The sequence below is a fragment of the Hypomesus transpacificus genome, chromosome 3 (genome assembly GCF_021917145.1).
Source record: "Hypomesus transpacificus isolate Combined female chromosome 3, fHypTra1, whole genome shotgun sequence".
NCBI classification, from domain to species: Eukaryota; Metazoa; Chordata; class Actinopteri; order Osmeriformes; family Osmeridae; genus Hypomesus; species Hypomesus transpacificus.
Window position 1 is genome coordinate 938,431 of NC_061062.1, and position 118,379 is coordinate 1,056,809.

At 48.2% G+C, this 118,379-nt stretch overlaps 10 protein-coding genes and 1 long non-coding RNA gene across 22 annotated transcripts in view; 6 read left to right on the forward strand and 5 right to left on the reverse strand.

Moving 5' to 3' along the window:
* Positions 1–5,379, reverse strand: part of plcb2 (phospholipase C, beta 2) — a 16,387-nt gene extending 11,008 nt beyond the window's left edge. For 2 of the 3 annotated variants that reach the window (XM_047018242.1, XM_047018241.1), the window contains exons 1-12: positions 5,294–5,379; positions 5,106–5,183; positions 4,239–4,307; positions 2,850–2,990; positions 2,351–2,430; positions 1,980–2,033; positions 1,780–1,855; positions 1,528–1,628; positions 1,221–1,387; positions 746–892; positions 347–504; positions 1–67 (exon numbers count right to left, since the gene is read on the reverse strand). The exon at positions 1–67 is cut by the window's left edge and continues 16 nt beyond it. In XM_047018242.1, coding sequence (XP_046874198.1) covers positions 1–67; positions 347–504; positions 746–892; positions 1,221–1,387; positions 1,528–1,628; positions 1,780–1,855; positions 1,980–2,033; positions 2,351–2,430; positions 2,850–2,990; positions 4,239–4,307; positions 5,106–5,183; positions 5,294–5,377 — 1,222 coding nt within the window. In that variant the 5' untranslated portion in view covers positions 5,378–5,379. The remainder of the gene's footprint in view (positions 68–346; positions 505–745; positions 893–1,220; positions 1,388–1,527; positions 1,629–1,779; positions 1,856–1,979; positions 2,034–2,350; positions 2,431–2,849; positions 2,991–4,238; positions 4,308–5,105; positions 5,184–5,293) is intronic. The other variant, XM_047018243.1, reaches the window with a different exon arrangement.
* An 8,702-nt stretch (positions 5,380–14,081) lies between these two features.
* On the reverse strand, positions 14,082–31,012 carry LOC124488550 (ribonuclease 3). The gene is made up of 14 exons (XM_047051224.1): positions 30,826–31,012; positions 25,320–25,424; positions 25,107–25,211; positions 24,685–24,813; positions 24,154–24,291; positions 22,109–22,168; positions 21,566–21,937; positions 20,384–20,553; positions 19,018–19,067; positions 18,298–18,348; positions 18,013–18,112; positions 16,637–17,394; positions 16,436–16,518; positions 14,082–15,936 (listed from the first exon to the last, which is right to left on the reverse strand). Exons 1-14 carry the CDS (start codon positions 30,880–30,882, stop codon positions 15,910–15,912), a joined length of 2,205 nt encoding a protein of 734 aa, XP_046907180.1. The 5' UTR covers positions 30,883–31,012; the 3' UTR covers positions 14,082–15,909.
* Positions 31,013–31,964: 952 nt separating this feature from the next.
* Positions 31,965–32,773, forward strand: LOC124463922. Its single transcript, XR_006955678.1, has 4 exons — positions 31,965–32,029; positions 32,146–32,189; positions 32,292–32,321; positions 32,511–32,773. It is a non-coding gene; the product is annotated as an uncharacterized LOC124463922 (long non-coding RNA).
* Positions 32,672–35,955, reverse strand: LOC124463915. The gene is made up of 2 exons (XM_047015738.1): positions 35,813–35,955; positions 32,672–35,380 (listed from the first exon to the last, which is right to left on the reverse strand). Exon 2 carries the CDS (start codon positions 35,277–35,279, stop codon positions 33,726–33,728), a length of 1,554 nt encoding a protein of 517 aa, XP_046871694.1. The 5' UTR covers positions 35,280–35,380; positions 35,813–35,955; the 3' UTR covers positions 32,672–33,725.
* A 325-nt stretch (positions 35,956–36,280) lies between these two features.
* mthfd1b (methylenetetrahydrofolate dehydrogenase (NADP+ dependent) 1b) lies at positions 36,281–51,005 on the reverse strand. 3 transcript variants are annotated; one of them, XM_047047964.1, is made up of 28 exons: positions 48,335–48,413; positions 48,223–48,233; positions 47,943–48,002; positions 47,730–47,783; positions 47,346–47,482; positions 46,571–46,671; positions 46,352–46,488; positions 45,967–46,078; positions 45,654–45,781; positions 44,749–44,846; positions 44,239–44,412; positions 43,536–43,672; positions 43,381–43,427; positions 43,195–43,302; positions 42,850–42,924; positions 42,527–42,629; positions 42,314–42,390; positions 41,896–42,036; positions 41,388–41,456; positions 40,605–40,716; positions 40,356–40,495; positions 39,490–39,531; positions 38,951–39,051; positions 38,254–38,431; positions 37,621–37,728; positions 37,233–37,385; positions 37,028–37,146; positions 36,281–36,866 (listed from the first exon to the last, which is right to left on the reverse strand). In XM_047047964.1, exons 3-27 carry the CDS (start codon positions 47,964–47,966, stop codon positions 37,057–37,059), a joined length of 2,646 nt encoding a protein of 881 aa, XP_046903920.1. In that variant the 5' UTR covers positions 47,967–48,002; positions 48,223–48,233; positions 48,335–48,413; the 3' UTR covers positions 36,281–36,866; positions 37,028–37,056. The 3 variants fall into 3 exon arrangements, with proteins under 3 accessions (XP_046903920.1, XP_046903919.1, XP_046903921.1); XM_047047963.1 differs by lacking the exon at positions 48,223–48,233 and adding an exon at positions 50,847–51,005 and having other exon boundaries at positions 36,284–36,866; positions 48,335–48,419; XM_047047965.1 differs by lacking the exons at positions 44,239–44,412; positions 44,749–44,846; positions 45,654–45,781; ... (6 more) ...; positions 48,223–48,233; positions 48,335–48,413 and adding an exon at positions 44,054–44,156 and having other exon boundaries at positions 36,286–36,866.
* A 255-nt stretch (positions 51,006–51,260) lies between these two features.
* On the forward strand, positions 51,261–57,645 carry LOC124487103 (sushi domain-containing protein 6-like). Of its 2 annotated transcripts, XR_006958330.1 has the most exons (10): positions 51,261–51,517; positions 52,355–52,505; positions 53,293–53,484; positions 53,801–53,992; positions 54,278–54,469; positions 54,737–54,931; positions 55,027–55,165; positions 55,296–55,678; positions 55,775–56,138; positions 57,572–57,645. XR_006958330.1 is itself a non-coding variant. In XM_047049155.1 (9 exons), exons 2-9 carry the CDS (start codon positions 52,388–52,390, stop codon positions 55,798–55,800), a joined length of 1,437 nt encoding a protein of 478 aa, XP_046905111.1. In that variant the 5' UTR covers positions 51,261–51,517; positions 52,355–52,387; the 3' UTR covers positions 55,801–57,014. The 2 variants fall into 2 exon arrangements, 1 of the variants encoding a protein (XP_046905111.1); XM_047049155.1 differs by lacking the exon at positions 57,572–57,645 and having other exon boundaries at positions 55,775–57,014.
* Positions 57,646–58,209: 564 nt separating this feature from the next.
* Positions 58,210–62,905, reverse strand: LOC124487340 (sodium/bile acid cotransporter-like). The gene is made up of 6 exons (XM_047049599.1): positions 60,509–62,905; positions 59,365–59,810; positions 59,056–59,260; positions 58,791–58,969; positions 58,448–58,647; positions 58,210–58,289 (listed from the first exon to the last, which is right to left on the reverse strand). The coding sequence occupies exons 2-6, from the start codon at positions 59,769–59,771 to the stop codon at positions 58,234–58,236; spliced, it is 1,047 nt and encodes a 348-aa protein (XP_046905555.1). The 5' UTR covers positions 59,772–59,810; positions 60,509–62,905; the 3' UTR covers positions 58,210–58,233.
* Positions 62,906–62,999: 94 nt separating this feature from the next.
* On the forward strand, positions 63,000–67,510 carry LOC124487725 (protein max-like). 4 transcript variants are annotated; one of them, XM_047050079.1, is made up of 4 exons: positions 63,000–63,185; positions 64,940–65,047; positions 65,940–66,120; positions 66,232–67,510. In XM_047050079.1, the coding sequence occupies exons 1-4, from the start codon at positions 63,150–63,152 to the stop codon at positions 66,417–66,419; spliced, it is 513 nt and encodes a 170-aa protein (XP_046906035.1). In that variant the 5' UTR covers positions 63,000–63,149; the 3' UTR covers positions 66,420–67,510. The 4 variants fall into 4 exon arrangements, with proteins under 4 accessions (XP_046906035.1, XP_046906037.1, XP_046906034.1 ...); XM_047050081.1 differs by having other exon boundaries at positions 63,002–63,185; positions 65,940–66,063; XM_047050078.1 differs by having other exon boundaries at positions 63,005–63,185; positions 65,925–66,120.
* Positions 67,511–67,949: 439 nt separating this feature from the next.
* Positions 67,950–71,917, forward strand: LOC124487604 (ras-related protein Rab-15-like). Of its 3 annotated transcripts, XM_047050048.1 has the most exons (8): positions 67,952–68,229; positions 69,531–69,591; positions 69,764–69,824; positions 70,225–70,302; positions 70,516–70,581; positions 70,617–70,675; positions 70,808–70,873; positions 70,971–71,062. In XM_047050048.1, the coding sequence occupies exons 1-7, from the start codon at positions 68,106–68,108 to the stop codon at positions 70,866–70,868; spliced, it is 510 nt and encodes a 169-aa protein (XP_046906004.1). In that variant the 5' UTR covers positions 67,952–68,105; the 3' UTR covers positions 70,869–70,873; positions 70,971–71,062. The 3 variants fall into 3 exon arrangements, with proteins under 3 accessions (XP_046905996.1, XP_046906004.1, XP_046905989.1); XM_047050040.1 differs by having other exon boundaries at positions 67,950–68,229; positions 70,808–71,917; XM_047050033.1 differs by lacking the exon at positions 70,617–70,675 and having other exon boundaries at positions 67,960–68,229; positions 70,516–70,605; positions 70,971–71,915.
* A 661-nt stretch (positions 71,918–72,578) lies between these two features.
* On the forward strand, positions 72,579–73,569 carry gpx2 (glutathione peroxidase 2). Its single transcript, XM_047050076.1, has 2 exons — positions 72,579–72,847; positions 73,012–73,569. The coding sequence occupies exons 1-2, from the start codon at positions 72,626–72,628 to the stop codon at positions 73,363–73,365; spliced, it is 576 nt and encodes a 191-aa protein (XP_046906032.1). The 5' UTR covers positions 72,579–72,625; the 3' UTR covers positions 73,366–73,569.
* A 1,039-nt stretch (positions 73,570–74,608) lies between these two features.
* LOC124485962 (signal-induced proliferation-associated 1-like protein 1) lies at positions 74,609–110,465 on the forward strand. 2 transcript variants are annotated; one of them, XM_047047877.1, is made up of 21 exons: positions 74,609–74,888; positions 90,976–92,758; positions 93,043–93,173; positions 94,376–94,564; positions 94,919–95,093; positions 95,724–95,827; positions 96,024–96,181; positions 100,123–100,702; positions 101,884–102,158; positions 102,293–102,556; positions 102,911–103,099; positions 103,246–103,421; positions 103,695–103,753; positions 103,831–104,243; positions 105,331–105,549; positions 106,121–106,280; positions 106,469–106,667; positions 107,071–107,217; positions 107,581–107,698; positions 107,946–108,024; positions 108,620–110,465. In XM_047047877.1, the coding sequence occupies exons 2-21, from the start codon at positions 91,264–91,266 to the stop codon at positions 108,761–108,763; spliced, it is 5,274 nt and encodes a 1,757-aa protein (XP_046903833.1). In that variant the 5' UTR covers positions 74,609–74,888; positions 90,976–91,263; the 3' UTR covers positions 108,764–110,465. The 2 variants fall into 2 exon arrangements, with proteins under 2 accessions (XP_046903833.1, XP_046903842.1); XM_047047886.1 differs by lacking the exon at positions 74,609–74,888 and adding an exon at positions 77,924–78,668.
* The last annotated feature ends 7,914 nt before the right edge of the window (positions 110,466–118,379 follow it).

Below are 118,379 nucleotides of genomic sequence, written 5' to 3' on the forward strand. Positions count from 1 at the left end.
CAAAGGACAGGATGACAGGATACTGGGAAGTCTTGAAGGCACTCTCAGCAATGGCTTCGATCACATCCTGTCAAACACACACGGGAGAAGACCCAGTGTGACCTGCAGGTAAAAACAATCTACTCTTCCTGAACAAGTGGAGAACACTGTCCAATCCTGTGACAGAACTGGGAATCACGGCTCACAAAAGTCTGCTCATCACGAGACTCAATGCCGCAGTTAGAAAATGATGTATTTTGTTTGCATGATTTGTAGAGATGTTTTCTGTGGTGGTGAAGAGATGCGTTAGCTGAATGTGTGTCAGGTCATCTAAGGTCGACAGCAGAGGCTCGTCACCGACGCCCACCTTGAACAGGATCTCTGTTGTCATGGTGAAGCCGTGGGTGATGATTGGCTCCTCCTCTGGGGGTTTCCCCTTCCAGCAGTCCAACTCCAGACAGCGACACCCTGCCAGCAGACACTGGCGGTACATCTCAGGGGACGAAACGCCGGAAAACTGACCGGCTGAATGGAGACGAGAGGAGCGACGCAGAGAGTTTTAGCTTCATTTGCCAGTTGTGACGAGGTACATTGGACATTGGAGTTCTTGTGTCTTGTGTGTCGAGTCCTAACCCCCCCATCATCTACTGTCCACATCAACAATATCTACCATGTTAAGGAGGGGAGGGAAAGTCAACAGGTTTGGTTCTGACAGCAGGCAGGTGCAAAGACCTTCCTGAGGGTCCTGGCTAGGTTGACCTCTGACCTGTCAGGTAGGTGTTGTGGGAGGACTTGATGAGGTAGTGAGGAAGAGGCTGGTTCATGTCCTGGCAGCGAGCCAGCTTGTCCAGGATCACCACAGAGGTCTCAGTGCCCAGCAGGTAGAACAGGAGGCCTTCGGGAGATATCTGACCTGAGGAAACACACAGGTTCTTTAGATTAGATTTAACTTTGTCATTCTGCAGCATACAGGTTCAGAGAAGTTCAAAGCCAATGAAATACAGTTAGCATCAAACCAGACGTGCAAAATAATACCCACATTTAACCACAGAAAGTAGATGAAAAACCTGCTGTTTTGAGACATGTAGTCTCTCAATAAACACAGAACATTTGACCACCCTATTTAAAACTAATAATGATCACATTTTCTGTTTGTTAACGTTAATCAATCATCAATTTCTCTGACAATCATTATATCTTTCTTCCGCCTAGTCGGCTGTCCTGCAGGAGCTGCATCTCACCTCGGTTGGCGTTGGAGGAGCATGGCTCGTACTTCTCTATGAGGGCCTTGACCTGGTCCGGCCTGGTCCGGGGGAACAGCTCCTCGTTCAGCCGACAGTCACGCTGCTTCTCGTTGATGAACTTGGCCAGGCTGTCCTTGGTCATGTAGGGCTTGGCCTTGGCAGAGCTGAGGGGAACACACAGTCAGCCGTCATCCAATCAGCAGCTCCCAGCTCAGTCCTCCCTCTCAGACTGCCTGTGAGACGAGCACCAGAGCTGGAAGCACAGACCTCTGAGGATGGGAATGTGTTGGAGAGAAACACTCACTAGGAGGTGAAGATCTCGTAGATTTCTGGTCGAGGACACAGGTTCATCAGGAAGGACTTGAAGGCAGCTTCGGTGAAGACGTCCGGCTTCATGGTGTCGCCCTGACAACAACACCACAACAACACCACAACAACCACAGCCATCACACTCAGATGTGCTTTCAAATACACAGCGATGCATCGCTGCTCTTGAGCTCAGCGGCTTTGTTCAATAATCTAAAACGGTTTGGGACTGAAAGCTCTCTGCTCTGACCTTCCCTTTGGGGAGGTGGGCCGAGGACAGGGCACTCTCCACTCGCTTCTTGTCAGCAGGAAACATTTTGTAAATACTGAGGAAGGAAGGCAGGATAGAGGCACACTTCTTCAACGCTCATGATGAGGAAAAAAACGATTGATTTGTCAACTTTTACCAGCTCGTTTAAATGTTATCCAGCAGTACGTGGTGTGGCTTACTGTTTGACAGGGATCTTGCCATCCTTGTTGGTGTGAAGAGAGATGCGAACATACCTTGGAGAAATATGAGGTAAATGTATTATAATCATGGTTTTTTTGTGTGTGCTTGTCTTTGTTCAGTAGCTCATTAGACAACAGTAAAAATAAAAAAAATAAACATTATTTAGTTTCCGAGTTGATACTATTTACACGTAAATTTGACTTTCTATTAATTTATTTTATTTTAGCTTGTAAACTGTGAATGCTATATGAAAAATATATATAACTGCCCCCAGATATTGTACCCTCTCAAGTTGATACTACTGTCTACCACAGTAACTCATTAATAAGTAAACAGGTCCCGCTATGTGCTGACTGACGGTATCACTCACATTTTGTCCAGGAAGACTTGTCTGCACGAGTTGTTTCTCTGAGGGTTGTAGGCTATGGCCAGGATATCATCAGCCCAGTTCTGTAATCAGTAAACACACGAGAAACACTATCCCTGTAGTTCACACGTTGCATTATTCAAAGATGTGATGTCATACCGTTTACCCTAATACCGCGTGTACTGTATAAACTGTTGTGAAAAACATTCATGTTAACCGCCACTAGAGGGCGATGGAACGATTACGGCCTCAGTCACATTGACGTTGACTCTTACTGTAACACACAACCCAGTCAGTCAGTGTGCATCACAGTTGATTAAATGTTGATATTGGAGTCATAAACCAACCCATAAAGAGAGCAATGACGCAGGGAGCCTTATTGGAGAAAGTGAGATAAATGAGGAAATGTTATGTTGCTGTACTATGGAAAGGCCTCATTATTGGAGCTATGGTCATAAAGGGCAGGATGATAAGAGTTTGTCAATAAACGAGAGTATATTACCTGCGTCACTTTCTCTTTGTAGGCAAAGAAGTTGTGGTAGGTCAGATTGACCATGTCTGGACCTGAAACAATGGTCAAGGTTTTGGCCAGATGGTGACTGTCTGGGAAGTCCAGGTTGAACACATTCCTGACCTTTGGGTGCTGATGAAACGAGGAGCAAACAGAGGAAGGTGTTGGGAAAACTGTTTTCAGATTAAAGTGTTTAGGTGTGCTGTGCCCGTGTTTAGATGTGCTGTGCCTGTGTTTAGATGTGCTGTGTCTGTGTTTAGATGTGCTGTGTCTGTGTTTAGATGTGCTGTGTTTAGATGTGCTGTGTCTGTGTTTAGATGTGCTGTGCCTGTGTTTAGATGTGCTATCTCCAGCCTGTATTTAGATGTGCTGTCTCCAGCCTGTGTTTAGATGTGCTGTGTCTGTGTTTAGATGTGCTGTCTCCAGCCTGTGTTTAGATGTGCTGTGTCTGTGTTTAGATGTGCTGTGCCTGTGTTTAGATGTGCTGTGCCTGTGTTTAGATGTGCTGTGCCTGTGTTTAGATGTGCTGTGTCTTTGTTTAGATGTGCTGTCTCCAGCCTGTGTTTAGATGTGCTGTGCCTGTGTTTAGATGTGCTGTGTCTGTGTTTAGATGTGCTGTGCCTGTGTTTAGATGTGCTGTGCCTGTGTTTAGATGTGCTGTGCCTGTGTTTAGATGTGCTGTCTCCAGCCTGTGTTTTCCATAGACAGGGTGTCTGGGAGCAGAAGCTTGACCATGCAGGCAAATATGCATGCAAACACCACCCCCTCAGCGCAGCAACATTACATCACACACAGAAAGACCAGAGACTTCCACAGCCCTCCAACATCATACATCTATCACACTAAAGCCTTTAGTTGGTGAAAAATGATGGTGGATGGTGGAGTCTAGTAAAATGCTTTCTGGTAAATGGGTGTCTCTATCTGAAAGAGGATGGATTTGTCTCCGCTCCCCATGGACTAGATGTGACCTTTGAACCCTGGGTTGGGGGGGGGGCTGCATCCTGGTGTTCTCTGTGGAGACAGCTCTGAGCGGGAGCCAGCATAAGAAATTCAAACTGTCAACCTCCATCAGCTCACAGCCAAACCCACCAAAGACACAGAGCTGCATTCACACACTGCAATCATATCATAAGTGGTGTGTGTGTGTGTGTGTGTGTGTGTGTGTGTGGGGGGGGGGGGGGGTGAGTGGGTGAGAGTGAGTGAGAGAGAATGACAGAGATCATTTTTGTGCCTTTTGCAATGCAAATGCAAGACAGACCACACAACCAGAGAGTTCACTAAGAGCTGAGGTCAGGAGGTCAGTCAAACTGCCTCTGGATGAGCTGAACTGGATCAGAACACAGATAATAGTCCGTATGACTCTTCTATAACAGTACTCACTTTAGGAAGTTTGGCATATTTCCCTGATCTGGTGTCTCGGATGGTTTGGATGTCTAGAAACTCTGTCTCCTAGGAAACAAGACAGCAATCAAGGACAGCACACACAACAGCCCATCATAAACACTGGCTATCTAGCGTTATTTACAATGACGACAGTAGGATTACACAATGGAAGACACAATGGCAGTCCACTATCATAGGCCCTGCAGGCGGTCCAGGCTTTAGCCAAATCTAATGTACACCGTACGGAATCATGCTAGCTGCTGGCTGTGATTGTCAACACACAGAAGACACTTGTGTGATTGAAATTTCTTTGGTTGTTGGCCAAATGTACAGCAGGCTGAAGTAGAGGATAGATGATAGATGAGGAGATGAGAGAGAGCTCTCAGCCTGGATGGTTGTGAGTTCTGCAGTGCAGCGTGGAAGCCTGGTAACCCACATCGGTGCCATTCAAACCCCCCTCCACTAGGCTGCTAGGACCCTGACTCTGTGACTGTCCTCCAGGCCTCCCACAGCACGCTGTGACGCCCAGCTGGAAACACACGGTGTGTTCTGGACACAGTCAGGCCCCAACAGCAGTCACAGGGAGTCTACTTTACGGTGTGACCCAGAAGGAAGGACTCTTCATGGGATGTTTTGGTTGGTAAACAACCAGACTAAAGATGTATTTCTTAACTTTGATACATACATTTACTTGATCCATCTGTGAGTTTACGTAAGTTTGTAGTGAAACAGGGATGCAGGTTCAAATCCGTCTCAGGGAGTTTCCTGCATGTCTTCCCAGCTTTCCTGTCTCCCTCCAACCGTCTCCATCGATTTAATAAAGCCAAAAAAGGCAAAAGAATAAAAACAAATACTTTGTCTTACCTTGCTCTGGTTGGTCCAGTAGAGGTAATAGCCCTTAGGGTCCATTTTCATGGTTACAGTAACAGTTTTTGTGGACTCCTGAGTTTAGAAAATGACATTTAAACGTACTGAAGTGTTGTACTTCACAATGTTGTCAAACTGAACAATGTTGGTTTTGTCTTTGTAGGTGGACCATCAGGTCTTCTTACCTCGGACCATTTGGTGAACCTGTCTCCCTTCAGCAGGTAGTCCTTCACCTCAGGGGGCTCCAGGATGTAGCGTCTCTTGTCCATGTTGCTGGCCGTCCTTCCCTGTCCTACTCTTCATCAAACACCAGCTCGGAGACTTCAGTCTGAAGAGGTCCTCCTCGTCAGGATCCTCCCTGTATCTGCTGCTCTCTGGGGCTGGGAGGAATGTGTGATACCTACACTCAGGGATATAGACACTGGGAGGAGGCACCCCATATGCATTGCAAATGACTGGCAATGAAAACAAACATGATCTGGCTGACAGGACTTGCTGACTGGAAACCTCACTGATTGGCTGGGGCTGAATGTTCATTTATGATTTGAATGAGTTGTCAATTTAGAAATATCATTGTTACCTGTTTGATAAGACACACCTGTGTTTGGGGCAAGTGTCTGAGGATCACTTAATTCAAAGCGTGAGCTATAGTGTAAATAATAATCTGCTGGGCACGTTGTTTGTTTCTACACTTCCTCCCTGCATTGAGGGAGCATTTAACAAACTCAATCACAGGCCCAAAACACATGTCACAGATTGTTTTATGTAGCCAGGGTTTATGCAACAATTATATATATAAACACATATAATGTGTATGTTAGTAAAGGTATTTGTTCAGACAATGCTGGGTCTTTCCTGTACTTTACATGTTATTTATTTAGCTGTTTGTGCAGATTAACAGGTCTCAACAATCCATGGTAGATGATTGCCTGTGGCTGAATCATAGTGTCTGTCGGGCAAGGCTCCCAACCATTTGATTATCATGCAAAGCTGAAAGAAATACTTCAGGCAAATGTTCAACAAGGGGATGGGACGAGACGATGCAAAATAAATAAATAAATCACTTATGATTGATGTTAGTTTAAATGGGATTTTTCTTTTTAATCCTCCAACGTAAAGTATTTTAAACCGTTCTGTCAATATACGACTGTAACCTGTAACGGACTGTCATAGGCTATTTAATTTGACTTTAGTTTAATAGTTTAATAAACATAGGCTGGGTTAGGCTGGCTGCATCATTAAATATGTTTAAGGAGGGAGTTAGTAACAGCCTCCATCCAACTGATCCTGTCTCTGACCTGGAACCCTCCTTGGCCTCCAGGCCTGCCAAAACCACTGTCACTAGTGCACATGTTCCAGTCAACTGTCACTAGTGCACATGTTTCAGTCAACTGTCACTAGTGCACATGTTCCAGTCAACAGTCACTAGTGCACATGTTCCAGTCAACTGTCACTAGTGCACATGTTCCAGTCAACTGTCACTAGTGCACATGTTCCAGTCAACAGTCACTAGTGCACATGTTCCAGTCAACAGTCACTAGTGCACATGTTCCAGTCAACAGTCACTAGTGCACATGTTCCAGTCAACTGTCACTAGCGCACATGTTCCAGTCAACTGTCACTAGTGCACATGTTTCAGTCAACTGTCACTAGTGCACATGTTCCAGTCAACTGTCACTAGTGCACATGTTCCAGTCAACAGTCACTAGTGCACATGTTCCAGTCAACTGTCACTAGTGCACATGTTCCAGTCAACAGTCACTAGTGCACATGTTCCAGTCAACAGTCACTAGTGCACATGTTCCAGTCAACAGTCACTAGTGCACATGTTCCAGTCAACTGTCACTAGTGCACATGTTCCAGTCAACTGTCACTAGTGCACATGTTCCAGTCAACTGTCACTAGTGCACATGTTCCAGTCAACAGTCACTAGTGCACATGTTCCAGTCAACAGTCACTAGTGCACATGTTCCAGTCAACAGTCACTAGTGCACATGTTCCAGTCAACTGTCACTAGTGCACATGTTCCAGTCAACTGTCACTAGTGCACATGTTCCAGTCAACTGTCACTAGTGCACATGTTCCAGTCAACTGTCACTAGTGCACATGTTCCAGTCAACTGTCACTAGTGCACATGTTCCAGTCAACAGTCACTAGTGCACATGTTCCAGTCAACAGTCACTAGTGCACATGTTCCAGTCAACTGTCACTAGTGCACATGTTCCAGTCAACTGTCACTAGTGCACATGTTCCAGTCAACAGTCACTAGTGCACATGTTCCAGTCAACAGTCACTAGTGCACATGTTCCAGTCAACTGTCACTAGTGCACATGTTCCAGTCAACTGTCACTAGTGCACATGTTCCAGTCAACAGTCACTAGTGCACATGTTCCAGTCAACTGTCACTAGTGCACATGTTCCAGTCAACAGTCACTAGTGCACATGTTCCAGTCAACAGTCACTAGTGCACATGTTCCAGTCAACAGTCACTAGTGTACATGTTCCAGTCAACAGTCACTAGTGCACATGTTCCAGTCAACTGTCACTAGTGCACATGTTCCAGTCAACTGTCACTAGTGCACATGTTCCAGTCAACAGTCACTAGTGCACATGTTCCAGTCAACAGTCACTAGTGCACATGTTCCAGTCAACTGTCACTAGTGCACATGTTCCAGTCAACAGTCACTAGTGCACATGTTCCAGTCAACAGTAACTAGTGCACATGTTCCAGTCAACAGTCACTAGTGCACATGTTCCAGTCAACAGTCACTAGTGCACATGTTCCAGTCAACAGTCACTAGTGCACATGTTCCAGTCAACAGTCACTAGTGCACATGTTCCAGTCAACAGTCACTAGTGCACATGTTCCAGTCAACTGTCACTAGTGCACATGTTCCAGTCAACAGTCACTAGTGCACATGTTCCAGTCAACAGTCACTAGTGCACATGTTCCAGTCAACAGTCACTAGTGCACATGTTCCAGTCAACAGTCACTAGTGCACATGTTCCAGTCAACTGTCACTAGTGCACATGTTCCAGTCAACTGTCACTAGTGCACATGTTCCAGTCAACAGTCACTAGTGCACATGTTCCAGTCAACTGTCACTAGTGCACATGTTCCAGTCAACTGTCACTAGTGCACATGTTCCAGTCAACAGTCACTAGTGCACATGTTCCAGTCAACTGTCACTAGTGCACATGTTCCAGTCAACAGTCACTAGTGCACATGTTCCAGTCAACAGTCACTAGTGCACATGTTCCAGTCAACAGTCACTAGTGCACATGTTCCAGTCAACTGTCTGTAGTGCACATGTTCCAGTCAACTGTCACTAGTGCACATGTTCCAGTCAACAGTCACTAGTGCACATGTTCCAGTCAACTGTCACTAGTGCACATGTTCCAGTCAACAGTCACTAGTGCACATGTTCCAGTCAACAGTCACTAGTGCACATGTTCCAGTCAACTGTCACTAGTGCACATGTTCCAGTCAACAGTCACTAGTGCACATGTTCCAGTCAGTCACTAGTGCGAATCTTCCAGTAAATGCGATGGGCCAGTGAAATTACATGGCCTATGTTTTAGTATTAGTCATCTTAACAGACTTGACGGACACATTTCTCTGATGACGTTATTTAAAATCAACCTGCTTTTTGTCGTCACTTGCTACCGCTGTCCACGGTGCTGAAAAGTCTGAGATGCAGGATGATGATTTGGAAGGTAAATATGTTGTTAACTCAGCCTTATTACAGTAGCCTGCGTGCACACACGTATGCAAATTGGCAGCCTTGCTTAGACATATAACTACTGAATTGTTGGTAGTGTCCAATGTCTGTGCGTTTATGGCAAATCGTTGAAGTGGTGCACAACGCGTTCCAGCCCAAGAAAAATAATGACCCTGACGGTGTAAATGTTCAGACTCTAGTCCTATGACATGAATGATTACGGTGGCCTGTTGTCTTGCCCAGATAACTGGTCCTTTAAGAGCCTCGGCCCCGCCCCCTCTCCTGTATTTTTAGCTGTTGAAGCCACTTCATTTGTTGAACAAGATAAACAGTTGTGTACCGTATGATCTCACTTGATCGTTTTAATTGCCTAAATGACATCGAATCTTTTACTGCCGATATCCTGCTGGTCAGCTGTCCATTCCCTGGGAATGTCGATGGAATAAACATTTGTCTTTCCCGCTATCGGTTGTTGAGGATCCCAATAATCAACGACATGCAACATCCATGACGTCCGTGATGAAAGTCAACCCTGTACCCTGAGTCTCGAGGATGAACCGCAGTGCTTTCGAGTATGAAATGAATGAACCTTAATCAGTTTATTCGCAACACAGGCCGTCCGAGGCAGGAGCTTCCCCTCATCCCTCGCCTCAGGAATCAGGATCCTGTGTTCTCTCGGACTGTGGATAACAAGCAACCTTCAAGACGGACGCGGTGGCGGAGCAGCGAGGGAAGAACAGGGGAAACATGAGAGAGCGGGACTTTATGCCCAATATGGAGAGGGGCAAACCTGCTACTTACACGGGGGACAAAAAGGCAAAGATGGCTGCGAAGACAAACAAAAAGTGGGTGAGATTAGCCACGGTTTTCGCTTATGTTTTGTCTGTGTCTTTAGCAGCCATTATTCTGGCTATTTACTACAGCTTGATATGGAAGCCCACGAGCTCATCCTCTCAGTTAAAGCCGGTGATACCCGAGGAGGGCACAACCACAGCGAACATCTCAACCAATGTCTCCACGAGTACCAACGTCTCAGACACTAACTCAACACAAACAGAGCGTTTATTTATCAATGAGACCAGGCCGGGTGCTGTGCCCCAGAGCAAGGTATTTCACTGGGACAGGAGTAGCAGGAACGCGGCCGTTACCTCCGAGGGCGCTCCATCAGAAAATGCGCACTCTCTGTCGAAGGGACTCTACACGTCTGCTGGAGCAGAAACTGCAGACAGACAAAACGCTAGAGAGAGACCGGCGTCTCAGGCCGAAGTGAATAGACAGAGCCCGCCAACAGGAGCCTATGGGACCATACATGTAGAGGACACGGAGACGGCTGCTGAGCAGGTAGCTCTGAGTAAGACAGCATCATCCACCTCCAGCAAGGCCGCCTCTGCCACAAACCAACACGGTCGCGGAGGAAACTGACCAAGCCACCTTCAGAGACGGAACTAAGACTGTTTGACAAGTCGGATACAACGCGTAGTTATTCTCGGAACTCATTTCAAATACTCACATTGGACATGGCACAGGGTCCATGCACGTTCCTGAACGATTGATTGAGATGACAAACTAAATGACTACGGCTAAAACTGTATGACTTTATCCGCTTGAAAATAATATTTGTTTTCCCAACAACTATGCGTTTCTGTTACAGTATGCCTTAATTACGTCCTTTACTTCAAAACTCCTCTAGCAATTAATGTTCATTAGGCTATATCCATTTTCTATGGAAAACTTAACTGCTATGTTTATTTAGGAGATAGGCCTATACAGAGAATATGCTTATAGTTTGTAAATTACGCATTACTTACTGTAGCTCTTAACAGAGTCTTCTATCATTGCCATTCTGGTTGGGCTATTTAATAAAACAAGAATGCATTTATATTGCATTTCGTTTCACTGTAGGCTATATTTTCCTTGGACGAATACATTTGGATTCGTGCTTTAGAGGAACCTGTGTTATGAAAGACGCTCAGGTATATTATACACTGTAACCATGTAAATGTGTTGTGTAGTAGGTTATGTACATAGGGGAGGTGTATAGGCTACATCTTTTGGCCTTCGTCCAACTAGAATTCGTTGAATAACATACTTTTTATTAAAACGATGGATGACAGGTGCATTAGTATATTTCACGAGGCAAATAAACGTCCATGTAAAATAAGGTTTTGTTTGCATTTTGTTCAGGTTTAGGCTTCCAACACAATCGCATTACCTAGGAGGTTCATTTTCAATATTTCATCGTTTGAGATCAGTAATCTTTGAATTAATAGTCACATTACAATCCAGTTTGTAAATTGTTACTTGATGTCAAATTCTGTTTGAATTGAAGAAGCTTAATAATAGCCTACACTAAATATAATATCTTACACAATCGGATCGCGGTAAAAAAAAGTCGAAAATATAGCAGGACTAGTTGACTGGACCATTGCTGACATTAAATATTTTTTTCCTCAAAATGTATGGCAATTAATCTTCCATTTATTTAGGAACTACCACACATAACCACGCAAAACATCTCTCGGCGATATGTATCTGTACAGTTCTTAATCAGAGCTCTGTGCTTTTCAACAGAAAGCCACAGCTGCTTAACGTGTGTGAGCAAGCATGTTTGTTCCAGTAGCTATAACAGACCCCTCTGTTTATAAGTCTGAAACTGCTCAGAGCACTCTCTCCCTCCCGTATTCTCCATCTCTCTTTCTCTGTCTGTCTCTCTCTCTCTCCCCCTCTCTCTCTTTTTCTCTCTCTTTCTCTCTCTCTCTGAGTCACTTCTGGTGACCTCTGTAAACCAGAAAAATGTATGTTATTTTGTATTACTGTAGCAGGATGTGACGGGGGTGTATTGATTGAGCACACTGTATTGACAATTCACAAAGGAAGCAAAGAGCCTGTTACACAATCCTGGTCTGTGGTGTGTGCAGCCAAACGAGAGGCCTGTGAAAGTTCGTGGATGTCTGTGGAGAGCATCACTTCAAACACTGGAATGTAAACGACAAAAGACAGCCGTGGTGGGTTTGTTACTCTTTGTTCTGCTGTCTAACTGATACCAGATAGAAATGTGACAGACCGGGTCATCACACCAGGTTGTCTGCGCAGTTCAACATCGTCTCAGTCCACTAAGCCGAAGGCTAAGCATTCCCTCCGGTTGTGCTGTTTTCAAAATTCTTAATCTGGTTTCAGAAAAAGTCATATTCAGTGAAACACAACACAGCAACATAAACGTTTCCGTCACTCTATATAGTTGATGAATAGAACAATAAGCCAAGCAAACAAAAATATGATTTTTCCATTTCTGACAAGGACAGCTGTTCAGTTCTACACAGTGCTGAACAGCACTTGCTACATGTCGTTGTTTAAGTGTACAGCAAAGCAAAGCCTGGATGAAGCCACTGCTTTGGTCGTCCAAGTTGGTGTCAAGATATTCCTCTAGTGCCAATCGTTCTGTGGCAACCACAACTATTAGGAAGGCTTGTCAGATTTAGTACAATAACAGTTTTGACTCTCTAAGGCTTGACCTTCCAAATACTTTCACTACCCAACACTCTGGATGTGTGTGAGGCAGCGATATCAAAGCGTTTCAATGTCCTATTGTATACTAATGAATAATTTACATGTGTTGGTTAAACAAGTGAACAATTTGAAGTCAGCTCATAACAGACTTTTAAATTAGTCTGGGATGAATTATGGGCTCATGTATAATTAAGATGGAGGGAAATGCCATTCTATTGTCTCCAGGCTCCGTTAGCTAACAGGAAGTGGCATCACAACACCAAGGTAATCTACACAGCTGTGCGTTCTCTGCTGTTTCTCTCTGCTGACACACCAAGTCAAGACACGATGACATCACTCAGAACTTTATGGCCAACTGCACATTGACAGATGGATTAGCCTAGCCCTCTGGAAGGGAGGGAGGGAGGGAGGGGGGAGAGCATGAGAGACAGAGGGAGAAGGGTGAGAGAGGGATGAAAGACTAGAAAGCTTTCTAAAGTGTGCCATCAGACCAGACCAGCTGCCGAGGTGAGGCTGTTACTCCACACAGGCCGGGAGAGATGACGCACGCGCTCAGTAGAGGCGCAGGCCCACCTGTCTGGGAACAGACAGGCCCAGGCCCTCTTCATCAGCCAGCATGAAGCACAACCCCAGGACCTGTCTGACCACCCGGCCAGGTTCACAACACACCACAACTCTCCTCAGGGGTTTAAAAGTAAATATTTAGCCGAGAAGGCAGAGAATGAAGACGTGTTCACCTTAACCTGTTCTGCAAGTACACTGCATGACACGGCTGTGGTATGATATTCAGTATCTTTAGGAGGTAGCTCTAGTTTGGATTCAACAGTTTCTCACCTTCAAACCTTAAACACTAAATCAAAATAATACCTTGAGAAAAGAGTCAGAGGCCGTGGAGAGACTGAGTAGCAACCAAGTCCTGTGGTGGTAGGTCACATCCCTCTGGGGCCTGAACGACAGAAGGCAGCCCTGGAGAATGCCTGTGGAAAGATAATTAAAAGAGCAACACCCCAGAGACTGCTAACAGTTGGGTTGGGAAGGAACAGTAGCCAGCGCAACAGGCCTCCAAGGGCTCATTTTGAACGATCTGGCTCTCTCATGCAGCCTGATGTACCTAGCTACTTGCCACTGTCTTGTCCTGCTACTCTTCGACCTTTACTTGGGTTCCACAGCAGGTCACATCATGGTGAACCGTGCTAGTTTGCTGTCATTATTTTTTGCGAGAGTACATCAATAGCGGTTTGTTGTTTCGCCCCGTTTGCCCTTGCATGTTTTCCAGCTCGTTCACACACGTGACGGCGGGAGCCACAGGTGCATGAGCACCGACCTTGACCCACCTGAGACTCAGAGAGACAGAGGGAAAAAGAGAGAGGCAGAGAGGGAGACTTACGGGACATCGCCATGGCTACTCTCAGAACATTAGGTCTTGGAAGCCGGGGACCTCTTGGACTAGCTGCTGTCTGACAGACAGGCTGGCCGGCTCGTCTCCCCTACAGTCTGGACTGGACTGTGTGTGGTATGAACGTAGATATGGGAATGTTTGTGATAAGCACAATCCATCACAGCTTGTTCTCATCTCTCCTTTAGTCAAACAAGTAGATATATAAACCCGACAGTGTGAGAATGGACCCTTTCCGATGGTAGTGACATTGCCTGGAATGTATGTTTCAGACCCTAAATGTGGGCAGTTTTAACATACGAGACCATGAGATTTTACTAGAGTACAGAAGTCAAATGCCAGAGAAGACCCCGAAACAGTCTGAAACAGGAGCCTTTATTAGTGCACTGCATCACCATCCTCAACAACAGATCCTGGACATTATTATACCGACAAACATTCCTCTGGAGTTCTGAAGCTGTAAACAGCTCTATAGACATAACGGTCAAACTTGTGTGTGTGCACACAGGAACACGTTTTACATCTTTCCTTTTGTATCGTTCGGTTGTCAGTGTGCATCCACAGGGAGCAGGTAGTGAGAGACACACGGCAGATACCCAACAGAGCATTATTGTCAGTCAAACACTTTGTTTACTTTCAAGTGTGATTAAGCAAAGTTTGGTGATGACGCACTTAGAACACCGTTCAGACAAACCTTGAATAAACAGATGAGCAGGGTACATGAAATGTAACTACGCTTTAAAGATGAAGACACACCTGATTGAAGCCAGGTCAACTCGTTTCCATCAACAAACAACATTCGAGATCAGGATTAGTTCTCCTTCAAATCGAATCCACATTCTCTACTGTCTCTATTTCACAGTCCAGACCGTTTAACAACATTGCATTACGTGTCGAACACTTCATCCAACAGCCAACATTCAGGAAAGATCAGGAAGAAACCTTAACCTTCATACTACCTACCTCGTCCAGTTCAACAATATCATTACTCAGGTTTTGCAATCTTTATGCATTTTTGTGTTTCTAACAGATCATGTCTCCAGTTCCAAACCTGTGGAGATGAACTGCACAGCTTCATGACTGCAACACTACTGAATAAAGATGGAGACAAGGGGAGGAAAGTACTAACAATGTGTTATGGCTCTAAGTCATGGTTAAGTCATGGTTAAGTCATGGTTAAGTATGCTTAAAGTATGATCCAGACCTCTAATGATATTGTCGTCATTTTCATTCTCTACTTACGTCACTATGCATAGAGTTCCTCTAACTTAAGCAATTTCATTTTGTAGTCATACAAGGACACATTAATTAAATCAACAAATGAAGTTAGTGAACACAATTCATGTCATTCAAACCAAATACGTTGTGGTGACCTTTTTATATATTTGAAACAATATTCAAGGCACAACTATGAGACAAATTCCTTTTCTTTTCAAATGGGAATCGTATTAGAAAATGTATACACAGTACGTGCTACAGTGCTACTCCATATGATAATGCACTTGTATTGTGTTTTTTACAGTTAAAATAAAGATGTTCTGAGACTGTAAACTATTTGAATGAACGGGTGAATACTGCATCAATCGATAGCTTACAAGTGCAAACGGAGCCCCTGATCTGACCTAAAGAAACCAACACAGAAGGCAGAGAGGATTATCAGCATATAATGCTAATTACATAAAATCATTTAAAATGACCACTAAGGCAAAGTCAGGCACAGCACTTGGATGTAGTGAACTCAAGGCCAGGTGGGTCCAAGTCAAACTGATTAGCTATCAGGAACTGAACGTTCCTTTACATCAACTTTAATGTTTGTAGAACCTTTAAATAAAACTTCAAATGTAAACAAAGACAGCCGTTTCATGTCTGCAATCAAATGACAACACGCTCCAGTCATGTGGAGCTCATCAATACTCTTACCTCAAAGAATAAAGTGCTTGGAAGCTAAGCTTTTTTTTTTTTTTTCAAGAAAGGAAAATACTTTTAGTCACTTATTACGACCCTATGCTCTAATCATTCTCGTCTAAAACATCAACCATCTTGGATTCTTCCAAACTCAAGTTTGAGTTATCTTTCTCAATTACAAATAAAGAGCAAATGGAAGCAGGTGCTTTATCGGTTAAAAAGCTTATGGGAAGTCCTTCAGGTTATGTGATATTTCAACATATGAAGTCCTTTAGACAATCTTCCCATGCTCTCTGGCCTGAAAAGAAAAACATATATACATATTACAGGTATAAATTGTGAATGTTTGTAAACGCTTAATCCACCACTTCAAGCAGTTCTCTCTGAGAGCTGCAGTATGTTTTCTCTCTGGGAGCAGCAGTATGTGTTCTCTCTGGGAGCTGCAGTATGTGTTCTCTCTTGGCTGAGCGCAGGTGGGTGGGAACACATCATCATACCGCTACAGCAGGCCAGGACATTAACAGGGACGGCTTCACTTGGCTATTTCTAAGCCACTTGAAAAGCTGATGGTCGCTTCAGCAGTGAGATATACTGTACCCTGGTCAGTGAGTTATACTGTACCCTGGTCACAATCTAATACTGTACATATATTACATCTGCAATGCAGAGGAATCCATCCCTTATCTGTCTCTCGTGCCCATGCATCCATCCATCACTCATCCATCCATCACTTACTCATCCATCCATCACTTACTCATCCATGCATCCTCCACCCTCTCATCCTCTCCTTAACTGACCTTATCAGTGCTGGTGGTGTGTGCTGGGTTCATCTGTCCTGACTCCAGGGTCAGAACAGACAGGCTGGAGTCTAGCAGCTCCTCTGTTTAGAAGAACCTGCTGTTAGTCACTGTGAACCCATATACCCTCCCTCTGTCCCACTGTGACACCTCCCATACATCCCCTCCATCTGTCCCACTGTGACACCTCCCATGACCTACCTGACTTCCTGCTGATGCTCTTGGCGTGCTCTACAGGCTGGACAGAGACGTCCTGGACAGAGACGTCCTGGACAGAGACGTCCTGGGCAGAGACGTCCTGGGCAGAGACGTCCTGGGCAGAGACGTCCTGGGCAGAGACGTCCTGGGCAGAGACGTCCTGGGCAGAGACGTCCTGGGCAGAGACGTCCTGGGCAGAGACGTCCTGGGGAGGGCCACAGGCTCTCTCCTCCGTGGGGGAGCTGGGAGCAGGACTGCAGACATCGCCACGGTCCGTCTTGGGAGCCGTAGGAGGTTCAGGGGCTTTTGGCGGCTGTCCTTGCCCGACCAAAGAGCTCTGTGTCTGGGCTTCTCCAGCAGGTTGCTCTGCACTGGCTTCCTGGGTGTCTGTGGGCTCCTCGTACTCATGTCTGGTGTTGCTACGGCAGGCGTCGTTGTGACGGGCCTCTTGGATGAGCTCGTCTGAAAAGCGAACTTTCTTTTCAGGGCTCTTATGAGACGCAGCCTCGGTCTCACCTTCAGGAGGGTTGTCTGGGAGAGAGCTGGGGAGCCCAGCCAGCTGCTCAACACCAACCCCCTCCTCGCTGACCACCTCCAGAAGAGGTGAAGACTCTGTTTTGGGGTCACCCTCTGTGACCCTTGGGGTCTTCGCTATGGGCTGGTCCCCTTCTGGATCTCCCATGGCGTCCAGTTCCTCCAGAAACTCTTCCAAGCTCGTCTCAGAAGCCCGTGAGAGACCCCCGTCCTCATCAGCATCCCATCTGGAAGACATTTATTAAGTCCACAAGAGCCAAAGAATTCCGTACTCTAGCTAACATTTTGATCAGCAACAGAAAAACCCAGTTTGGGGATCTACGACACGGTAAACGGGGTGTGCGTTCAGAACAAGAGAGGATGACTTTGGCCGAAAGACTGAGACGGTGATGGAGTTGAGGAAGTGAGAAAGAGCGTTTGTGGAAGGAGAACAGGAACACATCCTATCATCCCTTAATACCAGCTGACAACAACAGTTGATAACATGGAGGAGTGGAGGATGGGTAGTAAAGGCCCACTGCATGGAAGGACATAAATACTGCATGAGGACAGACAGGATGGAGCTAGCCTCTCCTGGTACATCGGTAAGTGTGACAACCACTTGACAGATGTCTTATGGAACAAACAGAGCTTTTAAGAGGAAGTTTGCCATGTGAGAAGACAAACAAGTTTGACGTGTGCTGCGTTCTATCCCCCAGCGTCCCTGAGGGCCTGCAGCCATCCTGAGGGCCTGCAGCCAGACAGACACTTGACTGAACTGGCAGGACAGCCACGAGGCTTCGTCAGGGCGCCTGCTTTACGTCTCTCTGATGCACGTCTGCTGCCTTGCCGTGGACTCTACTGACCTTCTGGCACGCCCAGTCAGACGATCTTTGCCCTTGGCCTTGCTGCCCACCACGGGCACCTTCTTGCCCCTCTCGTCTCCTTTGCCCCTTGTATGGTGGCCTGTATGGGACACGTTTGAGGAGGAATATCTTTGAACCACATGAACACTAGACAGACATCAGAGTACTTTCTTCACCACTAAGTGCCTGGAGGCTACAGGCGACTGTTGCAATAAACTGTACAATATGGCAGCGATATGGCAGCGAAGGTTGTACTGTACAGCCCCGAGCAGGAAGAACCCTCACCTCCTGAGTCAGCAACTGATTTGGGATAACCTTTCCTTGCACTCTTCCCACCTGGAAACCAAACACAGTATTGTCTTTAATCAACACGTTTTTCTATCTATGGAAGCAAATCAGTGACATTATGTTTTGAATTTTAAAAAGGCATTGAATACTTAATATGGAAATTTAAACACAACCGAATTCATAGCATCAAAATATTTTTCTTAGAAAACCATACCTGAATTTTGAATTCACCTGTCAAATTTATTTTGATGTAAAAAAAAAAATCTGATCAAAAAATTAAAGGTCTGTAAATTCAGATGGCTCAAATTCGAATGATGAAATTCAGATTAAAACATTTTTTACCGAAAAAAAATCTTATAAAAAGACATTCTGGTTGCTCAAATTCTAAAGCAAATATTCAAATCTGAAAAAATTTGAGAAGAAAAAAAACGTTGCTGAAAATAATTCTGATTGCAACATCCGGAATACCGGGGATAGATAAGGCAATTGGATCTGAATTTTTCGGCTCTATTCAAATTTCAGTAGCCTGAATTTAGTTTTATTTGAACTTTTGAAGATTTACATTTTTGTTATTTAATTTTGGAAGATTTAATTTGTTATACAATTTTAAGAAGATTTAATTTTTTGTTATACAATTTTTGGGACCTGAATTATGTTGTTTGAATTTGAGCAAACTTAAATTCAGATGAATTTATTTTTACCAACCAAGAGTCTCACCTTTAGTTTGAGGCCCTCTGTCTCTCTCTCCATGGGATTTATCTGAAAACCTTCAGGCAAAGGTTTAGTTTACAGAAGAAGGACGCCCCAATAAGCTGCTGAGAGAGAACTATAAACAGGCACAGTACAAGTTCTGGGTGACAGTCTGGTGTAGAATGTAAACATGCACATTCTTACCATAGTTAATGAAGAGTCCATGGGGGTTAAAGGTTGGGCACCTATCCTGTAACTGTACCACTAACCTTAGAGTTAACATTCCACTTAGCCTTAACGGTTAGCATTCCACTGGGTTCATTTAGCAGGACTGCCCACATTCGTCAGCCCTGGAAATGTGTCCTGACTGGTATTGTGAGCCAGGGCAGACTACTCCTGCCTGCTGGGTTTCTGACCCATGCCCTCCCTCCTTACTTGAACATCTAGACTCTCAAGTCAAAACGACATTTAGTCCACTATTCAGACTCAAGGGGCCTTTTTAAACCCTTGCCAAAAAAGGCAAGGCATTTCACCCCTGAGTAAATATAGTCTCCCTGGTCCCTGGTCCCTTTTAAGTTTGTCCGCTTGTTCTAAATAGCTTGTTTACTTATGTTGCTACTAGGCCGCTCTGGGCACTGCAGATGCAACTGATAACCACCAAACTACAAAGACCACCAAACTACAAAGGCCACAGTGCTGCTTTCTTGTCTTCCTGGGTAGTGATGTATGAAAAGGTATTTTGGGGTGACACAATCTTAATTCTTTAAATTGTAACACTGTTGATGCATGTAAGCACATGTGATTTTTAGTGACCAGTACAATTGATAGATGTATATTAGTCTGGAACATTGATAACCAGTTGCAATATTATTCAATTTAGTGTGACAGTCTGCTAATGTGATTTGTATCATGGGACTTGATCAGATCTAGTCTTGTGATGGTAGGACATCAGCATCTTGGACATGGGTCCAAATGTAGTCCCTACAACATTCTAATTCTGCATTCAGTTATTAAGAGCAGCCAATCATACTATACAAAGAAGAAAGTACATCTAAGAGATAACATTTTTATTCCTCCAGGCATTTTCCTTTCTGCTACAGTTTTTCACAAACCTTCGTCACAGGATATTTTTGGTTAAAGGAGTTCGTTGGGGTGAGATGCATGGAGGTTAGGTACAAGCTTAAAGAGACAGTTCAGCCCAAAATCAAAAAGAAATTGTAGTATCTATTTATACATCAAACTACACCCTCAAGTGTGCAAACAAATGTGCAGACATGCATTCGGCAAACCAAACAAACAACCATGCGCTGGCTGAAAGGGCCAATACTAGCAGAGCTGGTAGTTAAGCAGTCTGGTGTTGAACAGGAGGGCAGCCAATGGGCTTCAAGCTTACATGTGATCCGTCTTGTCCAGGTCCCAGGCCCGCCTCCATTGGCCCTTGGAGTTTTTGTGGCGAGCGACTCTCTCTCGGTCGATCTGCTCGCGCTCCTTCTTCCAGCGCAGGTACTCCTGCTGCTCCTCTCTGGAGACGCTGAGCTCAGTCTGGCCCGTCAGCTCTCCATCCTGGGGAGACACAGTCACACGTTAGTCACCCAGCGGACGCTTTCATCCGCAGCGCACAGTGCACGTAGACTGTACAGCGGAAGATCAAGAATCAGAAGTGCATATTTCTACAGTATTTCAGTGATCAGAGTTGACTGAACGGTCTGTGTTTACAGTCAGATGTGTTAGTGACGGTGGTCTCCCAGCCCCGGGGCCTCCGTCAGGGGCCCCCCTCAGGGGCCTGGGGCCCCTGGTGAAGCTGTGGAAGGCTGGAGAAGGGCCCACAGCCGGCCCAGAGCAGCAGGATGACTTCCGACGAGTAACAGGAAAACACAGCCTCTCTTAACGGGAGCGGAAATCAATAAGACACTGAATTGATCTTTGCTAAATTTGTTTTGTTTGTTGATAGGGGACAGAAAGGACACAAACGCAGTGACAGAGAGAGAAATAACCAGAAAGGTAGAAGAAGAGAAGGACAAACGGATCTGACAAGTGTTGTTTTGCTCTGAGGTGCGAGCCAATCAGAGGCAGGTAAACATTTGGTTCTCCTACAGGCGGTCTCCAGGATGAGGGAGAGTGTGTTTGTCCCTCTGGTTCTCTCCTGCTAGGGGACGCAGGGGTCACAGGGGACGGCGGATGTCGCATGTTCCAACAGGCAGTCCCCTGCTGTCTCCGTTAGCTAGAGCGCTAATTAACTATTTCAATTTCCTGCCTCTACAGGGTCTCCCTGGGAGGGCGTCAGGGGCCAGGGCGCTGTCTGATTCTAGCTTTCAATTAGGGCCTGGTCTCCCTCAGGGAGGAGGGCAGCAGAGGGATCAGAAGGACTGCGACTCCTTCACAGCTTGTAACACTAGCAGGCCATGACGATGGCCAAGAAGACCTGTACAAACGTGTACAGTTGAGGATGTGGAGATACAAAACAATATTGAATACCCCCCCCCCCCACACACACACACACACACTCCAGCTCTCCTGCAGTTGGGCGCGGGCCGGTTAGCACAGCCTTGGACCTGCAATCACCTCCTTATGCAACCGCATCCAGCTTCCACAGAGGAGAAACAAAGGCGTTGCGTAACCTGCTGGCAGCGTTCTCCAGGGGGGGGCTGATAACCAGAGGAGGCAGCAGAGGAGGCAGCAGAGGAGGCAGCAGAGGAGGCAGAAGAGGAGGCAGCAGAGGAGGCAGCACAGGAGGCAGCAGAGGAGGCAGCAGAGGAGGCAGCAGAGGAGGCAGCAGAGGAGGCAGCAGAGGAGGCAGAAGAGGAGGCAGCAGAGGAGGCAGCAGAGGAGGCAGCACAGGAGGCAGCAGAGGAGGCAGCAGAGGAGGCAGCACAGGAGGCAGCAGAGGAGGCAGCAGCGGAGGCAGCAGCGGAGGCAGCAGAGGAGACAGCAGAGGAGGCAGGTGCACCTGTCCAGCACACCACAGACCAGGAGGCCCTCACGGACACTGTCTGACCGCTGGGTGGTGTGTGTGTGTGTGTGTGTGGGTGTGTGTAGAGCGCCATGCTGGATCATCCCCTCAGAGCCAGTGCACTATTCCCACTGTAAGAGGCATCAACATACCTGCTTCATGTCTTACCTGGTAGTACAGCTCACACTCCAACACACTATAACGCTCCTCTGTCTGCCTCATCTCATCCTGAGACAGAGAGAGAGAGAGAGAGGTATTGAGAATGAAAGGGAATGAGAGGAAGAGAGAGGTAGGGAGGATGAGACGGAGGGAGAGAGAGGAGGGGGAGAGAAAGAGAGATGACAGTTACATTATCATTATGCTTCCCTTGTCTTTCAGCTGTTTATCAATCAATGATGTACTATTACTCCTGAAGGTCCCAAGCTGCCATTGTTATGGCTGCCATAAAACTGACAACAATGTATCCTGTGTAAACCTGACAGAACTACACTGCCCCCTGGTGGACAAACTGTACAACGGGAGGGATTTTGTGTGTGAAGAAATATTCAAGTCAGTTCGACATTATGCATTCACCCGTGTGAATGTGTCTGGGTGATTCATGCTGCCATTAGCAGACGTCTCCAGGACAGAGGGAGGGTGAGGACTGCTGGAATGAGTCTGGCTGTCGCAGGAGGAGAGATTTAAGACATCCACAGACTTTATTTGTTCCTCTCTCCCAGAGCAGACAAAACACAGCCCCCTCCCCCTCTCCTCTCTCCACTCACCTTTCTGACACATTGCAGCTCTGTCCACTTGGCAGCATTATAAGCCACATTCACAACCACATTTGTAGAAAGAAAAACGTGTGAATGTTAATGAGATTAAATCATTATTTTCATGATGATGGGAAAACAAGGAGGAAACATGATGCAAAGAAAAGGTCGGCTCCCTGTTCCCCTCCCCCGTGTCTCTCTCCTTGTCTGGTCCTCCCCCTCCCCCTCCCCCTCCCCCTCCCCCTCTCTCCTTGCCTGGTCCTCTCTCTCCCCAGAGCAGACACACCAGACAGACCCTCCCTGATCCCTCCCCGCAGTCAGACAGCTCCAGAGCAGGGCAGCCCACTCCTAGTCCCCTCCTTCATCCCCAGACCCTGGCCAGGGCCCCATCCTTCAGTGAGCCCACTAGGCCGTACCCTGGGCATGACAGGCCCACGTGTCCAAGCTGCAGTCAGAAGCTTCGGTTCCAGCTTGGGTTTGACTACGAACGCACATTTAATGCTGAAGAGTAAGGCACTATCTGATTTAGGGATTTGCTTTACACAGTTTCTGAATAGAATCATGGAAACAGGACTGTCCTTGAGGTGACACTATGACATCGTCATGGCTAAACTTACTAAAACCCCAACACTGACTGAGTTCCTGGGATGGACCCAAATATAGGCTGGAAACAGTGTTCATGATGTCACTGCTACCATATGACATCAGTGGGCTAGGGACTATGGGTGGCTAGCCTAGCACATATGCAGACTCCAAGATTGTTACACAGACCCTGCTATGCACGCACGCACACACACACACACACACAGACAACTCTGTAACTCTATTTACCCAAACCCCGCCCCCCTCCTTCCACAGGGCCAGAGGATCAGCTGTTCATGGTGTGCGTCAGCAAGTTGATTGGAGAGCGTGTGTGTGTGTGTCCACGAGTGTGATTGTGTGTGAGTATGTCCACTGGGGTGTGTGTGTGTGTGTGTCCATTGGTGTGTGAGTGGGGCAGTCTGAAGCAGCTGTTCGGAGGCTCTGCAGACCAGGGATCTGGTCACAGAGCAGCTGGAGATGTTAGCGTGTGTGTGGCCTGCATTCATGCAGGCGTGTGTATGACTATGTTTCACCTGCAGTTTAAGCACATCTTTAACACAACATAGCACAGATAGTAAATCAATCCATCAGTTTGTATCTATCTGATGCAGACCAGGATCCCAGTGTGCTTTACAGGAGCTGTTCCAGACACTCCTCCCCTCCAGTCTAGACAGACCCCAGCCACACCCCCTGCCAACCCAAACACTCTCCCCCTTCCCAGCCCCCCCCTCCCCTTCAGGCTTTGTGCTCCATCACAGGAGGAGGGGGGAGGGGAGGGGACAGTCCTCCAGAGACAGCTCTCCCAAGTCGGGTACCCACATGGCAAGGTGTGTGTGTGTCCGGGGGGGGGGGGGGGGGGGGGGGGGGGGGGGGGCTCACCTGTGCTCCTGTCTCCCCCCCATAGGGAGGCCTGGCTCTACCCTCCAAGGCTGCCCGCGGGGGCCTGTCCTCCAGGGGGTGGTTGTGGGGCCCGGGCCCCCTCCTGGTCATCCTCTCACTCACCACCCGCTTCACCCCCTGAGGGCAAAAGACACTCACATCAACGTGCCTCACAGCTACACCACGACACCAGAGATGGGAGGAACTAAGTACAAATACTTTTTCTGGTATCAGTACTTACTACAATATTTACTTTATTTATATTTCTTTTTAATTACTTTCACTCCTGAAATTGTTTACACAAATATCAACACAAATGTTTAAAAAAAGAAATATGCCCAAAAATGGTTGAAATAATCTTAAAAAAACATATTTTTGAAAAAAGGTTACAAACAATTTAGAAAAAGTTGAAAAAATATTTCACAAAAAGATCACACACATGGTCTGCACACACATACTGCAAAGTTCATCCAGATATAAGGTACAAGTGGTCCACAAATGCAGGCTGACCACTGTGAGGGGGCCCTCTACCTTGGAGTGGTTCCCTGCCATTGTGACCAGCAGCTGCCTGGTCCTGGCTCGCCCAGCACCCAGGGGACAGCCCTCCCTGGCATCCCCACACAGCCCTGCCCCTGGCCGGGTCACCACCACACGGGGCTCCTAGAACACAGGCCCAGCCCGGGTCAACAGGACAGCCTGACAGGAGCCTAGCTGGCTAGCTCGCTAGCATGCTAGTGTCACAGCACTGGAACACACACAGCCAGCTAGCTAGTTAAAGCACTAGAACACACCAAGCTAGCTAGCTAGCTAGCTAGCTAGCTATACAGCACTAGAACACATCAGCTACCCAGCTAGCTACAGGACTAGTACACACACACACACAGCCAGCTAGCTTGCAACAGCATTGGAACACACACAGCTAGCCAGCTAGCCACAAGCTACACATCTCTCACAGTGGTGGAATTGTTAATGGTGATGGTCAGGTCGTCCGCTTTGCCCTTCCGGTTCTGCAGGGCCTTCCCTTCCTCCTCCGCCTTCTTCTTGTCCTCCTCCACTTCCTGTAAGGGACAGCGAGGACGACACCTCCGATGAACAACAGCTGATGGCGATGACCTTAGCGTGGAGGAGTCAGTGTTGTGGTGCTGGAGGTTGAAAGCTCTGCCCACCTGGTACCTCCTCATGAGGGCCTGGTTCTTCTGGCGCAGGGCCTGGATCTTCTTGTCCAGCTCCATGTCTCTCTGCTCCCTCTTGGGCTGCATGTCACTGGGGCTCTGGGTGGAAGGGGACAGTGCTGTCGTCATGAGGACCGCAGAGACTGAGCCAGACTAGACTCACAAACTAATAAAAGCATAGATGTGAACTTGTGTGATCTGGAACTAAACAACGCCCCAAACATTTATGAAATAGTGGTTGAATTGTGGACACTGTCTTTTGGCCTTTCTCACACACACACACACACACACACACGCACACACACACACACACACACAGATGGACAGTCCATTATAGGGGTCAGTTACCCAGCAGGAATCTTAAGTGCAGAGAGACTATCTTAAACATCCTAACACCGTCAGCTGAAGTCTTCCTCACACGACCAGAGGTCCCCTCCTAATCCCAGCATGGCTTCAGACCGCTACAGGGACAATGTGCAGTGGGACAAGCCACACTGCTATCCTGTCACTGATCCTGAGGAACAACTGAATCCATGGACACAAGGAACCCATCTGATGCTGTCAGCGGGAAGGATCGATGGAGATCTGGTAACAGTGACGTAGCATGTTCAGGCCCAACACAGCCAAGGTAGTAGTAACTTGAAGCCCTGTTACAGGAATCGAAAGCAGCTACATGGCTCTTATGGAGACTAAGTCATACTTTCTGACATGCTTTTTCTGAGCTCATCACCTGGGCAGAGGGTTCTGGGATGTGTAGTTTCTGGGATGTGTTGTTTCTTTGAACAGCTTGAGAGAGGACTGAAGAGCACATGACTGACAGAGCAATAGTAGCAGAAGTATTGATCGGTATTCCACTCACATGTATTTAGTTCTTTATACCAGCATTGTTGAGAAGGCTTCAAATATGCCCACATAGAACTGCACCTAAACCCCTCCTACACCCTCAAAGACCCTTTACTGAGTCTGATCCCTTACTGTTCCCTGAGGGGGAAATGTGACATTGCAGGAGGCAAGAAGAGGTCATACGAAACAAGAATAAAAAGCAGATTACAGTAACAGATACTAAATATGCCCGAGGTGACCCTTTGCAGCAGCCAAGGGCAGAGAGCAGCTTCTACACCTCGGCCTTTAGCTCAGCCGACCAGCGACTGCGGAAGGAGAGTCAAGCAGCTCAGCAGCCAGCTCACAGCAGCTCGTTATCCCCTGTGCTCAGAAGATGCTTACCCCAACAGGATCACTGTCATGTGTCATGTTGCTAACTGATCAGATTAGGCCGGTAAAGTTGCCCAAACCCCATCATCTAAAACAGCCTTTCCCAACCCTGGTCCTCAAGACCAACTGCCCTGCATGTTTTGCACTGCACACACCTGATTCAAATGAATGGGTCATTATCAAGCTCAGCAGAAGCCTGGTAACAACCCATTTATTTGAATCAGGTGTGTTGGAAGAGGGGAAACATCTCAAACATGCAGGGCAAACACAATTAAGCTTTGAGCTAAGTGGAGCCTTCAGAATGCACAGAATGGGTGTTGCCCCATGGGCCAGTGCTGGGGTTGTGCTGAGCTTCTGCTGCTATGAAAGACGACCCGACTGCCAGCACACAGCCTCTGGAAGGCACGTTGAAATAAACATGCCCCAAGCTAGTGATGTAGCACAGAAAAACACCACTTCCTGTTCAGGAGAACTGACCCAGCCATGCCCCCCCCCCCCCCCTGCCAGCTGCAATAGTCTGGAACACACAGAAAGCCCTTCTCCCTGCTATGAAGCCGGAACAAACTACCAGTACCTGAGTAACCTTGAGACTGAACAATACAAACACTAAAACAAGGGCCCAGGACAAGGGCTGTTTAATATTTAACCTACTAGAATAAAACATGTTTTTATTTAATTAAGACTGAAAGGCCCGTCAGCCTTGAAAAGAAGCTACCCTGACGTGGAGGTCAACATTCTGCATGTGGCAATAGCTACCCCTTCTGCCTGCCTATCTGCCTGCCTGCCTGCCTATCTGCCTGTCTATCTGCCTGTCTATCTGCCTGTCTATCTGCCAGGTAACCGCCGTCGCCACAGTGATGACAAAAGAGAATCCTCGCAGCTCCATGGGACATTCCGTGCAGCGCGGAACAATGAGTCACAGCACTCAGGCCAGGATGCCATTCTTCTTCTGGGGTTTTCCACCTCCGCCGCATCGCCATTGCTGCCCACACAGACTAGCTGCCGGTGTCATAGCACGGCCAGCGGGGGGGGGGGGGGGGGAGCGGACTCACTTCAACTCAGATGCATCCACTTTCCTCTCTTATTTTTAAGGATATGTCAGTATTGTACTACACCATTTGATACCTGACACCAATTAGAAATGTGTAAGCTTTTTACAGTTCCAAACCAAACATCAAAACATTCAGGTAAATCTTTCTACCATTCATCAAAAACACAGCAGCACACAGTGCAGGAACCAGCAGAGCAAAGACTGCTCAACTCAACTGTGTTTCTGACGCCTGTTGGAAGTGAGCTTACAGCTCCTGGTCGTCAGGGTTTCCAAACACAACAGGCCCTGACGACACCCAGGGAACAGGAGCATGGGAGAGACTGGCTGCCGGACGGGGCCAGCCCCTCTCTGCAGGGAGACCAGAGCAGTCAGCCCCTCTCTGCAGGGAGACCAGAGCAGTCAGCCCCTCTCTGCAGGGAGACCAGAGCAGTCAGCCCCTCTCTGCAGGGAGACCAGAGCAGTCAGCCCCTCTCTGCAGGGAGACCAGAGCAGTCAGCCCCTCTCTGCAGAGAGACCAGAGCAGTCAGCCCCTCGCTGCAGGGAGACCAGAGCAGTCAGCCCCTCGCTGCAGAGAGACCAGAGCAGTCAGCCCCTCGCTGCAGAGAGACCCGAGCAGTCAGCCCCTCTCTGCAGAGAGACCAGAGCAGTCAGCTCCTCGCTGCAGAGAGACCAGAGCAGTCAGCCCCTCACTGCAGAGAGACCAGAGCAGTCAGCCCCTCGCTGCAGAGAGACCAGAGCAGTCAGCTCCTCGCTGCAGAGAGACCAGAGCAGTCAGGTCCTCAGAGAGACAACCACACTGCAGAGAGAGGAAGTGGTCATGGAGGACAGGAAGCCTCCGGAATACGAGGGTGCACCTTCCAGTCCTGCTCGTTAGTGAAGGAAGCGGATCCTGAGCAACTGTGTTTCATAAACACAAACACACACTGACACACACACACACACAGAAGCATCGCACGGTGCCCATGGCGAGGCTGGAGGCCCGCTGGGCCGAGGCTGGCTGGGCTCCCTCCCTGGACACCTACCGGAGGCTGGGGACAGCCTGGGCAGTGGCCACTCACTCCACTAACTAAGACACTGCGTTGGTAACAGCTTCAACCTCGGCTACATACTAGAACAGGGTATGAAGCCTGCACGGGGGGGGGGGGGGGACAGAGAAAGACAGAGCGAGAGAAAGATATTCCAATAGCTAAGCGAGAAATGGAGAGAGCGCGTGGGAGAGAGAGAGAGATAGAGAGAGAGAGAGAGAGAGAGAGAGAGAGAGAGAGAGAGTGAGAGTGAGAGACAGAGACGGAGAGGAGGCACTTACGGCTCTCTCCATGTCAGCGGTAGAAGCTGGGCTCAGTCCAAATGCGAGGCGGCCGGGGCAGCAGAGGCAGCAGGCTGGGCTCCACGATCATGCCTTGATTACAATGAGCTAAGTTGGGCTGAACGCCAACACGTCTAACAAACGCTCTGAGCCCCCCCGCCCCCCCTTTAACAGATTTCACAGCACCCACCCTCCAGTTCGCTCACTCTCGATCTCTCTCACTTCGTCCCTCCCACTCTCTCGGACACATACTGTCTCTCCGTCCCTCCTCACTCTCTCTCCCTCTCTCCCTCCCTCTCTCTCTCTCTCTCTCTCTCTCTCTCTCTCTCTCTCTCCCTCCCTCTCACTCTCTCGCTCTCTCTCTCTGGGGCACTTGCCCTCAGATAAAATTACCCTTCACACCCCCCTCCCTGTTCCTCTGCTTCGAACACGCTGGTTAAATGCTGCCCCCTCCCCACAAACACTCACTCCACTCTGGATTTAAAGGGAAACAGGAGAATGTCCACAGACAGCTCTGCCTTCATACGGTAAACAAACAGACCCTAAGACACTCACGAATCAAACCCAGCCCGTTTGTGTTTTGCCTCAAAGCACACAAACATGTTTCCCCAAAATGAGGTTCCTGTCTCCTTCCCGCAGTCCTCCTGCCCTCTCAGTAGCAGCTGGTTTGCCTGACAGACTGCCCTGCCTGAATGTGAACATCCAGTGTACTATTAGGGGGCTCCCATTGGAGGGAGAGAGAGAGGGAGAGAGAGGTTAAGTTTAGGGAGGGGGTAGGGCTGTCTGCAGGATTTCCCACGATTCCTCATGCACGGTGTCTAGCCTAGGAATAAATGATATGCACCAGGCAGACAAATGCCAGACTGCTGAAGGAGGTAGCAGGGAAGTCAAGTTGCTCTCAGTGGTTGGACTGGTGTTCCCAGAGTGTTTGAGAAACAGACGGCATCTTTGATTCAGAGTATTAGGTTACCAGTCACAGCCTACTGCTTTAGCTTGAACAGTGAGTGCCACAAAGAATACGTTTCTTAAGGATTACCGTGTTAACAAACTAGATATTGCCTTTCACGTGATACTTTAGGGGTATACCCAGAAAATACAGGAATTTGACAAATACATTATTTTAAACAACTGCTTGCTGATGGCAATGTAACATGTAAGGACCGTTAGCAACAACAAAAAATCACCTACACAAAATCCAAATGATTGTTTTTCACTGTATTAAACTGTTATTATCAGTTATGGCTCTGATACAGATCAAATAAAAATGTGCTGGAATCAAAATAGTGCTGTTATTTTTGTAATCAAAATTGAAGTCAGTGAACAAAACCGTTTCACATACAGGCCTATTATTGGGCTTCATGGGTTCAGTAAAAGTGTTAATTCATAAAAAAATAACAAAATAGGACTACACTTCTACTGAAAGTATAGTCGGCATATCCAATCGATATTGTCTTGCCGTTAGTTTGCAAGCCAGGGTACAATAGTTTGAGACAACTTCTATGGACTACCGTTAGGTATTTTTGATTCAACATTTTGGTTGGAATCTATTTGACTAGCAAACCTTGCACCTTCCTAGCCTACATTGCAGCACTGCAGGATTGTCGGACACTTCACCAATAGGTGAGGCCTGTAATTTATAGGCCGTAGCTATGGTTTATGATTTTAGAATCTTCAAAATACCCCCCAAAATAAAGACGTGACACATGTCATCCAAATTAGGAAAACACTGCAAACCAACTAGCACAGGTGGATGCATGTGTTGGTAAATTATCAAGCTAGCTAGCTAGACGTTTAGAATGTGGCTACTCTAATGTGCCCTGAAGTTAAAACACACCCATACAAAAATGTACAAGGCATGGACATTCAAATTAATAATATCTCATTGTCATGATTAACTATGAAGTCATATCCCACAACTACTTATTACTTACCACCACATTGAAAAAAGTTGTATTCCTGAAAGACATGTTAATTAACGGTAGTGACATGATGCACACATTTGGCGCATGTTCTGATTGTCCACGAGGTGGAGTGCTTTATCCTTAATCAAAAAAAAATAAAAGAGGTAGCTATATATACTCTTCAGCAGTGGTTCCCAAACCTGGTCCTCGGGACCCCCTTGTCCTGCATGTTTTAGAATGTTTCCCTGTTCCAACACACCTGATTCAAATGAATGGGTCGTTAGTTATGTCTAGTTATGCAGAACCCTGTTAACAACCATTCATTGAATCAGGTGTTGGAGCAGGGAAATATCTCAAACATGCAAGACAGGTGGTACTTGAGGACCAGGGTTAAGAACCACTGCTCTATAGGCTATAGTCAGGGGCGCCGCCAGGAATTTTGGGCCACATGAAAAAAACTATTCGTTTCTATTCGTTTTTCTATTTTCTGGGACCCCTGTCAGTCAGGGGCCCTTAGAACTGCCCATAACTTCCACCCCTATACGGCGCCCCTGGTGCAAACAAGAACGAGAAGGATATGCGAATTCATGTGAAAGGTGTGTCCATTTTTCACATCCATTAGTGCTAACTTTAACTTTGCAATTATCGGAGGACATGGGCAGCATTGTGCAGTTATGTTGACGGAGACTCCCTAGCCTCCGGCATCCTCAACAGCAAAAACACACCACACGTGTGTCTGGGACTGGGCACAACGTTTTGGTTGGAATCGAGATAGGCTAATCACTCTTGTATGGGCGAATAACACATATACATGCGCGCACAATTCAATACATGTAACGTAATGTTCTGGCTTTGAACAGTATCAAAGCAAAAACTCACACCTTGATCAACAAGTTAAAATCTATCATATTCCACATGTGGGTTTAGGCACATGCAGTAAAGTAAAAGATTAAGAAAAATGACTGAATGTAAAATGTAAGAACAGGAAAGTCACGTTTGCAACTGATATTTGATCTGGATCATGTTTGAGGTGTAACCCTTGTTCAGTAACCTTATTGGGTGTTTCATTTACTAAGGCAGTGCATACCTTGCAACACCTTTCCTAGAAAGATCTGACTATAATTAAAAAAGGTTTGGGTGTGGTCTGCAAATCCTGCATCCCCATCACGAGTTCATGTGTTATAAATACAGACAGAGAGAGCATGATGCTCACAGTTTAACCCTCCTGTAACAGGTATGACATGCTTTAATTAACTTAACTTTTTTGTACAACAGTTGATATGGAAAAGCAAATGTAGTATTGGATTGTGATTGGATCATTACAGGTACTTATCTCAATTTTTCCTACAGATTAATCTACCTGCTAACCCGAGAAAAACATGAGCACTCCAGATGTAAGACAACTCACTTTGATAACCAAAGACAGAACAGTGTTTTACCATCCACCCTCCGTGAATGAATGATGAGTAATTAAATGCTTGTTTCTGGTCCCTCAGGCTACCACCCCTGCAGTCGGAGATAAGGAGGTAGGCGACGCTGCTATAAAGTCTGACCTGCTTGTTCTCTTTCTGTTAAAGTTCATGTCAAAAGAGTTTGATAAAAATGAAGTAAAAATGTGTCGTAGTTGACTGAAAGGTGTTCTACGACTTTGAGCACTGTCTGGTATGTGTTTACTAAACTGTTGAGATGAGTACAAATGTTTTGCTCATTTTTAGGGGAAGGGAAAGAAAGGAGATGGAAAAGCTGCATGTGATCATGGGAAGGCCGGCGAACATGGGAAGTCCGGCGAACATGGGAAGTCCGGCGAACATGGGAAGGCAGGCGAACATGGGAAGGCAGGCGAACATGGAAAATCTGGCGGAAGAGGTGGTGGTAAACATTAATTGAAAAACATTGTTCCTTAACTGTTATAAACTCTGACATAATCCACTGTAAAAAGTATGGACATGTATCTATGTATTAAAACTATTCAGAGCCACAGTGACTTATTTGTCATTTATTTATAGATACGCATATAATATATCCATTCAAACAGATGCGTATAAGGAATACTTCACAACCCAGCTGTTATATGATTTTAGACCCTATATTTTATCTATACAAACCAACATTTCTACAGAAAAGTTGTCAAAGAGCAGCAACTGACGTGTGCAGGTATCCTGCTATCTGAGTTGATAGATCACAGGAGACGTACGTAGATTAAGTTCTCCTCAAACTGTTGACAGTGGACCAGATGGCTCTGATCCAAATTTCACAACTCTGAGGTATTCACACTCCAAGACATAAACCCAGGTTGTTGTTGGCCTACAGCCAAGTGAGCTACACCCTCTTCTAGATCATTGACCTTCCAAATGACTTCAGACAAGTTTAATTTGCCGAGTTCGACTGCATAAGAGGCTTTGACGGATATACCTCCCATTTAACTATCCAGGAAATATTCTCATTCTTTGTCTGAATATGGTTATCTCAACTGCAGCACCTCTGAGACTATCTATAGGTGTTCAACTGCAGCACCTCTGAGACTATCTATAGGTGTTTGGCATCAACGTCCAGTACACTCTAGCCCAACATACAGTCTGAGGTGGACAACTTCATGAGAAATGTAACCCAGTGTGAGTATTACACCCTATTAGCTGCAAATTTAACCACAAGAACATCCCATACATGATCAACATCGTCTGCTTCTCATTTCTATGGAAACAAGTCTCACAATCTGGGATGTCGCTACAAAGACACGATGAGTCATTTCATGATGCCAACATGACAAAACATGACTTTCTAGGAATATGCCATTGGCATGGTCTATCTTCACATATGAACAGCATGATGATAAAATACAGGTTTGGGTTGGGTATTGTGAGAGCACACTGCAGTCTGCAGAAACCACAGTGAACACAAAAGCACTGAATGTGAGCTCATTGTAGTTCATGTTAGAATGTGTCTTGCAAGTTGCTCTGAAGCTGATTAGGAGACAGTTGGGTAACATCAGATTCCAACAGCTCTTGTTTGAACTGATCTAGAGCAGCCTTCATCACAAACTGAACCACCAAACAAGCCGTCTCTCGCAGGACTATCTCAGTTGGCTGTGGATCACATTGATACAGAGCTGTATGATCGTCAGCGAGGAGGACACAATAATTGCATGTGCCAGTAACAGTCTTTAATGAGCTGCTCAGTTCACAAGGGAATAACTGTTCATTGTCAGGATGAGATTTGTTGCAATCCAAACCCTGGCCAATACCCCTCGGGATCAGATTTCTGCTTGGTGTGTCTAAACTCCTACACATAAAGTTATCTAGATGTTTGTCCGAGTCAGGAAGCAGTTGGATCTCTTTTCCTGTCGCCGTAAGGCCAACTGCATCAGCGGCTGAGGCGATGTATCCATCAGCGAGTCCCGGGTGCATCTCCACATTCCCTATCTCCTCAGGTGATCCACAGTCCCCTGTTGTCTCAGAGCCACTGTGGGTCTCAGGTGGATGAAAGGTCACCAGTGTCTCCCCAGCCTCCATCAGATGTTCTTCTCCACCGTCTTCAGGTTCCTTTATTTCTTCCTCTAGCTGTGTTTCAGAGGCGTCCGCATCCGTCTCTACCTTTGACCTCATGCCTTTGACCTCCCTGACCTCTGACGTCGCAGCACTCACATCCACGCTCACCGTCAGTGTCTCGGGGTAATGGCGGCGGGCGTTTCTCCCTCCCCTCTGAGGAGGACTGGAGCTGTCGCCCCCAGCTGCATCGTCAGCGTGTCTGTTAGCTAGCACAATCGTCTCCTCTTCTATGTATTCCCTGTTTTCTTCGATACGCTCTTGGAAGAAAGGAGACGGCTTCTTGGCCCTGCGCCTCCAGAAAGGTCCGGTCTTTTCCCCGAGAGAGATAATCACACAAGGATCTTGCCGAAAAGTTTCCGGTCCCAACGGGGTGGCTTTAGAATCATCCTCAGGAGATTCACAACTGAATCTTTTGAAGATTTGTCTTGTTCTGACTTTATTTTTTTCTCTCCTTAACACAGCAGGAACCCTCTCTAGCTCCTCTCTGGTTAAAATACAGTTAATCACATTCAGCTGGAAAGTTAAATCAACAGAGTCTCTGGTCAGCTTGTTAAAGAACGTGAAATCATTACTTCTATGTTTGTCATGGACGCTCTTGTCATCTGACGTCTTCCTACGACAGCACACGACAGACCGAGGGAAACAATATCTCCAGCCTTTGAGTCCCTGTTGTTTGTACTTTTGGTCTAAATCATCAGCATCTAAATGAGTTTGTCCTGTGGAGGATGACAAAGTAGCTGTCACAGGAAGGTACTCTTCAGAACAATGTGTTTCTTGACAACTTAACGTTGACTTGTCTTTTGTCCAGTTGCTCTTCCTCAAACTCTTGGGTCTCCAAGACCAGATCGATTTGCCCTGTATGAGATGAGGACCAGACAGCTTTCTCCTCAGTCCTGCTCTCTCTTCACTGTGTCCAATCAATGCCCCTTTGACTGACATGGTGGATTTATAATCATCTACGCTCTTCAGTTTTTTCCCCACAGATAATCTAGATGTGTCAAACCATTACTCAACTGTGGCATCTGTTGACAAACTCCTGCCTGTGAAGAAAAACAAAGATGTCATGCCTACAAAGACCAAGCTCACTTATTCAATACATCCAAATATACCATAAATAATGAAACTTAAAATTCCTCATGGCAATACTATGGTCATATTCTGTGGACACAAGTCATTCTGGAAGCTATTACATTTGTATCTTTTTTGTTGTTGTAATTTTATGAGATCCAATAATAACCAGTTTCATCCTGGAATGTTTATCAGCTGCGTGCCTCAATCACTTGGTCCATGACATCAACCGACAAAGCCATTTCATATTTTAATGCAGTGGCTAAGCTACTGCTTTGTGCATTTTAGATCCTTTACCAAATTCTACGAATACAGACTTCGGCGAATAGTTTTTATATGATTGAGTAATCAACCTGTCCACTTGAAATTAGTTTAAACAGTAATATTTGTGATGTTTCACTTACCTGTTAAGGACTCGGGGAGAATTCTTTATTCCTTATTAGAAACGAGACATTGGCGCATGCAAACGCGCGCGCCTCTCCATCGCGCGCTCGCAGGTGTCCACCGGAGCTCTCCGACCGTCGCTGCTGGGGTGGCATACTCTCAGGTTGCCATGGTAACGCACTGATTGACAAGTAGCATACCGCATGACCAAAAATATTACTTAAACGTCGTTATGTTGAGACCTACACACAATATTAACATATCCCTACGCTACAGGCTTCTGCACGAGAGAAATTGCGTCGTTTATTTAAATAAATACAAGGTAAGCTAAGGAGATACAATCAAACAGACTTAGTAACATCTTATGAAGGGAAATATCTGCTTTCCATGTAGCCTACATTTAACAATTGTAATTGTAAGCTTCTACATAACTGCATACATGGATAGCTAGCTAATGTAGAGGCCTGTACAACCATGTATTTTCTTGTTTCCTGAGTGACCTGACACACGCATTCTTAATCTACAATATTTGCTTTATTTTCTCTGAAGCAGGGACTTTCATGACCACATTTAAAACTATTACAAACAATTAATTGTAAACACTGTTCAATTTACATTTTTTGAAACTGAAAACCCCAAATTGTATTACATCTTTAACCAATGCGACCAAAACAGTGATGATACAAGACACTAAGTATCTATGGTGTTGCAAACATTTGAACCTGAACCCCTTTCTGATATCCCACACATCAAAATACTATGAAAAAAACAAAAAAAAACGAGATGGTTATCTCCAAAATGGAATATGTTGCTACAGTAGGCGTTTATGACAGGAATGTAGAAAGGGAATTTGTTCCTGCTAAATGTCGCATTCTGAGAACATTTCTAAGGGAAAACCTGTTCTCTAATTAATGAACTTTCTCCATTTATCCACAGCTGACTACGCTGGCAGAGAGCAAATTAATTATTGATAGATGTTGGAGGCTGAGTGAAAAATACAGGTTATTGACCGGAGTTTCCAGTTATTACTTCTTCACATTTCATTAGGGCTCCATGGGGGGTAGCTGATCCACTCTGGAGGGAGGGAGGGATGGATGGAGGGAGGGAGTGAGGGCGGAAGTGAGGGCGGGAGTGAGGGCGGGGAGGGCGTGAGGGAGGGAGAAAGAAAGAACATTTAAAATCACTTTCCGCTTTGGTGTTCAGTATTGATGTCATTTCTAGAACCGATTCTTTACCAGCGCCAATGATCCAAGCCAAGCCTGTCTTAGAAGAGTCCAGTGATCTGCTCAGTTTCAGGGTCCAGGTCGATGTCGTAGAAACAGGGCCTTGTTGGCAGCCCTGGAATCGTGGGCATCTAGAACAGATCAGACAGTCAGTCCCTGGTGGTTACATGTACAGACCTACAGTTGGTGGAGTCATGAGGTGAAGTCATGCACGTACCGTGCCAACCAGAGGGTAGAGGAACCCCGCCCCCACGCTGGCACGGATGTCTCTAATGGGCAGGACAAAACCTGTCGGCACGCCCTTCTTGTCTGCCTCGTGAGAGAGGGAGAGGTGTGTCTTTGCCATACAGATTGGAAGGTTCCCAAAGCCCTGTACAAAGACACACAGCAAAGATCAGGTGAGGCTTTCACCTGAAACAGGGTAAACCGCTCAGAGATGGTGGAGTGGGGCAGGAGTCACGACAAGAGCAGAGACAGGATCCGTACAACATTCCTTCCTCAGGCACATCTAGTGTCCTCCCTCACACTGCCTATAGTACATGTGCAGCAGCAGGTAAACAGGTTGTTGCAACCCAAACCAGTTAAGTGACTCTCCCGGCCTGTACCTGCTTGGTGTACAGCTCCACCTTGTGCTGGGCATCGGGCAGCAGCTCAATATCATCAGCACCGTAGATCTTCTGAGCGATGATTCGAATCTTGTCTGCAATGGGAAGCTGAAGGGAACAAAAAGGGAATTTATCACCATACCGATAAACACTTGAGATTGGTCATGTTCACCAGTCCAACTGGTAGACGTCGCACCATTAGTTTTCAATCAGTGAAGCAGGACGTAGTGATTGAGCTGCTCTGTGGACGGTGGCACAGGCAGGACAGAGAACAGAGCTGTTTCACACAGACTGCTCTCCCCACAGGGGGCCTGGATCACCCAGCACACTGATGGAGAGGCAGGAATAGGAATATGATGTGATGGCGCTGTGGTGGAAATAATCTACAAAAGACTACTCTGCAATTAAATGGTCAACAGCGAGTGTGTGTGTGCAGGGGGGCAGAGCCGAGTGATTGATTGTACACAAATTGATCGCTACATGGGGTGTTTTGGCAGACATTAATGAATGGTAATTCGTGAAGCTAAATGCATAGCTTGTACATGGGGGGTGGGAGTATGTAGTCTGAAAAAAAGAAAAGAGGCAAAACGATTCCACAGTAAGTCTCAGGAACACCCAACACACAGTCTTTACCTCAACGTCGTAGAGGAACTTGAAGCTGCTAGGGGACTGGGAGGCCTTCTGGACGGCCCGACCCAGCTCCACCGCCCCAGCACCCCCTTCGGCCCAGTGGGAGCAGCGCACCGCGTCAAAGGCACCAGCATCCTTCGCCAGGCGGCAGATCAGGTCCAGTTCAGACTCCGTGTCCGTCCTGCAGTCAGGGTCAAACGGGTGAAACGGTCAAAACCTGCATGGTTGTTTGGAACACCACTGGTCCTGATTGGCTGAGGGTGCTGGAGCAGAGCAGAGTATGATAGAGTACAGTAAAGTCCTTGTTTGGTACTCATCAATAATGCAATTTTTTTTTTTTTCAAAAAAGAAATCATTCTTTTATTTTTCTCCAACCTTTTTGGTGATTTGTTTTTTTTGTCAACCTTGTGCAACTTTTTTCACAAAATACAAAAATACACATTTCTAAAAACAGATACAAAAGGTAAAAAAAAGTTGAAAAAATAAATAAATAATTGAAAATACTTACAAAAGGTTACAAAAATATATTTTTTTCTAATTAAAACAATGTTACAAAAGGTTGAAGAATGGGTTTGGACAAACTCTTCAACCTTGTTTGTTAGTTTTTCCCCCCAACCTTTTGTAACTTTTTGGGGATTTTTTCTCTCTCCCACACAACACGTCACAAAACAGTTCACCAGCTTCTTTAACAGCTCCTCACTTGAAGGCGTTGACGGCCACAACCACAGGAACACCAAAGGCCCGGGCGTTCTCCACCTGCTTCCTCATGTTGCTGCAGCCCCTCTCCACCAGCTCCAGGTTCTTCCCAGGGACACACAACACACGGGTCACAACACACACACGCGGCTCACAACAAACATATGGCTCACAATACACACAGTACCACAATGATATTTGACTGCAGAACAAGAGGTTGCAGGTTTGAATTTCCCTGTGTGCCTTTTTGCATAAAAGCATCTGCTGAAAGAATAAACCAACAAGTATCATCTCAGTGTTTAGCCGGGCAGGGAAGGTAACACTCACTGATCCATGTAAAGCATGGAGCCTGTGCACCAGACCTAATCACACTGCATTATAGATGGTGCTGTGAAGTTCAGCTAACTGAGCCCCAGGCTTCAAGCCTGGGCTTCAGATGTACATGAACACATCACAGTATGATGGAGGAAGTGACATATTAGGGCTGGATGCTTCCTATCAGGTATACTGAAGGGACAGAGGGAGTTGAAGGTTGAGTCTTACCTCCTCCACGTACTCCTGAGGTAGTGCCATCCCAGCTGTGACCTTCAGCAAAAGGAAAACAAACGCCAGGCGTTAGAAAATGTTTCCATGAGCCAATCCAGATCCCTCCTGTGTCCATCCGCCCCACAGTAAAACAAACTGAGAGGAGACCGAATACAAATGAGCTGTACTGCCTGAGCTCCACACAGCAGGACGTGTAATTACATTCTCAGCAGTGAACCTGCATTCACTCAGAATATCAAAGTCTATAGGAGAAATGTGTGACATTTAATGTAATGTGAGACATTTCAAAGCTGATCTGATGATTATAATGCAGCACAGATATGAAGGGCTCCCTATCTTTCTGCTGCAGAAAAGGCAAATGTCCTTGGACTGATCCTTCCCTCCCGACTTATTCAAAACCCACAAGGTTTAATAGCTAGGTTTAAAATAGTAAAATTGAACGACTGAATGTAGTGTTTTAATTAGTGCTGTCAAATGATTAAAATATTTAATCGCATTAATGTCATAGTTAACTCGTGATTAATTGCAATAAATCTATTCTAAATGTCCCTTGATTTCTTTTTGTCCCGTTATTTTTTCTCATTTTAATGCTCTGATCAACATGGAAAAGTAGATCGGATTGCTTAGTGCAACTGTATTTTTTATTGAAAACATTGCAATCGCCTGGCTTTGACGAGGGGGCGGAGAATTTGCATCAGCTGTGTGCCAAAAAGAACGTTAATCGCGCAATAAATAATGTGACCCCGCTAATTTGGGTTGCATTAATGCCGTTAATAACGCGTTAAACGGACAGCACTAGTTGTAATATCTCTCCCCCTCCCACCCTGTCCTGAGGCAGACTAGCACAGTCTGGTTTCTCTCACCAGTGGTCCTCCTCCGTGCATCTTCAGTGCTCGGACCGTGGCCACCAGCACCACCACATGGGGCCTCAGCCCGGAGTAGCGGCACTTGATGTTGAAGAACTTCTCCATGCCGATGTCAGCCCCAAAGCCTGCCTCCGTCACTGTTCAGTAATGCAAAGCGTCAACTTCAACTCTGGAACTCTGGGAAGTTGTTGACGTTCCAGATGAAGAACCCCAAACCCCCAGTAACAGAGTGTCTGAACTCCTCACCTACGAAGCCGTCCGGGCCCACCAGCTTCAGGGCGATCTTGTCGGCCAGGATGGAGGAGTTGCCGTGGGCGATGTTGGCGAATGGTCCAGCGTGGACGAACACAGGTGTTCCCTGGAGGATAAAACACACCTGTCAGTGATGCTTCATAGGATCATACACCCTGTCTCAGAACACCCCACCACTATCTCTATCTCTCCCTCTCTCCCCTCTCCCCCCCACACTCCATGTTTGTTCCCTCTCACCGAAAACACTTCCAAAGCCACTTCATCACCCTTTATGAATAAAGACAAAATTACCACTGGTTTGCGTTCAGATTATTCTCAGTTAGGGAAGCAGCAAGCTTCAAATATTCTGTCCACTGGAAGAACAAGGTACATTTTGTGCCTCGTCCCTCCAGAGACTAAAAGCCAAGGGCCAGCAGGGTCTGGTTGCAGCAGACATCCCTGCCTCAACACACACACTTCAAAGTCCATTTCCATACAAAAGTGATTCCCTCCTCATCCAGGTACCCCCACCCAGGGACCTCCACCCAGGGACCCCCACCCAGGGACCCCCACCCAGGGACCCCCACCCAGGGACCCCCACCCAGGGACCCCCACCCAGGGACCTCCACCCAGGGACCCCCACCCAGGGACCTCCACCCAGGGTCCCCCACCCAGGGACCCCCACCCAGGGTCCCCCACCCAGGGACCCCCACCCAGGGACCCCCACCCAGGGACCCCCACCCAGATACCCCCACCCAGGGTCCCCCACCCAGGGACCCCCACCCAGGCTCCACTCACCTCCAGAGTCTGCATCAGGTTGGGCTTGATGGCATCCCTCATCAGCACAGTCAAGGCCCCACTCACACCCTGGAGAGAGGAGACACCTACTGAGACCAGCCCACCAGCCACAACACAGTGACGCTACGATGGAACTCATATCATCAACTCAACTTCGCGGGCCACTTGCATAGCTTAAATATATTTTTTTTCTTCACAGTTTCTGCGGGAAACCCTGATGTGTTAACATTAACGACTAGCAACCAAGCTGACAATCAGATAATTGAGTACATTGTAATGTAGTAGCTAATAATTGTTAGCTAGCTAGCCTAGTTAACCTTACTGCTCAAATCTGTTATCTAGAAGATAGCTTGGAGATCCTGACTCGGATTGTCAAATGGAACGCAGCATTATTCATTTTAGTTTTCATTGGTTAGGGTTGGGAAGCACTGATCTAGGGAATATATTTGGGATGTTTGACACAGCAAAGTATGTTCAGAGGTTCCAGGTGACAGGCAGGGGCACTGACCAGGTCCTCGGTGGTGACGGGCTGTCCCCTGCGGCTGGTGGCTACCACCATCCTGGCCAGGCGGCTCCTCATGTCCTCCAGGCTGCTGGTGAGAGCCAGCACTGCCATGATCTCACTGGCCACCGTGATGTCAAACTGGGCCTGGGAACCAGCGGGGGCAGTACAAACAGAAGACACAGAAGCCTGGTGTGTTAACACAGGGAAGGACTCATTTTATGGGATTCAAACAAGGCTAGTTCAGGGGTCACCAACCCTGCTCCTGGAGATCTAACCTCTAATCAAAGCAGAGTATCTCCAGGAGCAGGGTTGGAGACCTTTGGTCCAGACCATCAGGGTGGCCATCTCATGTCAGTGATGACAACATACTCAGAAGGCTGAATGGAGCAGCACAGAGATCCTTCCCCTGAAGCATACACACCTCACGGGTAAAGCCCTTCTCAGTCGGGCCTTGGCCAATCGTGATCTTCCTCAGGAAACGGTCATTGGTGTCCAAAACTGAACACACACACACATTTAAATCAGCAAGCTTATGTGTTGAATCCCCCGTCACACAGACTTAGTGGTGCACAGGCGGGAGGGCAGGGGAGGCGGGAGGGCAGGGAAGGAGGGGTGAAGAGGCAGGCTTCGCTACCTCTCTGCCAGGTGATGGTGGCAGGGTCCATATCCAGACGGGAGAACAGGGTGACTTCCTCATCTGTCAGGGTCAGGGGGTCGGTCTTCTCAATGCCCAGTTTCTACAGACACATCAGGACGCAAGTCAGCATGAGCCAGATTTTTTATTTTTTTTTATTCATTTAAGCAGGAGCTTCTACACAAAGCAATGTGCAAACATTGCATACAGGAAGTACAGTGATAAATGCTCCAATGTTACCAGGTAGTACGATGTTTACTCCACGTTACATTTAGAATACGAGAGCTTAGTAATGTGCACTGCTGAGGTATTTCATTTGGCACCTTGAGTCTGTTGATCTGGATGGGGGAGAACGTTCTCTGGCCCCCGGAGAGAGGAACCAGGCGGTTGAACAGAGCCTGAAGGGGAGAGCCATCAACATTAAGCCATCAGCCTGCTAGGGCCTGCAGATGAAAATCAGCCTGTTTGGCTAAAACTGTCACATTTACATGTTGAACTCTGTGCTCATGTTGATTAATGTGCGTTGTCCCTTTAAATAAAGAAATCAACAACAGAAAAAGAACACAGCCAGATGAGGGTGAAACACAACACTACTGGACCCACCCAGCAGAACCTTCCAGAACGCAGGGAGAACATCTGCAACAACGGAATTAAAAAGGAAGTCTGACCTTGTCGGACTGAGTGTTCTCGTGGAACATGCGTGCGTCTATGGCGGCCGCCACGAGGTTGTTGGCAGCCGTGATGGCGTGGATGTCACCCGTGAGATGGAGGTTAAACTGAGGAGAGACAGACGGTTCTGTAGAAATACATAGTCCTTCCTTCCATACGGCTAATGTGAGAGATCAGACCAGTACCTCCTCCATGGGGATGACTTGGGAGTACCCACCGCCAGCTGCCCCGCCTGGGGAGAGAACGTTCTGGAGATCAGCACAAGAAAAACGCAGAACCTTGGAGAACATAACCACTCATACATCCTTCATGCTGGATCCAACCCATCAGAAGCTCTGACCTTTGATCCCGAAGGTGGGGCCTTGGGACGGCTGGCGGACGCAGGCGAAGACGTTGAGCTTCATGTGGGCTCCGAGGGCCTGGGCCAGGCCCACCGTGGTGGTGCTCTTGCCCTCTCCCAGGGGTGTGGGGGTGATGCTGCCAGAAACATCATCCACGGGGGGTCATCAGTACAGGGCATGCTGGCTGTACATCGCTCAGGGTGGGAGGGATAATGACTCCCCAGCACATATCCTCATCATCCTGTTTGTCCACCGACTATTCAGCTGTCTTTACCTCTTTGTTTAAAAAGTTTTAAGTTTCAAACTTATTTTACTTCTTTTTGTAACGTATTTTTACTGACTTTTAACTATGTGCACAGCATTTCATTACACTGCATGTCTGTGTTGAACTGCTCATAGCAAATAGACAGACCAATCTTGAGACCTTGCTGAACCTTGCCCCCCGCATGATGAAAGACTAACAGCTCATAGTAAACTCATCCAACAGCAGGACAGCACAGCGCTGACAGGAGCCTACCCAGTAACAGGACAGCACAGCGCTGACAGGAGCCTACCCAGTAACAGGACAGCACAGCGCTGACAGGAGCCTACCCAGTAACAGGACAGCACAGCGCTGACAGGAGCCTACCCAGTAACAGGACAGCACAGCGCTGACAGGAGCCTACCCAGTAACAGGACAGCACAGCGCTGACAGGAGCCTACCCAGTAACCACCACGTATTTCCCATCAGGCTGTGCCTTCAGACGCTTGGTGGTGCTCAGCTGCACCTTGGCCTTGGTGGTCCCATACAGCTCCACCTCGTCCGGCAGCAGCCCCACCCCCAGGGCCAGCCGCTCGATGGACTTGGGCACGCAGGAGCGGGAGATCACAATGTCACTGAGAAGATGAGCACAGCCGGAGCATCATTGATCTGAGAACACAGGAGGCCTGTTTGCAACTTCCCCTCAACTCTCTCAGAAAGTTTGGAGCTGTGTAACATACAAGGTTCTGCTTCGTTCTCCACCATGACAACGATGTCCTTGTTCTCAATATTCTCTGGGCCTTCCATATGTGCACACACACGCTGACAAACACACCCACATCGTTCCCCCTTCTATTCCGAGATGTATATAAATGAGATAGAGAGTCAATACCTGGACTATAGGCAGCACTGATCGTGCTACTGGACTAGGACACAGAGGAGAGGCAAGTGTGGGTGTGGGCCAGACCAACCTCGGCACGGGTTTCTGGAGGTTCAGTTTGGTGTAGGACATGTTCCACTTCCCTGGCTGATGGCTTTCCAGGAACCGCTTGGCCCCGAGAACCGTGTTCTGCAGATGAAGACCATGAAAGGCTCTGATTAAACATTCGAGTCACAATCTGAACAAATCATTTTTGGTACTCCAGTAAACATCTGCTACAGCGAACCCCTTCTCATTATTCCTGCATGTATTTTGTGCAAGCATCAAAGGAATAATAAAGTAAACAGAATGAATAAAGTAAGCAAAATGAAGTGAATTAATTTAAGAAATTGCTTCAATTCATTTGTCGCTAGAATGAAATTACGGCTGTAAAGGGGATTAGTGAAATCGACCAGAATAGAATGAGACAGAGGACCTTATCTAACACACAAGGATCCACATTCATCCTGCCAAGCTGCTATTGTCACATTTCCCTCTGACAAAACAGGTGCCTCTGAATAGCGATGATAAGGCTACAGAACACAACACCGTCTCTTTCTTTCTCACGGCCAAACCGCTCTGCACTTTCTCTGGCTTCTCACTTCACCAGCCTCAGACTTCCAGGGTGAGGACAGGTCTGGCGTGGATTTAAGATCCTCCTGACCTCCTTCCTGGTCCTTCTCTAGTAAGGACACACCACCTACGCTATAGCCCATATGAAGCAGTCTATATGAGGCAGCAGCAGACTATATGAAGCAGTCTATATGAGGCAGCAGCAGACTATATGAAGCAGTCTATGAGGCAGCAGCAATCTATATGAAGCAGTCTATATGAGGCAGCAGCAGCCTATATGAAGCAGTTTATATGAGGCAGCAGTCTATAAGAAGCAGTCTATATGAGGCAGCAGTCTATATCAAGCAGTTTATATGAGGCAGCAGTCTATAAGAAGTAGCTTACCGCCATGAGCATGGCCACAGTCATGGGCCCCACTCCTCCAGGGACAGGGGTGATGAACCCAGCCTGCTCCTTGGCTGAGGGGTAGTGGACGTCTCCCACCACCCGCTTCCCACTGGCCTTGGTCTCATCTGGTCAGGGTCACACAACAGCCAGTCATCATTAGACAAGCCTAGACAACACTGTCTAGACCACACTGTCTAGACCTTGTCCTTGTTATACAGTAGGAGATGCTAGTTTGATGCCCATTCTCAGGACTCTGTACTTGTTGTGTTTGTGTGGATCAGACGGGTCCAGCAGGAGAGGCTTGGCTAACCTGGGATGTGGTTGATTCCACAGTCTATGACCAAGGCTCCCTTCTTCAACCACTCCCCCTTCACCATCTCTGCTTTCCCGATCCCAACAACCAAGATGTCTGCTTTGCCCACCTGAGGAGAACCAAGACTATCAATCAGACTGAAACAGCTCTCCTCTGTGCCTGTGTGTGACCTGTTATGGAGAGACAACCAACACGTCATGCATTATGAAACTGGACATGTGGATTATCAAGATAATGACTCTGACAAGGCATGTGCTAAACTCAACTGACCCGTCATTAACCTGCACAAATGATATAAACCTGGACAACCTCTATGTGAAGATGTTCAAAAATAAATGTAATATCAAATCCTTGTCTGTGACCCGGCACGGGGGGAGGTTACCTCGGCAGCAAGGTCAGCTGTCTTTGAGTGACAGGTGGTCACAGTTGCATGGTTCCACAGCAGAAGGTCATGCATGGGCGCGCCCACAATCTTGCTGCGACCAATCACTACGGCCTTCTTCCCTGCCACTGACACACCTGAACCACAGACAGACGTGTCAGTCGATCGACTCCTTCAGGTTTCCACTCAGAGGTAGTGTGAGAACCCAGGCTAACTCACCCGTCTGTCTGATCAGCTCCATGCAGCCGCTGGGGGTGCAGGGGAGGAAGCAGTCTCCCATGTCTCCACGGGACAGCTTCCCTGCGTTCACGCTGGTCAGACTGGGACACAACATCACGCTCAGCACCTCAACACAGGAGCTGGTTTGGCTCAAGCTTGCACGTGCCTCTTTCACAGTATAACGCCTTCTGCCACCGTTCTTTTGTAACCCAGAGACAAGCTGTACGTGATTAAGACATTAAAGCAATCATTTCTCTCGGAGCCTATGAAAAGAAAATCAATGGACACATCTTTTTTTGTTCACTCAACGTCTTTCAATCCGTCCTAAGAGCATCGGATGCTCCATATTGTGCAGCCACACCAGTCTAAATCGATAGTCATTTAGCGAATTGATGGAAGAATTCTGATTTCTAGATCTAGAACAAAAAGCCTTTGAACAGCATCTCTGAAATCCATCCCACATCTGCCTCACTGTTCGATAAACACACATTCAACAGATAAACACAGCCTAGTGAGTGGGAAAGCGGCACATGGAGGTAACCACCATACAGATCAACTGTTTTTCAAACTTTGAACAACTGACATTTTGGATTATTATCTGGTCTCGGGAAGTTGTGTGTTGTTATTTGTGCAGAGTTTGACAGTTACACACTTTGTTGTGTATCTTTATTCTGCTAAAGTAGAAACTCGGATTCTCTCATTTGAAAAGAATAGTGGTCATTCACTGTTGTGCGTCAAATTGTTTGAGGCCGGGTCATCAGAGGGCTCTGCTCACCCGTCCACGTCCTTCTGCGGGGCCACAGCGTTGGTCACCTTCTCTGTGTCTATCTTGTGGACGGAGTCCAGAGGCAGCTGGACAATGAGGCCGTGGACCGAGGAGTTCTCGTTGACCTCAGTGATGCTGTGCAGGACCTGCCAGGACCACACGGGAGAAGAGACACGCAGAGTTCAAACAACAACAACACACTTCCCAGAAGCCCCACACTTCCCAGAAGCCCCACACTTCCCAGAAGCCCCACACTTCCCAGAAGCCCCACACTCCCAGAAGCCCCACACTCCCAGAAGCCCCACACTCCCAGAAGCCCCACACTCCCAGAAGCCCCACACTCCCAGAAGCCCCACACTCCCAGAAACCCCAAACTCCCAGAAGCCCCCTCACCTCGTCTTCGGTGGCAGTCTTCGGGAGTCTCAGATGGGTAGCATTTATCCCGATCTAGACGCAAGAGAACAGGAATGTTAAAACGACGCCTGTTAATGCATATCAGATGGAAAAACACGGCATAGGTGGGTGGTAAATCTATGATGATGATATGCACTGAATTCAGGATAATGTGTATATTGTTAAACAGCTACGAATATCAGAAGGCATTACCTCAGCTGCAGCTTTCAGCTTCATGCTGATGTAGAGATTTGAATCATCTCTGTCTCCAACCTACCAATACAGAACTAAACCCTTTTATTCCAGTTCACCCCCACAATCAGTGAACAAGTGAGTTAAATCAGATATGCCTTTCAAACTTATTTTAATCATTTCAGTTTTAAATACAATGTGGTACAAGTCTATTAAAACTGATTCTGTTCTCCACCAGTCAGGTTAAGGACAGAAGAAATTCACCACTAAGACAAGAACACACAAATATTTAAAACCTTACCTGCCGTCTGTCTGAACAAGCCGTAAGAAAACACATGGAAATTATAAGATAAGACCTTAAAATAACGACATCAGTCTTAAATAGGATCAGACAACAACGTCTTTGTCCTGACCTGTAGCACGACCAGGCCTGGTCTGAAGTTGGGGTCCTGCATCTTCATCTGTTCCACATCCTTCTTCAGCCTCTCTCTCACCTGGCTGAAAACACGTATGAGTCCAACAGAATGTTTATATTACATAAAGCTCTACATGTGCTCAAATGAATGCAAATAAATAACGGTTGGGCGCTATACGCGCTCAAATTACTTTGAATAGTAATAGGTCTATATTTATATTCACAACAAAACAATACTAGGACCTAGGTTTGGGCAAAGCCCCTCATGTTTACAATGTCTGGATTTCGCCCCTCCCAACTACCACAAATATAATCTAATTCTAAGGGAAACTCTGGGTTAGAGACTTCTTGCCATGGAATCTGAGTACAACACTAAGCTAAACCCATGGCCACTGAAAACCATCTGCAATGTTAAGACAGATCCTCTGAGAGGGTCAGTTCAGCATGTCGCCTCTTCGGCTTCTTTTATTCTGAAAAGCTAAAGCATAGGAGATCAAACTAGCACTGGATGCACACCGTTAGGAGGGAACTCACAGTTGATGATGCACTCACAGATACAGCAGCAGTACTGACAGTAAACACTGGTGGAGTGGCTGGACAGCAGCCAAGTAACACAGATAAGGATCAGAGTAACTGATCTCCACCAATCACAACCTTCTGAAGATGGGAGGGAGATTTACGTAAACTGACTGACTTCAAAACAACCAGGCTACTCTTTAACAGCATCAGTGATGACTATGCAAGCTTGTTACCATGTAGAAATATAAGATTTGCATTGAATCACATTCTATTACAGGTGATACAAATTTCCACAACTTATCTCATCAAATATCCTGGTCCCTTTTAATATATATAATATTATGTTTTATAATGTGATAGTAACACTTAGAATAACAGACTTCTACTACAATTTTTTCTGCATGTTGGATGGTAAACCAAGCGAGTGATAAGTGAGTAGGTCAATTTGCACACGTAGGAATGTCTGCATGCAAGTCATTTGTCTTAGTGGTCCCAGCAGGATTGAATCAAGGCTAGTTAATGAGTGGCGTGCCCTTCTCATACGTCACGTGAATATAACTGCCAGACCACACACAGGGCTGCACGTCTTTCATCACCAGGAGAGAGACCGTGAATGACCACTATTCTTTTCAAATGAGAGAATGTGAGTTTCTACTTTAGCAGAATAAAGTTACACAACAAAATGACATTGTTCCATTCCTTTACTGTGTGCCGACTGACACAGATATATTGTGGAGGTAGGCCTAGTCTTCTATCAGACTTCATGTCCATTGATTCTAGATCAGCTGGATACGTTGTCCTTATCTTCCACACAACAATGACTGCTGGCTGCTCAGTATCTGGTGATTCAAGACATCTGTGCCAAATTCCTATGAGGAAAGACTTCTAGAGTACAGAGTTGGACTCTGATCAAGGCCACAGTGTCGGCTCTCTAGAGCTGCTGTGCTTCATAATTACAGAGCACGTTAGTGGAGGTCAAAGGTCACCTGGTTAGCCTCCCATACTGTAACACACCTCTTTCTCTAACACACACACACACACAAACTACACACCAAATGCCAACAGATGAGTTGTTTGATGTCTGACTGAAATACTCAAACAGCTTTCATTCATTCAACTTCTGAGTCGATGCAGTGTTTTTTAGTTTGATTCAACAATTAACTGACCTAACGTGACATGTCTTGTGACAGGCATGTGTTAACAGGTCTAAATGTATTTTAAGATCAATTGAATGCTTGGTGTGTCCCCCTCCCCAAAAGAGATAAATAATTGTTAACACAGATATAATAATGCAAGCAAAATGAAACCACCTAGTGAAATTTTTTCATATATGGATAACCGTTTCCTAAAACCAAAATAAATTGATTATGTCTTAAAGTTACCACTTGAGGTCACTGTCTGCGTAAGGGCCAAATATTGATAGTTTATTAATGTAATTTACAGAAGTGCAAAGTTAAATAGCCAGTGGCTGTGCAGTGGGTTGCAACTTCCAGATAAGTCAACTTGTCTATTTAGCAGTATTCTGAAGATGCCAGAATTGAAACAGTTTACAGCATAAACACAAATATATATATATAGAATATGCGAATTCATTTCAACATCCAACAACTGGGTTGAAAACTTTTCAACAGACAAAACGTAACTTAACTTTCTGTAACACTGATTTGACAAGCTAACAACTGGTTTACCACGTTAGTTACTCCGGTAATTCCAGTGAAATTCAAAATCTCATGTTGTACACAGTGCAGTTAATTTAAGCCATGCATAGTGCACGTGGCTGTTCTACTGTATACCATTAAATGTGCTAGAAGCACAACAAAGTCACGATTTAAGTTTATGTAATTGGGCAGAATATATTTGCATTAACGTTAAATAACGACTAATTTAATAGTTTCATGCTAAATAGTTGATAAGCATGCAGAGATTTTGCAAAACTGATGTGCTGATTGTCACACAACTACTACTTTTACAGCAACAACAAAAATACTTACGCTGAAACTTCTTTGCCACTAATTATTTGGGCTGGCATCGTTAGGCCTTGATGTTCGAGATGGAGAGTCCCGGAGACAGTTACCCAGCACGGCTTGGATTCCTCCAACAGAAGCAAGTGGAGGTTGAATATTATACTTCGTAGAGACGAGAGTTGCAAGTTGCCTTAAAGTCAGAGCTCAAGCCTCAATAACGAACGTCATTTCCGGTTGAGGACTTCCACACTTTTTTCAAAATAAAAGTCTCTAAACTAATATACTTTAGATCCGGGAAATAAAAATGTGAGATGGGGATTTTGGGTCAGAGTGTTTTGGTCAGAGTGTTTCGGTCAGAGTGTTTCGCAGAAGGCGAGAAGGCAGCGAACCCCGGCGTTCAACTCCCTCTAGCGGCGGACGTCGGGAGTCAAGCACTGCATCGAAATTGCCCAGCCAGGCGAAGCCACAACTAGCCAGCTAGCTAGCAGCGATGTACTGATCGTTATTCTTCTAGCTAGCTGGTGGTGATCATCAGTCATTTTAATGAACAAATTGAACACATTGTAAATATACAGACGTTGATCTGTTGGTCTCTGTGCGCAAGAGGGGTACCAGCGAGATGGATCAGTGACTAAGTGATTTTATTCGGAAGACTAGGTGGAGGATCCGAGGTCCGAAGGTTGACTGGTGTGTTGTGGGTAAGCCTTTAACACCGACTAGCAAGCTAGGCTAACAACAGAGATGCTTCCACCTTCATAATATTTGAAAGCTATCAACGATGGCTAGCTAGAACTAGCTCTTTGTTGTGTGTTGTCATCTGACAGGGTCTAGTTACCTTTACTTGCCAGGTAATATTCTTTATCATTGGAATAACTAGCTAGCTATCTAACGACGTAGCTAATAGCCACCTATAACATCGTACGGTCAGCTTCTAGATTTGGCCTGGTTGAAATGGTCGTTGTGTTACAGCGACGTTTGTTAGCTAGCTATCTAGGTAGACTAGCAGAAAATGGGTGTGTACGCGCGTTCGCTAATAGTAAATGGCTTGATAAAATACTTCATTTTTAAAACAAATCTCATGCCAGATAGCTAAGTAGCTGCTTAACGCTACCTCCGGGTTGTTGGTGACGATTATACAAAAATATAGCTAGACTTCAAGCATAGCTTGTTAGCTGAATAAAGGCAGCTAATGACTGTTTTGCGCTAACATTAACCTAGACAACAGCTAAAGTTAACGTTAGAAACTAATAATTCGCATTATTCCGGATTGAATATAGCTAGCTTTCAACCATGCAACGCCAGGCTTAAAAGGTGAATTATTTTAGGCATAGGTTTAATGATGCATTTCAAAGGCTATCAGCAAGATGTTGTTACGTTAACGAGTTGTTTCCGTGTATCTGTAAATATAGCTAATTTATAGCGTACGTATCGCCTTTGTCAAGCAGTGTCCGCCTTGAACAATCAGGACGTGGGGAGTATTTGTGCATTTAAGTGTTCTGACATGCCATGGAAACACTATCTTTCTGTCATTCTAGGTTGAGCTGGTTCCGCTGTAGGGGAAGTGAAAGATGTGCCATGGAATGTTAGAGGCAGCGATAAAGGCCTTGGGGCCCCACAATTCAGCTAACAGACGGCACTTATCTCTACTGCTTATCCTGACGGTGGTCTCCACCGGACACGGGTCAGGTAAGAGGGATATCTAGAATCACAGGATTGTATTCGAGTTGAACACAAGATCTACAAATGCCTCTGTTTACTGCCATGCACCTGGCTTCACTTTGGAAGTGGGAGGGATGATAGCATATGTTCAACCCACCTGTTGCCTCAACACGCACGCTGACACAATAGTCAGTTGCACTGCACCTTTGTGTAGTGTCCTTGCGCTGATGAAAAAAAGATGTTAGAGAAGTGGGCGTGAGGCAATTGATATGATGTTCTTTCAATCTCTCAACCTCGCTCCATCGCTCTCTCTCTCTCATCCTACTCAGCTCCTACTGGCTGTGTGACTCATGACTGTTGCATAAGCCTCAGAGCACTCCTGTTGAGTGGGTATTCAAGAAAACCCACTCAGAATGAAGCAATGCCCTCGGCATCGTGGCTGACAACAACAAACCTCCTACAACCTGCATGTGTTAACAAGAATCCTGTCTGAAAATCCTTCAGCATCCTGGTGTTGATAATGAATAAGCCTTTCAATAACTGAAGATGAAAAATGGGTCACCCTGTCATAATTAATGATACGTTAGTAATTTGATGCTGAAATCATATACATTCAAATGGTTGTGCTACCAGTATATTTTTTGTTTTAGGTGTACGCCCAATGAAATCAGATGTACAGTACCAGTCAAAAATGTGGACACATTTTCCCACTTGTGTTCCTTGAGGGTTTAGACTGGTTTAGGTGCAGTTGTATTAGTAGAACCCCAATCCCAATAATGGCATTAACTATGAAGCTATGTCTCTTTCCCTCCAGGATGTGTTTGTCCGTACATGGTCCAGAACAGCTGGGTCAACCTGACGGAGACCAACCGAGGCACCATCCCTGTGGGCACCGTGCTGCAGTACAGCTGTGACCCAGGCTACCTGGCCGACGGGCCCTCCACCATCACCTGCTCCCCGCTGGGCCTGTGGTCTGCAGACGCCCCCCGCTGCATCCGCAGTGATGGTGAGGCCTTCTCCCCTCACTAGAGCCTGGTTTATAGGAGACATGCAGATGCAGTGATGGTACACTAAGACACACCTTTTTTCTGAGTGGGTGGAGATGTGCTGCTTTGAGAGAGTGCACTTTCCTTGGTTGTCTTACCCCTGTGGGCTTAAGTCCTCCCTGAAAGGCATCTTAAGTCTATGTTGTGTCTGCTCCAAAATGGGCAGCGTAACTCATCCGCTGTAATTATACTCATCCTGTTCTAGTTGTGTGCTTATGGATTTTGAAGCACAGTGCAGGTTTGCAGTAGTGGTTGACGATGCTGTTTCCTGTTTAGTGTGTCTTCCTCCTCTGGAACCAGAGAACGGGGGCTACTCCTGCCACCCAGCCCCCTGCCGCCGCCTGACCCAGGGCACTGTCATCGAGTACTTCTGTGACGAGGGCTTCATCCTGAAGGGGGACTACAAGTACCTGACCTGCCAAGACGCTCAGTGGGACCTGCCCATGCAGATCAGCTGTGTCAGCCAAGGTGGGTCTCCCTCTAGTGGTTATAACATACCAGTAAGATAACATAGATAACACAATGTCATCAAAACATAGGGGTAACCAGGAGCTGATAATCATGAAATAAAATGTGATTTGTATAGCCCTTTTAACAAGCAATGTGACAGAGGGCTTCACATACGCCCACAGAACTGCCCCTCAGCCAACCTAAACCCTCAAGGAAGACATGGAGAAACTCCCAGTAATACTAATTGAGGAAAAATGGAAGAAACTATCTCAGTACTGAGCTGGATGTTGTTTCCTCTCCCAGGATGTGTGAGGCCCTTCCTGATTCAGCACGGCTCCGTCCACCTGGCAGAGCCGGCCAGAGGCACCATCCCTGTGGGCACCGTGCTGCAGTACAGCTGTGACCCAGGCTACCTGGCCGACGGGCCCTCCACCATCACCTGCTCCCCGCTGGGCCTGTGGTCTGCAGACGCCCCCCGCTGCATCCGCAGTGATGGTGAGGCCCTCTCCTCTCATGCCTCACTAGAGCCTGGTTTATAGGAGACATGCAGATGCAGTGATGGTACTCTAAGACACACCTTTTTTGGAACTCAGCATTATTTTGTCTGCTCTGGTGCTATCTGTCTTGCTCCATCACTTGTTCTCTCTCTCGCTATTGACCTAGTTTGTTATTTCTCACTCATGTCCACAACCCCCCTGTTTCCACATGTCTGTAGAGGGTTCCTTCTGCCGTCTGACGGGGCTGTCTTGTTCCCCTGTTTAGTGTGTCTTCCTCCTCTGGAACCAGAGAACGGGGGCTACTCCTGCCACCCAGCCCCCTGCCGCCGCCTGACCCAGGGCACTGTCATCGAGTACTTCTGTGACGAGGGCTTCATCCTGAAGGGGGACTACAAGTACCTGACCTGCCAAGAAGGGGGCTGGGACGGGCCCATGCAGATCAGCTGTCTCCTGGACCAGGGTACGACGCCACCCAAATAACACAGTCAGATACTGTCGATTGATGTTGATGGATGCTGATGGATGCTGATTGACCTCCTGGCTGCTTGTTAGCAGATCGTAACCCTGCGTTGCCATTGGGGATGCCCACCCTGTCCATCGTGGCGTCCACAGCCAGCTCAGTCGCCCTCCTGCTGCTGCTGGTCGTCCTGTTCGTCCTGCTGCAGCCCAGACTCAAGTCCTTCCACCACAGCCGGTAAGGGGCCTCAAAACAAATGCACCCCTACCTCTGTCTCCTGTATCTGAGACGCAGTGCAGGCTGTGGTGAGCTGCGCCTGTTCTGACAGGTTTTAATTCTCACGTTTTGTCGTTGGTCGCTGGTCCAGGCGTGAGCATGGTGTGTCAGGCCAGCCGGTGTCCATCATGGTGGAGGGGGTGCAGGTGACCTTGCCCTCATACGAGGAGGCTGTCTGTGGCGGAGGAGGAGGGGGAGAACCAGCGCCAACCTCAACAGGCCTCATCTCTGAGGCCCGGGTCCAGATCGTCCTCTTTGAGGGCCAGCCAGACACCAGGACCTCCGGGCCCCCCTGCTTCTCCCAGCACTCAGAGATGGTGGTGGTCCATCCTGTCCCCTCCTCCTCTCCGTCCCCCTCCTGCTGGGTGGAGCAAGCAGCCTCTCCCTCATCCCCACCCCCACTCAGGAGGCTCTCCTCCGGCAGCGAGCAGCACAGCCTGCCCCTCCTGGACGCTGACATGGACTTCTCAGACGGTAGGTATTCCAGCACCCCCAGTCTCACCAGACAGGACGAGCAGCCACACAGGCATGCTGTTTAACCTTACCATCCCGTCTGTCTTGTCTCTGCAGATATGCCTTTGTTAAAAGAGGTCTGAGGCTACCTGCAGCCTCTCTGTGCCTCCCCCACTGCCCCGGAGACCCCAGAGCGCTGGCTGCTGCCCTGCGGTGTCCGGCCAGCCTCGGCCCAGCCCTCCACGATGCAGCTGCTGCCAACACTGACTGCTCCTAGGCAGGGGTCCTGAGGGGAGCCTCAGCACAGGCAGGACTGACAGGACAGCAGCCATGTGTACATATATGCTTCAAACATTTTCTAAGGACTCCTTACTATGTACGTCTGATGTCTGACACACCAGTTTGACCTGTTGGCTGTTGGCTTAGGTCCTAAATGGTTGTAATCCCGTCAAGAAAGAAGAAAAGATGAGCATTTCGACAGGTTTGCTGTTTATCCGTTATCATGTTGTCCATTCGTGTTCTGTGATTCATAATGTAAACACGTTTTCATCACTAATCCACTCTCGGATGGTCTTGTCACACAAGTCGGCAGCACGCCATGTGACGCCTCACATGATGCACAAAGGCCACGCCCCCTCAGCCAGTCTCCTCCTCCTCCTTGTGAGATGACGATGCTATCCTTCCACCGCTCTGCTTTTTGGGCTTTTCACATTTCTGAACCCTTTAACCCTGCTTTGCACACGTTGGGCTGGAATGCTATAGGGTATTATTTCATACGGTGAGGTCACGTGTTCCCCCTGTTTGTTCCCCCTGTTCACTCCGTGGTGTACTGTGTTCCTAGTCTCCTCACTGTGGCTGGAGGGTCCTCATCCACGCCTCACACACCCACTCCCCCCCCCCCCCCCCCCCCCCCCCCCCCCCCCCCCTCCCCCAAGGCCTTAGAGATCCACTTCTATGCACAAGTACCGTTAATAACAACATTCATTGATTGATTGGGTAAACAATTTTCTTAATTTTAAATGAATGTCAACTTTTGGCCTCCTCGGCTTAGTGATGTAACAATTTTGAGCTTTGTCAGACAAGCTGTGTGAACACCTGAAGATATTGTAGGATTTATTTATTCGGGTTGTTGAAATTCTGTTTTTAAGTATAGATAGGAATACTAAATTTGAGTATTTAATATATTCATGTCCTGAATGCTGTTGATCAGCCGTTGTTTTTTTGATGCTTCCAAAAGGTTTGGAAAAGGATGTTGTTAGGCGGGTCAGTAAACATTTGTAGACCTCAGCACGTATGTCATTTGAGACCGTAACATTTATTTGGTTAATCGTACAATAAAAAGCAGGTAATTATTGTACAGAGGCTTGGTGTTGTCTATGAGTTGCCTGGTTTCCTTTGGGACTGAGCAGTGCATTTTGTGTCGAGATTGTATTTTAATATTGTTTACAAAGTTTTAAGTTAATTTAACTCTGTATATACCCCGTAATAATTAGATTAAACATGATTTGAGGTGTGTTAGTGAGACGCTTTGTTTTGCACCTGCTGGTCATCACCATTTAGAGAATACTGTCTTAGACCAAACACTAGATGGCATTCTAAACAAGTTCCTCAAGGAATTATTTAAGAATTTGGTACTATTAAGATTTACAAGGTATTGTGCACGTACAGTATAATGTAGCAATATATGGTTTGATGGTTTAAGATAGTTTTATTACAAACATGAACATTTTCCTAACAGCAACAATTCTTAAGATATTTATAAACAATTTATGAATCTCTGGTGCCCTATCCCGAGACATGTTTAAGTTGATGTATTCAATGTTAATATGATTTGGTTTTCAATTATGTCAGAAGTAAAAAATAATCTGATATAGCCATTTTATAGTTACTGTGTTCATCCCTCATCATTTGCAGTGGCTTCAGCATGTAGCAGCTTGGTTTAAAGCAGCGGTCCTCAGCCCTGGTCCTCAGCCCTGGTCCTCAGCCCTGGTCCTCAGCCCTGGTCCTCAGCCCTGGTCCTCAGCCCTGGTCCTCAGCCCTGGTCCTCAGCCCTGGTCCTCAGGAACCCCCTGTCCTGCATGTTAGAGATGTTTCCTTCTTCCTGATCTTAAATGATTGGTTGTTACCAGGCTTCTTCTGAGCTTGATAAGAACCCATTCATTTGAATTGGGTGTGTTGGAGCAGGGAAATGTCTAGAACATGCAGGACGAGGGGTCTCTGAGGACCAGGGTTGAAGACTGCTGGTTTACAGGTAGTATTGTAGTACCACTGCAGTGTGCAGCCTGAACACGAGTGAAGCGTGTGGGCACAGCAGCTGCCCACCAGGGGTTCAGTTTGGATCCACCTCCACAGTCTGAGCAGTTCTCTCCACCACTGGTGTGTGGGTGGCGTGGCCTGGCCAGTCTGGTCCGATGCCCTCTGGGTCCTAAGTTCCCTGGGTGTGGGTGATGGGGCCCTTGTTCTGTCAACCCTAGTGCCCTCTGGGTCCTAAGTTCCCTGGGTGTGGGTGATGGGGCCCTTGTTCTGTCAGCCCTAGTGCCCTCTGGGGCCTACGTTCCCAGGATTATGATCTGAACCTAAGGCAACTTCACCTCCTGCAGCTTCCCATCCACTGCCAGGTACACAGGCTTTGCTGAGGGACAGAAAGAAATACACAGGATTGTTAGTGAACTCAAAGTGATGGTATGTAGTTTATTTTCCCTCCATGTGCAGGGTGTTGTTGGAGCTGTTTGCTACAGGCTCACGGTGCAGAGCTCCCCCCTGTGTCACCCTGACAGCTGTGGCTCCTACCCTTAGGCTGCGGCTTGAACGTCTGGTAAGATCTGAAGATGAGGATGAACAGCAGGGCCTCTCCACCCTGGAAGATGATGTAGATGAGGGGGAACAGATACAGGGGTCCGATGACCTCGGGGGAAAAGGCCACCTTCAGGATGGTGGAGCACAGCTGGATGTTCTGACAGCCTGTCTCAACGGCTATGGTTCTTCTGCATCTGGATGTTGGGGAGGTGTTTGGTCATCAAACATGTGTTGGGGTCAAATGCTTCAGGGTTGAATCGATTGAATTCGACAACAGAGGGATACTGTGTCAGATTCCACTCTTTCCTCAGTTTGTTGCAGCCCTATGAACGCTTACTTGTGATCAACCTTGAAGACAGTTGACAGGAAGTAGCCCAGCAGGTAGCCAATCAGGGGCATCAGAGCAGCTGCAGCCATCAGCTTGGGTGAGAGCACCACCCACACTGTTCCACCAATGGTGATGCCCGACATCACCCCGATGGCCACAGAGGCCACCAATAGGATGCTCAGACCGACCTGCGAAGGATTGACTCCAATCAAACACTGTTTACCCATAAACCCTCAAATCTGATTTTGGACATGGCAGGACCATGGAATCTCACCTTGGTGATGATTGGAGAGTAGTTTGGTTTGTGGTGGTTGATGGCTATGCCAATGGCACAGGGCACCAAGGTCATCATGAGAGCTAAGGTGATGCCTGTGTAAGGAACAGCATTTTCTAGGTTGTCGAACCCTTGGCAGTACAGGAACAGCAGCAGAGGCATCATGCCCAGGGCCGCGACAGTGGAACATGTTGTCATCACGATGCTGTGGGGGATGAAGGGTCAAGGGTCAAGACAAGCCAGTGACAACAACATTTGATTGCAGGTGGAAACACATGCAATCATCTCAAGACAAACAATGGGAGTTACCTTAGGTTCATATCCCCCTTGAGGGCCAGGGCAAAGATGTTGGAGAGGTTCCCCCCCGGACAGCAGCCGCATATCAGCACGGTCACAGCCTCGATGGGCTCCAGCTGGAAGACCTTGGCCAGGCTGAAGGCGGTGAGGGGCATGATGCCAAACTGGGCCACCACGGCGATGGCCACCCCTTTAGGCTTCAGGATGTGGTACTTGATCTTGGAGATTTCCATGGTGCAGCCAAGGGACACCATGGTGATGAAGAGGATGATGATGGTGATTCCGCTGATGGCCGCGTCCATGACAGGTGAGAAGGGGGACTTGAAACCAGAGGAGACGTTTTGTGTGACATTGTCACCTCTCCAGACACCATAGCTGTCTCTGTAAAGTCCCTCGGTCTGGTTCATGGTGCCGTTCATCCCCAGTCTGGACGCTTGATGCTCTCACGCTGCTCACACCTTAGGTAGGAATGGTAAGAAACAAACCAATAACAAGGTATGTTATGAGGATTAAGTGACTGTTTGATCATTGCTGATCTCAAGGGACCGCATGGGAGGATTGGAGCTTCCTATAAATGTGTACCATTGTCACTCAGTTGAAATCAGGCTGAATGGCCTTTGGTGAGAAATAACGTGAAGTTCCCTTGTGACTTTCAGCTGGTACAAGAGCTTAAAAGATTGATCGTTTGAATGTTCTGTTATATTTTACTGAGTTACTTTAGCTTTGGATGGACGCAAACATTTAATTGAAATACTTTGAAAATCTTATTTTCAAAGTATGTCACATACACGTTCCTTTTAATTGTAAGTGTGTAAATGTAACTGAATTAAATATGTTTTTCTATCTGTCAAGCTAAGTACGTCAAGAAACTGGAGGTATCAAGAGTCAGGTTGATCTTATTTGTCCCCCAAAAAAGTTTCACGTCTCACTTAGAAGACATCTTTTCATGTTTTCTCATGTGTACAGTCATTGTAAAACATAAAAAAACATGTTTTACAATGTTTATAACTTCAGTCTTTAGGGAAGTTAATACAACTGTCATTTTTAAGTTAAAGCCATTAATCGAGCAAAATTAAGATAAGCAACATACAAAACAAAATTTACCTATATTGAAAATATCCCTTGCAAGGCAGGAGTGTATAAAGTATTTTCTTACCTTCATTGTGTACAAGTTTGTGATGTTCCAGTTTGTCAGTTCAACAGAGGCTCTGTCTCTGTTTCTCTCCCTCTTTCTTTGATACTCACATCTCTTCATCCCGCCTCACATTCCTCTCTCTCTCTCCTCTCTCTCTCTCTCTCTCTCTCTCTCTCTCTCTCTCTCTCTCTCTCTCTCTCTCTCTCTCTCTCTCTCTCTCTCTCTCTCCCTCCCTCCCTTCTAACCCCTTTGCTCTCTGGTAAGAACCCCAGTCACATGGTAGAGCAGTCATATGACAGGAGGAGGACATGCATGCAGGTATGAACACACCGCATGAATACTCCCGTATGAAACGTAGTATACGAGAAGATGAGTCTATTTCCCGTCTGTTTCTCCATCTTGGCATCATACGATTATTATTCAGTTCACCAGCAGAAACAGCTCTGGAGTGCTTCTAGGGTTCGTCTATCATCACATCCCCAGAGGTGCAGCGCTGCCCGGCTGGTCTCTGTCTCTGCTGGACCACAGTACCGTGGGAAACCCCAGTTAGCATCTGATTATGGGGACAGAGTGTAATTGTTGCCGTGACACCGTAGAAGGCTTTTCATCTTGGCCTGAATTCATGCGCATGTAAACAGGCATTCAATGAATATTACACAATAAGCTAAACTCAATGCTCCTGCCTGGCAGTGGTGCCAGGCTTTTCAAAGGAGGCCTCAGTGAGTGGTCTCCCAGGAAACCAGAGACTCTTTAGCTACTCTATAATCTCTCAGGACAGACAGTGTGCCAGATTACTAAACCTGTGTTGTGAATTCTTTGACCCAATCTCCAACCGTTTGCTACTGATTATGTCAAAGAGCCTATTTATGACTTAATCTAGAAGTTACTCATGTGAAGAGATTGTATGGAATGCCCTTGAAAACCATACCCTGTCTTTTTGTTGTAGTAAAAATGCTAAATATGTTCATGGCACTTTCAAACTGGTCACGAATGGCAGTTAACCATAACAGGAAATAGAAGATGGTTATTAATTGGGAGTCATATTCTTGAGGGAAAAAAGCTTTGATGTTAAGAATCTAATGGTCGGGTTTTGATGATATGATGACCATAAATTATGATACAGACCTGAACCCGGAGACCTGGTTGTATACATGTGAACAGTACATTTTAAGTACACACTGTTGGTATTAACACATCTTTCATGACACATTATTAAAATCATCCTTCATAAGGACATGCACAGTGTATGACTTTTACGATTATCTTCTTCTAGTCTCTTAAAGTCAGTTTGTACTGCACTGTTGCTTGCATTCCAGTGATGAAAAAATCCAGTAATTGTTTTGTCTGTATTCACTGTCGGAGTTCTGTGTGCCTGAGTGCACATGCACGGCAACATCAGGAAACCAGTGTGTTCAGCTGGCAAATCATCCTGCGTGTCAGCTGATGCAGGGGGGCAGTTCACAAGACTGGTGTCCACAGGCAGTCCACAATTAAACCAATCGTCTGACTGTTTTCTACCAGGAATGGACTCGTGTTGCCCTTTCACAGTTTTCACACTCACACAATTGTTAGACAGAGGCGCAATAAAAATATGCAAGATTGAAATGGTAAAAATATATATGAATTGTATTTTAATTTATATTTCGACAGATATTTTTTAGGTCATGGCTCCTGGGCCCTGGTTGCTGATTTGGGAATGTGACCATAGGCGTAAATTTAGGGTGGGACGGTAGGGACATGTCCCCACCAATGTTAGCAAACATGTAATTGTCCCAACCAATAATTGGAGACTAATATTATTTTTTTCCATTCTTTTAACATTTTCTGCTCCCGTTAACTCTGAAGGTCAGCCTTATTGATTGGCAGGAGAGTGCTGATCACATGTGTACCATCCCGTAACTGTTATAGTGCCAGTAGGTGAGCGTTGAAGCGAGATTCAGAAGAGATTTAATGAAAATAATAAACGATTAAAATCGAATTATATTACACTCCTGTAAATTATTGTTGAAGATGTGTATCGGTATTTCTAAAGTTAACGAGCCTAAAGTTGCTAGCTCTGGAACACAACTACGGAATTGTCTGCTTGCTAGACTAGCTATCGGACATTCATTTGTCTTGAAGACGATGTCGTAGTTGCAGTCGAAGCTATGCTAGCTAGTACCTGCAAACTTGTAAAAGGATTTGTCAAGTATTTGGTAAAACTGTGTTCCCACCAATGTTCAAACCAAACCTATACGCTCTTGAATGTGACTGTATTTAGGGTTGAGGATAGCATGTGCTTAGTGGTTACAAATGCAGTTCATGAATCATTTACGTAATTACCACCTAATGGTTGACTTCGGCAATTCAACTTTTTTCAATTTTCAAAGCGTTTGTCAAATTCTTAAACGTTTCTGGGAAATATAGTTCTATATACATTTATTACAGAAAGACAACGAGAAAGCAACTTAAACTACACTTCCCACATACCACCTCGCTGCCACGCATGCGTTGTACAGTTGCAGTGTCCACGTGTAGACGAATCACGTGTAAGGAATGGTTCGCTCGTCATGTCTCTCCCGTGTAGCCAAGTCGCATAGTTGTTGATTTCATTTTTGGTCTCCAGTTGAACGCTTACTGTTAACAGCATTTAGTTTTATTTTCTTACACATCTTTTCGAAGAATGAGCGACAACGATGACATCGAAGTCGACAGTGACGTATGTGTTTATTTCTTTAGCCACGAGTGCACTAAAAAAACGTGGTTTTCACAGTTGAATTGCGCAAGCTAGCTAACATTAGCGAGCTAGCTGTGTGTGTCTCGGATCTGGTAGATGTTTTCCGTACCGTTTCTAGCAAGCTGGCTTCTAGAACAAGCAGCCCCCATTTAGCTTGCTACTAGTATCTTAAATGACCGGGAAGAAATTGATAGCTACACGTTAACACACTTTGCGTTTTAGTAGTCAGGTAGCGTGAAACATATACGTGAAATACCTACCTAATATAGAGAAGTTGGCTAGTTAGCTAGCTTCAATTACACATGTAAAATACCTACCGTGCCAAAGCTAGCATGGATACAAGGTTAGGTAGCCCATCTGTTAGACCCGCTTAAAGAGCCTAGCTATGTAGCTCTAGGTAGCTAACGTAGCTAACGTTCAAGACTAATAATTGATAGCCGTACAGTACAACTGATGCCGGCAGCTACTATTTAACTGCAAGCTATTTAGTTCTTGCTTGCTACTATACCTAGTAGACTGAAGTAGTATCTTCAGGCTACTATAAACAAGGTCAATCTAGAAATGCAGATGTAAATGAGCTAGATGGCAAGCCCTTTTAGAAAATACAATAAGCTGTTTGAAAGACCTGTTTTCTGTGAGGTGAAGTGCAGTGGAGGTTGAAACTATTGTTACATTCTTCCAGCAGTCATGGCCGTGTGTTTTACTACATTGATTAGTTCTGAAAATGTACACATGAAAGGGTAATCCCATCCCATAAGCCTAAGCGCGCCCTAAATTTAGCATACTAGCGATACTAGCTATGGTTAGATTGGCAACATCACCCATTTCCTTGCATTTATACATTTCCTCACACTTGTTAGGAACAGTGACAGGCCAGATATAAACTAGTTTGTTAAGATCCTAACTCGCAAGGGTCTCCCTATTACTTGTAGCTAGTTAGCTTGCTGTGCTTATTTCCGAGTCAGGTAATGCCATATAGGGCTCGGGGACCTGCTGTTTTGCCCTCTCTACTGGTCTGTCAGTGATAGGAAATAATGCACATCGTGTCCCCATTATACCAGTACTAATCACACGTTTGTCCAGTTGCGCAACTCGCAAATTTTGACCACTCACGTAAACACATAAATTGGCAAACATAGGATGCAGTGAACCATGTCATTCTTTTTTACATTTAAGAGCTGTTGGACCGTCATTTGATGAGTGTTGCCAACACAGAAGGTCTGTTTGCATTGTTAGTGTCGGTCAAATTACAGCCTGTGTGTTGCTATCCAATCTTTGACCTGCCTGGATGTTCCATCCCCCTCCCCCATTTTGATTAAGCTGGAACTCCAACTCGGGATCAGAGCAGGGATATTGCTCCCTCTTATGTCATATTTTGTACTGCTTTACTCAGTTTGCCCCTTCCTATTCTAAAAAAGCCCAAAGCTTATGTTATTGACTATAAAACACTGGTTGATCCTCATACTGTTTACATTTGTCTGTGGATTGTGAAACAAACAAGATTGTGTCATATTCTGCATCCTTTACTGATCAGTTGAATGGTGTACATCCATTTTTAGCCTCGATTACATGTCCACTATCCATTCCAAATGAAGCTGTCACCTGGTTGCACGCCTTTCTTTTTTTCCATGACCAGTTAGTTGTGTAAAAATACGTTAACTGCTGTGCTTAATACCTTTTTATATATTTTGATGTATGGTCCCCGTTCAAGCGAAGCTGACTCGTCTGTGTTGCAGGCAGACAAACGGGCCCATCACAATGCACTGGAGCGCAAACGCAGGGATCATATCAAAGACAGCTTCCACAGTTTACGGGACTCAGTGCCTGCTCTGCAGGGAGAGAAGGTGAGTATCAGCTGCACAGCATGGTGCATCTGTCTGGTCGTGGTTTAGGAGGTTTTGTTGTGGTGTTTGATGGTTGGATTGTAAAAGAGCTTGTGAGAATACACGTCATCCAGTCTGCAGGCTGTTTCAGCACCCATGCATCAGCACTCGACCTTTTTACATTGTGCTGAAAAGAAAACATGTAGTTAGCTCAGTTAAACTATTTAGAAAATATGGTTATTTCTAGGGTTAGCAATCTTTTGGTACCTTATGATTCGATTTTTAAAATCAAATTTCGATTGAATGTATGCTTGCATTTGATTCCAGTTTCTGTTTAGTGTTACTTGTTTCTATTTGATTGTGATAGGCAGTTAAGTGTTGAAGAAAAAAAAATCAATGCATCAAAACCTTGAAATGTATGGTTTTTCTTGAAGTTTAGTAAACTAATTGTTGTAAAATAAATATATATAAAAAAAAAAAAAATAATAAAAAAATATATATATAATAAACTAAAATAATTGTGAATTGATATGAATCGCAAATGCTAATACATTTCCCCCCCACCCCTAGTTATTTCCTAATCTTACAAAGGAGTCTGAACTCTGTGTGTTTTTTTATTGATAATTTCAGGGCATAAATAAGGTTTGGAGATATAATATTAGGGTTCCTTTGCTTTAAAGCTATTTAGCTCAGGATTGTTCTCGATTGATTTACAGTTTGGACACTGCTTTTATAACTATCTGGAATATGTTTTATTTATAGTTGTGTGTCCTAACTGTTTGACTTGGCTGGTTGATGGACATGTATGTTGAATGATTTGAGTGTGTAGAACCTGAAACTTTAATCTGGACGCAACGCAACATTTCCTCATGCTTTAGTTTGTCATTTTTGCTGACAGCAATCTGTCAAACAGGCTTCCCGAGCTCAGATCCTAGACCAAGCCACAGAGTACATCCAGTACATGCGCCGGAAAAACCACACCCACCAGCAGGACATAGACGACCTGAAGAAACAGAACGCACTGCTGGAGCAGCAGGGTGAGTGTCTAGCCAGGGGCCTGGAGCTGGGCAAGAGGTCTCGCAAGGGACCACTGGGTAGGTAGAACAATTACTATGTTCAGTGGTGGTGGTCGTGACTCTAGCTGTGATGTTGGTGCTGTTGTGGAGAGACTAACCTGTGTCCTGTGGTCCGTGTTGGGCTGGCAGTCCGGGCCCTGGAGAAGGCCAAGGGGAACACTCAGGTCCAGTCCAGCTACTCGTCTCCTGACAGCAGCTTGTACACCAACCCCAAGGGGAGCGCCGTGTCAGCGTTTGATGGGGGCTCAGACTCCAGCTCCGACTCGGAGCCCGAAGACCCGCCCACCAGGAAGAAGCTACGGGTGGAGCCTAGCTAGGCCCCCCCTCCCCCCCAGAGACTCTCTTCCTCCTCTTCTTCCTCCTACCTGACGGCTTTCTCTCTCCAGCCTTCCCACGCCAGTCCCAGAGGACCAGGTGGTGATGTCAGAGAGGTTCTGTATACCACGTGCTTCAACCTTTCTCCTCACCTGGCTAGGGTCCTGTCACTCCGCAAAAACCCTCAACACCCCTCAAGTGAGGCAGCTCTGCAGTTTTGAAGGACTTTATGCTTTTATAACCTCATAATCGTTCATAATCAAATGTGGATGCAACAAGGTGTACTGCTTTAGTTTAGCTACAATAAATGCCCCGATTTGTTTTGAAAAACTTAAACGAACCTGTTCAAAGAGTTTGGACACTTACACAGACATTTGACAAATTGTCCTTTGAAATAGTTTACCTTTTTAATATTTGTACTTTTCCACAAAAGAATGTGAAGTTGCTCTGGAAAAAAATACATGTTATGCTACCCTCCTAAGTCAGTGTAGTTGGCAGAAGATTTTGTCTTTAAACTATTTGTGTAATCAAATCCCTATATTTAAAGTGATAGATCAAAATGTATTTCTTATCCCTTATTGTATATTGGTGTTTAGCTTGAGATTTATCAATTGGCAAAAGTGGATTAACATGTTGGCTTCTCGTTTAATATATAATCTCACTTTGCAGGTTCAGCTGTTCCTTTTTGGTTTTCTAAGGAATGGGGATATTACACAATAAAGCAAAAAGATACAGCTAATACAGCTAATTTCCCAGATGGATATGGAATGTTACACAGTGCAGTTGAAGGGTATTGATTTATTTCATGAAAGGAAAAAAAAAAGTCCATATCAGTGTGCAGGACTGAACGGTATACTCTTAAATGTTGTCAAATCTACATAGAAAAAAACTCTGGAAGTGTTTGCCTGTCCTGGGAATGTTTGTTTTTCAATTTTACAGAGGTTAATTAAGTGTGTACTATAGATATATTTGTTTATTCCATTCCATGGAAACTACAGGTATGTTGTACATACTGCCAACAATTGTCTTGCAAGTTGAGGCATACCTTTACTATGAGACTATAAATAAAAACTATTTTATCCTTTTTGTTCAATTGGATTTTAACTTGTGAGGCAAGGCCTGTGTAAATTGAAAATGGCAACTAATGTAAGACTACTGCAAGCGCAAGCGTGTCATGTTGAGTTGATCCTTATGCTCGCATGAAATGATAACTGATAACTAGAGCAATACTGACATCACCTGATCCATGTGAGAAACTGAAATTATATTGCTATGCAGGTACGCTTTAGACCTATTAGAAGTGTAACTCATGAAAGTACAATGTGTACTTTTCTTTTGACATAAATGTAGACATGAAGCAGAAACGGTAAGTAATTTTCAAATCATATTTAAAAAAATATATATTAATAGCAAATGATTGATTATATGGATAATGACCCTTTATTTATCGTTCCTTTCAGTACAGCTCAGCGGAGATAAACTCATGACCGCCCACTTAGAATCATGGCAGGTCCATTCCTAAGTCTTTCTCAGTGAACAGCAAATATTGGAGTCACCGCCCCCATTCAAGTTCTCGATGATGCTAAGATGAGAAAACACTGGACAGAAAAGCCACGAGTAGGCTACCTTGACTAATATGCCATCTGCGATACGCAAAAGTATTGTTAATTACACTATTTAGGTGAACTATGGCTAAACAGTACGACGTTTTATTGAGGTTGTTGATTCTCGGAGATTCGGGGGTTGGAAAAACATGTTTAATACGCAGGTTCACGGATAATGAATTTCACCCGTCGCATATTTCTACCATCGGTAAGAAAGATGTCCACTGAGCTGACCGCTAGGGACATTGTTCAGTTAGTGAAACTTATGAACGGTATTTTAAGAAGTGACTAACAAATGTGGATTCTTATGTTTTCAATTATTGCTAAGGAACTATTACTGCACACTTATTTAGTGAAGAGACAAAGTTCTGACCTTTACAAAGACACATGATGAAATGGTCTTTAAGTCACCTAAGACATTTCCAAAGGGTCTGTCTTCAACAGAATTTTTCTTGTACTTTTTGAGTGTGTTAGGGCAGGCACTGCTCTGAGACAGTGTAAGTGAGTCTTCCCGGTAATTACATTGTGAAGGAAGGGGTTCGTGGTTGAACAGGAAGTGATGGAGAGAAACCAATTCCTCCAATTGTTTCATCTGACCACTCTATCATGTTTAAGTATGTTCTGACTGGCACAAACATGCACCATGATCTTGTTTTTACAGCAGTTTCTTCCACATAGTGGCATAGTGAGCCATGGTGCCCCAGTTGAACAGGACTGGAGTGATTTATATTGTGGCTTTATTTGGAGTGTTAAACTGTGAACCATAAGCTGATGTACAAAAACCCTATTGTTTTTAGTCGTCTCTGTGTAAGTGTAACGGGGGTGTAACAGATCAGGAGGACATCAGCCTGTTGCCTCATTCCTGTTTTGACTTTATGTTTGTGTTTAAGAGTCATAAATGGATGTTGCGCCAGGTGAAGATGATATTCGACGGTGCAAGCAACACTGCATTAAGACGACACAGCTGGATTGGCTAAGGAGTTCACTTGTCCTTTAGCTCTCTTTGCAGTTGAATTGGGTTACTTGTGTTACCCCACCCCTCTCCACTACGTGATGGTGCTGTTGAGTGGTGGACAGGGTTGCTTTCCTAGCCCTTACTGATACACACTCGGGTCACGTTGGGGAGATGAAAACACAGCTGTAAATAACAACTATTGAATGTCAGAGTCTTACAGCGTGATTTAACGTTATCCTCTCTGAGTTACTAAAGGATCTTTAACAGGATGTCTCCAAGCAACCCACGGCAATGGGCTTCCATGACTCAACAACCTTGGAGCTGTTTGTGAGACTGTGCTCTTGGCTTGGAGCTGTTTGTGAGACTGTGCTCTTGCCTTGGAGTTGTTTGTGAGACTGTGCTCTTGGCTTGGAGCTGTTTGTGAGACTGGGCTCTTGGCTTGGAGCTGTTTGTGAGACTGTGCTTTTGGCTTGGAGCTGTTTGTGAGACTGTGCTTTTGGCTTGCGCATCTGTTGAATGTGTTTATTTGAATGATCGTTTTGTCTGACTTTCAGGAGTGGATTTTAAGATGAAAACGTTGGAAATCGACGGCCTCAAAGTCCGAGTTCAGATATGGTAAGTGAACTAAACCCCTGTGGCTGTGTTGCTAGCAGCTGCTACGAATCCAGTAGCAAGTTGTTCCCTCGCTCTCCTGTCAGTAAAGAGCTGTACTGAGATGCACTGAGATGCACTGAGATGTACTGAGATATACTAAGCTGTACTGAGATGTGTGTTGGTGTTGATGCAGGGACACCGCTGGGCAGGAACGATACCAGACCATAACCAAGCAGTACTACAGGCGGGCACAGGTACCCTCCACACTGACAGCATAATAGTGACGATTCAGTATGGTATGTAGAATGATGAGTGGTATGTACGGGTGGATAGTAGCATGGTAAGTCAGTATATAAGGGGGGTCAGATGGCTGAGCGGTTAGGGAGTCGGGCTAATAATCAGAAGGTTGTTGGTTTGATTCCCAGCCGTGCCAAATGACGTTGTGTCCTTGGGCAAGGCACTTCACCCTACTTTCCTCGGGGAGAATGTCCCTGTACTTACTGTAAGTCGCTCTGGATAAGAGCGTCTGCTAAATGACTAAATGTAAATGTAATGTAATATAACCAGTACAGTATGGTAAGGATAGTATGTGTTCAGTGGTTATGAATGCATGTCTCTCTAATACTGGATCATATGCCTTGTGATGTCCACCAGGGGATTATTCTGGTGTACGACGTCACCTGTGCTCAGTCCTTTCAGCACATAGCAAAGTGGGCTAGCGATGTGGACGAGGTGAGGCTGACCCACACTGAGAGAAGACTCTCTTCACTCTCTCTTCTCGTTCTTTTTTACCACTTGCAATCTCTTACTCGCTCTCCCTTTTCCTCATATTCCCTGGGAGTAACCTCTTCCTTTTTAAACTGTCGGTGTCCTTGTTCGACTGGTCTTCTTGAGTGACAGGTGTGTGGGTGTACCACCCTTCCTGAGTGTGTGCTTGTGTTGCAGTTTGGCCCTGACGGGGTGCAGAGGATCCTGGTGGGGAACAAGTCTGACGGAGAAGACAAGAGACAGGTGGCAACACAACAAGGAAGCCAGGTAAGAGACAGGTGGCAACACAACAAGGAAGCCAGGTAAGAGACAGGTGGCAACACAACAAGGAAGCCAGGGTGTTTTTCCCTTCCACTGCTTGAGCAACTGTACTAGACTGGATAGATTGATATCACACATTCCTTCTTGTGGCAGTCAACCACTTTGTATTGTTGTTGTCGAGTACGTTGTTCTTTTGTGTGTGTTGCAGTTGGGGAAGACCTATGACATGTCCTTCTTCGAGACAAGTGCCTGTACCAACCATCACATAACCGAGGTCAACTGATCGACCGGGCGACTTCTTCACTCCGCAGATATCGACACCGTCCTGGAAAACGGCTTTGTAACGTTTCCATGTGTGTTGTCCTTTACAGGCCTTCACCCGGCTGACTGAGCAGGTCCTGCAGGGTCAGAGAACACACTACAGCTTTCAGGAGTCCATAGGAGACTACCTCGACCTGGCTGCCCTGGAGGACGAGGAAGGAAAAGACGTGGAAACTACCACTCAGAAGGGCTGCACCTGCTAGCAGGGTAACCCTCCTATGGACCGCTGCCCCCTAGTGGTGGAGGGTGTGTTGCACTGCCCTATTCTGCTACGTGTTGACTTAGCCTAGCGTTTGTAATATGAGGATGTTTTGTTCACCTGTAAAAGCTGCACCCACAGAGCTTCTCTGTGTTGTTCACTGTTGACAGATAGGCCATGGACTATCTGTGGACTGCCAGCATGGAAAGGGCTGTTGAAAGGCTTGTGGAGTTGGATGACATGTGATATTATTGATGTTATTTTGATGATGACGATGTTATGATACTACTGATATATCAAAAATGGGCCACTTTTGTTGCCGTAATGTATTTTTGAAATGTATTCATTTGATAAATGTTTTATAGCTGTTTCCACTGTCCCTAATACGAGTGATAATTAAAAACCAACTGCTGTTAAACAACAAGCTGTCTTCCATTTGAGGTGAGTTGTGATGGTTAGATTTCATGAGGGCAAGATTCCATCATGAAACTGTGGAAACCCAACTTAACTAATAACGCGTGAAAACAAACCCAGCCAATCATTATCAAACAATGATGGTTCAGTCACTTATAATTCTCAGATTCTTTTTTATTGATGATTTATTTTATTTTTGGGGGATGTAGGTCTTGCTAGCTGGAAGTAAAATATCCAACTCAACATGCTGTTCTTGTTTGCTGTCTGATTTTCTATTATTTTCAAGGATTATCTTGGTGCCACTCAGTGTTGCAGTGAATTGATGTTTAAAAGAGTGAAACTGATACAAAACTGTTTTGTACATTTGGGATACAAAATAAAAGTTTGTATTTAATTTAAATTGAATTCAATGCCTTATAATCCACTAGCCTACAAAATTTACCAGAATAGATTTTGAGTGAGGCCCCGGTCTGTGGAGAGATAGTTGAAGCAGTCATTCATATTTGATCACATTCTAAGAATACAGGTAATTAGTTGATAAATGATTGATAGCTAGAAACTGATACAGGTAATAGAATTACCAAAAAATAGTATATTATATAGATCATAATATATTTTTCAATGTCTTTGATGGAGACATGACATACATATTAGCAGGTTATGTTATAGAAATGTTCCTCAGAAACTTGGAGAACAAATGTTCCATTGCTCTAATACCCTAATGTAAAGGTAATGCATACAGGCAGACACATTTTTCTCTAAATTAGATTATTTTGCTTTATATTGCCTCCTTATGAGTTTATATAAGTGATGTTCTGCATACATGGGTTTACAAACTGAAACATGAGTCTGTCTACTTCAGTCTGAGTGAGAGTATAGTATGTCAATTGTGTATCAGTTTCCTGCCCAGCAACCTGATCCTCAGGGAGGCAGTTCCCCAGTGTGAAGGCAAGCGGCCGGAGGCAGGTGTCTGGAGGCAGGCGGCTGGAGGCGGGCTTCCCAGGCTTGTATAGTCCCTGCTTCTCTTCCTGGTCAGTTTAGAGGAAGAGCAGCGTTAAGAGGAAGAGCAGCGTTAAGAGGAAGAGCATCGGCATGACGTTCATCGCCAAGACCTTCTACGACCTGAGAGCCACGACGCTGGAGGGCGATGCGGTGGACTTTAACGTGTTCAGGGGGCGGGTGGTGCTGATTGAGAATGTGGCGTCTCTCTGAGGGACCACCACCCGGGACTACAGCCAGCTCAACGACCTCCAGCGGAGGTACCCTCATCGGCTGGTGGTTCTGGGGTTCCCCTGCAATCAGTTTGGCTACCAGGTCAGTGTGGAGACTGGAGTGTCTATAAGGTCACACTAAACCTTCTTGTGTCCTGTCTATAAGGCCATTCACCTTGATCCTCCACAAAAGGAGTTTTAAAAATACATTATCTGTTGAATACACATGTTCATACTGTAGAGGATTTCTTGTTTGTTTTTTAACAGGAGAACTGCAGTAATGGAGAGATCCTGAACTCGCTGAAGTTTGTCCGACCAGGAGATGGCTACCAGCCTGGCTTCACCATCTTTGAGAAGTGTGATGTGAACGGCACATCCACCCATCCTGTCTTTGCGTATCTGAAAGACAAACTTCCCTACCCCGAGGATGACCCCCACTCTCTCATCCAGGACCCCAGGTTCCTCGTCTGGAGTCCCGTCACCAGAACTGACATCTCCTGGAATTTTGAAAAGTTCCTTATTGGGCCGGAAGGAGAGCCTTTTAAGAGATACAGCAAGAAATTTCCCACCATTGATATCGAACCTGACATCCAAAGACTGCTGAGACTAACCAAGACCTGAAAATAGCCCAGTCATGATGACTTCACATCCATAATAGATTTAGAAATAGTGACATCCATCTTTTTGAGTTTTACTAAATGAAGGTAATGTTCTAAACTATGATGTGAGTATTATCTGATGCCTTGTAAATACTTGAGATTTGGATGCCACTATAGATTAAACATGTGTTAGCACTAGAAGCTTTGTATTTCAATTATTATTGTATTTGACTATATAACTCATTATTAAAATGCTATTCAACAGATAACTTAACACCTGGTTTTAAATACTCCTTGTATTATAAATACTTTTCTCTACATTTGCCTATGGCTCGCCAGCAGATGGTGCTACAGATTAACTGATGGTTTTAACTGACAAATAATTGTGTGAATACTTTTATCTCTTGATATAAGAAACAGGAACAAACCGGATATTTCAAATGTCCTGTTGGCCAAAAAAAGAAAATGGTTGTACTCTAGTTTAGAAAATTGCTTGTAGGAAAACAAGGAGTCAATTAAACGTCTATTTTGAGATGACTTGAGAAATTCAAAGAGATCACTGAAAAGGTGTGCAGTGTTGAGTTTTTATCTCGGTGTGTCCAAATATTTCTCTCGCTCATTGTGTGATCTGGAGCAGGGATTTGGTTTAGTATGGCAACAATATCCACAAGTTTCAGCTTGATTTGGCCTTTCATTTCAGAAGCATTGCTTCTCTACTCATGTCTTTAATACACACTACTCCTGTCCATGGAAAACATTTTATAAACACGTTTAGTTATTCTATTCAGACGGCTGTTGACCCATCCAGGACTTTCTGAGTCGGGGTTCTGTGTCAGCCTACCTAACTGAGCACTGCGGAGTAATCCTTAATGACATGTCTGTTAGGACAGCCGCAAGGCAAGATACGTGCTGTAAATACGATGTTCATAATCGGCTTCATGTCCAAATCCGTAGAGCTAGTCTACATCCTTTCAGAGGTAGCCTGGTTTACAAGATCATTGATTGTGTGGATTGGTGAATAGAAGTCTCGAAGGCCAATACAGTAGCCCATTAGAGAAATTTTGAGATTGTAGGCTATTGATATCGACAAAATGTTGAAGAAAAAATGTACTCCACGTCTTTCCCTCAGTTTAGGCAAATTCATCATATTTTTTCCTTGACAGAGGAAACATCTACCAAGTCAGGTGAGCAGTATTGTAACCACAGTAACGCTGGCTCTATTGTATGAAGCCCTTCTCGCGAGAGTCCTCCATAGTGAGGGAAAGCTTGATGATCTCATCCCTTCAGCAGCTGCATAGCGCAGCCAGACAAACCCCGAACTTTGGATCAAACTTCTAAGTTGCATCTGTAAAAAAGACGCCCGCGCAATTTAGATTTTCAACTGGGACTGAAACATCTTTCATCAAATCCTTGTATATCTGTGTATAGATTTCAAAGGATCTTCCATAAGAAACAAAAGGACGTAAACGCAGAGTATTGTGTTCATGACATCCAACATTGGGGGAGAGGAGAAAAGGTGAATCCAAATCGTGCTACAAATTTAGGGTAAGTGTTGCGTGTTTTTTAGGTCTATATGGCCGTCAAAACCCCACCGACAAAAATGTTAACAATGTGGTGATGTGTGTATTAGGATCCTCTATGGATGGATAGGCTGCATGATGCGCAAGCAATGGTATTCCTAAATTGGGAAGGAAGGAATCAGTGAAAGGTTGATGTGAATTTAGAAGGCGCATTATTTTTTTCTGCTCGTGTTTAGACCAGACCCCTCGATAGTAATACTGTGTCCTTCATACATTGTAAGTAACACTGTATCCTTCATACAGTGTATCACATTTGTCAAGGACAGTATGGATTGTTCCAAGTCCCGCTTTGTGAAGCGTTTCACAGGTGGCACGGAGCATGAGCTTGCCGTATTTAGCAGGAGGTGTGTTGCGGTCCATTTGTAGTTACCCCAGCAGGGATTTCAGTAGACTTCCAATGATTCATGAATATTTCTGTATTCTTTGTTAGAAATATCCTTTGATGTCAATGGGCCCGTTATGTGTCCATGAACCGTATGTAATGTCTTCCTGTAACACCTGGAAAAGGCCGTTATAGATATAACTAGGTGAATAGCTATCTAGGTTTGTAACTGCTGTCCAGACAGCAGGCAAATTAGGCTACACAGCGATTACACGTCAAATAACAGGAAAGCATGCCCATACAACATGTCTTGCCAGAACCACGATGACAAAATGGCAAAAGTTTTCAAGTACAAAGGAATGAATTGTTATGGAATACGTTTATGACCTATAGCTGTGACAGAAATGAAACACAAATGACAAGAGAGTGTTAAGGAATCTCCTGGATTTACCAGTTAGGAGTTGAAACCGATATCGAATCCATTAACCTATGTCCCTTTAGTGCTGGACTTTTTTGTGAGCAGATTGGTGGCTTTAGGTAGAAGTTAAAATGAGAATTCAAATGAAAAACTGTTCCCTGCAGTGGCAAATCTGGATTCACTTTGACACGAGATGTAAACTTGGCCACTGACAGGCTGTTTCTCACTGCCCCGGTAGCTGTCAAAATGTGTCCACGTTCAGTATATTTACAGTAGTGCTAGCAGTCTGTTCTGATCGTTTATCATATTTGCATGCTTTCATGCGCGTTGCTGATTCAATTTTGAAAATCACAGCGGATAGTTTTTATTTTGAGCTTGTGTTTTAGTTCTTCCCCCCCTTTCAAGGAAATGAAGCTGTTATGTTTTTTTACGGTATGATCACAAAGAACTAAAGATCCTCAAACACAACAATTGTTCTCTTTTTGACTTCCCATTTTTACATTTTGTCTAACAATAGATTATCATGTTAATAAGGTGATATTGTTCCAGGAGTTAAACACGTATACCTACACCAGCCCTGGCCTCTTCTAATGAGTTTTTTCTTATAATGAATCTAGTGCAGACACTGCAGTTTACTATCACCACAGGGACAACCCATCTAGCTTTAGAATAATCTCCCATGATAGGCCACGTAGTCTCTGATTTGAGCTACAGACAAAAATATCATTCAAGGTTAAAATACGAGCTGTGCTGTGGAGGTGGGGAGCCCACAGATTCCTCCGTCTGAACAGGTGACCACAGAGCAGACCGGTCGCAGTTTGAGGGTCAGAAGCTTCACAGCTCCCTGGTGTATTTTAGTCGTGAATATTGATGATTGTTTCATTTGGTGTTCCGAGTTCTGGAGGTGATTTGTGGAACAGACGTGTGATACTGTTTGGCCCTAAGAACACTGGGTAAAGAAGGTACAGAAAAAACATGCTGATGGCAGGAATGCTCCAAGGCTGCTTGGAAATGCAAAGTGCTCCTCTCTCACACTTCCCCCTCCTTTCCCAGACACTCATAGTTGAGCAAGACATGGTTTCTCTTGATTGCGCTTCTTGCTCTGTAACTGTCATGTTGTGTGGTGCTGTCTTTGTGGTGGCAGCTTTCCTGGCTGTTGAATCAGGGTTACTGTAGGTTCCCATTGTTTCCTGTGAGCTAGCTGGAAGGGGTTGGGGTGAGCAGAGATGAGAGGGGCAACAAGAGGAGCTTTGTGTCACTTTATGAAGTGCCTTTCTGTGGAATGTGTATTTAATGTTAAGTGTCTGCAATGAATTACATAAGCTAACTTTTTGTGTGGTTTATGGAGCCATTTAGTGGCAGGTAGCCTTTAAGACAGCAGCTTAGAGCATTGATTGAATTTCCTTAAAGTTTGCTTGGCTGTCTACATTCACGAACAGGTGGTTGAACCTGTCGTTATTGTTAATGATAATAATACATTTTATTGAAAGGTGCCTTTCTCGGCACACAAGGACACCTTACAGGGTACATCAGACATTTAAAAATAGCAAAATAAAGAAGAGCCCCTAGATCTCTTTAATAAAGTTTGTAGGTTAATTTAATGAGGCATTCCTTCCCAAGAACACATGTGTTAGTTCCAGTCTCTGCTATCTCCTTTTAAACAGCCTTCAGATTGTGTGAGATGCGCTGTGCTGTGTGTTTAGCCACCTAACATCCAGGAGACTGCATTTGTAGCCGTTCATGGGCAAAGCCAGACTAAACAGACCTTGGAATATCCTCCAGAACGACCGATAGGACTGGTATCAAGTTGGCCTAGCTTTTCCCGTGAAACCGATCCAAACTGATGGTTTGACCCTGAAGAACTGACGTTGTGACAGATGCCCAGGGGATGGACGCGGTTACATCAGTGGTTAGGATGAGCCTTGGGTGTCACTGAGTCCATGACAGTCACGTGTGTCTGGTCGCACGTGGCCAGAGACATGAGGGGATAGTGGTTCGTGTTGGGACATGGCCTGAGGCCTTGTGAGTGTCACTCTGATGACCATGCCTGACAAAGCTGACCAGGATGATGATGACAGCTCTTGTGTGTTTCCTGCTAAACTACGGCTGTGGCTTTGTCTGGTGGAGGCTGCCTGTCTGTCAGCCAATGGAAGAAGCCAGAGTACTGGGTACGCACAATGGTGATGATGTCATCTCTTTCAGTGCACTGTCACAGAGCAAACACACAGACAAAGAGAAGAGCCCACTCACTCACACATATGAAACTGTTGTGGTTTGATGATGACTGATGGAAAAATCACTTTTGTTGTAAATATGAGGCGTGACACAGGTGTGAGCTGATTGGAACAGTGATGTTATTTTGGCCATGGCAGAGCAGTCTGCTGTCCTGCTGCTCGCCCTGAAGTCCCATCAGCTGTCAGAGGGAGAGATACCCTGACATGTCCTGACCCTCAAGCCCCAGCCTGAGCCACAGTCACAACAGAGCTCATCTCTGGGAAACAAAACACAAACAAAGCTGGAAATGGAGCACCACTCCCAGACAAACGTCCACTCAGGGTTTGGGGTGAAGGGATGTTTTGGAGAGAAAACTAGCTTTCTGTAATGAAACCCTGGTCCCTGGTGATGTGTTGCTGCAGGCTATCTCTGCTGGCATGGTGACGATGTATCTTGTGTTGTCTGAACATGTTTGTCAGTCCCTACAGTATCGGATAAGCAGACATCTACTCTCCATTTCTCTCTTTCGCTCTCTATCCCCCTCTCTTTCTTTCCCTCTCCTTCCACACCCACCTCCCACTAGCAGACAGAGTACTAGGATTCCACAGAATTTAAAAACCCAGTCAGGCCCAGGCCCCATGCAGAGCCTCTGCACGTAGGAGCAGCAGATCTTCCCATAGGAAGACCACAGAGGTTCACTGTTGTGCCGTGGACAGAAGACTGAGAGGCAGTGCGGCAGGAATGTTCCAGGGCTCGGTCATTGCTCAATCTGGATATCAATCTGCAGACAGGTCTGTTCAGCTAGTTTTCATTCCTACCACTTTAACGACTGTTTTTGTTGAGTTCAGGAGCAGCGCGGCGTGTAGCAAAACTGGAATTCTTTCCATGCAGCCCAGTGCCTCGTGTTTTCTCCTGTGAACTTGAGAGCTTTGCAAACCCCGGCCACTTTAACGAAGCATGCAGTACATTAGTGAAACAGTTGTACTGGCGCACGCCCCCCCCCCCCCTCTCTCCCCAGCTTCCTGCATCCCGATTTGCAGAAATCCGTTTTCTCATTGCTCAAAGATTCCTCATCCTGTAGTGGGAGGATGTGTGTTTCCTGTGAGTTATAGCGGGCCCCAGGCTTGGGGAGATGGCTGGACTGAAGCAGCCTCATCTCTGTCCTGTGCGGGGGGGAACAGAGAGAGTCTTACTCTATATCAGACAACAAGGATTGGGGATTCCCTCATTAAAGGGGGACGTACCCCAATCACACCTTCAAGGACACATAATTGCCTCCTGGCTTTATGTTTGGTTTCTGCTGAACTTTGATTTGATAGACTTTAGAGACTTACTGGGTAGACTTTCCAGACAGTGTCTGACAAAGAGCTGGTTGGATCAACTGAATAGCACACATGGCTCCCTGCCCAGGCCTGCTGACCTCCAAGCCTGTTTCCTGTGTATTTCATTGATATACAGTATTCCTGGAGAACTTGGCTACAGTGTTTCTGTGAGAGGGAGATGCATATCGGCTCCTCCAACTTAGAGCTCCCAGGAGTGTCTTCCATCTCACCCCTTCAATAATATGTAGCACTGCAGTTGTGACAGCTCTTTTCTAGTGGTGGGGTTATCTAAAACCAGTGAATAAATGATAGGGAAGGAAGCCCTTTAAACCCTACTACATAAATGTTACAGCGATTGGACGAGACTCGAATGCATCACGAGAAATGGCGGTTTGAACATTGTTCTTGAACACGGCTCGCACACGGACGAGCTGTGTAGGTGCACAGTGCATGACCGTGAGAAAGTTCTCTGTTCTCTTCTGAGTTGAAGGACAGTCCGTATTTGTGAAACATTAAATAGTTGATACGTTTGCAGGAGAGAATGACAGTGTTGGACTGGCTTGATCTAACGATGGGCAGCCAGAGGCTTGGGAAAGAGGCGTGGCATCTGGGAAAGAGGCGTGGCATCTGGGAAAGAGGCGTGGCACCTGGGAAAGAGGCGTGGCACCTGGGAAAGAGGCGTGGCACCTGGGAAAGAGGCGTGGCACCTGGGAAAGAGGCGTGGCATCTGGGTAAGAGGCGTGGCACCTGGGAAAGAGGCGTGGCACCTGGGAAAGAGGCGTGGCACCTGGGAAAGAGGCGTGGCATCTGGGAAAGAGGCGTGGCATCCCCGTTTCTCTGTGTGACTTGGGGAACCGTTGCTGCTGGCTCCGTGGAGCAGGGGGCCAGTGTTAGCGTGGCGATGCTTCCTGACTGGACTGCTAATTAGCATAGCTCTCCTGAGAGGGAGCAGCTCTGGAAGGAGAACACCTTCACCTGCCCCGCCAGGCCCTCTGCCCTCCTGCAGCTGCACTGCCAACAACACCACCTCACACAGCCTCACACGGGCTGCTAAAACATGGCACTACCTCACAACCTGTGTGTGCTGTGGGGATCTGTCTGCAGTGCTGTTTGGGTCCTGTGTGTTTTGTGTTGTTGTTGTAAAGATGCTAATGAGGGATCAAATACAGCTCCATCTAACACTCAACATGTCCGTCCCCCCCACACACACCCACCACACACACACTTTTGGGGATTCTGAGCCTTGACTATGGAGGGGGCGCTTGAGAAGGGTGTGTTAATTGCGTTCTGCTTTCCTTGAGCCCCATGAAGCGAAACTAAAACGGAGGAATTGGTACAACTGTCAGATGTTGTCTAGCTAATACAGCGTATGCTAATCTCCTGAAATCTCTTGTGTTCATGACTCTGAATGAGGCTCTGTGTTCCAGTCTCTCTGTTTGATGGGAAGAGGAAAAGATCTGGCTCCACCCAGGGACCTGCACTGAAATGAATTGTGCCTTGTATGAAAATGACTTCCGTACTCTGAGTTGCCGAGCAGGCTTAGAGTGTGACTGTGTGTGTGTGTGTGTGTGTGTGTGTGTGTGTGTGTGTGTGTGTGTGTGTGTGTGTGTGTGTGTGTGTGAGTGAGTGTGTGTGTGAGTGTGTGTGTGTGTTCTGCAGTGCAGGTCAGCAGTAGTGCATCATGCAGGTTTGGACATTGCTTTCCTGGCACAGCCTGTGATTTAGCACGGCCCCTGTTATGCAATGCTGCCTGAATTATTGCTGCACAAATGACTCTGTATGAATTGATTAACTCTGGGGCTTTACTGTATATAATTGGACTGGAAGTGCAGCAGTCTGTACCTGGACTGATGCCCAGATCAATGACTGGAAATAGTTTATATGCAAATATTGTGTTGTTAATACTGTTACATCGACGAGTCCTACCCTGTGACATAAGACACGTTGACCCTGCTTATCTGAAATCCACATCACTTCATCCTCGTCCAGGAGACGTGTTCAGAGTTAAGTGTTGAATAAGTTCAAGTGTTCAAATGGGACCCGCTTACGGGTTTGTGTATACTGTCAAAAGATGTTGACGATTTGAGCGGTACCTTATCCTCTTCCTGCATCAGTGCTTCCAACTCTGTAGGGTTACTGTCAGCTGTGCTCCTCTGTAGGACACACTGTTTCTGCTCCACGGCCTCCCTCTTCATCATAGCCTGGCACCAGTGACAACACGGCCTTGGACCGGAGCCTGCTTTCCCCTGCAGTCAGCAACACCTGCAGCCTGGATCTTGTTAAATGGGCTTACATGGTCCTACAGTATTCTGTAACACCACCGCTTTATATATGCAACTTTATTAGATGGGCTTCCTATTTTCCGTTAGCTAATGCATTGGTAGTTTGAGGGGTTAATTAAAAACGGTTCATCTTTTCGAGAGCACGACTTGTGTGGTAAGCAGGCAATTAGCGGCTGGGATCATCAGAGCGGGAATCTGGTGAGTGTGGAGGGATATAAATGAAGCTTTCACCTTGAGCTTTACCCCAAAGGAAAGGTGGGTTCCTTTCCTGCAGTTGCACCATCTGTAAACATTGATCCACACACCGATAGCAGTTGTTATTTCCAAACTACCCACAGCTAATCTTTGCTGTAGAAATTGGATGATGAAGAACATGGATTTCCATGGTTTGTTTCTGGTAAACAGATGATGATAACAGTATTTTGTTGCCAAGGCCTGAGGTTTATCCTGAGGCTAGCTGGGTTCAGGCTAGCGGCGCTAGCTGTTTTTGTGGGTGTTTTGGAGCTCACGGTGGCTTATCATATGTTTACTCAGTGAGATCCTGACCCTCCCTACTCTGCCTTTTTGTAGATGTCACATCAGCTTGTCTCCCCGTCAGATCACCTCCTGAAACCAGCCCTGGCAGCTCACGTCAACACCACAAACTCACACGCCAGTCTTAGCTAGCTCTACGAGCTACACATTCTTTAGGAAGAGAAAGCACAAACGTAGGCCTGCCAAGAGAGTAGCGACATGATCTATGTTCTCACTTCTCTTCTATCTTTGCAGCTGCTTCTGTGATGTGCTCTGTGTTTGTGCTGCACATTTTTCACTTAGCATGGAGGGACGGATCATTTGTGGGATTTGAGGAGTTTTTCCCAATTTCCCAAATTGATGCTCATTGAGTAATAAGCTTCATTTAAGTACTTTGCTACTTTGCTACTTTGCTATACTTTTGTACAATTTGTATTTTCCCTGTTGCTCTGAGCTACAGTCCCACTGTGAGAGCCAAGTGAATGATTTACAAGCATCACAGGCTTTTGCAATGTTGACACCTCTGCAGTGAGAATCTATCAGGTCACTGTCAACTGACCTTGCTGCTGGACTGCAGCTTGTCATTAAGGCGATCACTGCTCTCTCTCTCTCCCTCTCTTTCTGTCTCTCTCTCTCTCTCTCTCTCTCTCTCTCTCTCTCTGTCTCTCTCTCTCTCGCTCTCTCCCTCGCTCTCTCTCTCGCTCTCTCCCTCGCTCTCTCCCTCGCGCTCTCTCTCGCGCTCTCTCTCTCGCTCTCTCTCTCGCTCTCTCTTTCACTCTCTCTCTTGCTCGCTCTCTCTCGCTTTCTCTGTCTCAAAAAAGGCCCTGTCTAACTGGCATATTACCATATTGCACATATGACAGATTCTTTTGTAGGTTTGGTTACGTAATGTCCAGTTGACGCCATCGACTGTCCTGTTGTCCTCTGTTGTCCTCTACTGGCCCCAGTTACAGGAGCAAATGGCTGTTCTGGCGCAACACCAGGTCTGGACTGGCACTGGGCTGTAAACCAAATTACATCTAACAGACTGGCACACTCACACACTCACACACATCTATACACACACACACACACACACTCTCACAGCAGGAAGGACTCCCAGCTCCCCCATCCTCTCTGGGTGCATAGAGCCCAGGGCAGGTTCAATGCAGGGGGCTGCAAGATCAAACACACACCACATCCTCTCCTGCACCACACAGCAAAACGTCCCATCCAAATGGTGCCATGCCATTGATGTGATGAAAGGACTTCCCCAGATGAACCGTGGATGCAGTTTGTTCATCCCCTCTCCTGCTGGACCACCGCTCTGGGTCTGCCGTTGGTCTGAGAGTGATCCAGAGCTGCTCAGTATGTCCATGACTCAGGTCAGAGCGAGCCCTCCCGTGCTGTGGCCAGGATGCCTGGCCTCTGAAGAGCAGCTGGGAGGAAGCCTGCTGGCTGGCCAGTGGCCACCAGACACGGCCTCTGAAGAGCCAGGAAGGAGAGGCTGCTGAGGCACGGGTACTTCAGCTCCCGTGCTCACTGTGCTAATTACACCGCTGCTAACCCCACTGCAGTGACGGACCATTCCAGTCTAGCCGCATTCACTGTGTGTGTGTGTGTGTGTGTGGTGTTACTACACACCCCACACTCACATTACCCTCCCTTCCAGTGAAGACCAAGATGTTTGTTTGGTAACAGTTTGGTTCACCAGCTTTTCCCTCAGAAATCTGGGAGGGGCGTTACCGTTGTCGAGTGCGTTTAGGAAGGTGACAGAGAATACAAGCGGTTTATCTTCCAGCCTCTCTCTCCGTGCCCCAGTTCTACCCTGGTGCACTGCTGGGAAATGCTCCCGTTCCACTGGAGCATTAAAAACGAGCGCTTTGTCGCCTAGCCCTACGTGGCTGAAACCCTGCCAGAGCAGCGGAACGCTGACATCTTTAATTATTGTGGTGAGGGATGTGAACGTAGCTGCTAATCTAGCATAAAGTAATGCAGCCGTTGATTGATATTCAGAACTGAAGGTGGGTGGGGCTGGAACACTACCAGACTCTGATGTGGAGAGGTCACGGAACCAGAGCGGTAGGACTGGCTGAGAGAAAGTGAGGGCAGTTTTCAGAGAAGAGTCAGAGTCAGTCACGGTAATAAGCTTACGACCGAGAACCCCCCACCCCCCCCCCCCCCCCTCCCACACACACAGACACACAGACACACACAATTTCTCTCTCCTCCTCCTCACTCATCCAGAAACTGACAGCGGGGGACCCTTGGCATTCATCAAAGTCTGTCAGAGTGAGCTACACCTACATCAAGTCACAAGGCATTCTGGCTGCTCACTGCACAGGACGGGAATGTTCCAGGGAATGTTCCAGTGGGTTACTGGGAAAGGTAAGCTGCTGGGAGAGAGAGGGAGAGAGGGAGAAAGGGAGGGAGAGGCTCTGCTTGGAAAGGGTTGTCATTGTGGTCTTGGCAGAACAGGATTGATCTGTGGTTGTCACGGTTAATACATCCAGATGTCTTTTGAAGTGTCTCTCCATCCCTGGTGTTGGCGTGGGTCTGCTAATGCGACAGTGAGGATCTCTGTGCTGCAGACGCACCTGAGGGGGCTGCTCGTTCTGCTTGCTGAGTCTGAGCTGCTGCCGTGAGCGCTCCAGGGCCAATCAGCTGGGAGATGGGCTGAGGTGGCTCTCTGAGTAGGAGGTTCAGATGGATCTGAGAGCGCTGGGCTCAGCCTACATATCCTCTCTCTGACCCGCTCTTACGCTAGCAAGCCTCGGTTTGACTGCTGAAACCTATTAGAGTCCCTCAGAGCTGTGTGTGTGTGTGTGTGATACTTTGTTGGAGCATGTGTAGAGTAGAAGTGCTTCCTGGTGCAGGGACAGGGCAGGCTGAGGTAAAGTGTTGGTTCAGAGGCAGGCATGGCAGAGAGAGGCAAAGTGCAGCCTGGAGCAGACTTCAATCCCCTCCTACCGCTAAGAGCCAGGCAGGAACACAGACAGACAGACAGAAAGACAGGCAGGAAGGAACACAGACAGACAGGCAGGAACACAGACAGACAGACAGACAGACAGACAGGCAGGAACACAGACAGACAGACAGACAGGCAGGAACACAGACAGACAGGCAGGAACACAGACAGACAGACAGACAGGCAGGAACACAGACAGACAGACAGACAGACAGACAGGCAGGAACACAGACAGACAGACAGACAGACAGGCATCCAGCTCATTAGAATGGTTCACATTCCTCTTCAAGCCCCGCTGCTCGTCCTCTCATGCCCTCCTCTTCAGAACACCTCCAAGCTGTGCTAACATCCCACCACCTCAGAAGTCTTCTCTGCTCTGTGAAGGCTGCCTCTCACTGCCGTGCCCCCCCCCCCCTCAGATCAGATCTATCAGACCGGGCCTGTAGAGAACTTGTAAAGGAGAACCTCTCAAACTGTGTGGGGCTGAACAGTACGATGAGCCCAGTGAGGTCATGACGCCAGGCTAGCTAGTCTGGGCTCCGTGTTCAGGTCTGACGTTGGTTGCGGGGTATCAGGTCTCTGGTCCTGGGGACTGGCTGAGTGTAGCCCCATGTGAGGTAGACCACCTAAGCAGTATCATTAGCTCTTAAGCGGAGGCTGAATAGAGCTCCCAGGCACTAGAAGCATACAGCTCTCGAATGACTCGCTGGCATTATAGTTCTAGCCCACCCACAAACATGCAACTGTCGGTGAAAATAGGAATGGAGTAAAACTCTCCCAAAAATGTCCTCAGGATAGTTTACAAGGTAGTGAATGCTACTGATAGGGAGTCAGATGGCTGAGCGGTTAGGGAATCGGGCTAGTAATCTGAAGGTTGCCAGATCAATTCCCGGCCGTGGCAAATGACGTTGTGTCCTTGGGCAAGGCACTTCACCCTACTTGCCTCGGGGGGAATGTCCTGTAAGTCGCTCTGGATAAGAGCGTCTGCTAAATGACTAAATGTAAATGTACTGGAACGTATTAAGGTGGGTGGCTAGGTAGGTAGGTAGGTAGGTAGGTAGGTAGGTAGGTAGGGGGATAGATAGTTAGGTAAATAGATGGGTAACTAATGATGGTGTCTCAGTCGATGCCCTGCCAGATCAGTAGTTTGTCTGGAGCTCAGAGCTGTCCTCCAGAGTTGGCTTCAGTTCAGCACTCCATCGCTGGCTAGCTCTGCTCACTGACCTGTGATGCTCTGAAAGTGAGGCGTTAGCGCGCTGCATGAGAGTACGCCGCTGGTGAGATGGAGAGGAGCAGCCACTGCTCTACTGTCAGAGAGCGCCAGGGGAGCGGTGGCCATCGCGTGTGCTCTCACTCTCGTACATCGTCTCTCGCAGTTCAGCTTTGCTGCGGTTTGCTAGAGTCTAGATGAACATTCCTCCTGTTGGATGAGCTGAATGTCATTGATGAATTGTGAAACCAAGCTAACAGAGGCTCTCGGCCGTGAAGAGGATTGTTTTCTGAAACTTTCTGCAAGTGGGATTTCTCTGTTGTTTTGAACTGGAGTGTCTGTGTGACAGCTCTCCTGAGGCCTGCCTGAACCTGCCGTCGCTTCTCTTACTCACTGACTCTTCACTTCCTCCTCTTTGATGACATAGATGAAATTCCAGAACTCCTTCTGAGGTTTCATGATGCGGGTATAGGTTGTCTGTCTGGAGGCGAGTGTGTGTGTGTGTGTGTGTGCGCTCTGCAGGTGTCTGGTTGTCTGTGCTTGCTCAGTCAGTCAGCTTGTCTCTCCAGCTGCAGAGAGAGAGGAAGAGGTGGTGTTCACCCCCGCAGGACTGCCGTGTCACTTCCTGTGCCCCAGACCTGTCACTTCCTGTTCCCCGGGCAGCTCTCAACTGCAGCTGGGGTAGGGCGTATTACGACCTCGACTCACCCCTCCCTCCCTCCCTCCCTCCCTCCCTCCCTCCCTCCCCCCCCCCCCCCCCCCCCCCCTGCTGGAGAGGCGTGGGTACACATATCAATGTTGTGTCTTTTTCTTCACAAAGCTGTAAGTCTGTGTCTGCCCCCTGCCTGACCTCCTGTCTGACCTCCTAGTCTTCCTCTCCAGTACTGTGGTTTGGCTGTGCCATGTGACAGACCTGGTCTGGGTCCTGTTGCGTCTCGCGTCAGGAAAAGATGACTTGGAAAAGTGCGTGCGTCAGTGTTTCACTGAGCTGTGAGTTATGTCCTGGTGTTTGTCAGCTGCTCGTCATTTCTGAGTTAGACTGACAGAACAGTCTGGACCACCTGATTACAGACTTCTGTGTCTCAGCGGAATGAGTCACACTCGCATGGTATGGCTACTGATAACACACACACACACACACAGAGTCACACCCTCCTCTCTTTGTAGTAACCTCTCATTTTAACTGCCCTCTTATCAACTCTCTGTTTCTCTCTCTCTGTCTGTTTGTCTGTCTCTCTCTCTCTGTGTCTGTTTGTCTGTCTCTCTCTCTCTCTCTGTGTCTGTCTCTCTCTCTCTGTGTCTGTTTGTCTGTCTCTCTCTCTCTCTGTCTGTTTGTCTGTCTCTCTCTCTCTGTTTGTCTGTCTCTCTGTCTGTCTGTCTGTCTGTCTGTCTGTCTGTCTGTCTGTCTCTCTCTCTGTGTCTGTCTGTCTGTCTCTCTCTCTCTCTGTTTGTCTCTAGCAGGTCTTGTGTATATCGTCCTCGTCAGTTTGGGGCCTGTTATCAAAGACCTCTCTGTGTTCTAGAGGAGGGTCCCGGTGTTTCCCGCACAGGACCAGGACAGAGGGACCTCTGTTCCTGCCCCCCCCCCCCAGGCCTGAGAGCCCTTGGGGGGGACAGGGAAGGCTGCTGGGGCTGAGTGATGGCTCTTTAAGAGCCGTGCTGAGACAGCCAGCCACTCAGCCAAGCAGCATCAGGAGAGGTGATGACCAGGCTGCAGGGCTGCAGGGCTGCCCAGGGCCTCTGCTGTGTTGTTGGGTCTCCCAGAGCAGTCTTCCTGCCGTGGCCCCTCTGTTCAGGGGACACCCAGGGGAGCTGCTTTGCATCGCCCGCACATGTTGTTTATTCTCTCCCAGCGACGGACCTTGGACCCAGAGCAGCACAGGCCTGCTAGCACAAGTGTGCCTCCCAGTGTGTTCTGGGAGTTGTAGTCCCGGTGTGTTTTGGGAATTGTAGTCCCAGAGTAAGTGCTCATGGCAAATCTTGCTGTGCCTCAAGAGAACTTGACTAATTATATCTGGCTATAGTCATTTATTTCCTCAAGCTTTTAAAATGAGAGCTCATTGTTTCTCATTACTAAGCGCTTACAGAATGCCTGACACTATGAAGCTGGGCACGAGTTTTAGAAAGCTTACATAATTCATATCTGTTTCATCCTGCGTTAACACTGTCCTAAAACTCAGTGGCTTTGATGCGGTTGTGTTCTGTAACAGTGTGTGTGTGTCTCTCTATCTCTCTCTGTCTCTCTCTCTCTTTTTCTCTCTCTCTTCCTCTCTCTCTGGCTCATCTCTCTTCTCTCCCCTGGACAACAGCTAAAGGCTATAGGCCCAGTTATAGGAAGTTAACCTTTCATCCCCTGACACATGACTCAGACTGTAGATCTGAGGTCTTGTGGGTGAGACTCATGAGTGAGACTTGTATGTATCATTCAGAGATTACTCAGGAACCTTCCCAAATGTACAATAACGCACAACACACACACACACACACAATTCTGAGAGGATGTAAGGAAATGGGCACACAGGATATGTTTGCTCTCTTTCTCACACCACACACACACACACACACTCCACATTCACGCCAGTCTAATCTGACAGCAAGTAAATGAATGACGTTTTAAAGATAAGATTTGAGATGCTGCAGAATGATATGGTTTGTGACGTTTTTGGATAAACGTCTGAAAGTGGGTCAGAGCTGCCTTTCTGGTTTGATAAACAAACACAGAATGTGAGCAACAACAGCATTGGGGTTTGATTGAAAGTAAATAGAAACTGTTGGAAGTCCAGTTTAGTTTATTTATTAAAAGAGGGAATTATCTCTGATTAATCCCGCTAGCGTTTGGACTGGCTCTGCCAGATCCTCCAGGGTTCAGGGCTCAACGGGAGACGAGGCTGACGAGATCTGCTGTGTCAGAGGATCTGCTGTGCGGTGATTACCATGTCATGATCAGCCTGGGGAAACACAAGACAACATTGATTCTCTCTTTGCCTGCTGTTTTGGCGAAGTTGAGGCAGTCACCATATTTGTTATTCCTGGCCTAGCTGTGTGGTTGAACAGGACCCCTTTCATACATTATTTGGGCCTCTGCCTCCGGTTTTCTTTTAATTCACCTTTCTATGCAGATTAGATTTGCAATAACAGGATTAGACACATTCAACGTTATTTGTACAATGATCAGGTAGATCAATGAACAAAGTGTGTTTTCCCACCAGTGTGGGTCTGAATGAATGTACCTCAGCAGAGTGTGGACATGTCAGGGCGTGTGCTGTTGAGTAATGTAGGCCAATCACTGAGCTGACAGCCGGTGGATGATGGGATCCAATACTGGCATCAGGGCTGACTGACAGGGAGGAACCTCATCATCTGGATGTGCCAGTGAGAAGAACATCAGTGAGCCCTTGTCTGAGCCTTTCTGTGAGCTCGCCTTGTTTTATCCAGTAACGTCCTCTCTGCGATGTGGTTGGCCCAGCCTGGCTATCCTAACTTCCTCTCTGCGATGTGGTTGGCCGAGTCTGGCTATCCTAACGTCCTCTCTGCGATGTGGTTGGCCGAGCCTGGCTATCCTAATGTCCTCTCTGCGATGTGGTTGGCCGAGCCTCGCTATCCTAACGTCCTCTCTGCGATGTGGTTGGCTGAGCCTGGCTATCCTAACGTCCTCTCTGCGATGTGGTTAGCTGAGCCTGGCTATCCTAACGTGTGGAGGAATGTCATAGGGATCACAAGTCCAGTTCAAGGCGACAGGAAAGCTGCCTGCTGGCCCTGACTAAACAGATTATTGATCAGTAACTGCAGAATTAATTGACAAATCGAAAACTCCTGATTTCTTTAACACTGAATCTGTTATTATTACATCAGTCAAGCTGTAATTGGTTTATCGAATTACCTGCAAAATATACTGTAGGATTCTGGATTGTGACGAAGAAATAGTTTGGCTCAGGTAAAAAAAAAAATGATTAAACTCGTTTTAGATTTGTCTGAGCTTTCATGTTCTCCCAAGATGCTTATGCTGAAATTGCTTTGAAAAGTAGGCTCCCTTATCTGAAATTGAACATGTCAGTGACTTTTTACCTACTCAGAAAGCCTTGAGGGGCAGGACACTCACACCCAAAATGCATCTCTCCAGCCAGGTTTGTGAAACCCAGAAATCCCTCCTTTCAGTCGAGCTGAATAGAGATGTCTGAACGTATGTGAGGCTGCGCTGGACGGTTTTACAGCTAGTTATGTGCCTCTGGCCGTCACAAATCCCCTCCTGATGGAACAGGAGAGTACATCCTCAGAAAGCCCCACAATGTGAAGAGAGGGATACAGAAGGAGAAGAAAAGAAAGAGAGCTGTATCTAATTGAGCACATGCCCGAAGAACAAAAACAAACTTTTATCAAGGGCTGGGGATGGAGGCGGGAGAGGCGGAGAGAGAGAGAGAGAGAGAGAGAGTGAGTGTGGGAGTTAGAAATGGCTGCAGAACAGTCAGATGATTAAACAAGCAGAAAATTCCCTTTACCTTCAGGCCTGGAAGAGAGAGTAAAGTTATAAGACTCAGTTCTTTCCTCTGTGCCACTCTGCATGCTGAGAGCAGGTGAGGCGGATGTGTCGGCTTGACCCAGACAGCAGAATCAGGTAGCCTTGCTCTACACACCCAGACCACAGGGGTTTGATTTCAGCGTGTTCATTATGAAGGACCACTCGCTAAGCTTGGGCTCCTCAATCCTTTCTACTCACTTCCAGGGAATGTGATGTGTCCCGTGGACCCTTCTTGGTGTCCACATCGATGGGTACTAACGCTTCTGTTCCTTCTTTAAACCTAACCTTCTTCCTGTTGTGTGTTTCAGGGCTGTAACAGCGACCCCGGTCAGACGTCTCAGCAGAGCGAGTCAGATGATGCCCTCCGGTCCTCAGAGCAGCATGCAGGCCTGACCGGCACAGTGGAAGCCTGGTTTCTCCTCCTCCTTCCTGTCAGCCTCCCCCTCTCCCTCTAGGGCCTGTGCACCAGGCCCCCCATGCTCACAGGGCCTAGCATCCAGCCGTCCAGCCGTCCAGCCCTGGAGGCAGCCATGCCCGCCTGAGTGCCCAGGTGACGTGCCCCTGGCGCCGGCCCCAAGCCCAGCCTGCAGTGCCCCATGGAGCAGTCCGTGGGCGGATCAGTCCCTGCCAGTGACGAGTTCTACACCCGCCACCTCCGCCTGGCCAACGGAGGCTTGCTGCCCCCATCCCGCCTCGACGGCCCTGGCCACCCCCTCGGTGCCGTGGGGGTCCCCAAGATGGGGGTCCGAGCACGTGTCGCTGAATGGCCCCCGAGGAAAGACCTCGGGGCTCTTTGGCACGTCGCCATGGAGACGGACGCTCCGGGCATGCCCGTGAGCGTGCAGAGCCACGCCAAGCTAGGTCACATGATCAGCCCCCAGGACTCCTTCATGTTGCGCAACATCAGCAACACGCTGAGGAGCAGGATGCAGAACGCCAGCAGCCACGCCCCCGACAACCACTACCTGGCGCCCGGCAACCAACCAGGCTCTGCCCAGAGGACCCACCGTCGCATCCGCCAGCGCAGCAACAGTGACATCACCATCAGCGAGCTGGAGGGTGGCGGAGGGGACAGTGGCGAGGACTGGGGGCCCTCAGGGGCCACCAAGTGGTCCCCTCTCCACCGGGAGTACGGCAGCACTTCCTCCATCGACCAGCAGGGGGCCTCGGGCGAGAGCTTCTTTGAGATGCTGAAGGGCTACCAGGGGGTCCAAGGAGTCCAGGGGGACCAGCGCAGCCCCGCGCCCGAGAGGCTGGAGGCCCTGCTGACCACCACAGGACACCAGCAGGCCTCCGTAGAGCAGCAGGGGGAGACCTCAGACAGCCCCCAGCCCAGCGGCAAGACCAAGGACAGAGACAAGCACCCCAAGAGACGCTCCAAGTCGGAGACGGGGGGAGAGTCCATCTTCAGGAAGCTCCGCAGCGTGCGCGGGGAGTCCGATTCCCCCAAGGGCGGCTCTGACGTGGAGGACTCCAAATCCGAAGACCCCCCCTTTAAACCCTGGATGTGCCAGAAGGGCTTCGCTCACTACGACGTCCAGAGCATGCTCTTTGACCTGAACGAAGTCCTGCAGAGTCGGCAGATGGCCGGACGGAGGTCCAAGAACACGACCACGGGGGCGTCTGCTGCCGCGGCCGCCTCCACCACCTCCACGCTCTCCTCCACCCACAGCCTGGCCTACAGCTCCCCTGGTGGCAGCCAGGAGGACCTGCACGCCAGGGACAGCCCTGGCCTGGACCCGGGGGACGAACAGAGCAACGAGATGCTGCTAAGCTGCCCCTGCTTCCGCAATGAGATAGGAGCCGATGGCAGCGGAAGGCGCAAGGTGGGGGCTGGGGGCGGGGCGGGGGGCGGGGCGGGTTCCTCTAGGGTGGCCGGTGGCGGGGGTGCAGGGGGCTCTGGGACCCTGGGGGGAGGGGAGGGGGGCCTGTATGAGACATCCCCCAGCTCCCACTGCAGTAACGCTGGGGTGGCCGTGCTGGAGGGGCCCAGGGACGCCCCCAACGCCCTCAGTGACAAGGGGAAGCACTACCTGGTGGAGCACGTTGACCTGGGAGCCTACTACTACAGGAAGTTATTCTACTTGAGAGGTGAGGTGTGGTCCCAAGCTTACAGCAGCATGCAGCCTTCTCAAATGTCAAACATGATCGTCGTGGAAAAATCATCCGGTCTGTCCCGAAGTATGTGATGTTTGCAGAGGAAGGGACAATAGCTGGTTTTATTTAAATTGTATAAATGTTATCCCAAAACAACATACAAGTATTCCATATAGACTGCAGCACAGCAGAAGATGGAGGATCAGAAGGGCATTGTTCTCCAGTCAAGGGTCTGTATTTCCTGGCTTCTGAGTGTTCCCTCTCCTCTCTCCTCCCAGAGCACTGGAACTACTTTGGCCTGGACGAGGCGCTGGGTCCGGTGGCCGTCAGCATACGGCGAGAGAAGCTGGAGGAAGAGAAGGAACTCGCCCAGCAGTATAACTACCGCATCATCTTCAGAACCAGCGAGGTGATCCGGGCCACTCCGCTCACGTCTGTCCTGTTATCAGCTGCCCTGCCTGGCCACATCACAAGCTTTCCCATCCTGATTCAGGGACCCCCCCCCTCGTATCTCACCAAACACAAATATAACAAATGGATCTGGGCTGTGTCTCTCCTGCTCCCTGTCAGGTTGATGATGTGTGGATCAGTTGTGTGTCTGCTAGGCAGAGATGAGCAGTCCTAGCTGGAGGTGAAACGTCCTGTGCCGGTGTTGCGTAACTTCCCCAGGGCCTCTTCAGTTGTCACCTCACATCAGCAACGTGTAGAGAAGCTAGTGGAGGCTCTCGTCTTCGCCCTCTCTGTGCTGCACGACTTCACAGCCACCGCAGACAATGTGCAGATCTCCTGGAAGATCTCCCTTTGATGAAAGGGCCATTTGTATTTGTGGTTTGGGTTTGCTTTCCGGTTAAGCACCGCGTCTTTTGGTCGTGGTCCAGTGTTTTATGAAATCAGAGTTGTGATCCACCTGGACAGGTGTGTGTGTGTGTGAGTGAGAGATTCCTCATTAGAACCTCCAAACCAACCCAAAATACCCCCAGGACCCCAACCTGGAGAACACTGTCCCATTGTCAGGGCTTCCTCCTGGGGTGAAGGAGAGACAGTCTCCCCCTCTCCAGCTGCATATGATAGCAGAGTGATTGAGTTCAGTGGTGGAGCAGAGCACAATGAGGACTCTGTGTATGCAGCATGCTTCACTGGACCAGCCCCCCTCAGCTCTGCTTCCTGTTTACCCCAAGCCAACGTTTGATTGTTAGCTGCCCATCCGTAGCTCTGTGTCAGGTTGGTTTTGAAGGACTCGCTGAGGCTTCTCTTCTGAGTTCTGGAGGGGATGTGTGGAGCTGTGAGCAGACATGCCCCTGAGTTCTTATCTCTGTGTTCCATCTCTGTTTCGGGGAGAAATATTACATGTTCAGAGAACAACAGGGATTCCTCCGGCACATTCCATCTCCTCCGCCTCTCCCTACACTTATTGGCCTCTGTTTTTCTTTCCCTCCCTCCCTTCTCTCTCTCTCTCTCTCTCTCTCTCTCTCTCTCTCTCTCTCTCTCTCTCTCTATCCTTTCCTTTTTCTGCTCTCCTACTCTCCCATCTTCACTCCTTCCACCCCTCTTCCTTCCTCATTTAATTCTCTCTCTCTCTCACACACTCTTTCTCTCTCTCCCTCCCTCCAGCTGACCACTCTGCGGGGGTCTATCCTGGAGGATGCTGTTCCCTCTTCCTCCAAGCATGGCACCGCCCGGGGGCTGCCTCTAAAGGAGGTGCTGGACTTCCTGCTGCCGGAGCTGGACCTACCCTGCCTCCGCCTGGCCCTCAACACGCCCAAGGTCACCGAGCAGCTGATGAAGCTGGACGAACAGGGGGTATGTTTACATTCCTGTTCCGGAACTTACTGCAGGTTTGTTTGTCTGACCTTTTATGCAAAGAAAACGAGAATTGCTCCCAAGGCAGAGTCATGGATCTGCTCTTTCTGTTATTCTGCCCCGTGGCAACGGCCCTTTGACCGGAACTGTTATAGGGACTGGTAAAGCTGGTCTAAACTGGTTCATAGTTCTTTGATTACATCTGCATTTTTGTCTTTCTGTTTCTCTCTCCTCCCTCCCTCCCTCCCTCCCTCCCTCCCTCCCTCCCTCCCTCCCTCCCTCCCTCCCTCCCTCCCTCCCTCCCTCCCTCCCTCCCTCCCTCCCTCCCTCCCCTCCACCCTTCCCTCCCCCCAGCTCAGCTTCCAGGTGAAGGTGGGGGTTCTGTACTGCAGGGCGGGGCAGAGCAGTGAGGAGGAGATGTACAACAACGAGGCTGCCGGCCCTGCGCTGGAGGAGTTCCTGGAGCTGCTGGGGGACAAGGTCCGTCTCAAGGGCTTCACCAAGTACCGCGCCCAGCTGGACACAAAGAGTACGTCCTCACACAATCCCAGCAGGAGTTTCTACTTTCTGTTCCCAATCTGTTGTATCTGATTTTTTTTCACACAGTGAAAGGAAAACTTTTTTTATAAACCTTTTTTCAAAAATATTTTGTCAACCTTTTGGAACCTTTTTTTTTTGGAACGACACAAAAAAGCTTCACGTTTTTTCAAAGCCATGCATTCAGGTCCTATTGGTTCTCACACGTGTAGCTTTGCATGAGGCTGGTTCAGGTGTGAGACTGTACATCCTGTCTGCTGAAAGTGACCTGAAGAGTCATTTGACCTGAAGTCATTTGACCTGAAGAGTCATGTGACCTGAAGAGTCATGTGACCTGAAGAGTCATGTGACCTGAAGAGTCATGTGACCTGAAGAGTCATGTGACCTGAAGAGTCATCTGTTTTTGTCACCAGCCACTTCAGTGTCTCCTCAGAGCATCTGACATAACTGGAATGTTTTATAGTTTTCCTGCCACTCTATCCAGACATTGATCAGGGTGCAGTGTGCAGTATCTCATATAGTGGCTGGGGCGTTTGTGTAACAGGATCCAGTCTGTGGGGAGGAGAGCTGTAGTGGCTGTGCTGCAGTACAGGAGGGTTGACCTGTTTCTGTTCCCCCACAGCGGACTCCACTGGCACCCACTCCCTGTACACCACGTTCAGAGACTACGAGATCATGTTCCACGTCTCAACCATGCTGCCCCACACCCCCAACAACAAACAACAGGTACTGACCAGGAAGAGCTTGTTAGCGCTGGAACTGCACCGGTTCAGTTACTTGATTGGCATGAATGTTCAGGCTTAACAATCTTGCCAAAGCAGTCCACCATAGCACAGCACACATAAGAAACCACCATGACTGCTGTGATTTTCTGTGGTACGGTCATGTGACTTGGTGTGTAATGTGTCTCCACGGCGATCAGCTGCTGAGGAAACGCCACATTGGGAACGACATCGTGACCATCGTGTTCCAGGAGCCGGGGGCGCACCCCTTCACCCCCAGGACCATCCGCTCACACTTCCAGCATGTGTTCGTCATCGTGCGTGTGCACGACCCCTGCTCCGACCACACGGGATACAGGTGGGGACGCTCTGGGGGGGGCCATGGGGGGGGCCATGGGGGGGGCGCTCTGGGGACGTCCTGGGGACGCTCTGGGGACGCACGGCATAACCGCACTCACTCACTCCTTAATTCATGTATGTTTCCAAAGGAAAATTAAATTCTGCATTAAGACCAGCATACAGACAACTATAAATGGCATACATAAAAAATGCAAAACAATACAACCCTCAACACCAGCCCCAGACCACATCCCCCCTCTACCTACGACCCCTGCTGCCCCTCCTACCCACATTCATACTCTCAAGGAATGTTAAGCCATTGTTATGTCATTACTTTGTGGGATTTGTAGTTTTTTTGGTCATCACTGCCCACATTCCCCTTCTCTCAAGATGAGGCACGCTATCTGACCACTGTTCGACCGCAGGAGGGCTTTGTCCTAGCCCTGGGCAGGGGGCCAGACACAGGCCCCCTGCTGTGGGAACCACAGCCAGGTAGCGACCGCTCAGAGGAAGTACAACTTGAAGGCACAGAAAGCCACATAAAAGCTTGTTGCATAACAACTGGCCCTGCGTTCTGGAGGCTGTGTGTGTGTGTGTTTGGTTGGATTATGGTTGACTAGGGAGCCAGGCTCCTCCTTGCAGAATGCCAGCTCCTCCAGCAGTGTCTTGCTCATGATCGGGCATCTCAGTAGCTTTCTCCTCCTCTGCTGCCCCCAATCTCACCCCCTCGCTTGCTGACACGCAAACACACACACGTACACACGCACACAAACACTCACACATAAACACACACACTCTCTGTACACACGCCACCCCACCCCACCCTCCTGCCTGCCTGTCAGCCTGGGGGCAGCGGAGCCACAGCGATCTGAAGGAGTTAGCGCCACGCGCATCAGGGTCCCGCTTTCCGGACAAGCGAGCGAGTGAGCGAGGGAGCGAGAGAGAGAGCGTCGGGGCTGCAGAGCAGAGGCTCTCACAGCTCTCAGTCTCCAGAGGAACGGTCGTCCCTGCTCTCTCCCTCTCAGCACCCAAGTTTGGGCTCGTTTATATTGAGATCCTCTCCCCCTCTCCAGCCCCTCTCTCTCTCTTTCTGTCATTCCATCCCCCTCAGCGCTGTGAAGAATCGGATGCCCTTTTTGGACTTGGAATTTTCCAAGGGGACCTTTTTAGTGGGATTTGCAGTGTGTTTGTCGGGGGAGGAGGAGAGCGTGGAGGAAGACGAGACGGGAGAAGAGCTGGTTGGCCTGGTTTTCCCTTCTGAAATGGAGATGAGAGCTGGCAGAGCCTGAAGCTGGGAGGAGGAACACTGTACTCTGCTCCACCCAGAGCTCCTCCCGGCCCCGGCCCCATCCCCGGCCCCCGGCCTCGCTGTCTGGATCTAATGGACCCCAGCCCCTGCCGTCTCTGGAGAGTCTGTGTGACAACCACAGGGATGTAGGATGCCTTCTGTTGAGAAGGAGCTAACATAAATGGTCTAACAGAGCCTGGGTAGCTAGGATCACTGTAGCTCACAGACCGGGTGAGTTCAAGTGGATCTCTGGTGTAGGAATTTGGAGTGTGTGTGTGTGTGTGTGTGTGTGTGTGTGTCCCGAGGGAGGAAGATGTTATCTGTGTCCGTAATCCCTGGGGCGTTTAATCTGATCACACGCCCACTGTGTGAGCACAGAGATTGTCATTTGGCCAGATTTCTTTAACGAGACACGATTCGGTATTCTCAAGTTGCAACAAGTTTTTTCGGTTTATTGTTTCTGTTTGAATTGTTGTTAAAGTTTTATTCCGAGTAATTGACAATCACAGGCTTTCATGTGTTGATGAAGGTTTTTTAGGAGTCTCCTCCCTTGGCTTGTTCAACAGAGATTCTTGCAGATTGAAGAGTGTAAATAATGAAACAGGGATCCTTAACCCCTCAGTGATTTAGCAGTAATTGGCCAGGGGCCAGCCTGGTGCCACCCCCATGGTCTCCAGCCCAGACTCACATGGGTCACCATCAGCCTTGTTGCATAACTAGTAAAGCTTTGTTCAGGACAACTATGCAGAGCTTGCTAGCCAGCTAGCGCTCCTAAGAGTGGCATGGCTTCAGATGGGCTCAGTGGTAGGACCAGGGTTGTCAGCTGGGCTGAAGGTATATTTCTATGTCTGCTCAGTCAGGCATGGGAAGAATATCATGGCTGCATGCACTGCCTGGGTGTTATCTGTGCAATGGACTGAACCTTGTCAGGCCCAGGTCATCAACCCACTCAAGCCTGCCTGCCTGCGTGCCTTTTTGTCAGCTTGTCTGTGTGTCTGTCTGTCTGGACTAAACTGGAGTTCCATCATGCTTCACTGTATATCTGCACGGTGTATCATCCCCACTGCGTTAGCATAGATGCTGAGTTGTCAGTGTGTATCGGCAAGCTTCTCGTCACAAACCCGGTTAGTTCTGATACAAACGTGTTACCCCCTGTTCACACCGGACGCGTCTGCGGCGCGTTACGGCTTCGACGCCAGCATGTTTTGTTGTATTTACATCATTTCAGAAGAGCAGCTGCGAGGCAGTAGTAATGCCGAGTTCGCGAGATACTAATGTGTGTAGGCTATATGTGGATTTGTGGTTTCATACAACTAGTGTTGCTCAACTTCTAAGATTAATCTCTCGTTGACCATTATGTAAAATCCTTCGAGTTAAGGCCTCCTTTCACCGATGTAGTGAAGTGAATTACGATCGGGAGTTTGCACGGTGTTTTAATGAAGACAGTGTTTTTATTTTGAGGTGACCGAGGGCATGTTCCATAAAGCGAATTTAAACCAGGCATATCAGTTACTTTCCCGTTTATTTGGTAAACTCGTTTTATGGAACATGCCCCCGCTTGGACGCGACCTACGGCAAAAATAGAAGTTCTATCTCTCGCGAAGCTGCGTGTAAACTCCCTGGACCCTTCTGAATCGCGCCACAGACGCATCCGGTGTGTTTTGGAGGTTAGTATGGATCTGGAAGCTTTGTATCTCGCCCAAGTTGAGGCTAGCCTCATTATTGCATGTTACCCTAGCGCTGATATGCTGTCAGTGCTGCGGAGTTCGTGAGAAGCCTGTGGTGAACAACACTGCTGAGGCTATGCTTCCAAGCTTTGGACTAATTGATAGGAACACAACAGTAGGTCGGCTATTGTTTGACTATAGCGGAGGTTGAATAGAGGGAGCAGTATGGAGGTAATTTGAGGAGAGCCCGGCCCCAGGCCTCCTCTCCCCCGCCTTTATCTGGGAATTGAAGGGAGGCAGCAGAAACAATAATACGGGGGAAACAACCAAAGAGGCGTGGTTCCCGGAAATCTATAAATTTGTAGTTTTCGTTAATACAGACACATTGTTGGAAATGTTTAAAGTGACTCGGTTGTTTGCACTTGACTGTGCGTCACTGTGTTCCTGTACAATTATGTATCTTCAGTATTATGCATTCGCATTCTTATCAATGTCCTCCCACCTTGTTCTTTCACCCTCCCTCACTTACATCTCCTCATTTTCTTCCTTCCTTTCTCTCTTTTCGCTCTTTTGACTTTATTTCTCTCTCACCTCTCTCTTCCTTTCTGTCCTTCTCCCTTCTTCCTCTCCCCCCTCCTCTTCTTCTCTTCCTCTCTCCTCCCCTCTCTTCCTCTCCCCCCCTCTCTTCCTCTTCTTCTCCCCCCCTCTCTTCCTCTTCCTCTCTCCCTCCCCTCTCTCTTCCTCTCCCCCCCTCTTCCTCCCCCCCCCTCTCTTCCTTTCTCCCTCCCCTGTCTCTTCCTCTCTCCCCTCTCTTCCTCTCCCTCTCTTCCTCTCCCTCTCTCCCTCCCCTCTCTCTTCCTCTCCCTCCCCTCTCTCTTCCTCTCTCCCCCTTCTCTTCCTCTCCCTCCCCTCTCTTCCTCTCCCCCCTCTCTTCCTCTCCCCCCCCCTCTCTTCCTTTCTCCCTCCCCTGTCTCTTCCTCTCTCCCCTCTCTTCCTCTCCTCCAGTGTGGCTGTCACTCGTTCTCAGGACGTGCCCTCGTTCGGCCCCCCCCTCCCCAGGGGCGTGACCTTCCCCAAGTCCACCGTGTTCAGGGACTTCCTGCTAGCCAAGGTCGTCAACGCGGAGAACGCTGCCCACAAGTCCCAGAAGTTCGGCGCCATGGCGACGCGCACGCGGCAGGAGTACCTGAGGGACCTGGCGGAGCGTCATGTGACCAGCACGCCCGTGGAGCCTGTGGGGAAGTTCCCCTTCATCACGCTGGCGCACAAACGGCGCGAGAGGCTGCGTCCCTACAGCGGGGCAGAGCTCCGCAGCCTGGGGGCGGTCACCTGGCCCGTCCACGCCGAGGACCAGGTGGCCGGGGCGGAGAGGGAGTGTCTGCTGGCTATCTCTAACGACTTCCTCATCCTGCTGGACCAGGAAGCCAAGGCGGTGGTGTTCAACTGCGCCACGCGCGACGTGATTGGCTGGTCGTCGGGCAGCCCCGCCTCCATGAAGGTGTACTACGAGCGCGGGGAGAGCGTGTCCCTGCGCTCCATCAACAACAACACAGAGGACTTTGGAGAGGTGGTCAGGCGTCTGGAGGTCAGTGAGGGTCCTCCGTCATGTCGCTCTCTGCTCCTGTAGCATCTGCAGGGGACACCTTCCAAATGGCTAGTGAACATTCACATTTGACCAGCCACTCAGTAGATATCATAGTTTTAGGGTTAGGGAGTGTGGAAAATCGACTAGCCTTTTGCATTGTCTTGCGAGAATTTCAGTGCCCAGTCTGACCTTGTGTTGTTCTGTGGTGGTCGTTTGGCTGGTGATGTCGCGTCCTGAGAGTCTGTCAGTGTCCCAGAGGCCATCTGTTCCCAGCACAGCACCCCTGATCTCTCACACGCCACCCTTAATGACCTCCTGCCAGCCTCTGGCTGAGCAGCGTGTCTCTGTCACACTTGGACACAGGAGAGAAAACCCTCCCAGGTCACTGAGTTGGAGCTCCAGTTGTTTTGAAGAGTTCAGTTGTCAACATGTGGATAATGATGTAGTCCAGTCTGGAGCGGATCTCGTGAACACTCCTCCTCTCTGATTATAGCACACTACACGCCACACGAGCGAGGGGACTGCCAGACTGAGAGGAGCTGTTGAAGGGATCTGTGTGAGGTTGTTTGAATCATTGCGCTCAGCTTGTTTTGTTCCCTATTAGGCCTGTGTGAATAGGGTTAGTTGGAAGTGGGTGTACTTTACTTAAGTTTGTGTGTGTGTATTACTGCCCACTTATGGTGTTAATCTTAGGGTGTGTCAGAGCTGCTGTAAAACACACTGCTCTGCCTCAGCTGTGGGAGCTTGAAGGTGTGTGTGTGTGTGTGTGCACACGGCACGCTCTTCTCACCTTACCCAGGTGTGCAGGGCTCAGTGGAAGGCCTGTGGTACACACTGCCTGTAGAACCTTTGTTAATGGAGCGTTACACTTGCTCACAGATTTACTATCTGTAGGCAATTCTTCAGCAAATTACCCAGTCTGCAAAGACTGTAACAGCAAACATCATCCTGCTGTCTCTCATTAATCCCATCTAATAGATGAATGTGATTTTCATTATAAGATTTTCAGCAGATCTAAAGATCTGTGCTGTTAATCAACCCTGGTAGAAGAAGCTACTCTCAGTCAAACACTCACACACACACACACACACGCATCACTTCCTCCAGCCACACTGGTGTGTGTTAGAGCCCCGGCTCCCTCTCCCCTCACGACTAACACCCTCTCTTCCTCGCCTGCCCAGCTGCTGACAAAGGGCAGCCAGACCACGGAGATGACCCTGCGCAGGAACGGCCTGGGCCAGCTGGGCTTCCACGTCAACTTCGAGGGCATCGTGGCGGAGGTGGAGCCGTACGGCTACGCGTGGCAGGCGGGGCTGCGACAGGGCAGCCGGCTGGTGGACATCTGTAAGGTGTCTGTGGCTTCGCTGTCCCACGAGCAGATGATCGACCTGCTGAGGACGTCTGTCACCGTCAGGGTGGTCATCATCCCCCCACACGAAGACTCCACCCCCCGCAGGTACACACACACACACACACACACACACACACACACACACACACACAGGAGAACACAAGCCACACACACAGGAGAACACCAGCCACACACACACAGTCCGTGGTCAGCTGTAGTCTTTCCTCTCCCATCCTCAGAGGCTGCTCTGAGCTCTACCACATGCCCCTGGTGGACTATAAGAACCACAAGGAGGGCATGCCCTACGAGTTCAAGTTCCCCTTCCGCAGCAGCAACAACAACACCACCACTACCACCAGCAGGTGGCCCCGGACCTCCTCCAGCCCCCACGCACGCCCCCCCGGTCTGGGGGGAACCATGGTCAAGGCCCCCGCTGCAGACCTGGGGGACAGAGCGCTCCCTCGCAGTATGTCCAGTGACGGACGGCAGCTCAACCCCAAAAGGTCTGACATGAGAGGGGGAGGGAGAGATGAGAGGGGGAGGGAGGGAGAGATGAGAGGGGGAGGGGGGGAGAGATGAGGGGGAGAGATGAGGGGGAGAGATGAGAGGGGGAGGGAGGGAGAGGGGGAGGGAGGCAGAGATGAGAGGGGGAGGGAGGGAGAGATGAGAGGGTGAGGGAGGGAGAGATGAGAGGGGGAGGGTGGGAGAGATGAGAGGGGGAGGGAGGGAGACTTCACATGAACAGTTTTCTACCTGTATATTGCTGTTCCTCTGTGTACTGAACTAACTACTGACTATGCTGCGCTGTGTTTTCCCGCTGTGTGTGTGCGTGTGTGTGTGTCCGCTCCCTCCCTCAGGTACTCTCCGGGGTCAGATAACTATGCCCTGGCCTGCTCCATCGTTATGGGGCGCTCTCCCCACAACCCTGCCTCCCACAGCAGCATGTCCTACTGCGACACCCTGGGCTCCAGGGGGTCTGGGGGCTCTGGGGGGTCCGGGGGAACCCTGGCCTCCAGCCACTGGAAACAGAAAAACCTGCCTGAAGGGTGGGCTGCCTTTACCATCCACACACCATTACAGTCGTTCATGAGGAGGAGGATCATGACTGGAGTGATACCAAAACAGGGAACTTACATCCTGTGTTGTATTATTTTTAGATCTATTATTTATACCTTTATTTCCCCTTATTCAGGTTCAACAACAACAGCCGTCATTCCCCGATGTCCTTAGAGCGCCGTGCCCAGGGGGAGGGGTTTAACGGGGCGAAGCCCACCCCCAGCCACACCCTCGGGCCCAGCTCAGCACCTGGTTGGCCCCGGGCGGGCGAGGGCGAGGGGCCTAGCCACACTGGAGAGAGAGCTGCTAACGGTAGGAGAGCTGCAGAACACCATGTTGACAAGCAGGAAGTGTCCAGCGTGTCGGATGAAGCTGTAGAGAACGGACGACTACAGCTTGTATGAATCTGATAGCTATAGATTAGAAGACTACAGTACCCATGTGTTCTTGTGTGATCTGTCCAGAGACTGTAGATCTGTGTGGAACACTGTTGGAACCATCTGGTCCATGATCTTCTGCTGTACTCTCTAGACTAGAATCCGTCCCTTCAGATAAAAGCTGAGTGAATACCATGTCTGTCCTCAGAGCTCCCTGGCTCCAGAGCGTGTGTGTCTGGTCACCTGTCTCCCAACAACAACACCAAGGTGAGCCAGCCAGCGTCCCTCACAGCCCTCTCAACCGCCCAGCAGAAACAGCGCTGACCAATTCTGTGTTTCCATAGGCTGACGCCCCTTACTCCTCCAGCCAATCCAGCAGCAACACGCTCTCCAGCAACGCTTCCAGCTCCGCCCAGAGTGATGAGAAGTGGTACGAGGTGGGCTCCCGGGCCGGCGTGCGTCAGGACTCGGAGCTGAACGGCTTCCTTCAGGGGGCGTCGACAGACAGCGGTATCGACACTGCTCCCTCGTACGGGGCCCCTGACAGCAGCACGGCCTCCTCGGGGGGGGTGAGGGCGGCGGAGCACCCCCCCATCCTCTGGCAGGACCCCCCGTCGCCCCCGGAGACCTCCCCCCACACCCCGGACCCCCCCACCCCCACAGGAAGCAGCGAGAGCCCTGCCAAGACCCCCCCGACCTTCCCCCCCGCCCCGGACAGCGGCTCCTACACCCTCAGCGATGCTGCTTCACATTCCAGGTGTGTTTCTGTCCAGAAGGTTCTGTCAGAGCCAGCTGTGTCCTGTCCTGTGTCAGGGGGTCGCTGAGCAGGCAGGGGGGCAGGGGGGCCCAGATACGTCCTTCACTGTCTGGATGGAAAACTCAAGAGCTCTGGGGTTTGGCGGAGAGAAGGGAACAAGCTGTGTGTGTGTGTGTGTATGTCTGGTGTGTGTGTGTGTCTTTCTGTCTGTTTCTACTTGTTGTTTCTCTCTGTGCCTGTGTGTGTCTTTGTACTACTGTGTGTGTGTGTGTGTGTGTGAGTCAGTATAAACACAAAGAAAGCTCTTGAATACCTCAGGAATGCTGAATGTGAGAGCTCAGCACTGTTAAAGCCTCCTTCCTGTGAGCTATCAGACACTTCCCGCCTCTCCTCTGTGCTCCTGAAATAACTCTGCACCAGCACACTAGTCACTTTGTTATAGTACACACACACATACACACCCCTGTATGAAGAGAAGCTGGTTTTCATGTCACACTGTAGAGAAATATTGTTTGAAAGAGTTAGACATAAAAGTCCAAGGGCACCGTGTCCTATTACTGCTTCCTGAATCCTAATGCTCCTGTGTAAACAGGACATGGGGAGAAGTTCTCACCAGGTTTATGATTCTATTTGAAGAATAGAAGTTAAACTGTTAGGAGAGGGTGAGGAGAGAGAGTGAGGAGAGGGAGAGGAGAGAGGGTGAGGAGAGTGAGGAGAGGGTGAGGGAGAGGAGAGAAGAGGAGAGGGAGAGGGAGAGGGAGAGGGAGAGGAGAGGGAGAGGAGAGGGGGAGAGGAGAGAGGGAGAGGAGAGAGGGTGAGGAGAGAGGGTGAGGAGAGAGGGTGAGGAGAGAGGGTGAGGAGAGAGAGTGAGGAGAGAGAGTGAGGATATAGATGGTGAGGAGAGAGGGAGAGGGAGAGGAGGAGGAGGAGAGGAGGAGGAGGAGAGGGAGAGGGAGAGGGAGAGGGAGAGGGAGAGGGAGAGGAGAGGGAGAGGGGCGTGGACAGTCAGGTGGATGGGCATGTGAGAAGGGCATCTGTGTAGATCTTAAAAACACCAATCCTCATTGTGGTTGTGTCCTCTCTCCAGCACCCTGAGCTCCAGACACTCAGGCAGTCCTCTGGGCCGGGCCTGCAGCCCCTCCCTGGAGGAGCCTCACCCCTCCCCCACCTCCCATACCTCCCCCACCTCCTCCACCCCCGGGCCCAAGAGCTTCTACCCCCGGCACGGGACCACATCCAAGTTCCTCATCGGCTGGAGAAAGCCCGGAGGAACCATCAACTCTGTGGACTTTGGCAACACTCGCAAGTAAGCATGTAGAGAATGGTGTGTGTGTGTGTGTGGATGTGTTGTGTGTGTTATCTTACCAATGTTTCTCGTAGCATCCAGGCCCTGTTTTGTTTTTAACAAGTGGGTAATGTTGAGCTGAGGTACTTGGTGTGGTGAGAGGATCTCTTGTGTGGAGGCACATGCAGCTGTTCTGGTTTATTTATAGAGGCACTGGAGGTAAACCTTTGATGCTTTCTCACAGAACTGCCTTCTCGTGTTAGTCAGGGAGCTGCTGTTTGCCTTTGAAACATTGTGAAACAGCTCCTCCCTGTGGCGACACAGTACTTGACTACATTTAGACTATGAAACAGGAGAGAGAGAGGCACAGAGAGGCACAGAGAGGCGCAGAGAGAGGCGCAGAGAGAGGCGCAGAGAGAGGCACAGGGAGAGGCAGAGGGAGAGGCAGAGGGAGAGGCAGAGAGAGAGGCAGAGAGAGAGGCACAGAGAGAGGCAGAGAGAGAGGCAGAGAGAGAGGCAGAGAGAGGCAGCAAAGGGCCTGGACGCCCTGCCTGGGCGCCCTGTGGTTCTGACCTGGTGTCCCTCCCCCCAGACGACACCAGAGCGAGGGCCTGATGGGGGGGCAGCCCCAGCTGAGGGCCGTCATGCGTGGGTCCCAGTCCCCCCAGCGCAACACCAAGTCCAGCCTGGAGGAGGACCTGAAGAGGCTCATCACCCTGGACAGCCCTCCGCCCACCGCTAGCGATCTCAAGGTAAGACTGGACGCTGTCACGGACACTAAGGCATCATTTCACATCTGGGTGTTCTTGTAGACCACAGTGGGATACAATATGTGGTGTAACTATGTAAACTCTCGGGTCCTGGCCATATATATATATATATTTTACATTGGTCCCTCTCTCTTTCTTTCCCTGTCTGTCTCTCTCTCTCTCTTTTCCAGCCTGTGTTCCCTGTCCCCCCCTCCAGTCGTCGCTCCCTCCAGAGGGCCGTGTCAGATGAGAGTATCTACAGTGGCCAGAGGGAGGCGTCTTACGCCAGCGGAGAAGCTCCAGGGGACGCCCTGTTCAGCAGCTCCACCCTGCCCCGCTCCCCCACTGCCCAGCACGCCACGCCTCGACGCCCCTCACACAAGTCCCTGGGTGAGAACTGGCCTAGACAATGTGTGTGCTGGAATGACATGTAAAACCACGTCAGTAAAGATGACAGGAAGAAACAGACGGATGGAAGAATAGAGTCGGTGCTCTCCTGGTCTCCTGTGTCTCCTGTCTCTCCTGGTCTCCTGTCTCTCCTGGTCTCATGTCTGTCCTGGTCTCATGTCTGTCCTGGTCTCATGTCTGTCCTGGTCTCTTGTCTCTCCTGGTCTCCTGTCTCTCCTGGTCTCCTGTCTCTCCTGGTTCATGTCTCATGTCTCTCCTGGTCTCATGTCTCTCCTGGTCTCATGTATCCTGTCTCTCCTGGTCTCATGTCTCTCCTGGTCTCATGTATCCTGTCTCTCCTGGTCTCATGTCTCTCCTGTCTCTCCTGGTCTCCTGTGGCCCCCAGGTGACCTGTCGACCTCAGACAGCTGTGGTTCTGACCCGGGCAGGAGGAGACAGCTGCAGGAGCAGGTCCTCATGCCCCTGCCTGACCCCGGTGCTGACCCCGCCCTCAACTGGTCCAACCTGGTGGACGCTGCCAAGGCCTTCGAGGGTGAGCTCACACAGATACCTCTAACAAGACCAAGACTGGGCTCTGAAGAGAACTTACTGCATTTCTAGAATGTATATCTAGGTATTACTACTCTTACTTATTGTAGGATGATAGAATTGACAGGACAGTCAACATGATATTCTGTCTTCCTCCAGTAGAGGGCAGTGCTGCCCCATGTTGCTCTGTACTGAGGTTAAAGTTCAAAGTGTTTTATTTGTCAGATCTGGACAAATTGCTTTAGACGAGGCTACGATCAGCAATTAACAAAATAAGCAAAACAAGATTTAAAAAAAGATACAAATGAATGAAACAAGATGCAAAAGAGTGTAAAATAGTGAAGTTGTTCTGTGTTTTGTTTCCCAGCTGAGCAGAAGGCCAGTCTGCTAGCTGCTAGCGACGGGAGCTCCAGAGGGGAGAGCGTGGCCTCCAGTCCCCAGCAGGCTGAACCCCAGGCTGCCCCACAACGCCAGCCCTCCCCTGGGTACGCCCGCCTCACACACAGCCTGGACTTACTCACACACACACACACACACACAACCCCTTTATGGGTCTGTAGTGGGGTTGAAGTAATGGTTGTGGTTAGTAATGGAACCCTCTCCTCCTCCACTCCTTCTCTTTCCTCTTCCTCTCCTCCTTCCCCCCTCCCCTTCTCCTCCTCTTCTCCTTCCCTCTCCCTCCTTCTCCTCCTCCTCTCCTCCTCCTCTCTCCTCCTCCTCTCCCCCCCTCAGTGAGATCCCAGCCTGTCTGATGGGGAAGGTGAGCCAGCTGGAGTCCATGGTCAAGCTGCTGCAGGGCGACCTGAAGAAGGTGAAAGACCAGATGTATTCTGTAGGGGTCAGATGGCTGAAGGTTGCCAGTTCGATTCCTGGCCGTGCCAAATTACGTTGCCATTGGGATACTCTGGTGTCTGTTTGAAGTTTTATATTCATAAAAGTATAACTTTTTCAAAATGGTATGGGTAGTTTTCACCCAGTCCCTAACGCGACACTGCAAAGTAGCGTCTTCCGAAAGTGAGACGAATGTCTCTCCGATGGCCTTTCCTCCATCTCCGCTCTGCTCTGCGCTCAACTTTTTTTTTAAATACTCAAACATCTCTGCGACTTATAGAGTGGTGTATGAATCGCGGGACACAACGAATCGATAATGAAATTAGTTGCCAACGCTTTTAATAATCAATTTTAATCTATTTGTTGTTGCAGCCCGAGTGTAGTGGTATGTGGGCATGTGTGAATGTGTTGCTTTTTTGTGTAGGTGTGTTTGAATGTTACAGCTTAGTGTGTGTGTGTGTGTGTGTGTGGGGGGGGGGGGGGAGTGGGTATAGTGAAACATGAAAAACTTGACCTTGTCGGGCCCAACTTTGATAGAAAACCAAACGTGTGTGTGTGTGTGTGTGCGTGTGCAGGAGATGGAGGCGAAGGCGTCGCTGCAGGCCCAGGTGGAGGGGCTGAGAGAGGACAACCTGCGTCTGCAGGAGGAGTCATACAGTGCCTCAGCCAAGCTCAAGAAGTTCACAGAGTGGGTCTTCAATACCATCGACATGAACTGACCAGCCAGCACCCCCCAGACTGGTGCAGCCCCCCCCCCCCCCTGACCCCCCCCAGACTGGTGCAGCCCCCCCCCCCCGCCCCCCCAGACTTCTGCACCACAGGACCAGCACACCAGCAGACTGACTGTAGTTCAACACCTGCCTGGAGAAGAGAGAGGCGCTGTGTGGCTGATCCAGTGCTCCCACACACTGATCCTCGGTCCGTTACGGCTCTTTGGAATGGTCACTTCTTCCTGGGAGAGGGATTTGAGGGGGGAGGAGAGAGGAAGGAGAGAGGAAGGAGAGAGGAAGGAGAGAGGAAGGAGAGGGGGAGGAGATAGGAAGGAGAGAGGAAGGAGAGAGGAAGGAGAGGGGGAGGAGAGAGGAAGGAGAGAGGGACCTTTCCCCCAGGATGGACAGAACTGGAGGTGCTTCTGCATGAGTGACAGTGTTGACCCTCCCTGAAGAGGGGACCATCCTGACGCCACCTTACTGGACTCATCTTCAGTTCTGTTCATGAGCGGTGGTCTGTTAGAAAGGTCTGTTGGTAAATATCCTGACCAGTTTGACATGTTAGAATATGACAGTTTCTAGAGAGTAATATCATTGTGAATTGTTGAGATTGCAGTGAATGATATGAGGGAAATGAATAATATTTGATGTTTTGAAAAAAGAAGAAGTGATTGAGAAGTTGAGATCCACAGAGATGAGGTTGCCGTGGTGATGCTGACCGCTGAAATCAACTAGACACGACGTGTCAGATGAATAGACCACTTATCTGATGAAACCACTTGTACTTGTCTGATGAAATTCCCCATGAAAAAATTGTTTCTTAACAAAGGTGCCATAATTACGAGAGACAAGCTTGACAAGTTAAAGATGCATTTTGTAAATATGTGCTGTTTGGGCATTTAAATAGAGAAGCTGCATTATGGCTGTCTAGTTTGATCCTGTATTCCCTGCTAAGAGCTTGAGAAGATATTACAGGACAGGAACTGCACTGTCTACTACTCAGCAAGGATTCAGCAGTCTTTGGAATGACTAACTGAAATGTGTTACTGGAAGACAAAGGATTAAACTGGAAAAACATAGGTTTACGGTTTTAGAATTAGAGTCTGAATAGATTTATTATAATTATTGTTTTAGCTGGGAGGTTGGTATTAAGGACACAGTACTGCCTGATGCAGATGAGTCAAGTGCCACCTGGTGGTGAGGACGTGTAACGGCAGTCTGTCCCAGTCTTGATCTGCAGCATGGTCCCAGATAACTCAACCCAGAGATGTTTGATCCTTTTCTACTGTACTCTCTGTAGAGTAAATCGGTACTATGTGTGTTGACGTGTAAATATGCAGCGTAAATCCTGACCTCTGTCACGTGTGCTGTGAGATCCGCTCACCTGTAAAGCAGCCTAGCCACGCCTTCCAGCAGCCTGGCCACGCCTCCCAGCAGCCTGGCCACGCCTCCCAGCAGCCTGGCCACGCCTCCCAGTGAGGGGGCGTGTTTACACAGTCTGCTGTGTAATCCAGGCGTGACATGTGCTCATGACCACCTCACTGTCACCTTGTCACCTCCAGAACGTCATCTCCCAGTATACAGCCTGTATATAAAGATGAAGCTCATCTTAGTTTGCACCTTCCTTCATGTGTTGCAACATGTGGTCATGTTTCCTTTGGGCTGTGACTGTGTAAAAATGTTCATATCTATTAAAGATATTTTGTTGAAAGTTAATGGTCATATCTTGTTCTATGGGAATCCCAGAAGTGTAGGTATGGAACTCAGTGTGCTGACATGTAGGTCTTCACATCAGCAAAGTGGTTCATGGTGGTGAGTCTAACCCTAACCCTAAAAATAATAACAAAACTGCCCCCCCCCCCCGGTCTGACGGCGAACCCCATCCTACCACCTTAACAAACCCCACCCTACCACCTTAGCTAACCCCACCCTACCACCTTAACTAACCCCATCCTACCACCTTAACTAACCCCATCCTACCACCTTAACTAACCCCACCCTACCACCTTAACTAACCCCATCCTACCACCTTAACAAACCTCATCCTACCACTTTAACAAACCTCATCCTACCACCTTAGCTAACCCCACCCTACCACCTTAACTAACCCCATCCTACCACCTTAACTAACCCCATCCTACCACCTTAACTAACCCCATCCTACCACCTTAACAAACCTCATCCTACCACCGTAACAAACCTTATCCTACCACCTTAGCTAACCCCACCCTACCACCTTAACTAACCCCATCCTACCACCTTAACAAACCTCATCCTACCACCTTAACAAACCTCATCCTACCACCTTAACTAACCCCATCCTACCACCTTAACAAACCTCATCCTACCACCTTAGCTAACCCCACCCTACCACCTTAACTAACCCCATCCTACCACCTTAACAAACCTCATCCTACCACCTTAACAAACCTCATCCTACCACCTTAACTAACCCCACCCTACCACCTTAACTAACCCCACCCTACCACCTTAACAAACCTCATCCTACCACCTTAACAAACCTCATCCTACCACCTTAACTAACCCCACCCTACCACCTTAACTAACCCCACCCTACCACCTTAGCTAACCCCACCCTACCACCTTAACTAACCCCATCCTACCACCTTAACAAACCTCATCCTACCACCTTAGCTAACCCCACCCTACCACCTTAACTAACCCCATCCTACCACCTTAACAAACCTCATCCTACCACCTTAACAAACCTCATCCTACCACCTTAGCTAACCCCACCCTACCACCTTAACTAACCCCATCCTACCACCTTAACAAACCTCATCCTACCACCTTAACAAACCTCATCCTACCACCTTAACTAACCCCATCCTACCACCTTAACAAACCTCATCCTACCACCTTAGCTAACCCCACCCTACCACCTTAACTAACCCCATCCTACCACCTTAACAAACCTCATCCTACCACCTTAGCTAACCCCACCCTACCACCTTAACTAACCCCATCCTACCACCTTAACAAACCTCATCCTACCACCTTAACAAACCTCATCCTACCACCTTAGCTAACCCCACCCTACCACCTTAACTAACCCCATCCTACCACCTTAACAAACCTCATCCTACCACCTTAACAAACCTCATCCTACCACCTTAACTAACCCCATCCTACCACCTTAACAAACCTCATCCTACCACCTTAGCTAACCCCACCCTACCACCTTAACTAACCCCATCCTACCACCTTAACAAACCTCATCCTACCACCTTAACAAACCTCATCCTACCACCTTAACTAACCCCAATCCTACCACCTTAGCTAACCCCACCCTACCACCTTAACTAACCCCACCCTACCACCTTAGCTAACCCCACCCTACCACCTTAACTAACCCCATCCTACCACCTTAACAAACCTCATCCTACCACCTTAACAAACCTCATCCTACCACCTTAACTAACCCCAATCCTACCACCTTAGCTAACCCCACCCTACCACCTTAACTAACCCCATCCTACCACCTTAACAAACCCCATCCTACCACCTTAACAAACCCCATCCTACCACCTTAACAAACCCCATCCTACCACCTTAACAAACCCCATCCTACCACCTTAACTAACCCCATCCTACCACCTTAACAAACCCCATCCTACCACCTTAACAAACCCCATCCTACCACCTTAACTAACCCCACCCTACCACCTTAACAAACCCCACCCTACCACCTTAACAAACCACATCCTACCACCTTAACTAACCCCATCCTACCACCTTAACTAACACATTTTCTGCGGGAAGCCTGTTAACAGTGCTGGTATTAGTCTAAGCACATCAGATAATTAGTAACATAAATTGTAAAGTAAGAAACCAAAGTATACCAGTATGCGATTCCTTAACCCTCATAATGACAGTTTTCAACTAGCTTATACAGTAAACTAAGTTTTGGTTTTTGATTTTGGTGTGCCACCCCACGGTTCAGTGCCCCAATCCCGCCGCCCCCCCCCCCCCACCACCTATAAAATATTTCCGTGCAGCCTCTGACTGATGCAGTCTGTTTGATTCAAGGCTGATAGACGTGATCTTCTTTTGGATATGGAACAGAAAATGCCTCCCTCTGATAACACAGTCCAAGACAGGCTTGAAAAGGTTTACCGTCAAAACTCAATGCCATGACACCATTAAAACCAAGGATCCATAAGACAGAATCTACAATTCCTCCCTGGACACCCGACCCCCCCTTAGACACTAACGACGTGGGTTTTGGCTTCATTGAGCAGGGAGCCACAGCTTGTCGACAGCTGGGATTTGAACAGACCCAGTTAGTCAGTCTTCAGCTTCTACAGATGGTGAGAAATAATCTAAAACTCCAGTATAAAACTAAAACAAACACATATTTGACATATGTGATATTCCCCATGCGAGTATTCCATAGGTAAGTAGAGTAACCCTTCACTGGAGTAGAGTAACCCTTCACTAGAGTAGAGTAACCCTTCACTAGAGTAGAGTAACCCTTCACTCTCCCTTCTTTCACTTTCCCCCTCTCCCTCTTTCCCCCCTGCCCTCTCTACTCCCCTCTCTCCTCTCTCCTCTCCCTCTTTCCCCCCTGCCCTCTCTACTCCCCTCTCTCCTCTCTCCTCTCCCTCTTTCCCCCCTGCCCTCTCTACTCCCCTCTCTCCTCTCTCCTCTCCCTCTTTCCCCCCTGCCCTCTCTACTCCCCTCTCTCCTCTCCCTCTTTCCCCCCTGCCCTCTCTACTCCCCTCTCTCCTCTCTCCTCTCCCTCTTTCCCCCCTGCCCTCTCTACTCCCCTCTCTCCTCTCTCCTCTCCCTCTTTCCCCCCTGCCCTCTCTACTCCCCTCTCTCCTCTCTCCTCTCCCTCTTTCCCCCCTGCCCTCTCTACTCCCCTCTCTCCTCTCTCCTCTCCCTCTTTCCCCCCTGCCCTCTCTACTCCCCTCTCTCCTCTCTCCTCTCCCTCTTTCCCCCCTGCCCTCTCTACTCCCCTCTCTCCTCTCCCTCTTTCCCCCCCCCTCTCCCCCCCTCCCTCTCTACTCCCCTCTCTCCTCTCTCCTCTCCCTCTTTCCCCCCTGCCCTCTCTACTCCCCTCTCTCCTCTCTCCTCTCCCTCTCCCCCCTGCCCTCTCTACTCCCCTCTCTCCTCTCTCCCTCCCTCTTTCCCCCCTGCCCTCTCTACTCCCCTCTCTCCTCTCTCCTCTCCCTCTTTCCCCCCTGCCCTCTCTACTCCCCTCTCTCCTCTCTCCTCTCCCTCTTTCCCCCCTGCCCTCTCTACTCCCCTCTCTCCTCTCTCCTCTCCCTCTTTCCCCCCTGCCCTCTCTACTCCCCTCTCTCCTCTCTCCTCTCCCTCTTTCCCCCCTGCCCTCTCTACTCCCCTCTCTCCTCTCTCCTCTCCCTCTTTCCCCCCTGCCCTCTCTACTCCCCTCTCTCCTCTCTCCTCTCCCTCTTTCCCCCCTGCCCTCTCTACTCCCCTCTCTCCTCTCTCCTCTCCCTCTTTCCCCCCTGCCCTCTCTACTCCCCTCTCTCCTCTCTCCTCTCCCTCTTTCCCCCCTGCCCTCTCTACTCCCCTCTCTCCTCTCTCCTCTCCCTCTTTCCCCCCTGCCCTCTCTACTCCCCTCTCTCCTCTCTCCTCTCCCTCTTTCCCCCCTGCCCTCTCTACTCCCCTCTCTCCTCTCTCCTCTCCCTCTTTCCCCCCTGCCCTCTCTACTCCCCTCTCTCCTCTCTCCTCTCCCTCTTTCCCCCCTGCCCTCTCTACTCCCCTCTCTCCTCTCTCCTCTCCCTCTTTCCCCCCTGCCCTCTCTACTCCCCTCTCTCCTCTCTCCTCTCCCTCTTTCCCCCCTGCCCTCTCTACTCCCCTCTCTCCTCTCTCCTCTCCCTCTTTCCCCCCTGCCCTCTCTACTCCCCTCTCTCCTCTCTCCTCTCCCTCTTTCCCCCCTGCCCTCTCTACTCCCCTCTCTCCTCTCTCCTCTCCCTCTTTCCCCCCTGCCCTCTCTACTCCCCTCTCTCCTCTCTCCTCTCCCTCTTTCCCCCCTGCCCTCTCTACTCCCCTCTCTCCTCTCTCCTCTCCCTCTTTCCCCCCTGCCCTCTCTACTCCCCTCTCTCCTCTCTCCTCTCCCTCTTTCCCCCCTGCCCTCTCTACTCCCCTCTCTCCTCTCTCCTCTCCCTCTTTCCCCCCTGCCCTCTCTACTCCCCTCTCTCCTCTCTCCTCTCCCTCTTTCCCCCCTGCCCTCTCTACTCCCCTCTCTCCTCTCCCTCTCCCTCTTCCCCCCTGCCCTCTCTTACTCCCCTCTCTCCTCTCTCCTCTCCCTCTTTCCCCCCTGCCCTCTCTACTCCCCTCTCTCCTCTCTCCTCTCCCTTCCCCCCTGCCCTCTCTACTCCCCTCTCTCCTCTCCCTCTTTCCCCCCTGCCCTCTCTACTCCCCTCTCTCCTCTCCCTCTTTCCCCCCTGCCCTCTCTACTCCCCTCTCTCCTCTCCCTCTTTCCCCCCTGCCCTCTCTACTCCCCTCTCTCCTCTCCCTCTTTCCCCCCTGCCCTCTCTACTCCCCTCTCTCCTCTCTCCTCTCCCTCTTTCCCCCCTGCCCTCTCTACTCCCCTCTCTCCTCTCTCCTCTCCCTCTTTCCCCCCTGCCCTCTCTACTCCCCTCTCTCCTCTCTCCTCTCCCTCTTTCCCCCCTGCCCTCTCTACTCCCCTCTCTCCTCTCTCCTCTCCCTCTTTCCCCCCTGCCCTCTCTACTCCCCTCTCTCCTCTCTCCTCTCCCTCTTTCCCCCCTGCCCTCTCTACTCCCCTCTCTCCTCTCTCCTCTCCCTCTTTCCCCCCTGCCCTCTCTACTCCCCTCTCTCCTCTCTCCTCTCCCTCTTTCCCCCCTGCCCTCTCTACTCCCCTCTCTCCTCTCTCCTCTCCCTCTTTCCCCCCTGCCCTCTCTACTCCCCTCTCTCCTCTCTCCTCTCCCTCTTTCCCCCCTGCCCTCTCTACTCCCCTCTCTCCTCTCTCCTCTCCCTCTTTCCCCCCTGCCCTCTCTACTCCCCTCTCTCCTCTCTCCTCTCCCTCTTTCCCCCCTGCCCTCTCTACTCCCCTCTCTCCTCTCTCCTCTCCCTCTTTCCCCCCTGCCCTCTCTACTCCCCTCTCTCCTCTCCCTCTTTCCCCCCTGCCCTCTCTACTCCCCTCTCTCCTCTCTCCTCTCCCTCTTTCCCCCTGCCCTCTCTACTCCCCTCTCTCCTCTCCCTCTTTCCCCCCTGCCCTCTCTACTCCCCTCTCTCCTCTCCCTCTTTCCCCCCTGCCCTCTCTACTCCCCTCTCTCCTCTCTCCTCTCCCTCTTTCCCCCCTGCCCTCTCTACTCCCCTCTCTCCTCTCTCCTCTCCCTCTTTCCCCCCTGCCCTCTCTACTCCCCTCTCTCCTTGCTCTCCTCTCCCTGTACGTGAAGAGATACCTGCTGGCAGAACCCTTCAGAGGGGAGAAGGGGGCAGGGATGTGAGCTGTGATAAGTGAGCAGCAGTTGTTCCGTGGAGAGATTACACAACATCCGTCTGAACCCAGGCCACAGCTATCCTCACTGGGGAGGGAGGTGTGGAGCTGACAGCCCAGAGGGATGGCTCAGTCTTCCTAAACCAACAGCAGGCCATGCTGTCATTAGAAATTACACACGCCACGTTGACTGCACAGATTCCAGCCCACTTGCACATGGACGAAGGTAGTAAGAACCAGTCTGTGGTTGAAGGGTCAGCCTTCAGTGCTCTATAGTGTGGTTTAATGTGTTCTAGCTGGTGTTTAGTCTGAGTAGGAGTGACTCCAATGGCTTTTCAACAAATCAGCGCTAATGCAGATTGCGAGACGATTCGCTTAACGCAGATAAGTCTATCCTCCCAGCTTGTTAATGATGGGTGGGCCTCCTTAACAGCAGGGGTGGCTGATGGGAACCGGAGATGTGACAGGGATTCTGCAAGTCACTGCTGCTCAACTAGATGTGGTGTGGGTGTTGGGAAGAAACGGTCTCCCAGCCTCACTGTGTTGATCTGAGCCTGTGTTGATCTGAGCCTGTGTTGATCTGAGCCTGTGTTGATCTGAGCCAGTGTTAATCTGAGCCTGTGTTGATCTGAGCCAGTGTTGATCTGAGCCAGTGTTGATCTGAGCCAGTGTTGATCTGAGCCTGTGTTGATCTGAGCCTGTGTTGGTCTGAGCCTGTGTTGGTCTGAGCCTGTGTTGGTCTGAGCCTGTGTTGGTCCAGTCCTGGTGAGCGGGGGGGGGATGAGGGTACCAGGGGACTAGTTGTGTTTCTCTCCACGTCTGTGTGGGGGAACGTGCTGTGTAAGCACTGAGAGCTCAACTTCAACCTTTTAATGGGCGTATCACTCCGTTTGGCATGCGTCGTCTTGTTCCCCCAGAGCACTAAGCAGCAGCTGGGATTGGCTCTCTGAGCTACATCGTGGGCTGTTGGATCACATCTTTGGGAGGATTCTGGAAAGGACTTTCCACACTGAGCTAATTAAATTACAGCTGTATTATGTATTTTTCCTCAGTCTGAGAGCCTTGACTTCTTTGAGAGTTCTGTTGTGGCGTGTCGTAAATGAGGAAACACTGTGGAGGGGAGAAGGGGGCAGGAGCTAAACACACTGTCCAGCGCGCCACAAACACACACACACAGAGACACACACAAACACTCATGCTCCTAGACTAGTGGCAGCAGCAACACAAGCAAGAGGAGGGAGAGGAGGAGGGGGAGGAGGAGGAGGGAGAGGAGGGAGAGGAGGAGGGAGAGGAGGAGGAGGAGGAGGGAGAGGAAAGCTTGTTCATGAATGATGATGGGTGAAGACGTGCTGTGTGGTAAGAAAGACAGAGAAAGTCAGAGTGTACCTGAATATGTGTGTGTGGGAGAGAGAGAAACTGTGTGTGTTTTGCACGCATGCATTCACAGATTGGCCAAGCCATACAAGCCATGTATTTCTGGGAGAAGATTCCTTCAGGGGGTTTTGAATCTCATTTATTGAAGCAAAAAAATTCATTCATTCCAGTTCGTCATTTATGCTTGAATGGTCCTGTAGTATTCAGAAAGAGAGAAAGAACCGAAGAATGGCTGAGGAGTAAAGGATGACATGAGAAAAAAGACTCATGTTTCTCTGTCCTTGAATGTCCAAATGCCTTGAAACATGCAGAATATAAAACGATACAATTAGCATATCAGTTTCATACATTGGCTTTCAATAACAATGTAACACAACCTCCACAATGACTGTGGAATATGAAGCCAAGAGAACATTGTCTCAAAATTAAAATGACATTTAATTTAAGTAATTTGTTCATCATCTGCATTTCTCTTCTCCCATTATTCTGTTCTCAGGGCTTTACATGCCCTTTGGTTCTCTCTGCTCAGATTGTGAAACTTGTGTTTTTATTAGCATCACAGTGTCCTATTGAAATAATTCTTGTTTTCAGCATCAGTGGGCGCTGCTGCATATCTCTCTCTCTCTCTCTCTCTCTCTCTCTCTCTCTCTCTCTCTCTCTCCCTGTCTCTCTCTCCCTGTCTCTCTCTCCCTGTCTCTCTCTCCCTGTCTCTCTCTTTATCTTCTCTGTAATTCCCTCCTCCCTCCCCCTCTCCCAACTCGATCTGCCACTCGTGCTCTCTCTCCCTCTCTGTCACAC

Coding starts and splice junctions, on each gene's coding strand:
- LOC124487604 (XM_047050033.1), top strand. CDS start 68,106: ATGGCTAAACAGTACGACGTTTTATTGAGGTTGTTGATTCTCGGAGAT. Junction 68,230..69,530: donor GTCGCATATTTCTACCATCG/GTAAGAAAGATG, acceptor TCTGACTTTCAG/GAGTGGATTTTAAGATGAAA. Junction 69,592..69,763: donor AAAGTCCGAGTTCAGATATG/GTAAGTGAACTA, acceptor GTGTTGATGCAG/GGACACCGCTGGGCAGGAAC.
- LOC124463915 (XM_047015738.1), bottom strand. CDS start 35,279: ATGTCAGTCAAAGGGGCATTGATTGGACACAGTGAAGAGAGAGCAGGA.
- LOC124485962 (XM_047047877.1), top strand. CDS start 91,264: ATGGAGCAGTCCGTGGGCGGATCAGTCCCTGCCAGTGACGAGTTCTAC. Junction 106,668..107,070: donor CCCCTCACACAAGTCCCTGG/GTGAGAACTGGC, acceptor TGTGGCCCCCAG/GTGACCTGTCGACCTCAGAC. Junction 107,699..107,945: donor CAACGCCAGCCCTCCCCTGG/GTACGCCCGCCT, acceptor TCCCCCCCTCAG/TGAGATCCCAGCCTGTCTGA.
- LOC124488550 (XM_047051224.1), bottom strand. CDS start 30,882: ATGTCACTACCGTTAATTAACATGTCTTTCAGGAATACAACTTTTTTC. Junction 18,113..18,297: donor ATCAGTTGCTGACTCAGGAG/GTGAGGGTTCTT, acceptor TGTCCCATACAG/GCCACCATACAAGGGGCAAA. Junction 17,395..18,012: donor CTGACTGGGCGTGCCAGAAG/GTCAGTAGAGTC, acceptor AATGTCTTCCAG/ATGGGATGCTGATGAGGACG.
- mthfd1b (XM_047047963.1), bottom strand. CDS start 50,884: ATGCCAGCCCAAATAATTAGTGGCAAAGAAGTTTCAGC. Junction 40,717..41,387: donor ACCTGATGCAGACTCTGGAG/GTGAGTGGAGCC, acceptor TTTATCCTCCAG/GGAACACCTGTGTTCGTCCA. Junction 40,496..40,604: donor GGGCCCGGACGGCTTCGTAG/GTGAGGAGTTCA, acceptor ATTACTGAACAG/TGACGGAGGCAGGCTTTGGG.
- LOC124487103 (XM_047049155.1), top strand. CDS start 52,388: ATGTGCCATGGAATGTTAGAGGCAGCGATAAAGGCCTTGGGGCCCCAC. Junction 52,506..53,292: donor CTCCACCGGACACGGGTCAG/GTAAGAGGGATA, acceptor CTTTCCCTCCAG/GATGTGTTTGTCCGTACATG. Junction 55,679..55,774: donor TGACATGGACTTCTCAGACG/GTAGGTATTCCA, acceptor TTGTCTCTGCAG/ATATGCCTTTGTTAAAAGAG.
- LOC124487340 (XM_047049599.1), bottom strand. CDS start 59,771: ATGAACGGCACCATGAACCAGACCGAGGGACTTTACAGAGACAGCTAT. Junction 58,648..58,790: donor GTCTTCAAGGTTGATCACAA/GTAAGCGTTCAT, acceptor CCCAACATCCAG/ATGCAGAAGAACCATAGCCG. Junction 58,290..58,447: donor GTTCAAGCCGCAGCCTAAGG/GTAGGAGCCACA, acceptor TCTGTCCCTCAG/CAAAGCCTGTGTACCTGGCA.
- LOC124487725 (XM_047050078.1), top strand. CDS start 63,150: ATGAGCGACAACGATGACATCGAAGTCGACAGTGAC. Junction 63,186..64,939: donor ACATCGAAGTCGACAGTGAC/GTATGTGTTTAT, acceptor TCTGTGTTGCAG/GCAGACAAACGGGCCCATCA. Junction 66,121..66,231: donor GTCTCGCAAGGGACCACTGG/GTAGGTAGAACA, acceptor TTGGGCTGGCAG/TCCGGGCCCTGGAGAAGGCC.